Source organism: Vulpes lagopus, chromosome 1 (genome assembly GCF_018345385.1).
Source record: "Vulpes lagopus strain Blue_001 chromosome 1, ASM1834538v1, whole genome shotgun sequence".
Taxonomy (NCBI): Eukaryota; Metazoa; Chordata; class Mammalia; order Carnivora; family Canidae; genus Vulpes; species Vulpes lagopus.
The window spans coordinates 140983778-141098468 of NC_054824.1; the positions used below are offsets into that span (position 1 = coordinate 140983778).

Sequence of the window (114691 nt, forward strand, 5' to 3'; positions counted from 1 at the left end):
GGAGGCCCTCTCCCGGCAGCTTGGTCCTCCGAGGTGTCCCATCCCCACCACGAACTCTGGCAGTGGAGCCTTCCAGAAGTTTCTTGTCCTTCCACTTGCTAAGGTCACAACCACATCACAGACTCAGGGCTCTCCTGAACTCTCTGGGATCACCAGGTGGCCGCCTGTCTATGCCAGGTCTTAAACCCCTAAGCATTAAATTCCCTTTGAAACTAGAGGCCTTGGGTGTGGTGTAGTGACAGGGCACGACGATATACAGATTCTACCCATTACCAGCTTTCTAATTTCACATTTGTCTTAGTGAGGTTTCTGGATCAAAAGACCTGCCAACCAACTTGCCAAAAATGAGACATGTCCACCACATGTAAATTAAATTTGATTCTGGTTTATTTGCAGAATTTTGCTTAAACCAATTTTCATTTCTCCCTGTTTCTCATCATTATATAAAAACTCCTTTGCACTCCTTTGTAAAATGCTAAACAATAAGAAGCGAATATTGCACATTTAATGACCAAATAAGTTGTGGTTTTTAAAGGCCACACTAGACATGTGGGAAGGAGAGCATTAAACACACTTAGGAAGTACCTGTGACCCCATAAGTGATTTTAAGCCATTGAAAGAAAAATAAATTCTAACCTTCAGTGCTTGGTGAGACATATTACATCTGTACATTAAAAAATAAGAGTTATTATAAACAACATTCATTCCTTAAGTGATCTCATTATCCCAAAACAGGGTCAGTTATTTTTTCAAGTTATTGTCCTCAGAAATCAGGGACCTATCCAGACTAGAGGAAGCATCAATTCTATAGCTTGTACAGGACACTCGATGGCTCAGTAATGTGTGAGGATCACTGCGGACCAGAACAAGGTCAGTATGAGTGCCTGGCTGTAAGCCAAGAACTTTATCCAGCTCAACCCAGATTCCAACGGAAGATCAGTAGAATACTTAAAAAAAAAAAAAAAAAAAAAAAAGCAACATGTTTGTTTCCAACATTATACTCTCCATTTTGTTTAAAAGACAACTGAACAGAAGAATATTTAGCAACTACCTCAAAATAAGCCATAAAGTTGGCCCCAAACGAAGAGCAGTTTACACACAAGGGCACCTTACTGTTACCAGCGCATCACACACGCAGGCGGGAAGGCCAGTCTTTGGTGGCAGCTGATGTCGAACCAAGGTCTGTTGTTGGAATTTGCTGCCAAACGATGTGCCAACCACCGTGGGGGCCACTGAGAGCCCATGCTGTCACTCGGGGCCTGGGGAGTTAACCTCGCTGCTTGGCCCACACTGCCCTGCCGACCCCCGCGCAGGGGCCAGGTGGAGGGCACCAAACGGGAGTCTGCAGGTGAGTGCCACCCCCAGGTTGTGCCCTCAGAGCCCCTCTGGTCTCGAGCCCATGGATGCCGCCCTCTCGGAGTAACATGGGCTAACTGGGGCGCTCTTTCCCAAAGAGCAGCCCTGTTAGATGTTCAGGGGATGAGGACCAGCAAAAGGCACTGAGCACTCAGCCTGGAGACCAGGGGTGGACGAGTGGGGTTGGAGGTGTGATGAGGGCTGGAAATGGTGGAAGATTTGTCTGAGGAGTGAGACCAGCCCCTGCCTGGCTGGCCTGCTCCAGCCAAAGCACAATATAGAGCAGTACTGGGGGTAGGGGGTGGGAGGGTAGCTGGCCTAGGGCCACCTGGACGTGTCCATGGGGGCGGGACTACAGGTCTGGGGGCGGGGCCGGCGGGGAGAGGAGGCAGAGGGGAGGTGGGAGGGGGTCAGGAGAGGAGGCTGGAAGGGCAGGGCTAGGGATGCCTGCTGAGAGAGGCGGGACCAGATGAGCTTTAATGACCCTGCTGACGTCAAAAGTCAGGATTCTACAGCATTTGCTGCCTGCTCCAGAAGAAATCCGTAATCTCAGTATTAAAAACCCAGTAGAAACACTGCGTATCACCTTCATTCAAAGGAAGAAAGGGCATGAACACTCTACTAGCCTGGACAATTGGACACACTGACATTAGCAACTGATTGGGGGAATGGGGTTGGCACTTGATTAAAGTGACATTAGGCTCCTCTGGGGGTTTTCATTTTTTGGACAGGCTTGTTCCGCCTGAGAACAGAGACACTCAGGCAACACCAGGAAGCAGGTATGACTGAGCCCCAAACAGATCAGGAGGTTCTCTGAGGACCCAGGAGCTGTGGGGACCTGCACATGGGTCCTGGCTCCTCCATCAGGCTGAGCAGACGCACGAGCACAACCTCCAGTCCTCAGCATCTGTGCCTTCCAGCTTCTTCCCAGCTTCCCTTGTCATGGCTGGTGCAGGAGCCAGGAGATGGGGTAAGATGGAATGTGCCTCGGACATGTCCTCTGGTGCTGCAGAGCCGAGGGGAGACGGGTGCAGAAGCAGGGGAGGTGCCCGTCCTTGGCCAGGTGCCGCCCAGGGGCACACGAGGGGAAGGTCTGTGCGAGCTCAAAGCAGGCAACGGTCTTGGAAACTGGCCCTCTGCACCCCACACTGAGACCACTTAGCAGCAAAGGTACATCACTCCTGGAAGCCAATGGGAGGAGGTCTGTTCTGCTCCAGGAGGCGACAGCAGCGCTGCCACCTTTGGAACTATCTTATCACACTGTCTTGAAAGTGCTTTCTTAGCCCAGAGCCGCTCTGAGGAGGCTGTATGGCAAGCAGAGCTTCCACTGTTGATGTGCACGAAGGAGTTAGAGAGGAGGCGCTCTCATGGACCATCCCTGATGGTCCAGTTCCAGTGGCAGGTGAGATAGAGGATATCAGGCCTAAGAGTCTGCATCCACTTTAACTGCAATCCCTGACAGGATAGTGTGAGGGCCCTAAAATTCATATTCTTGCCAGCTACAACCAAAGAGTGATTTTATTTATTATAATTTTTACAGACCAAACACATTATAAATATTACAAACCTTTGAAAATTAATAGATTCATCATAATTTTCTTTAAAATGTACATACTGTCACTCAAAATTTTCACATTCTAGGATATCAATAATTTCAGCTTCCTCAGACGCAAAACCCTTCCTGTCACAAAACATCTGTGGCCAAACCGGCCACCAAACTGCTCACAGCTTCTACCATTTTCTTACACAGCACAGGGAAGCTGACTGATGTTGACAATGGGGAGAAGCCAAACCCAGGCTAGCTCTGTGACGTGCCCCTCTTGAGATGGCACCTGGTGCCCTCCACAAATGTGGAGGCTGCACAGGGGTGATCGTCATCTGTGAGGCAGAGTGTTCTGTCCAACTAGAGAAGTTCAAAAGGAAGGAAAGCTCCTGTACCCTTCCACACAGGGGAAGCACTCCAAAAGGGTATCTGAAAAGAGACAATCACTCTGTTAACCTACATCCCTACCCCCTGCTAGGAGCTCAGTTCAGATGTTTTTAGATAAATATCCTGGGGTTATAAGTAGCCTATGAACAGAAGACATGGTATGCAAGCTGAACAAACAAAATCAATTCTGAGCCAAGGGAATGAGGAAGACAAGTCAAACTGCTCATTCTGCGGGGCAAACAATAAGAACAAGACCCTGGCAACAGGACAAGGCAAGGCTACAGGTGGGTGTTGGGAAGGAGTGAGCTGTAAACAACAAAAGGCACAGGGCTACGGGGAAAAGCCAACTTTCCACAGACCAGAGCTTCAGCAGGTATGCTGACTTCATCTGAGTTTAGATGTGGGATGAAGAAACAAGCAGGGAACAGAGCATCAAGGTCTCAGACTGTCTCTCTCTCTAGACAGCAAAGCTTTCAGATTTCAAGCCTGCTATCTACCAAGAGTTGCAAACTTTGATGTCTCCAGGGGCTGGGGGAGCCATGGGAATGAGGGAATAGGCTGGGACAGGCTCAACATGGATTATGTCTATAATGACCCCACCCTCCACCAAGGGATCAAACAAAACACGACTGTGCACAGTCTGCTCATCACATGCCACCAGCGTGTCACCTAGGTTGACACGGGCATCTTCTCCATGAGGACCACAGCTGGATGGGAATGGACTTGTCACCATCTCTGCCATCCACTATAAGCAGGATCAAGTGGCCACTTTTTAGACAATGACTTGCTTTAATTCAACATTCTTACCTCCATTCTGAGGGAAGGGATACTTTTAAGCTGGTGTTATTTCCCCATATTTGAGAAATGCAGAAATTTTTAAAGCTTGTTTTACACCTTGAAGGAACATAAATGGGATTCGAAAGTGAGGGTTCTACATGATTCCCAAAGCAGTTAGATCTGGCACAGTATTCTTGAGATTTAAATAAAACAGGGATACAAAAGAGCCCCGGGCGGGGTCCTATGAGGTGACTGGGGATCCAGCAGCTGAGAGTGGCTCTGTGCCCAAGTGAGACTTAGTAAGTTTCTTGTTGGGTAAACATAAAAACTAAAAAGGCCCCCGGAAGTTTCTAGAACTAAGAAAGCACACATACACACGCATACACATGTGCGCATGCGTGACAGAATTATTTAGTGCCTCCCGACTTGCATCTCAGTCGGGATGCAACTAACTCATTGGCCAAACTGAGCTCTGCAGTGAGACTGAGCAAAGTTACTTGTGCAACAGCAAAGTTAAATGTAAACATAAACAGCAATAGGGTTTCTTGTGATACTCAGTGTTACTATCGTATGTTGTCCAAATAATGCACTTCTGGATAGAGACAGTTAACAAGAAGAGCCAGGAAGCTTTTTCCATCTTGGAGGCAATGGCCAGGATGCTTTATAAATTGTGCAGCTTGTGATATCTGGTTCTGGTATTCAACATACTGCTTACTTGAGGTCAAGGATTCAAGAGCAGTTAGAGCCTAAAAGACACAAAGACACAGGGGTTAACCATATGGACGCATATAATGATTCCCACAGGTGCAGCACACCTGCCGTTATCTGGTACAACTGTGAGCCTCCGAGAACCTACAGATCTAGGAGGAGGAGTCCCAAAGGCAGGCAGTGATTAACCACAGTGGGACCACTGAGTTGAGCCAGCAACTCAAGCTTCTCTGGCTTCTGCCGCCTTCCACAATCCTGCCCTCCCTCTTCCTGGCCTGTGCTATGTCTCAAACCTTCCCCATGGACAGCCACTGCTACAAGCAGGCTGGCCTACTGCCTCGTCCTCCTTCACGCCAGTGCAAGCACAGAACCCTTCCCACCTGCTGCCTCTCCTCCTAGAGCCCAAACTGGAAATCCCTGGTGCCAGTGGCCTGTGAGATGTTGGATTTGCTGTCGGATTTGTTCTTAGGTTACAAAAATCACGTTATTAAACTAAACATATTAAACTAACTGTAGGAAATTCAAAAGAAACCAGTATCTGAGAGCTGCTGAGGGTAAACAATAAGGTAGTTCTATCAAGTCAACAAAGTACAAATCAAGTTCCTCTGGCTTTGCCCATTACAATGATCATTACAATGAAGGTGTTCCCGTAGCCCTCTTTGGGAATAAGGAAAAATATTTTTTAATTCCATAATTTTATACTGTCCTTTCTTCATAGTGGGAGAAGAGAAAAAGACTATTTGGAGAAAAAATCGGAACAATGGTTCTTGGTGGAGGGAGAGTTTTATTTTCCAGCTATACAGGCTCACCCACCACCAGGGATGGTGAATATGTCCATAAAGTCCCCCACACCTTCCCCTCTCGGATACAGTGACCACTACACTAGAGAATACAGATTAAATGGTGGAATTTGCTTGGCTCAGTAAACAAGGATGAAGATTCTGAGGATGGTAAATGAACCAGCAGCTTAGAAATAAATGGCTGAAGAAGGACATTTTGGAGTGGAAGCTAAACTGAAGAGATTTGGGTACCAACCTAACTGCTGTGTGAAGAGAGTTCAACCTAAGAACAGGATCAATGGAGACACGTAGGAGTCCTCACTCTAAGGGAATGAAGGCAGAGGTGAGGCCCAGGGGACCTGCTAGCATTGGACTTCTCAAATACACCTGGAAATGCATCATGCTGACTTCATAACCGGCCCTGGGGAGAATTGACAATTCACACATGGCTCCAGATGACATTAGGGACTCGAATAGCAGTTGTCAGGTCTGTGACATGTATCGGGTATTAGAGAAACCAAGAAGCCTGCAAAGAACCTGCTGACTGGATCACTGGATGTGTGCTCTTAATAACCAAGAGATCACCTTGAATGTGGCTGGCTCAGACTCTGCAAGGCTGCAAGGGAGGGAGAGCTGGGGGTGTGAGCGCCTACCATTCACAGAGAGGACTGCGCAGCACAGAGAGGGAAGCCGGAGCCACCAGCCTGAGTGAGTCTCGGCCCCGCCCTCTCTGCTCTACTTCCTCACTGCACAACCAGGATAGACACACTTTCTATGGTACAAGGGGTTATAAGGATTCAATGAGTTAAAACTTTAACTCATTAATTTCAAGTGAGTTAAAATTTACAACAGTGCCAGCCATGTAGTGAGGACTCAAGAATGCCTGCCATCATTTTACCTGAGACTCTTCTGTATGCATGTGGCAAGCTAGTTTACAGATGCAAATAGTTATGGGGATGGGACCACTGCCATGTGGCCTTTCTCCGTGTTTTTAGAACAAACTATAATTTCTCATAGCTGCCATTCTGTCCATGGTTGGTTATTCCAACAGCAGCCAACAGTGGTTAATGTCCAGACTCATACAACAGGACCCCCTTCCTTGGTTCCAAGTTAGAGCTCAGCCTACCTAATCAGTCTAGGCTGTGGCTCCATTGTCCGTGCCAGCCCCCAAACCCCAGCAGGTGACCGGCCAGTTAGCACACAGTCATGTTCATCAGACTGGCTGGCTTGCCCATGGCCCTGCTTCTTGTACAATGGCACTGACAGTGCTCTAGGCAAGCACCTACAAAGATGGTCCAAAATCCGAGGCAGCCATATGCACTAACCATTTACCAGAACATAGAGCATACTGAAGAGCCACTCCAGTAAGTCATGTCATCGTGTTGTTATCATGTGTAAGGACCACAGCTGCCACCCACCTGCCTCCTGAGCAGGCCTGCTGGAGGACTCCTACCCCATAATGGTAACACTGTTTTTACTGACCTGTTGAGCTTTTGGGGTCAGATGTAATTCCGAGCCAGGCTTCAAACGGATCTGATCCTCCGAAGGAACCTGAACTGAAAGGAAGGCGGCCATGCCTCGAGCCACCACTCGAAACCTTGGGTGTTAGGAAGAGGTCAGAAGTAAGTGACTATTAAAGCAAAGATTTTAAAATAAATACCACAGTTTCTCTTTAAAAACAAGATAAACACATTCCAGACCTAATGTTGCTAGCCCCTGCAAGAAAACTTTTTAGATTTTATTTATTTATTTGAGAGAGAGAGAGAGAGAGCACAAGCAAGGAGAGAGGCAGAGGGAAAGGGAGAAGCAGACTCCCCACTGAGCAGGGAGCCTGATGTGGGGCTCAATCCCAGGACCCTGGGATCATGACCTAGCCAAAGGCAGACAGATGCTCAACTGACTGACCCACTTAGGTGCCCCCCTCTGCAGGAAAATCTTAACAGTGATCAAGAAGAAGTGTTCATCTTCTTTCCATTATCACTGCCTAAACAATGTAAGCAAAATTCAGACTCAAGAATAAAAGCGTTGCCAACACGTAGAATAATTGGAACTCTCAGACATCACTAGTGAGTATGAGAAATGGCACAGGAAAACAGGTTCTGGCAGTTACTCAGTAACCTAAGCAGAGAGTGACCTTATGACCCATCAATTTTGCTCCTGGGCATATACTCAAAAGAATGGAAAGCAGGTGTTTTAACAGAAATCTGTAAATGAATTTTATAGCGGCACTCTTCACAACAGCCAAAAAGTGTAAACAACCCAAATGCCTATCAACTGATGATTGGATAAACAAAATGTGGGACATCCATACCGCGGAATATTACTCAGCCATTAAAAGAAATGAGGTAAAAAAAAAAAAAAGGTAAAAAAAATAAAAAAATAAAAATAAAAAAATAAAAAAATAATAATAAATAAAAATAAAAAAAAATAAATGAAATGAGGTAGATATATGATAAAACATGGACGAGTCTTGAAACTTCATGCAAAGTCACAGAAGCAAGACACACATACTAGATGATTCCATTTATATGAGATGTCCAGAATAGATACAATAAATCAGAAAATCAGATGGTGGCTGCCAAGATGCAGGGGAGAGGGGTTCAGGGAGTACCTATTTCATGAATATGGGATTTCCTGCTGGGGTGGCAGAAACATTCTGGAAGGACACAATGGTGACGGTTGCAACAACATTGTGTATGAACTAACTGCTACTGAATTGTACAGTTTAAAAGGGCTGTCATAATAAACTTAGTGTTATGTGTAGTCTATCACGATTTAAGGGAATCAAAATCACATACTCCTGCTAAATTCTATCACAAAGAAACATGATGTGAACTGGTTTGGACAAAGTGATTCCCGAAGTTGCAGCAAGAGGATGGGCTACTCCATAAGAATGCTGACATCAGAACGGTAAGAGAACTCTCTTCAACACTGATAAGGCTTTGGAAAGAAAACCATTATGCAAATAAGTGAGATAAATTGGGAGGCTAGTGGCAAATTCTTTCATGCCTTGGAGTATTTAGCAACAAAAACTTAGACTTGTTTCTCATTACTTATTCTTATCAGTTAATTTTAACTCATCTTGACTTAGAGCTCTAGGAGACAAGTCCCTCATGGGACCTGGACTGCCCTGACAAAGTATGCAGTGAAGCAGCTAAGTGGGTGTTTTAACCAAACCTTGCACATCATCACTGGCTCAGAACCAGAGAGACATCAGGACTGTGCTCAGGTTACAAAGTCAAAATGCAACAAGAGATGCTACTAGAAAAACATTCTTTAAACATGAAAACGACCCAGCAATTGCATTGCTGGGGATTTACCCCAAAGATACAGATGCAATGAAATGCTGGGATACCTGCACCCCGATGTTTATAGCAGCAATGTCCACAATAGCCAAACTGTGGAAGGATCCTCGGTGTCCATCGAAAGATGAATGGATAAAGAAGATGTGGTTTATGTATACAATGGAATATTACTCAGCCATTAGAAATGACAAATACCCACCATTTGCTTCAACGTGGATAGAACTGGAGGGTATTATGCTGAGTGAAATAAGTCAATAGGAGAAGGACAAACATTATATGGTCTCATTCATTTGGGGAATATAAATAATAGTGAAAGGGAATAGAAGGGAAGGGAGAAGAAATGGGTAGGAAATATCAGTAAAGGGGGATCCCTGGATGGCGCAGCGGTTTGGCGCCTGCCTTTGGCCCAGGGCGCGATCCTGGAGACTCGGGATCGAATCCCATGTCGGGCTCCCGGTGCATGGAGCCTGCTTCTCCCTCTGCCTGTGTCTCTGCCTCTCTGTCTCTCTCTCTCTCTCTCTCTATCAAAAATAAATAAAAATTAAAAAAAAAAAAAAAGGAAATATCAGAAAGGGAGACAGAACATGAAGACTCCTAACTCTGGGAAACGAACTAGGGGTGGTGGAAGGGGAGGAGGGCAGGGGGTAGGGGTGAATGGGTGACGGGCACTGAGGGGGGCACTTGATGGGATGAGCACTGGGTGTTATTCTGTATGTTGGCAAATTGAACACCAATAAAAAATAAATTTATTATTTAAACAAATGAGAAAAAAATAAACATGTTTTTTAAAATATAAAGATGTAATCAGGTGTTGCCTTTTTTTTTTTTTTTTCTCCTTAATCTGGGGGGATCCTACCCCTAAGTCAAAAAACCTACCAAAGTGTCACAATCCCTGAGGAGGAGCAGATGCCGAGGCCCCCTTAGGAGAGCAGGGGTAGGTGCTTCCTTACCTGTTAGACAGGGGGGACTTCCGGCCCAGCCCAATTGCCCCCAACAGCCCAGAGCTGAGCCTCTCCTCGGCCAGCAGGCTCAGCCTGCTCTGAAGCATGAGCAGAACTCGAATGACAGATTCTATCAAGACTGAGTCACTCTGCTCTGTCTGAATCAGGGACAGCTGCAGGACTTGGTGCCACCACAGGAACAGCTTGGCCTCATCCTGCATGGAGCTGCGGAGGGAGGCCCAGGAGGAAAATAAAATCAGAAGTGGATTCTTTCTGCTCCCATTTAACTGAAAGTCCACATTTGAATTTTATATAGAAAAGACATTTAGTACTTTAAAAGCTTAGGCTAACAGGTAATAATATGAATATAGTGAGTGCAATAGTATAGCCATAGGGCCAACACACCTTGGATACACCTGTTCCAACCACTTGCTTAAGAGAAGCAGCACTTTCATTTCGTTCCTTAGAGTCTGTTCACTATTTAAACACTGAAGCAAGTAGACATAAAGAGTCAGGTAACTGCTGAGGGACAGGCATTCTTGCAGAAATTCTTCTATGGTGAGCTCAGGCACTTGAAGGGACACCAGAATGGGGCCCCATCCTAAATTCTGATTGAGGGAACCTAAGAAAAGAACACCAAGAAAAGATAGCAAGATAAAAACAGGAATCAAATCATTTAACTGCTATAATGCATCTTTTAACTTTAGGCTTTAAGTCAAGCCCATGTGGGCCCCGGAGAGCAACGAAGGGACACATGCATGGTGGCTCAGACTGGAAACCTAACACACTAACTGCCTATGCCCCTGCTAGCCACTGCAGAGGGACAGAAGTCAGAACTAAGCACTGTGTTCTCGCAGTTAACTCTTCTCATCATTCTATGGTCATTAAAATTGCAGGTAGACACCAGTGACCTGTCCAATCAACTAATGGTCTTAACTTCATCTAATACCTTTTAACACTTAAGTATGTTATGAATACTTAAGCTTTTCCAAGGAAAATTCTTATTACTCTATCCAACTGAAGTATTTCCACTTTTCAAAGCTTAGCTAGACTCACACTTCAAAGGAAATCGATTGAAAAAAATTGTTTTGATTTTAGTAACATGAGTGAATTTGAAGCAGGAGTATTATCCTAATTGTTCTCAATTCTTTGGGGGGGTGGGGAAATGACCATGGGGAGATGGTGACATGCACAGCACCTTCCATGGGGGAACATGGGGACATGTCATGGGTGGCCAAGAAAGGGCAGATGTGAGTTATGGTCATCTCCTGGCATTCTTGCTCTAATATACTTCTTTCTCTCCTACTGTATGCACAATGATGTGTTACTGGGTATTAGAGTGGAGTAGTGCTAACCTGAACAATTCTTAACCAGACCATGTTGTTTCCAGAATCAGAGTTTAGGGAATAAGAAAAATATTAAAAAGGGAGGAGTGGGATGGGAATTGACCTCTTTGTAATAGTTCAAAAGATGTGACAAAAATCAATGAAAGACTTACATGAAAATTCATTTTAACAAGTGACAAAAATAGAAAAATAACATAGGGGTCTTATATAAAGATTCTGGTTTATAGCATTTGAAGAGTATGGCTAGGCTTGTGACTTACATGATGTGTCTACCATAAAAGGGCGAGCCTGACCTCTAAATCCACCATAAAATGAATTAGAGGTTCCCTCCCCAGAAACATGGTTGTACTAACAGACACGGGCCATAGGTTCTCATGCTAACCACAGATCTTTGCGAACAAAATACATACTAAAGTATCAGCTATATTAACAAGGAAATCTGAATGGTACAATCACCCATTGGGGAGGGTCTGAAAAGGTACCTCCTTGTGATAAAGCTTCAATCTCCCCTGGAAAGGACCACCCTAAAAGGAGCTTCATACCTTCTTTGAAGTAGGCAGCAATGCAGGCTTCTGTGGTCTCAGCCATGTGGCGGACAGAAGCCAGGCTCTGACAGGCTGCTGTTAAGAGGGGCAGGACCACCAGCCCGTGCACTTTCTGCCCAATCCAGGTCCGCACACTGCCCCGGAGGAACTCTGCTGTCGGAATAGTGGCATTGTTCATCATCATTAGGACTTCCATAAAGAGGCTGCTGAGGGCCATGTGGCGGGTCTGGCTGTCCATGTCTGCAAGGGAACACAGATACACCATAAGAGGCTGCCGGAACAGTCACGGGCATGTGAGCAACCTCGGCTGCACTCCAGGCACATCTTAGGACCACACTTGAAGGACCAGAGCGAGTACTCTGGATGGTGCTTGGCTGTTAAGGATCAGATACTGCACGTCAGTACTTTTTAAGGGCACAGTAAGGAACCACCCAGAGATCCCTGGTTACAGCAGGTGGCCGAGTAATCCTTTCATAAAGACACATATCGGGATCCCTGGGTGGCGCAGCGGTTTGGCGCCTGCCTTTGGCCCAGGGCGCGATCCTGGAGACCCGGGATCGAATCCCACATCAGGCTCCCGGTGCATGGAGCCTGCTTCTTCCTCCGCCTGTGTCTCTGCCTCTCTCTCTCTCTCTGTGACTATCATAAATAAATAAATAAATAAATAAATAAAAATTTAAAAAAAAAAAAAAAAGACACATATCAAGCTGGTATGGAAGACTAAATTATTTATCAGAACATGCTTACTTAGAATTTAGCTGCCAAAATTTGCTCATTTGGAAAACCGAATACACAGATCTCAGAAGTCACCTGGTAAACTGGCTAGAAAAAAAATAACCTCTGCTCTCATCGTTGCCAAAGCTGTCGATATTCTGGAGTAATTTATAAGGAAGAGAGATTATTATTACTTAAAACTAAATATAGAAGGAAGAGAAAAATCTTTTTAAGCCTTCTTAAAAGAGCTAACTTAGCAACTTTTGTTTTTTTTTTAAATAAAAAAAGTGGACAGACTGATAATATAAATAAGTCTTTCCAAAAAATTGAAAGATGAAAGGTGCACAGCATGCAAGAAAAAGCAAATTCATTGGACAAGAGACCTGCAAATGAGCAGGTTACTGAGGTGGGTTCCTTCCTCTCATCTCAAAATAGAAAACCTCTTTTACCAGGAATTTGTAGAGAAAACTATTCAACAGGCTATAGTTTCTACCAAGTACTTCTAGCTCTCCTTGAGCTAGGTAACATTTTTTAATAGACTAGAAATGGGGCTTTGTCACAACAAGGCTTTGGTATTCATACGAGTGAGAGCAGAGGAGTCTGGGTCTTACTCGCCACACCATTAAATCAAACTTGCCCACCTGCAAGTTACTAATTTAATGTTACTACAAGACCTACTTATCAAGCATGGACTTCAGAAACCAAAGTTCTAGACGTAAGCTCAACAATGTATGTGTGTGAGTACGTATTTTGTCATGTATTCCTGTGGGTACATGCATTCTTCTCTAAGGCCGTAACTCCGAAGTTCAGTTCAAAAGCAACTGTAATTATAATTTGCCTTTTAAGGATGACTCAGTAACAAAAAACTAGTACAGTAAGCCTCCTAATAGATCCCACCCTTTCCTCTCCCTATGCATCATCAATACAGTCAACAAATGTTTTCTTAAAAACCAGATCTGATCCTGTCACTCTTCTAATGAAGAGCTTTCTAAAATGCCCTCCTCTCCTATGCTTGGCCAGCTATTATATGACCTTCACAGCCTAAACACATTTGATCAATTCTAGAACCATTTCTCCAGTATCACTTGCTAATTTTTCTTTTTTTCTTTTAACATCAATTGGGTGTTACTGGCTAGAGGGGATGATACTAAAGAGATAGGTGCACTATCTCATTCCATGCTTACAGTATGCATATGAAACAGTACAATTGTTATATCCATTTTGCAAATGAAGTTATACAATTTGCCCAAGATCACATGGTTAGCAAGTGGAAAGCCCAGTTAGTCTGGTTCCAGAATCTGCTTTTTAACTACCACATTATATATGCAGTGCGGTAAGTCTATATGGCAGATGTATTCAAGAAATTCCAATTAATTTTTGGTTCACCAATTCCAACCAACTCAGACAGCAACACTAGCTTTCAATTGCTATGCTTCCCTAAATACTAGAGTTGCCTATTTTCAAACAGTATTTATTTATTTATTTATTTATTTTTTTGATTTTTTTATTTATTTATGATAGTCACAGAGAGAGAGAGAGAGAGAGAGAGAGGCAGAGACACAAGCAGAGGGAGAAGCAGGCTCCATGCACTGGGAGCCCGATGTGGGATTCGATCCCGGGTCTCCAGGATCGCGCCCTGGGCCAAAGGCAGGTGCCAAACTGCTGCGCCACCCAGGGATCCCTCAAACAGTATTTAAATAAGCATTAAAACGTTTGTGAGATTCACCCATGTGGTGGCAGATTCTGAATGCTACATTCTATTATGTGGATATACAACAACTCAACCTTCCTACTAAAAACATGGGTTGTTTCTGGTCGTGGACTCCCTCAGATACATACCTATAGACACTGTTCACATTTCCCAGGGCACAGGTGCATTTCTTTTGGAATATTTCAAGGGTTAGAATTCTGAGTCATAGAATATATAAACTAGTAGATGATGGATGCCCAACTTTTAAAAATGGTTGTACCAATTCCCTCTGTGATCAGCAGATGAGTTATACTGATCCACATATTCACCAATTTTGTATTGAAACTTTAACTGTATTCATTCTGGTGGATGTATCATCACCTGTCACTATATGCATTTCCCTAATTATTAATATGGTTAGCACCTTTCCATGAATATTAGATATTCTCTTTTGTAGAATATCAACTCAAGGGTCTTGTTCATTTTTTCTACTGGGTTGTGTTTTTCTTCTTTCTTGTATCCAGTGTGATAATTTTTGTCACTCATATTTAATGTAATTACTGATGTAACTGAGTCTAAATCTACTATCTTACAATATACTTTCCATTTATTCCTCCTATTCTACATTCCTTTTTCTCTCTTTTACTTCTTTTCATTATTTCTTATTCTACTTTTTCTCTTTTGGTCTGGAGGTTAAACACCATTCCAACATTCTTACAGTGGTTGCCTTACAAATTACACATGCACTCTTGACTTTTCAAAGTCGGCTGTTAACTGGCTCCCAGACAGTGCAGGGGCTCTGTAACATTCTAACTCCTACTACCTCTCCCTGCTGGTGCCACAACCCCAGGAGGCATTACTATTATTATTGTTTTAGACGGTCACATTTCATGTAGATTTACCTACACATTAATCTGCCACTTTCATTGTTCTTCACACTCACTCTCTTCCTACTTATGTTCTCCAGATTATTATCTCTTTCCTGCTAGAGTTTTTGGTTGTATTTTGCTATTCTTTTATAACTTCTCAAGCTGGATTCTTATTAACCTTCATCTTTTTAAAATTTTAATATAAGCATTTAAGGCCAAGAAATTAAGCCCCACTTTAGCTGTACTCCACAAGTTTTGAAGCATTCTGGTTTTTTATCCAGTTCCAAATCTTCTAGATTTCTATTATGACTGTTTCTTTGGTCATCAGTTATTTAAAAGTTTGCTTCTTAATCTCCAGTGTATAGTTATGTTTTGTTACTGATTCCTAAGTTCACTGCACTGTGGTTAAGAGTTTGTGTGGTCTGTTCCAAACCAGTCCTTTGGAATTGGTTGAGACTGGCTTTAGGCTGAACAAGGGTGAGGTTCCTTACCTGTTCTGTGGTAGACTCACACCATGTGAGTTCTGCATGTACAGGGCACATCCTTTTCCACGTGCATATTACATTCGGCGGGGCCCTTCAGACCTCCTAAAGCCTCACTGATTTTCCTTCAATTTCATCCTTTACTGTGAGATATGTGGCAAAATCTCTTACTGTGAGTGCATCTGACATTTCTCTTCCTAATTTTGTCAGTTTTCACTTTAGGTGTTTGTAGTTGCTACTGTATCTTTAAGTACAAATACATTTATCATTCTTCTATCCTCCTGGTGAATTAAACCTTTTATCAATTTCCAAAGACTTTTTTTTTTTTTTTCAAAGACTCTACTAATGCTTTTATTTATTTATTTTTTTGTCATGCAACTTTAAGGCAGGAAACCACCTTAGATAACATCTGGCTCTGTAATGCTTCCTGCCTCACAGTCCTATCTGTCCAATATTAATCTAGCTATGCCAGCTTTCTATTTTAATAATTGCCTAATATGACTGCCTTATCGAAAGCTTTCTATATCTTATGTTCTATATGTACTTTTCAGAAACAGCTTAAAGCTGGATGTTGTTCACTGTTAATCCGGTCTGACAAACTTTGTGTTTTAAGTTGAATATTGGTACATTTACATTTACTGGTGTATTTAAATTTTACCATCTTATTTTGGTTTTTTTACTTACCTTCTCCAAGCTTCTTTTCTTGCCCTCTTTGGACTGAACGCATTTTAGCCATTCCTTTTTATCTCCTTCCACTAACTTGAAAAATTATACATTTTATTTCTATTTCTATTCTTTTAATGAATTCCTTGGTAATTTCAACATTCCCATTTTATCAAAATGTAAATTTAATCAATTTATTGACCCTCTCCAATAATACTAAAACCTTACCATGCTTCTAACTCAACCTCCTTCCTAACTTTTATATACTCGCTAATTATTCCAATATCTTGTCTTCATGTGTGAGTCTGACTTGCTTGTGCTGCCTTTTTTTTTTTTTACTATTTTTTTTTACTATTGGTTCATAGGCCTTGGAATTCTGAGGTCAGAGCTGAAGATGGGTTTCTCTAAAATGGCTCTGTGGGTACTTTCTACCAGGCATCTAATGGGCTGCCAACCCAGAACAACTTGAACTCAGTTCCCAGATTGAGGTATTTTTCTCTGGACCAGTCTAGGTAGTAGGAATTTGTGCCTCAAACACACATGATACCTACTAATTTTTAAAAGAGGTAGCTCTTTCCCCATCACACAGACAGCTGACTCAACACCCAGGTCAAATAGATCACTCTTTGCTTTCCTCTTCCAGGAGCAGGTTTATCTCTGGCTCATCCTTACACAGAGGATGCCATGTCTTGGCATCCTCACCCAATACATACAAGATCTCCTTTCAGGCCCTCAACTCCAGCAGGCCCTGGGCTTTAATGCCCTCCCCTCCCAGTCTAAGACAGTTGCAGAAAAGCCTTCAACAGGGAAGCCAGCCTCAGCACTACATCTACCTTTACAGGTCACTTAGCTCCTGACTTCTAAGATTTTCCACCACCTCATGATAAGTTTCACCGTTGGTTTCTTAAAAACATTTTGTCCAGCATTCTTAGTTGTTTTCAGCAGAAGCAGTCAGGATACCCAGTCCACCAAACTGCTGAGAACATGAGTTCTCCATATACAGTTTTTTTTTTACATATCTATAGGGGATTCTGAAGTGCCCTCCCAATGAAAAGCCAAAGCATCTCAGAATGCTGCTCATGGTCCATCTCCAGTTTCTCCTCCTCATTAAATCCAGTTGCCTAGCTTGGCCTTCAGTCCAGCCCATCTCCCACCAGCCTCGGACAGTGTCAACCCCTCAAGTTCTGAGCATTTGTGCCTCCCTGGTGCTGAGATGACAGAGTCCCTGGGAACCAAACCTCTCTCTGAGCACTTCTCTGACCCGACTGAAAGTGTCCTGCCCACCGCCCTGATCTCACAAGCCTCAATGGCAGAGATTCACCCACTGAATGAAGACATGGCTGCCTGTGACCACTCACCAGGTGGATTAAAGACGATGATATCATCCAAGAGCTTACACATCTCCTTTTCTAGGTCTGCTAAGGTGATTTTTCCATTTTGTTCCAGTGAGCTGAGGAACTGAACCATCTGATGAGTGAAGGCTCGGCATTTTGGAACTGCATCCTGACAAACAATAAAAGGAGCATTGGTGTGAATCCACATGAGCAGCATTAACTGAGCATTCCCAGGAGCATGCCTCTGCTCTAAATGCTTCAGGAGGGTGGAAGGAGAACAGAGCAGGAGGCCACAGGAAGACAGATGTGTATCTAAGGGTCCTGTGTCTAGCGATATGCAAATCTGTGGTAACACTTATGCCAGAACCCACATTCTCCCAAATTCCAGGACACTTTTCCTTTTTGAGTACATCAACAGCAACAATACCTACACACTAATTACTTGCCTGAAACTTTTCCAAAAATGTTTATGTTCATTACCTAATTCAATTCTCATGACAACACTTTGAGGCAAAGTATTATTTTCAATTCAGATGAGAAAACCAACATCAGAATGGCAGGGAGCTGGGGACTAAAGTTTGTTAGACTTCAAGCTCAGGCTCTTAACTTCCCTGCCACTCTGCTGCTAATGACATCCAATTTCTAAACTGACAGCCAGCGCCCTCCATCCTTTTGATCTCCTGTTAGCGTGTGGTACGACTAGTTAAGTGAAGGTAATTCATTTACGAGAGAAGCGAACTAATTAAAGAAGAGAAATAATTATAACTCAAATAATTAAATAATTACAACTAAAAAGAAATAATTAAAACTAAGAGATGTGAGAGGCCAAAATATGAGTACACAATGATACACATGCTCTTTTTTCAACTGAGCTGTCACAGGGTCTGAGACCATCCACTACTACAATTCTGAAGAACACTCTGCCTTTTAAAGCACCCACTCAACTTACAAGATGTTTCTGACTGTCAGTAGGAATGGAAAGGCCTGCGGACACTCTTAGGAGCTTCATGATTAATTCTGCAGAAGATTCCTTTGCCAGGATGGTGGCTGGCTGGTAATGGCTGCTGAAGTAACTGAGCACACTCTGGTAAGACACAGTATCCACGAGATGCCACGAGAGTGAGCTTGTTTGTCCAAGGAGATTCAGGAGAGGTGAATCCTAAAAATAAAACACATATTCCTTTCATTTCAGAGTTATCAGTTTCCCAGAAATAGGTGTCTCTAGTCTGTGGAATGACCATTAAGACGGCCTAGGATAAGGAACAGAACACTTAAGATGTCAAGTAAGTATCTATTCAAGGGTGGGATGCTTGGGTGGCTCAGTGGTTGAGCCGTCTGCCTTTGGCTTGGGGTGTGATCCTGGAGTCTTGGGATCAAGTTCCACATCGGGGTCCCTGCAGGGAGCCTGCTGCTCCTCTCTCTGCCTATGTCTCTGCCTCTCTCTGTGTCTCTCATGAATAAATAAATAAAATCTTAATCTACTCAAGGAAGAAGTACTAGTTAAAGTAATAACCAAGGTCTTGGCAAAAAATATTAACTCTAAAATTTGTAAGTATTTCGAGGAACTCTCAGATTTGTTGGTAGAACTAGCAATTCAGGAGATGTAAAATAAAATTGACCTGTATACTCTAATTCAGTGTGCTTCCCTTCATAACCCCGAATTAGATTATGAATGATCCCAGAAAATCAGGCATCTAGTTGAAGGCATATTTGATATGCCAAGGAGATATTCATACTGACAGGGGCATTAGGGAAACAAGTGGAAAGCTACAACCTCATAGGGAGTGAGGACCTAGGAAGTCTTGCCAAGCCTTCATCACAGGCTCTCCAAACTTACTGCTTGGTCTACCAGCTGATCTTCCTTTGCCAATAAAATCATCATGAAAAGGAGGCAGACAATCATGTTCCGTGTCTCTGGGCGGGGACTGGGGCTCCAGGCATCAGAGAGCACACTAACCCAGTTGACTTCGCATAGGACAGACCCCAAAAATAAGAAGCAGCTCTTGGGGCTTCCTCGTTCCACCTAAATGGAAATAAAATCAATGTTTTCCTTTAAACTGTGTTCTTGAAAATGTGTATAAATCAACACATACTAAATTGAATTTTAAAAAATAATTTTCCCAGATAATAAAAATCATCTGCAAACCCCTCCCCCTGGAGAGTTAGACTTAACATTTGTAATATATATTTTTTCCATGCTTAGTAAATGCGTACATTTTTTCAGCTTGTTTAGAGTTCATTATTTATTCCACTAATTCTTAACAGGAGAGGAATGAATGACCTTCCCTATCTCTGACCAGAGGGTCAAATCCCTGCCCCAATTAGTCACCAATGCTCAGGGGAATCTATCACAGTCCTCAGATGTACTAGGACAGAACAAAGGTTGAGATCTACTAGACAGTAGTTCCTAAAGCTGATCGTGCATGAGAACCACCTGGAGGACTCACTAAAATGACAGATTACGCAACCCCATCCCCAGAATTTTATATTTCCTACAACTAGGGTGAGAGCAGGAATTTGGATTTCTAACAAGCTCCCAGGTGGTGCAGACACTGTTGGTCCTAGGACCGTACTTTGAGACCCACTATATTATTGTATGTAATTTTTATACTGCCTTTTCGGTATAATATTATGTTATAAAAGTGTCTCCACATCATTAGGCTTTGTGATTTTTAATGACTGCATAATGTTTAATTAAATCATATTTAAAATATATTAGGGATTGGTGGGGGTAAATGTATTTTATAGTATATGATCAATGTCAGAGTCATCTCTTATTACCCATTTCAACAGTCTGTTTAAAATAAAACATGGCTAGCTATAAATTTTTCTGTTTAAAATGAAGATTAAAATTCATTTATAAAACCACAGTCAATGGAATCTGGTGATGATTCATGCCCTTCCGTGACTACCGTCATTATATTTTGTTAACTGCTTATTCTTTTCTCTTTTAGAAAATGATTCCTCATCCTCCTTTATGACCTGTTTTCTATTCTCACTCCAAATCCCTCAAAACACATCCCTTCTTACTCAGGCAGGACATACAGAACTGAAAGGCTTCCAGCTTCTGGCCAGATCAAGGTCACCTATGATTGATTAAATTCCCAGAGGCGCCAAGTCTACAGCAACCCTTACAGCCATGCTACCATCTGATCTGTCACACAGCTGAGGCCGCCTGCTTACTTAAAGCTATCTCACAGTTGTTTAAATAAACATCCTCTTCATGTTCACAGTGGTGATAAATATCTACTCAGGATCTATCTCATATACTAAACCTAGCTATAAAATCATTCCTAAGCTTCTATTTCCAAAACAGCTGTCCTCGGCTCTCCCCGGAGCTTAGCTACAGAAACAAAGCAGCCCTGGGTGCTCTCCACAGACAGCACAAATGGGCCACAGTATACTTCACAGACTGCCAGAAACCACCGTCAGCCTGCAGTAACTAAAGCACTCACGGCATCTCCAACATCAGTGGAATGTCAAGTTAAGAGTAAACACAAAAGAACTAGTGACTCTGAATAAACTGGAGAAACTACAAAAAGCTGAGACAAGAGTAAAATGGGTTTTTAAAAATGAAAACTTAAGAACCACAGACATGTCAGGCTGCTCTGTAAGTGATGCTACAGGGCCTGTTTTCTGTGACTAGTGCTTCTACTGCTAAGACTCGCATATGTATTAGCCTTTTGTCCAAGTTATTTCCGGTCTTTATGTGATTATGATGCATCATTGGTTGTTACGATGCATTTCTATCTCCCACAACATTATTCCCTTATGTAACTGCTTAGAGAAACTAATGGCTTGAGTACCAATTACATTTGCTTTAATAGAACATTTAACAGCATGTGAGCCTGATGCTTCTGTCCTAGAAAAATATGCAGACCCAGAGTCACCAAGACTGAGCCTGACGACATCAGTTACGTACTCATACAGCAATATTACTAAAGCCTAGGGGGTGACAGCCATATTACAGACAAAATCTTTCTCTGGGTTTAAAAACGGTCCTACAAATGTCTTCCAGTAACCTTCTACCGCAGTAAAAGGATTTCCATGAAATGTTGCTTCACATGAGCACCATTTGGACAACACAGAAGGCCGGCACAGTCCACTCTGGCACACACTGCAATCATGCCTAAGAAGCACAGTGAACAGGCTGCTCCCTAGGAGCCAGGCTGTGCCATGGAGGGTGATGGCTCACCTTGAAGAAGGCCTCCATGAGCATCTGGTCAGGGTACAGGTCCCTCCATGGGAGCTTCCGGTAGGCATTATGGAACGCGTACAGAATGAACTCTGGCATTCTGGGTGCTGTACATGCTTCACAATAATGCATCAGGTGTAACCTGAGGGCTCCTTCATCACCTGGCAACAGCTTATCTAAAATTCAAACAGAAAACACAGCTGAAGACCATTTGGGTTATCTTTAAAAACCAACACACACATACAAAAAACTTGTACTAAAAGTCTAAATAAAGACTCAATAATTCCTGAATTTCAAAGATTTTCATGTTCCAGGAAAAAAAAAAAAAACTGATGACAAAATAATAGCAAAGACTGTAATTACTTACTTGTGAAACTGGAATGAGTAGCTGGTATGTGGGAGATAGCAGGGGTGATTAGTTTTTCTTTAAAGCTTCCAACTGCATGGCTTTCTAACTCACATAAACTTGCCCAACCCCAAGCACTTCTAGGCATCCCTTTAGTCTGTTGCCCTCAGACTCCAAAGGAAATGTTGCACATGACTAAAACTCAGCCCTTGGTGTAGTAAAACTAGATTAACTGACACTCAGCTAAGTTATTCTAAAACAGCACTCCTCTGAGACACAGATCACTCAGTATTACCATCACAAGTATCAACTGTCTTGCTCTCAAGACAAATAGCAACAGAAGGAGCATTGAGTCTAAAACAAAACTTTTCAGACGTTCTGATTCTATGCAAAGGGATGAATGTAGTCAAAGAAGAGGGAGCCACCCCAACAAGAACAGAAACTTGATGGTATTTCTTAGTAGCGGCTTTTGAAAAATGACCAATGAGCATCAACTCATGGTGCCAAACAATTTATCGTTTCCAACATCCCTGTGCCCTTGATTCAGAGTCCTTACTTTATTCTACAGCATGAAATATCAAAATGTTTTTAACCTTCTAAGACAAGTTAAGGGTAGCATATGTTTAAATATGAATAAAAGATAGTTTTGTTTAAATAAAGATGGATTAGTAGGTAGATGTCTAAAAGGTAATTGCCTGGGACAAGACCGAGTTTCTACTTCCAGCCCAGATACACATAAGTTCTGTGAGCTCAGAGAATTCATTTTGCTTTCTGAGTCTTCACTTTCTCATGAATAAAAGGAAAGAGCTGGATCAGAAGACCTCACTAAAAGGTTACAATAAAATACTTCTTCCTAGGCAGCCCCAGTGGCGCAGCGGTTTAGCGCCGCCTGCAGCCCGGGGCGTGATCCTAGAGACTGGATCGAGTCCCACGTCAGGCTCTCTGTATGATGCCTGCTTCTCCCTGTGCCTGTGTCTCTGCCTCTCTCTCTCTCTCTCTCTCTCTGTCTCTATGAATAAATAAATAAAATCTTTAAAAAAAAAAAAAAACTTCTTCCTGCTTTGCATAGTTCTGTTTCTTCTTGAACTCAGCTATCAATTCCTGATGTTAGCTGTGAAGCAGCCCGTTCTCAAGCTACTTTCTTATTTATATACACAGGCAAGAGCTTAAGAGAGTGCTTGTCCCTATATTAAGAAACTAAACATACAGGGACGCCTGGGTGGCTCGTTGGTTAAATGTCCAACTCTTAATCTCAGCTCAGATGTTTGATCTTAGGGTGGTGAACTCAAGCCCCATGTTGGGCTCTATGCTGGGCATGGAGCTTGCTTTAAAAAAAAAAAAAAAAACCATAGTGTATGTGAGCGTGTGTGTGTATGTGTAGTGCCTATTTGACTATAATTAGATACTTGAGTATTTTTGATGATAAGAAGCAACTAGAAGTTTGTCTTTCCAAAAAAAGTGAGTACTATTAGGATTTCATGTACTCATTAAACAAATACTTATCAAAGAGACACTGAGATTATGGCACTGCCTAAGTCTCATGAGGGATAAAAGGAATAATGTTTCTGTACCTAGAGTTTATATCTTACAGTTTGGCCAAAAAAATTTTTTTAAAGAGATCAGGCATTTTTGCAAAAAGTCAACCAAAAATACCAGATGACAGGGCCTCTGGGTGGCTCAGTCAGCTGGATGACCAGCTCTTGATTTCGGCTCAGGTTATGATCTCAGGATGGTAAGATTGAGCCCTAAGTCAGGCTCCATACAGGGTGTGGAGCCTGCTTGAAATTCTTTCTCTCCTTCTGCCTCCCCGCCCTGCCTTACCTCTGCACACTTTCTCTCTGTCTCTTAAGAAAATATGAATACTGAATAAGGTACATCTAGACAATGGAATATTGCTCAGTGCTAAAAGGAATAGCTATCAAGCCATGAAAAGACTTGAAGGAACTTAAATGCATATTAAAGATGCCAATATGAAAAGCTACATAATATATGATTCTAACTATTTGGCATTCTAGGAAAACTAAAACCATGAAGACAAGAAAAAAAAATCAGTGGTCACCAACAATTAGTGGGGAGAGAAAGGTGGGGAGACAGAACACAGAGGATCCCTAGGGCCATGAAACTACTCATAGGATACTGTACCGGTGGACGTGTATCATTACACATTTGTCCAAATCCACAGAATGTACAACACCAAGAGTGAACGGTCATGTGAACTATGAGTTTTGGGTGATAATAATGTGTCACTGTAGGTTCATCAGCTGTAACAAGCACACCACTCTTGTGGAGGATGTTGATAGCAGGGGAGGTTATCTGTGTGGGAGGAGTGGGGGAGTAATACTCTGTGTACCTTTTTGCTCAATTTTGTTGTAAACCTAAGTCTGTTTGATACACACACAAACACAGGGGTGTTTTTTTTGTTTTTTGTTTTTTGTTTTTAAGAGCTGAATGACATGTTGTTAAATTGATGCCTAAGTGCCTCACAGACACATGGTAGCCACAGAGGCGCACTAGTCAAAACAGAACATGCCCAGCAGGCCACGGCACCTTTAGGACCCACTGCAGGGTCTGAGTGCAGCCAACAACTGACCACAGAGCTGGCCACTTCTGCCCAACGTGGAAACCACTGACGCAGAATCTTTGCCTGGCACTTGCTGCTGAGCTGGCCACCCCCTTTCTTGGCTGTACCACAGGCAGAGGCACTGCTTTTCCTTCCCACTCGCCTCTCACAGATAGGTGTTACACCTACACGGGAGTCAAGTGTTCCTCATCCACTCTCACTCCTCTCCCTCTTATCTTCTCCCTCTTCCTCTGCCTGCAGCTCCCCCTGCTTGTGCTCTCTGTTAAAAAAACTAAAATAAAAGTTTAGAAATAAGAATATGATAGGATATAGATACTATTTCAGGAAAATTAATCCAGCCAATAAGCAGGAACAGAAACTGGAGATGGGAAAAACAAGAGGTGACTGTAAAAAACTAGGGTGGGTGGGGTAGGAGAATGAAACTAATGTCCTTATAAAATTCCCAATATAAAACATTTAGATACGCTAGATAAAATAACACATATCCAAAAATGCATAGCTAGGTAGCTCAGTGGAGGGAAGCAGGGACCAGAAGCAAAGAGAGACGAGGAAACCCAGTACTGAACAGACATTGAAGCCTCGGCTGCCTGTGGACTGTCTGCTTCTGCAGGGTTTTAACAGCATGAGGAGTCTCTTAAGGACTGTGCCCTCACTGAGAGAGCAGTTCAGAGAAAGAAAGGGACTTTCTCTGCCTTCACTTTGACTCGGAGTCGAGGAGGGGAACAAGTTGATTGTGCTCACTGAGGCCCGCCTGCAAGGGAGTCTGGGGTCGGCCTGCTTACAGCACAAGTGTGAGCAAGCCAAGGATTACACGACCTTGGTTAGCAAAAATGCAGATCTACTCTGGAGGACAAACCCTCATTCTGCTCTTTGTAGAATTCCCACAGAGAAAATCTCTCTAAATACGGGCTCACAATACAAAATTTAAAAACACACAAGGAAACAAGCTCCTGAGTATAAGAATCTGAAGGAACATCTAACTGTAGCATAAGCAAGCCATCCCCAATAGTAACTCCAGGTCATTATTATTGCATACAGATCATAAAGGAAATTATATTTAAACATTTCAAAGGGATCCCTGGGTGGCGCAGCGGTTTGGCGCCTGCCTTTGGCCCAGGGCACGATCCTGGAGACCCGGGATCGAATCCCACGTCGGGCTCCCGGTGCATGGAGCCTGCTTCTCCCTCTGCCTGTGTCTCTGCCTCTCTCGCTCTCTGTGTGACTATCATAAATAAATAAAAATTTTTAAAAAATAAATAAATAAACATTTCAAAGAAATAAAAATTAGAATTTTAAACAAAGGAAAATGCTCTCAAGAGGAAGGTATGAGCAACAAACAAACATGACTTCTAGAAATTGAAATTAAAAATTCATAGGTTTTTTTTTTTTTAAAGCCGAATAGACACGGCTGGAAAGACTGAGTAAACTGGAAGAAGGTCCTCAATAATTCACCCAAAATGAAGCACAGAAAGAAAATATGAAAAAGAAGTTAGAGTCACGGTAGAGAGAATGAGCTTCAACATGAGGGAAAGAGAATTTTGAAGAGAATGGCTGCATATTTTCCATGGCTAATGCAGCTCAGAGCTACCTTACAAACAGTAAGAGGTTAACAAACTTCATACTAACCAGCAGTGCCAGTGACCTTCTTTGGTCAAAGATGACTACCTCCCAACTAAAATAAAATTAAAGTAGGAAAAGCAGAGGCAAAAGAATAAACAAATGATTGAGGGAAAAAGTGGTACCTAACCAGAGACATAACATAACATCTTCCTACCTTTAAAACTCTCGTGCAAGGAGTCAATACAGTTGGTGAACAGCTGCACAATGCTTAAGGCCACCATAGCATCACTCTCCAGCCAGGGGTAATGCCGTTGACTGCTTTAAACAAAAGAAGCACACTTAGAAAGGAAAGCACCAGGATTAAATCACTCTAGGTCCCAGAGTCTAGGGACTGCCTAAATCCTACAGAACACTGTACGGTGTAGCCACAGGACACACTCAGACCACTTTCACAGCTGTAAATTCCTGGAGGTGAACTGTAGTTCATGATATCAACCACACAATTTTATTTACTTTCCTTCTACATCTTTATTCCAATGCAATTAAGTTTCAGAAATGTGTTATTTACAAAGATTAACACCTTTTTATATCCAATTTACACCCTTATGTATCTTGGTTACATTTCAAATGCCTTAGATACATGCCACTAAGTGACTTCAATAGTTTTGTCTACCTAAAACATGGAAAAAAGAAAAAAAAAATCCATGTAACAGAAAGATGGCCAAAAATGGACAGGAAATAACCATAGAATAAAACTCTTTATATGATCATTTTAGTTTCTGAGTTGGGTCCAGAAAGTTCAATATAAAAATAAATCCCATTAATTCTCCCTGGAAATCAACAGTACAGTCTGGATTATTGCCAGCAGTCTCAGAGTCAATGCAGAATCCTGAAGCTTGCAGATGAAGGATTGTCCTTTAGCAAAAGCAAAGATCCAAAACCTTTTCAACTTTCCTTGATGAGCTCTTGGAGCAGCATGAGTTAATACAGAGTCTTGAGAGGGAAGTCAGAAGCCCTAAGCTCTGTTCCCAGTTCTGGCCCTCACTGGTGGTGGAATGGAACAAGCCATTTATGTTTTCTGAGTCTTGGGAACAGACTAATATTGTGAAAACACCTTAAATACTGTAATATCTAGCACTGGTATAATTTTAACAAACTCCTGATAAGTTTACCTAGCTTTGTTTGTATTCTTTTAGGGGGAAAAAGACTCAGAAGGCAACCCCCCTGCCTGTGAACAGTTTTATAGCTGTTTTAAATGCTCATAACATCATGCTTTCATTTATTCCCAGAACTCATGTGAAAGGGTTCGTTTCCACCCAGTAATTCAAAAACCATCTTAGTTCCAAAACATAAATAGTTGAAGAACTGGATAAAATCAAATTAGTCTCATATTTTACACTACATTATCAAACTAATTCAGGAGAGCAACATCCACTTTCTGAAATTAAGTACCAAAATTTATTCAATGTATTCATTGTGGAAAACTGGAAATGAGTGTCCAGTTTTGCTTCAAAGTTATATTAATATTAATATTAATATATTAATTAACATATTATAGCTATTATATATTTATATTATATATAATTATTAATATATCATATTAATTATGATGTTGATATTAATTATTAATATTATATTAATATTAAATATTAATAGGTCTGATCAACCAGACTAACAATTCCACAAGCAGGAAATGTCAAGTTTCTTTCATGAGAAAGCATTTTCTAAATTTAATATGGTCCAACATAAAAAATTAAATCCATGAATGCGTCCCTTATACCAAAATACCATCAGATCTTAACTCTATAAATGTCGCAGGAATATGAATATCTGAAAAATTATTTACCTTTCATTGCCCTCTAAAACCAAGATCCATGGCTTAAAGAGCTGGATGATTATTGAATGTAGGCATCTCAGCACTAAAACAAAGCAAAATTTTTAGAGACAAGAAACAAGCTCATCCTCTGTCAATATCACTAATTACATGGAAAAAAAAACTCAACTTCTTATTATCTGTATACTCACAAAGCTAGGTTGACAAACAACAAATTTAGTGTGACTAAAAATGCTTGTGTTTTCCTTTTCTGCAATAGAATTTCTTGAAGAATTTTTATTACAACACAGTGTCGTGGATAATTTTACACCATACGTTTTTTTAAAGATAAATGTTTAGATATTCAGAACCCTTTCCTAAATGAGATAAACAATAGGAAGAAAGAGCTGGAGGCTGAAACCTATCTCCTTGTACCCTGCCCTATGAAGAAAGGGCAGAGACAAGCTGAGGAAAGCACACAGTTCTTCAAGTGAACAAGGGTATGACACATAGATGGGTTCACACTTATATATATCTCTTATTTCTTCTTCTTGACACTGAGATATATAGTTTTATTGCTAAGATTAGATCTCTTAATGTGCCTCTCTAAGTCTCTTCTAATGGAAGGCCAGAGCCCCTCGCTCCCTGTTACACTAAAGGCATATTACCTGTTTTGCTGCTGGCAGATGGATCTTGAGCCAAGCAGGCCATTTCTGAGTCAAGCAGCCGTTTTACAAGATAGCCCAAAAGTGTCTTCATATCAGCCATGTAAGGACTCCATTTTGAGAACAAACCAAAGCTTTTAAAGTCCAATGTGGATAACCGAAGCTTATAAAAAAAGTTTGAAAGCCACTGTATAGTCTCCATGACCTAGAAGATAATGATGAGTCAGAGAATCCTTACTGAGTGAGTGTACTTTCAGCAGAGCACTGCGGTAGACTGCGATGGGGGTGCTCAGACTTTGTAACAGAACTGCAAAGATGTAGGTATATGAAAAGTAAATCAGCAGATTTTCGAACTCTTTTTCTAAAGCAGAGGAATCATTCTTTCCAACATATTCTTATGATGATATATCACAGAACTTCGAAGAACCTGAGAGCTCTGTGGGATGCTGCATGAAAACCTGACCAAAGGAGCCAGGAGTGTAAGGTTAAGAATAGGGCAGGTTAAGGTGGGAGGGAAGGTAACCACAGCGGGTAGGTCTGGATGCTTTTGAACAGATGAGCAAGACAGACTCTGAGTGGTGGGAGAAAGGCAAAAGGGGTACGGGAGAAAGCGAGTGACTAACAAAAACACAGGGCTCTTAATACACCAAAGTGTAGGTTTTTAGATATAAATTTTGAATGGGTTCCAACTGTTTAGAAAACATATATCAAAGGAAACAGAAAAGGAAGGCAGAGACATAAACTTCAGATACCAAAAGCTACACTACACACCTGTTTGTCAGACAAGAGAACGGCTGGAGAGCTTTGAAGCACTGCACTCTCTGCAGAAGCTGCCCCCTGCTGGCAGTCGGGAGCACAGCAGCCCAGGGCTCGCAGAGTGGCTTTCCAACACTCAGGGCTCAGCAGCTGCTCAGCAGAGCCTTGGGGGCAGGGATGGAGGATAGCACGTTAGCATCTGTCACAAACTCACTTTCTCAACTTGAATCAAACAACATGTGTACTTCACAAAGGAACAAAAATTACATAAAAATCCAAAACAAATTCATAAAGACCTATGGTGAAGGGACCACAGGAAAGAGAACCGTCCACCTGGGCACTTGACCTTCCTGGTTCCTAGTCACCCTGCTGAAAGCAAGCACAGCCAGAGCCAGAGCCATCTGGGCTGGAATGGGGGGGTGGGGGTGGGGAGATGAAGGGGAGATGGTGGAGGGAAGGAATCCCACCAGCAGCTCCTGACTGGAGGATGGTCAAGATACCATATTCCTGGCTGAAGCCCTAAGAGAAATAGCAGTAACAGGACAAGGGAGACTGTGCTGCAGAATGCAGTTGTAGAGTCTAGGCTTTCTTCTCATACTTACCTCTGAAGCTCCGCTCGTACAATGGGCAACACAGAGATAGCTTGCAAAGTAGACACTACAACCAGCACCCTGCTACTGGTAAATCTCATACCAGAGGCTAGGACTAAAACCTCTACAGGCCCTTTCCACCCAGAGGTGGCATAAGGATCATACAGGGTAACTGTGGAGGCTTGTAGGAGTCCATCTGAGGGGAGAGATGAGGCAGCTGCAATCTGCTGAGTGGGAGTTGTCTAGGGAATAGTGAAGGGTCTGTATCGAATAGCTACCACGGTCTGGCTCTTAGAGGACACAGCCCTGGAATCAAGTTAGAGGTGTGGGAATCATGCACACCTAGAACACAGCAGTGAAACCAGGGAAACCAAAAGGCTCGTCCATGAAGAATAGACAAGAAAAGGTCAAGCTCCAGAGTACCAAAATGGCAGCCAAGGAGGAAAGGGAAACCACGGAGCTGGAGGTCAGGAATCGGACAGCGATGGTATTGTTATTCTTAAGCCTCTAACTGAATTACTTTTCCTGGTAAGTAGAAACGTCCTGTTAGGGGATCCCTGGGTGGCTCAGCGGTTTAGCGCCTGCCTTCAGCCTAGAGTGTGATCCTGGAGTCCCTGGATCGAGTCCCGCATCAAGTTTCCTGCATGGAACCTGCTTCTCCCTCTGCCTGTGTCTCTGCCTCTCTCTCTCTCTCTCTCTGTCTCTCATGAATAAATAAATAAAATTTAAAAAAAAAAAAAAAAGAAGAAACTTCCTGTTAAACACAAGTCAATGGTTGCCTATACACACTGTTCACAATCTCTTAAAAAGCCCTCAGGCAAAAAAGCCACAGTATATACTTGAGTTCTGAAAATTTAGAGCAAAAATTAGTTATGCCAGTATGCATCTTTTACTCTTCTTCTAATCTCCAATTCTCCAGTGGAAAATTGCAGGGTATGGAGGGGAGACAAATGGTGGGAACGTAGAAAATTTAATGCTGCTCCTTCCCTTGGTGACTATAAATATAGGCTACCATTACATACAGATAAAACTTACTTGCAGAAAAAAGACATGAGTCAAGAAATTAAGGGGGAGAAAAAAACCAAATGCATTCCCCATTTGGATCTACAGAGAAACCAGTCAGCACAGTAAACATATTGCAAAGGAGCAATTTCCTTCTCCTACCAAATCTGTAGTCAGCAGAGTAAGCAGGCCCACTTCTACCCCCGCCCAGCTCAGGATAGCTGCAAAGACAAGGGGAAGAGGTGGATGTGCGACTGGACTTCAACACCCACATACTAGGTGTTGTCTTTTGCTGAATCAGAGCCCATGTGAACATTTAGGATGATAACTGACCTTTTCTACAGACAGTAACCTTTTGGACATGGTTTGTCAAGCACTCGAGGTACAACTTAGTGATTCTCAACTCCTGCATACCTGTCTTATTTTTACACTTTTGGATGACATCTGTAGAATGGTAAATGTCACATTAAATATTCACTGCAATCTAATCAGTCACAATTAAAAGATACTTACTTTGCATCAGCAGCCTGAGAATGTCACTGTACTGGTCAGGGAACTGGTAGAGAAGAAGGTAAGTCCAGTGCTTACAGAAAAGATTAAATGGCATCAAAATATCTTCATCTGGTTCGAGGCCCCAGGCAGTAAGTGCCAAATGAATGGACTCCAGAAGCCTGGTACGATCAGACAGAGGAGGTTTAGTGGTGTTTAACCATTGCTTAAGATCGAACTAAAAAGAAAAAGAAACAAGAAGCAGTTTTATTGACACTGGAAAATTAGCTGAAGTAGAGAAAACTATGTGCAAATTTAGTTTAAAAGTCAAACATCATCTAACATTTAGCTGTGTATAAAGACTGAAACTAAAATGTGTATCTACATACTTAAAAGAATCGACACAGGTCAACAGTTTATAGGTGTCAATAAGCCTCCAGCTCTACTTCACCTTCTGGGATTACAGAGGCAGGGTTTTTTTCTCTCAGCTCCGCATGCTTTTTGTAATGCATTTTTGGTTAAGCTTTCCCTACAAGGCAAGACTCAGAACTTTGTAGTTCTTCCCCACTGGTCTTGGTGCCAGAAATAAGCAGCCACTTTGGGGCACCTGGGTGGCTCAGTGGTTGAGCGTTTGCCTTTGGCTCAGGTTGTGATCCCGGGGCCCTGGGATCAAGTCTTGAATCAGGCTCCGCACAGGGAGTCTGCTTCTCCTTCTGCCTATGTCTCTGCCTCTTTCTGTGTGTCTCTCATGAATGAATAAACAAAATCTTGAAAAGAAAAGAAAAGAAAAGAAAAGAAAAGAAAAGAGAAAAAAGAAGAGAAAAAAGAAAAGAAAGAAAAGAAAAAAGAAAAAAGCAAAGCAAAGCAAAGCAACCACTTTACGGAACTGTCTCCATCTGATACAGCCACATTTCTGAATCTGTGGCAGTAACCTATCTCAGCTAATAAAAATTCTGGGTGTTACTGATCCGCTTCCAGAATTTCCAACTCTATGTCCTGCCTCATGACAGACTGAGAGTAGTCTCTAGGCCCTAGAAAACGCCTAGGTTTTATGATTTATACATGTCAAAGAAATACAAGTGAAGGCAAAATCACTAAGGCTCTGCAATTCTCAAGTGGTTAAGTAAATTCATTGCCTGGGCCCTAGTTAATATTCTACTCAGGATGAGGGCAAAGGCAATTTGCTTATATCTGGCTTATTCCAAATATGAGACTTTGATATATGATATCTCATTTATCAAACACATTTTTGGCATAAATTCAGGATATATTCAAAAGAATGACACACTCAATTATTATTATGAATATTTCAAAGCTGTACAGTTTCTCAGGAGGGCTTGGGAGGGAAGTCCTTGTTCTACTATGTGGAATAAGACTCTACTACACAACACAACCAATGCCATCAGAAGAAAAAGCTGCTGGATCAGGCTGCTTGAAGAGGATACAAAATGTGAAAAGTGTCTGCCAGAAAACAGAGCTTCAGGGGCCCTTTCATTTCTACGGAGTGGGAAATCACATTAGATTCTACACTTCTGTGGTGGCATCGGCACCGAATCACATTTCACCTTGGTCAGCAGCATGAAAATCATATCACTGTTGTCCTCACTTAGAAACTTCACCACTTTCTCATAGAGTTGAATGAATTCTGCAGGTGCAGCATTGGGAGTGAAGAAAGGAGACAGCAGAGAGCAGAGCCTTCTATTCTTCAGAATGGTCTCCAGCACTTTTCTGCACTCTGACTTAGTGCCGCTGATAAACACCTTGGAAGAATTAGAGAAAATGTCACCAAATTCTGCCCCCAACCACTTTTATGTAAGCAACCAAGTTTTAAGGGCATTAGCAGGACTTTTTCTAAATGAAAACATAAAACAGTCAAAAACATCTAAAATCAATACAGATAAATCTAACACTTCCAATGCAGGTGATATTAAAAACTCTGAATTTATCCATGAATTTGAGTTGGACAAGCCATAGAGAGTTTCTAAAACATTAAAATATTAGGATAATTTGAATCCAGAAAATTGCAAGATACCTCCTATGATTACTAAGTATCCAAAGTGACTGCATTTTTGTCAAGAAAACAAAACCTCTAGGTTATAGATTTTATTGAGATGTGCTTTTAATACTTTGAAAACCTTAACTTTAATAATTAATATATAGTCAAGATAATTTCACCTTGTTTTAAATTGGTCCTAATGCTAAAAGTAATGGATATAAGTATTTAAATAATTTCAGCACCAGGAAGGCTTTGATAAGCTGGATCACAGGCAGAAATAATAAAAAGCAAGACTGAGAAATTTGAATATATAAAAATTTTAACTTCTCTAAGGCAAAAAGTATGATAAAATTAAAGGAAAATGACAAAGTAGAAAAATCAATTTAGAAGACATTCTGGATAGTCTGAGGAGCTCTTCCAAAGCAATAAAAAAACAAATTCTGTAACAGAAAACGTGCAAAGGACAATAACCAGCAAGTCACAAAAATAATTAGGGTGCCTGGGTGGCTAAGTCCGTTAAGCATTTGCCTTAATCTCAGGTCATGATCTCAGGGTCCTGGGATTGAGCCCCACATTGGGCTCCCTGCTCAGCAGGGAATCTGCTCCTCCTTTTCCAGCCCACTGCTTGTGCTCACTTGCTCTCTCTTTCTCTCATGCAGCTCTCTCAATAAATAAAATAAAAGCTTAAAAAAAATAATTAAATGGCCAATAAACATATGAAAAGTCATGCAAATGAACAAGTGCTTAAAGAAATACAACTTAAAAAAAATAAAGAAATACAACTTAAAATAATAATAAAGTACACTTTCCCTATTATATTAGCAAGACTTAAAAGGAATAATCCTTCTTCACACTGGTTATGGTATGGAAAACAATAAATTCAAACCCTGCTATGATAGTGGAGACAGGTAAAAACTGCCCAGGAGGGCACAGTGACAATATACATCAAATGCTAGTCCATCTGACATAACAACCATACTTCTAGGAAATTATCCTTGAAAAAACAGTCCAATCAATTCACAGAGATGTGTAAGAATATTTATCTCAGGCTTACTGTAGCAAAACAAGCAAACTACCTGAACAGCCAGGTAGGGCACTGGCTCAATACATCACAATGTATCTGTACCAGGCAACACTATGTATTAAATACCATGAGATAAGTCTGTATTTATTAACACAAAATAATGTCTAAAGTTGTGTATGAATGAAAATCAGCAGGCTACAAAATAGCACTTGCCCATTTTGGGGCATATATGCCTATCTCTATCTATTTATATGTAAGAATGATATATCATTTCTACATATGTACACATATGCACTGATATACATACATACACAAGAAAAATGATAAAATATTGGCTATTAAATATTAGCTATGAAAAATGATAATAAAATATTAGCTATGAAATCCCAGTATCTTCAGGAAGTTAGAATTACAAAGAATTTTTCTGCTTTCTACTTTTTATGTTGTCTGCATTGCTTATGATAAGCACGCATCAATTTTAAAATCAGGAAAAAAGGGCAACCCGGGTGGCTCAGTGGTTTAGCGCGGCCTTCAGCCCAGGGCCTGATCCTGCAGTCCCCGGATCAAGTCCCACGTCGTGCTCCCTGCATGGAGCCTGCTTCTTCTCCCTCTGCCTGTGTCTCTGCCTTTCTCTCTATCTCTCTCTCTCATGAATAAATAAATAAAATCTTAAAAAAAAAAGTCAGGGAAAAAACTATTTAAAAAATCTATCTTACTAACTGCTCTGTATCATCTCCTTTTAAGTATCCAGTAAGAAGAAATCACCACACTGAAACTGGTTAAGAGCACATGGTTAGCATTTACACATTTTCCATCAAGTGGCTTTCCTTCCTTTAATGACATGTTTCATAAACATGCATGGATATACTGGTCTTGCCTTGTTAAATCTCCAAACATCGAACAGTAAGTCAAATAAATAAGTAAGTAAGTAAACAGGGATCCAGAACAGCAACTGGGAGGCGGCTGTGGGAAGGCGGGGAGAGCCCTGACTGTCAAGGCAGGAGATGTGGGATCCAGGCTCAGCTCCAGCACTGACCGGCTGTATTCTTTAGGCAAGTCATTTCATCTTTTAGAGACTAGTTTTCTCATCTTTCAAACAAGAGTGGTATTGGGACACCTGGGTGGCTCAGGGGTTGAGCGTCTGCCTTTGGCTCGGGCGTAATCCTGGAGTCCCAGGATCAAATCCCATATCGGACTCTCTGCATGGAGCCTGCTTCTTCCTCTGCCTATGTCTCTGCCTCTTTCTCATGAATAAATAAAATCTTTATAAAATAAAAATAAATAAAACAAGAGTGGTATCAACCACACAGAAGGGACTGTGGGTATGAACTGGACAGTGTTTTGTAAACAATAAAGAGCTTCATGATGCTACAGTTAACCATACCAAAAGCATCTGAAAGAGTCTGCTGTCTTCCCAGAGACTTTCAAATATGAGTAACTTAACATCTCTTGTATGAGAAGCAAATTTCTATACCAACAATTTTAGTCACATCTTGAGAAGTCAACAATTCAAAGGGGCTTCTGACTTAAGAGTCTAAATCTGTAATATCAATCTGAAAGCATAATGAGGATGCTGCAGAGACTCATTCTACATGAATAAGGCTAAAAACACAGAATTGCCTTACCTGTCCTAAGATCTCAATGCATGATGTAAAGAACTGCCTTGTGGGAGGATGACGCTGAGTCTCGTCACTGACATAATCCACAACAGTAAAGAAGAGGGTAATGCCAACCTTCTGAACCCCAGGGGTAGGCTGCAACTTGTAGGCATTCACTAAGGCCCTGTGGGAAAATGCAGATGAGACTATTGGTCTACAGTAAGAGAATCCAGACTCACAAGTAATTTCTCTGGTACTCTACACTTCAGAGCCCCATACAAATGTCACTTTAAAAATCTTCCACGGGGTAAGCTTCTTCCAACTTGACCCAATGTCTTATTTTTAATACACAGAAATAAATGATTTTATGTCTTCCTGTGGGGGCAGGGGGAGCAGGGGTGCTGGGGAAATCAGCTGTATTATTAACATTCTTACTCTTATCAAAATGTTTCATATTTGTATGTGATTCACAACTTATTCTTTCATTTTTGTGTATTCCTTGTATAATACATATTTGAAAAAATAAGAACCCTGGTTTCTCTAAATTTTAAAATCTAAAACACTGATAAAAGATTTTTGTATAGAATAAGATCCTAAAATAAAGATATCTCTTCTAAGTCTCACACTTTTTTGAGTTCCTCTACTAGTAAAGCAAACTTTAACTTCTCGTTCACCTCATCTCCCTCTGCTTCCCAGGTCCCCCAATCCAACCTACAAAAGGACTCACACTGTCCTCCTCCATACCACCACTCCAGTGTACTGGGGAATTAGTTGCTGGTGCTAAAATCTAGAGTCACCTTAAAGTCAAAGGCAGGGTCAACCTCTCTCCCAAGTCTTGCCCTGGTGGCTTTAGGGAGAAAGATGACTGTGGGCCTAAGCTAGAAGCTCCAAAAGAAAAACCACAATGGCCAAATGCAAGCTGACAACTATACTTGAGAGCCCTACTTCCCCTGAGCAATTCCACTTCAAACTCTGCTCAATAATCTGAGTTGACAATGATGACTTTTTGGGTAAATGTAACTTTAATATAAAACTTAAGCACTAAATCTCTCCATGATTGAACTTCAATATGCTGTGTCATTTCAAAATTCAGAAGTCAGTAAACTTATTTTATCAAGGACCAGATAGTAAATATTTTGTATTTTATGGGCCATAAGTTTTCACAATTCAATTCTGCTATCACAGCATAAAGCCATATACATTAAGTAAATAAATGGGCATGGCTGTGTTCCAATAAAACTTTATTTATAAAAATAGGTGGCAGGCTAGATTTGGTCTGATGGCTATCGTTTGGTGATCCCTGTACTAATTTAATTAGTGGGTGCCTGGGGGAGTGGTAGCATGTATGATTATTATCCATAATAACAAAATAGAACTTTAAATTATAATGTCCTCAAAACTTACGTAATCAAGTTTTCTGCATGAACAGCAGCTTCCACAACATTAAGTGATGGTGGTTTAGCAGCTTCAGCTTGCAACTGCTTCACTTCTTTTCGCAAAACATGAAGCTGCTGACTTATTGCTTCATTCTTATGCATACCTTCAAACTAAGAAGAATTAAAATGGTCAACAGACTTTTGTGTTCCTATTATGTTTCTAGAGCAAATATTTATTACAAATATACTGAGTATTTGATGAAGAATAACTACTACAATTAATATTATAACTCAAAATTCTCAGTTGAATGAGAGAGGGGTGGGGAAAAAATGTCAAAAAATTATTCCAGAACCTCAGGCTTTTCATGAAGAATCAAACCTGAATTAGTTTATCGCTGGTTTAGTCTTTTTGTAAGATATGTTCTCTGTCACTTATGTTTTGACTCCCTGACTCTCATCAAAAACAGAATGTCTTCTACCACTGAGGTTTTCCTTGAAGGACACCAAGCATCCTCCTTTGTTGAGCCTCTTCAGAGCCTTGACCCTTCTCCATTCTCGCCACTCAATAGCACACACAGCTCAACTCAAAACATTAGGGCTGTGTGTCTCATGTGTGACACAAATACGAAGACCATGACACAGATGCTGTTAATAAAACACTTGCCATTCTCAAAGGAAGAAAGGATATACAATTATAAGACAAACAACAAAATAAGATGAGATACAGGAAGTGCACAAATCAGCTGAATGCCTATGAAAGAGCAGCTGACTGATTCAGTGGTCCCTGAAAGCTTATCTCTGATAAAAATTTTAATTCGTTCTTAGTAAAGATGTGGCAAAGGAGAATTTACTGAACTTAGAAAAAAAAGCAAAAGTAAATCATATTTCAATTTCAAAGATTAGCCTTTATTTAAGATTACATCTTTTCTATTTGAGAGGATTGTTAGTATCCCTTTTCTCTAATTAACTGATGGTGACCTATATGATAACTGCTTTGCACACTCTAATGTCCTTTTTTGGATGTGAGTAGTGCAGAGCATATCCTAGGCCTAAGCTGCAACACAAAGACAGAACCAAAGTGGTAGTTGTGGAGGACAGGAGGACAGAGGGACAGGAAGCAGAAGCCCAGCCTGGCAGGGAGGTCAGGGATGAATAGCACAGAGCCGTCAGACTAGGGAGAAGGGTTCTGTCCTGGGGGACTCCTTTGAAGCAGGCTAGGGAATCTGGACTTCTCAGCACAGCAGAGAAGGATAAAGAGATCAGAACATTCAGAAGGCACAAACGTTAAATCCTGTCTTCTCCTCAAGCAACAGGATCTTCATTTTCCTTTATAGGCACCTGCCCAAACCCAGTCTTCAGCCACCACTGTGATGATTACAGGTATCTTTTGTTTGTAAATACTTAATTTCCAAATTTATTTAACTGAGACCCTCCTGAACCCTGCCAGAGTTATTATCATAAATTCCAGACAAAAGGCTCCTGAAGGGCAATGGTCCTGTTTACACAGCACCCCAGGACAGTACAGCTCTGATGGTACATCAAGCACCTACTTTCATGATCGTGGTAACACCTCTCTTCCATAAAACTCACTAATCTTATCTTAAAAAGCTTTATAAAACTTCTTATTTAAGGGAGAAAATATGCTGTTAGTCTGAGTCAAAAGGCATGAAAGTGAATATCCAAAAACGTGTAATGTTAACAATTATTTTAGTTTTTACTACTGGAGAAATGAAAGGTAAAATAATTATATTATTTAATATAATTAAAATAATATTTGTACTGACATAATGAGTCAGTACAAATATTAAATTTCCAATCTTTCAAATAAAAGACTAATGTTTCATAGCCTAAAACATGATCAGGAGCATGTGTAGTCAGTTTTGTGCCTACAATGTCAACAACTATGGCCAGACTGGGTCTTTGAGGGTCCTAGCCCTTGGCTGGCCTGGAGAGAAGGCAGCCAAACTGAGAGGAAAAGAAAGAATCCAAGGGGAGGAAGGAAGACAGTGAGGACGAAGGAAGTGGAAAGACAATGGATAAGAGAGAAAGACAGAGGGGCCAGGGACTGGGAAATGCAGAGACAAGCCTAAGTACCTGGAGCTTTGGAGCTGTCACCCCACACTGCAGAAACTGCTAATGCTCAAGAGTTAGGTGAAGCAATATTCTCACCAAAGACACCTCAAAATTACCATTATTTCCCAGTCCACTTGTTTTTTGCTCATTGTTCCCAGCCCTATTGAGAGTTTTCTTTGCTCACTAGGATGGAAGAGGGGCTGACTGCCTGGCAGCTCACAATCACCAGAAGCTACAGACAACACAACAAAGCAGCATGCTGGAAGCCCCTCCAGTTGGGTCAGGTCAAGTAGACACAGAGATGAAGGAGCTGGCCAGAGCACATAGCTGTTAACAATACTGTGAAGCCCTCAGTGGGTCTTTTCCATCTTTTACTTCTAGGATCAAGCAAATTTTTCACATGATAATAAATCAATCCAGGGTCTGGCAAACATGCCCCACAATACCAAAGTCCAACAAAAGGAACCCTATTATAAATCACCCCATTTCCTCAGGGAATATCACTGAATTATTAGAAGCTTCTGTTGGGAGAGACGACCGCAGAAGCCGCACGTCTCACTTCCCATAAAATATATTTGTCTTTTGTATATCCCAAACAAGCCATACATAGTTCAAACATCTGCAGATGGCTGGAAATTTCCAGGGCTTTCCCTCACAGAAAAATTCTATTAAGCAAGAAAATACTGTCATGATATAATTTGAAATCTTTTTATAAATGAGTCATTTAAAATATGCATTTTAATCTTAAAATTTATATGAAAATATAAAGTCATTCCCCTTGAAGTTGATTTTAAAAATTAATCTAATCCACGAATTCTCTAATCAGAACTGATCTCTAATCATTGAAAAGGAAAGTGATCCTGTTAAACCAACTCAGAGAAAGAAAATGGTAGACCCGTTAATTTAACTGAGATTTGAGGGTCACGATCAGTTTACTCAAAATCATACAACTAGCCTTAAAATTTGGAGCAGAAACAAAAGGAAACTCAGAGCTGAAACAGCTAGAAGCAAATGGCTTCATTTCCCAATACTGAGTGCGAAAGCATGGGCCTTGAACTTAAATAGACATGGGCTTGAATTTCAAATGAGCCACTTACTAGCTGTGTGACTCTGGCAAGTCTTTGAGACTCTCTGAACCTGTTTTCTCACCCCCATTTTGTGACGATTAAGTGAGACCATGTAAGCAGTGTCACCAACATGTTACCAGGGATATGAGAGTAGCCCAGCAAGTGATAAAAAGAGCTCTGAACAGAGCTGGGAAGTAATGTAGTATGACCATCTTTATCACTCCCCAGGATGGAATGCCTAGGACACATCTGTGTTATAGTAAATAGTGAAGCAGTGTGGTGCATAAGTGGAGATTCTGTATGGAAAGCATAAAGTTGGCCAGTTGAGCAACAAATTGGTCTAAAGTAAATACAATCAGGATGACTACTATTTTCTAGTAGGAAAAAGTTCCAACTTCCAGCCAAATATTACCTACAAAATTCCTGAAGGAAGTTAAAATCAGGGAGCTTACTAGTGAAGAGTATAAATCTGTAGTTGTTCATTCAAATACCTCAGTTCTATGGCACTGACCGTGTGAGCCACTGACAACAGAAACATGAGTAAGACAAGGGCCTGGCCATCGTGTGACTCAAAATCCAGGTAACAGGGACAGAGGTGATCCTACTGCAAAACAAGCTGTAACCCAACCTAATGAGTGACCAGGTGGTTTTCAAGGTCTCGTTCAGGGGTGTGAAAGGGCACCTACTATGTGCCAGGAGCCACGCTAGATGGTACAGGAAGATGACTACTAAGAACAGGAACTCTACTCCTGAGGAGTTCACAGACTGGCAGGAAGGACAGCAGGTGATCGCAACAGCATTTATGCGCGAGACGCTAGAGGAGGAGGGACTACCTCAATCTGACCAGAGGGGCTGAGAAAGACCTCAAGAGGTGCTGCCTGAACCAAGAATGGAAGGAGAGGAAGGAGCTCACAAATAGGTGTGGGGTAAGTAACAGCACATGCCTCAGAAAGAAGGCAGAAAAGTGCATGGCATGTTTAGAGAATGGAAAAAGCCCGAGTGGCTAGAAAATAATGTTTAGGGATCATCAAAGGGTAAATGATGCCACTAGAAACTAATCAAGAAGAGATTATGGCGGGGGGTGGGGGCAAAAGTCCTATTCCTTTTAAATACTGGAAAGCCGGATGCTGGTTGTTAGCCTGCAAACAGGATAAGACTTGTGTTTAAAAAGATGAATGGTGGCAGAATGGGAAACAAACTGGACAGTGTGAGAATCTATAGACAGGAAGTCTTACGTAATGGTTCAGGGGAGAAGTGATGTGGGGCTAACAGGGAGCAATGGCAATGGGAATGAGGAGAAATAAATAAATGTAAAGTCATGTCAAAAGCAGAAGCAGTAGGACTGGGAAAGTAACCAGATAGGAAGTATGAGGTGCGGAGAGAATACTTATGCTTAGTTAGGTCCTCAGTTCCTGGTACAGGAAAGAGAGGTCTGGAGGCTTTGTAAAGGTGGGATCACTGTGGGACCTGTGGGGTTTGGGAATACTCTAGGGACATTCACAGAATGTTATATAAGCAGGTGGAAATCTAGATCTGGAACTCAGAGAATTCTGGACTAGAGAAAAGAGAACAGGAGTCCTCAACATATGGGAAATCTAGATCTGGAACTCAGAGAATTCTGGACTAGAGAAAAGAGAACAGGATTCCTCAATATATGACCCCCCTTTGGGGTCACGGATTACTCAGGATCTAACTCTCCAGAAAAAAAAATATCCGTATATTCTCAGGAGCTTCACCGACCCACTAAAGACCATTCACACACTCATTCTAGATTATGAACTCCAACACAAATAGTAGACAAAAGCAGCTAATGTCACAATGGAGGGGGTCAGAGGAAGTACCAAGCACAACCAGCAATCTAAGGTTGAGCTGACGAAGAGGAATCCTGGAGAGAAACTGTTAGTTTAGTGGCTAGTGATTTAAAGGGACAAGAAGAGACCTCATGACGTTCAGCATTGCCAGATGATAGGAAAATGTTAAACAGGATCAAAACTATTGGATATAGCCATGAAGTGCTCCCTGGACACACATATACAGAGGAGCTACAATTCTATGTATAAGAATGACAACCTACCTTCTGTATGAGATAAGCTTTCCCACTAGCAGTTTCTTGATGAGTCTTAAGTAATCAGAACTCACCTTCCCTACCCCAACACCACAACCAAAGTCATCCATTTGTGTAGGAGATAGCTTTAGACTCAAGTACACCCTCTGGCCAAAACTCAGAGCAAACCTAATTGACTTGCATTGATTACACAATGCCCCAACTTCATGACAGCTAGTTTCAACCTTCGTCTACCTTGCTCTTAGCTATCACTGAGTAGCCAAAAAAATTCTTTGTCTTCAATTCCTGGAAGTATCAACCAACAAGTATTGCCTAGGATAGCCTTAATTAGCAATTTCTACATAACTTTCTAAAGATATCTTACATCAGACTACAAAAGCTGCTCACTTTCTTCATATTTTTAATTCTCCTGGCAAATCTGCATCACCAGCAAAATAATGGCTGAAGTAGATAACTGTTGTCGATATCAATACTTCTAGGAGCCATCAGTAAGGATTCCCAAGTGTCTAGATCTTCCCAAATGGAACTGAAAGGCAGAGCACTGGGCAATCTAGTAAGGCCAGCAGAAAATTAGAGTGTGCTTTAAGAAAGTTGGATATTTCTAATGAGATTATGACCAAAAAAACACAGCTATTTTTTCAAATTCTTTAGGGTTCTATAAAATCTTTGCCCACCACCCCTTTCTTTTTTTTTTTTCTTGCTTTCTTCAAGCAACCTTAGCATCTACCAATTTTTCTTTTGAGAAAAGAAAGCATAAATATTTGTTGTGTTGTGTGTAAAAATAAAATCTAAGCCATACTCGTTTTAATTCTTCTCGTAAATCATCTGCTTTCCAATATCCCTTTTATCAAAGTCAAAATTAAAGGGATTTTAGGAAAGGTATACCTTTCTATTTCAGAATCAACAAAAGTATAAAAAGTAATCTGAGAGGGAAACAAACCATGAGAGATTTTTAACTATGAGAAACTGAGGGTCACTGGAGGGGAGGTGGGGGGGGATAGGGTAACTGTGTGATGGGCATTAAGAAGGGCACGTGATGTGATGAGCACTGGGTGTTATATGCAGCTGATGAATGACTGAACTCTACATCTGAAACTAATGACGGACTAAAATTTCAATTCAAGGGTTCAGACAAATCAAAACTATTTCTGAAAAGGAAAAGAGCCAAGTCACTGGTAGGCTGGAGCTAAAGCTTCCAAGTCGACCTGGTGTTATTTTCCACCATAAGACCCCGAGAATTAACAGGTCAGCCAAAGAGACCTGTTCTTTGGCTGGAGCAGCAAATACAACTCTTCAGAAAGCAAGCTTCACAAACAAAGCTGGTTGAGCTGGAACTTTTGGTACTCACTTCACTCAGCTACAAAACTGCACCCTAGGAGAATTCCCTTCTCTGTATAGAATTAACAACTTGGCAAAGAGATATAATTCCAAAATATGGAAAAATACCATTATTTGTGAAGGCACAGATTGGAGTAAGACACCCTTTTTAATTAGAACTGGATACATTTCAGCTCTTTTCACACCAGCTCAAAATCCATCCAAAACTGGCAGACTTGTCTTCCAGCACTATCACATTAGCAAGTGATCCTTCTTAAAATGCTCCTATCTAGTCTTACCACAGTATTAGTAACCATGGGAAGAAGTACACTGAAAGAAAATTAACTTTATAAAGCACTTGGCCAAAGACAGTGTTTAGGAGTCTCACATCCCAGATCAAATTCTTAACTTTAGATGTATACAAATATTTTGTCAGAAACAAATTTCAAAGGTAATGAAAAATACAAGTATAAAAGTTACTTCAAAGAAGACATATCAGAGAAAACAGGCTCCCAAGGAGACTGCTGAGGAAAACATCAGAACTGCTCAAATGTGGACGAGCACAAAAAGAAATTTCTGAAAGACAATCGACAGTCAGTAAAATAAAGTTTCCTCATTTCTGAAAGCTATCAAAAAAAAAGAGGAGCTATATTTGTGCAAATGTAGTCTGGTAACAGGCAGCCTATCTCTGAGCGTTATCTTGGTTCTCAGCTCTGGGGACCCTGAAGTCCCTCACAGAAAGATGAAGGGTAGTGAGTAAGGAGCTGGTGCTCAGCAGCCACACTATCCAGGCCTTCCTGGTCCTGCCATTCAGAGGCTGTGTCATTTTGGGTGTGTCACTTAACTTCTCTGTGCCTTTATTTCCTGAAGATAACAAGAATACCCATCTCAAAGAGTTGTTGGGAGGATGAAATAAGTTCTGCAGAGTGCTTAGACAGTACTGGCCAAAGCTAAGCTGCACCCTGAAGTCCTTATGATGTCACAAACCCACCTGAAACCCGTTTTTCCAACTCAAGAAAGCAACTCTAAGAGGTGGCTGAATTCCTAATCTTACAGCTACACATCTCTCCTTTTGCCTGTTGGCAAGCTCCGCCCAACTAACCTGCTTTCCACACAGCCCTCCATCCTCCACGTTGTCTTCAGTGGCTCCCCACTGGCCGCAGCACACTGCTGGAGCTTCCAGGTGATCTCTTTTCCAATGTGAATCCCGATATAAATTCAGCCAGAAACCACCTGGAGGAGTCTGAACTAGCCACTGCCCCCTACATGCTACCCAGAGGACTCCATTCCCAGAGTCCTTCCCAGTGACTCCAAACAGTCATCATCAAAGTCTTCTAAGGATCAGTGTGAGCCCCTCTCTCTAAGGATCTTCTCAGTGGTAATACTTTTCTTTGAACTTCTGTCTTGCAGGACACATCAACACATATGGAAATACACGATTAGCTCTGTGTGGGTCTTCCTCCCCTCAAAACCATTAAACATTTTGGGACATGAATCATGTGCTATGAACCTCTTGCCATCTCGCTCAACAATACGCCAATATTACAGACTCAAGTAAAAACTCCCTGAATCATGAAGAAGCTTCAACAATCTCTTACCTGAACTGTGACAACTGCTGGCCCTTGGCATTTCTTACCGCTGCTGCCTCTACACTCCAAATGCAATGTGGTCTGTTCTTCTCTGTTAACATACTGTTTGGGCATTGTGTCCAACAGCTCACTATCCAGGGCAACCTGCTGAGATTCTCGAAGAGCTGCAGTTCTGGAAAACATCATCAGGAAGTAGAAAAAAGGCTTAAGAAAGGTTTTATGGTAAGTGATAAAGGCTTCCAGTTACCATACAGCCTACACCAGAGAGCAATAAGACCTAGCATTCTATAGGAACAAAAGGCCAAATGCGTGTGCCTGCAGTTACCCAAATTCTCTCTTTTCCTTAATAAGAAAAGAAGGAAAAGTGGGACAACTTTTTAGCCAGGAACAAAGCTTCATTTAGAATCTGTATTACATTAACAATATTTTTTACACAGACCTTAAATATACAAGAGCAAATGAGAATCTCATCCTGACTCAAGCATTCTAAAGGGGTACCTTACTGGTAAGCACCAGTGATTTCTTAGGTATTAGGAACTCAAACTGAACTATCAAAGATGGAGGAAGCTAACTTTTTACATGTGTGTCAATACTGCTATGTTAATGCACAGGCACGTGTGTGTGCACATGCGCGTGCACGTGCTGGTGGGGGTGGAGGTACACATGGCATGTGCATGCGGGTGGATACACACACACACACACACACACACACACTTAATGCCTGGACCAAAACCAGCTAAGGATACAGAAGCCAGTAAGAGATCAATTCCCATGGTCTTTGCAAAAGTAAGACTCTTTACTTTATAAAAAGGACTCATTCCACACACGCATCTTCTCACAGGACAGCAAAGCTAGATCAAAACCTTCAAGAGTTGATCATTCTGTATCTACTTTAACTCAGAGTACTAAATGACTTTCCCACACTCTGATAAAGTGCCTATGGCAATTCTGTTAAAGAATATGAAGAGTTAGGGAGCAAAACAGTGACAAAAGAGAGTAAATCTCACTGCATATACCCTTTTAACAACATCTTTCCAGTATGGCAAAGTCTCCTCAGGAGAAGCTTAAGAAACACTTGGCTGGCACTGCTGACAATCTGAAATGTCACCACAGGAAATGTAAAATTTATTGTCCATGTAAGCACCCTATAACTTCAATGTGAAATTAAGAGACTTGTCACAACTTGGTTAGCTGAGGTAAATAACTGGGCCAGCCTGGTCCAATATTACTCATTGAGAGGCACCTGAGCAAGTCCTTCTAGGTACTAAATCATTCAAGCTGTCACATCAGTGAGCACAGAGGCAGGGCCCTGGAGGTCTCCCATGATCTTACCTGGCCTGCTGCTGCAACAGATTCAGGTCCGTGTGCACCAGCTGGGTGGCGTCCTTCTGACTCAGGAGCACGGCTGAGGAAATAACTGGCACAGGAGGCCTCACTGGGTGCAGATCAAGGGGGGGCTGGGGAGCCTCATGCTTCCGCAAGTTACTTAAAACCCTTTCTTTAGCTGAAAAAAATTAAGCCACACTTACTGAATAATGGCTATCACCAGGTAGTAACATACTAAGTAGGTACAGAGCCTTGGCCTGTTACCTTCAAGGAGAATGCTGAAGACCTACAGAATAGTTATGCAAACCAGAGGCCAAAAGAATAAAATCACTATCTTCTGTTACTTGCAAGTTTTGAAGGAGCCCCCACAGGGCTACTAATAGTCTACCAGGAGCTAGCAGCTCACAAGCACATAGTATGATTAAACAGAATTCCTATCCTCAAAAAGCCTTAATGATAGTTAAAGTGCTAAAGCTTGTGCTCTTAAATTATTACCGTAAACAGTCTTGCATGACATGCTAAAGTGGCGGGATTTGATACTAGTGTAAAGGAGATCTAGTGAACAGCTCTAAGCATGCCTGAGAAAGATGGTAGCTATCTCCAGCTATCACTACAATGGACTGGGGGAAGGGGCAGATAGTGCCATTAACAGTTTAATGCAATCATCCAGACAAACTTCATAGGAAGACTGGGGAGGATGGATGTTAAGAAATAGGGCGGAGTGAAAAAATCTTAAATTAGGACAAAGTTTGAACAGGAGGGCTGAGACTAGTAGAGTTAAAGTGAATGAAGACATGGGCACAGACTCCTACAGAATTCCTGTTATGTAGTTATATCATCATGCGTTCATTTGTTCACTTATTCATTCACTCAATAAATAGAGTCCAAATAAAAAATCAGGTGCCATATAAGAAAGCAAAGGCAGGGATCCCTGGGTGGCGCAGCGGTTTGGCGCCTGCCTTTGGCCCAGGGCACGATCCTGGAGACCCGGGATCGAATCCCACATCGGGCTTCCGGTGCATGGAGCCTGCTTCTCCCTCTGCCTGTGTCTCTGCCTCTCTCTCTCTCTCCCTGTGTGACTATCATAAATAAACAAACATTAAAAAAAAAAAAAGAAAAAAGAAAGCAAAGGCAAATCTGTCCATCTAACTTTGTTCTAGATTGCATGTAGTCCCATACTGGTGAGACCAATTTCAATGTTTATATTTCTATACCTAGTACAGAGCTGACCACACACAGGTACCAATATATTCCTATCTTCCCTCCCTCTCTCTGTGTACTGCACTAGACACCACAGCAGGTGGGGGCTCAGAAACATAAGAAAAATGTTGCCACAGACCTGATTCTTCTCAAAAGTAAGATAACGGGATAGGAGAGGTCAAGGAAATTTCAAGCCAGTAAGTCAAGTCAACAAATACTTAAGAGATTACTACGAGTTTCCAGCTTCATTCCAGATGTAGCAGTCCATTTTCTATTCTTAAGGAAAATTAAAGAAAATTTAAGAGCCAGGATTACTTGGCATAAAAAGACCTGTATTGTTTGCACCCAAAACAGATGGAATTTAACATTCCAAACAGGTCAAGGAAGGGATCGTCCTGTATAGCCAGGGTTTTTCCACTAGAACAGCCATTCTTTGCACAAAATGTAACAAAGTTGGATATTCATCACTGGAAAAGACTCCTGGTTTTGTTCAAGTTTCTCTCAAGCAATATTTTAGGCCATGACTCTAAAGCTACTGCCTCAACTGCCTGCCTCCAATTTCTTTTACAGAAAAAGTAAGTATCTTGTTTAAGCAATGATTGTTTTGGAGCTGTCTCTCACTCACAGCCAAATCTAACCCTAAGTTGTAGACAAGTTAACAACCAACTCCTAAAACGCAATTTTATCACTAGAGGGATACACAATCTATAAACCTTAACCCTCAATGGCTTGAGTTCAATCATTCACTCACTCATTCATTCACTTGAGGGGGCCGATGCTCATGTAGCTCACCCAATGAAGGATCAGTGACGTCCAGCTGCACCGATGAACTACAGGGTGGAGAATGGGATTCAAGTGTGGCCTGTGTCCACAGACCAACAGTTTCCTGGAACTCATAACGTATGCGCTCCATGTTCAAATACTCCATCCACAGATCCTAGAATTGCACCATGGGACATTCACTTTCACAGACAAATCATGTATTCACATATAAAACTATATATTTAACTAAAAAGTAAACCAGTAAGGTTTAGCACAAGGCAGTCTATATCAAGTTCTCCAGCATTAGGATGGATCATGTTTAAACTGGACGCTAACAGGGGTTACCTGGGTGGCTCAGTCAGTTAGGCATCTGACTCCTGGTTTTGGCTCAGGTCATGATCTCAGAGTTATGAGATCGAGCCCCACGTTAAGCTCCATGCTCACTCAGTGGGGACTCCACGTAAATATTTTCTCCCTCTGCTCCTCCCCCCTACTCTTGCACTTTCACTCTCTCTTGCAAACAAATCTTTAAATATATATACATGTATGCTTATATAGTAATTATATATATAAAATGGACAGTAACAATATCTTAGCAGACATTTGATTATGTACCAAAATCAGAAAACATAATTTTAACAGCCCTACCAACTGTGTATTCATAAATTATATACACACAGTATTGATAAGACATAGGTAAAAATCAGAAACTTTAAAGAGAGAAGTAACAAATATACTGAAAATCACTGAATCTTGATTAGATCAAGCCCTTGGTTCCAGTACCACTTGTACAGGAAATACAAGGGATAGAGAAACATTAAACCACACTACAAAGATACAATCTGGAAAATCCTGACTGTGGGGAAAGTCTATGAACAAACTATCCAGTTTCTTCAATAAGCAAACTGCTAGGGGAAAAAAGGAATAAGGGGAGGGCCAGTATATTAAACAGACTTATGAGGACTATCAAGGAATCACAAAATGAGGATCCTGACTCAAACGATAAAAATGAAGATAAAACTTCTATGACATTTCTGAAGTAATTGGAAATTGGGATACTACTTAGATATTTGATATTCAGAAACTGCTGTTAATATTTTATAGATGTAAATGCTATTAGGTTAAAATACTTTTTTAACCTTCATGTTTTGAAATCTTCAGGTGTCAAATGCTTTCTAGGATTAGTTCGGAGATAGCATGGGTGAAAGGAGTGGATGGGCCATAGATAAAATTAGACACCTGGTACTCAGCAGACAGAGGGAGGGCATGTGTGCTGCACTCTTCCATTTTTCTGTATGATCAAATTTTTTATTATGAAAGGTGAAATAAATAATAGATAAAATGAGAAAAAACTGAAGTTTTAATATTCTCTTCCTACACTCCAATGAACAGTCTTGCATATTTTGAACGTCTACTTCACTTTGGTGATCAATACATATTAGAATGGGAGACTGTCTTTAATGAAAAGAAATGCCAGCTCTCCATGAACACTAAAAACTCTATCAAATAGTAGTAATGAGTGATCAGATAAAGACTGTCATTTTGTGGACAAAATTTTTTTTTCTGATTAAAGTGTTTAAAGAATTCTTCTAAACCAACAGATGTCTCTGGTTTCTCAATGAGCAAACTGCTATGAAGTCCTAAATTGTTACTTCCAAACTATGGCATAAGGCATTCCAGACTCAGAGGAGAAACCCCCAAGTCCTCTTGGGCACAGGCCTGAATCCTAGAAGTACCAAACAACTGTTGGAGGTGCTATACCAGTCCCCCTACTGTATATACACGTCTCCTTTAAGTGGGATCACTAATGTCACCTTGTCTGCCTTCATGCTAAGTAACTGCTGACAGAGGCTAACAATTAAGAATACTAAGAATTAACAAGGGCCAAGCAGAGATATCTCAGAAACCACAAAAAGAACAAGTATAACTGTGAACTACAGATCAAAAAGTGGAGCTATAAAATCAAATGGTAAACACAGACTTAAGAAAGAAAGAAAGAAAGAAAGAAAGAAAGAAAGAAAGAAAGAAAGAAAGAAAGAAAGAAAGAAAGAAAAGAAAGAAAGAAAGAAAGAAATTAATTCTGTAGGTACTGGGGAATCAAGGTAATATCAGAGAACCAAGAAGCTATGATTAAGTTTTAAAAATACTGACCTGACATCTACTACATGCAAATTCTTAGCTAAGGCCATGGCATGTAGAGGATAAAGAAGAGAGATGAACACAGAATAGACTCAAAGGACTTTGGGACACCATGACTGCCTATTTATTTTTCCTATTTCTCTGGCCCTATATTCTCAGTCTTGTTTCTCTATGCCCTAAATGTTATTATTTCTTAGGGCTCCAGCTTCACTCGGTCCTCTTCTCAATCTAAATGCTCTACTACTGTTAAACCCACATTTCTTACACTGCCCCATTCCTGAATTCTATGCCTGTACATCCCCTCCCCACCAAATCCTTGATAGAGCACTGTCCTTGAAGTCCCTCTGGCACTTCCTCTTCCAGTACTCTGGGTCTTTGTCAACAGTATCTATAGCTGCCCAAGCCAGAAATTTGAATGTCCTTGTAATCTAATCAATCCTACTACTATATCAATCCCCCCATGTATCTAATCTAAAAATCCTCCTGATCTTACGGATTCTTTTTCAACATATTTTAAGTTCCTCCATTTATCTAATCCCTCAGCCCATTTCATGGGCTCTTGAAACAAATACTTCAAAACAAAATCCAAATTCTTTAGAAAGGCATATATGGCCCTTAGAAATCTGACCCCTGTTTACCTGCCTGGCATCACCTGCCCTCCTCAGTGGCTACACCCCAAATGCACCTCTTGAACATGCCTGTGACCCCATTTCCGTACCAGTAAGTACATTAGACTACGACTGTAACCTATTTGATTACGTTCAAATATACTAAATAAATATACTAAAAGCAACATTGCTGTAGTATCACCTGCTGATTCTGCATCACTTTTGCTAGCCTATGAATATCGTAATGCTTTGGTAGAGAAGGGATATAGGTATCTCCTATATAGGTACCTCCTATTATACTAAATAAATATACTAAAAGCAACATTGCTGTAGTATCACCTGCTGATTCTGCATCACTTTTGCTAGCCTGTGAATATCGTAATGCTTTGGTAGAGAAGGGATATAGGTATCTCCTTTTTGAAAATTCTCATCTTCTAGCCACAATATATACACATTGAAGAGCCTGAAAGAAAAAAAAAAACCATAATTACATAAAATCCAAAAGGATGTGTAAACAAATGAAGTTTCTTACATCTCTAGGAACACTGTCACTACTACATAAAAGTAAAAAGCACAGAATAAAGAAAATGCTTTCAACCACCACACAGTCCCAAGAAGCTTATGGGCCAGCAGCAGATCCCAGAAGGTCACAAATCCTTCAAATATGATGCAATAATCGCTACAATGAGGCTGTGAGGAAAGAGCTAGGTGAACTCTATTATTAAAGTGAGGGTAAATACAACACAAACAAAAAAATCACTGGAAAAGGTGATTTTAACCCAGTCCTGGGATCTGAACTTAGGACTTTTTCCTTCCTGGGCAATCCAGTCACAGTGAGCCTCAGCAGTTGGAAAAGTTTAACATCCAAATAAACACATTTTCTGTCTTTCAGAGAAAACATTTAAAGCCATGTTAAACTTTCGCAACAGAAGAAGCTGCCAGCTTTAGGTTCAGTGACGCTCTCCAGCTTCAAGAAATCACAAACACAACTCGAAGCATGTGTGCACCTTGTTCCCATTAAGAAGGTATAAAGCAAAGCTTGGCTAAAAAAAGAAAGAAAAAAAAAATCTCCATTTTCCAGGAAAAACTTTTTTAAAAATTTGATGATGTTTCCTTTGTTTCTTCAAGGAACACAGTCCATTCAGCTAAGATCCCTGGTATTTTAAGCAGCTGTGTGCAGAGGAGTCTGTGGTACATAAGTTGCTGGGTGGTGCCTGGGGGGTGGCATGGCTTGGCTTTGCTCAGTAACGTGGAAAACCACCTCTTACCTCTGAGACAGCCTGTGTAGGAAGAGAGCAGGGACAGGACCCTGAGGCTCTCAACACAGAAGGGGCCGGTGCCGAGCTCTCTCCCAGCCTCTGATTCAGTTAGATAGCTAGTTTACCAACATGCCAACAGAAGAGGCATTTAAGAGAGGCAGAAGGGCACATCAAACTTTCTTGGCTGATCTAAATGTTCAAAGATTAAGCCTGCCCACTGTTTAAGCCTAGCTAAAAATAAGTTTTCCTTCAAGCAAGCAAGATAAGGGGAGAAATCATTTCAGAGGCTGAAAGATGACCCAGAGGGCATTCGGGTCAAGCAAGCCTGAAGCCTCAGTGCTGGATCAAGACTCTGGGTTTCCTCACCAAGACATTTTGTATTCAGGGCTAATTGTTAGAAGCCATTTTTATTAAGTCTTATTTAGACTAATACCTAGTTTATAGCAAGTTTAAATGTAAGGTAAAGAAATAGTGTGAAAGGGACCAAATTTACTTCAGAGTTCTTAACCTTTGGGGGGGGGGGGGGGGATACACATTTTGTGCCTGATTTTAGAAGTGGTTTTGGGTGATTATGAGATTGTACCTTACCCCAGGTAAATTCCAAGAGGTGTATGGACTTCCCTTAAAGAATCTTGCCTTGCTCACGATTTTCCTTTAGAGAAGTGTCCTAGCAGGCCTTAGTAGATGTTTACCAGCTATCATCGATTGTTTTGGTTTCTGTTATTACATAGGGCAAGAGAAAAGGACATCAGCCCTCTGGTTTCAGACCTTCCATTCAGACTCCAGGCAGCTGACAGCTATATCCAAACTGCTCGTTCCCTTCTCATGAGGAACACAGAAAAGAAGTATTTTAAGATGCAGACCTAGCCCAAATCACTCTCTGTATTCCATCTAACAGGGCAGAGAGAATGACATCTGGCAGTCTGTAGCCCAAAACAATGGCTCCAGCAGAGTACCCGGTGCTGTGAAAGACAGTATATATGGCTAAAAAACCATAGCCCACCTCACGAGCTCTGTGTGCAGTTCTGGTGAAGTCAGATAGCCAGGGGTGCCAGCCTGGCTGCCAGGCGGCCCTTCACTGCCCTCTGCTGGAACGCGGAGGGCTTTGCTCGCAGCATGGTGGAAGTCAGCCACCGCTGTCAGGCGTCTCTTCATTTCTTTCAACAAACTGATATGAGCAGGGCTTTGAAAAAACCTTCTTCCAATACAACCATCAATGGGTAACCTTAAAAAGTACAAGCAGAGATCACAAGATCAACACAAGGTGCTCTTTCTGGATGGCACTAAACTGCAATCAATTAAGGAGTCAATGGCTATAAATATACCACACTAAATCAATAGCTGTTACTTCTACCTCAGTGGTTAGTATGAGGCTCCAACAAAATGGTGTGTTTGAAAGCAGTTTTAAAAAGAATGAAAAGCTACACAAATTTCAGATATTATTACCCCTTAGCAGTATAGAATAAAGACAGTTTCTGCTCTAGAAGAACTCGCAAAGTGGTAGAAAACAGAAAGCCCAGGGACCAATATCTGTATGTTCTGCAGGACTGAATTAAGGGAGTAGGGTGAGCCAGGAACAGGGCTGGAGCCTGAGAACATGGTTGATAACAGTGGACAGTTCTGGCTGGTCAGGGTCCCTTCATTCCCAGGGGAAAAACCAGACACCCCCAACCACAGCCCACAGGCTGCCAGGCACAGCCTGGCCTCTGTCCACACCTGCACTGCCCATCACAAATCCACATGGCTGACCCCCATGACAGTCACACGAGCAGCCTGCTTGGGTCAGTTTCTCTTCCCTTTGCAGCTCCAGGCACCCTAGACTACAACTTGCCTGGCACCAGGTACTCTCTTCACCCTGTTGGGTACAGAGAGAGCTGCCACAAGATACTCTAAACTCAAAAACTGTCCAGTTTAATAAATGTAAAACAGGGAAATTCCTAGGCAGAGGTTGAAGAGTGGTTCTAACTCAAAGGCCACAGTGTGAGGACACAGAGCATCAGAGCAGTGCAAAGTGATGAACAGGTTCACAGACACTTACAACAGCTGGTACCATACCCGTATTGTGGTCCTGGGCGGTGAAGATACAGAAGGAAGAACTTCTGCCAAATGAGAGGCAGAAGAGGGTGATCAGAAGGTGTGACAAGGGCCTGGTGGGCCCAACGATAAATCAGCAGCCTCTGGAGGGATGGGATGATGGGGAGCTTCAGCTGGGCCTGGGCTTTCTATAAAAGAGGAGGAGCTTTGAGCAACCATGACATGGTCACAGTTCCAAACAATCTGCTCTTTCTAAATGATCCAAATGAAACACTGAACATTTTGTTTTCAATTCAGTAAGAAAAAAAATCCTATCACTTTATTTTTCCAACCCACTATCTAACACATTAACTTCCTTGGTAGCAAGGGGGCAGTTTTTCTGTCAAAACATTTCACAGACCCCCCAGATTGGAATGTGTCCTACACGTTTTATCTCATTGCCATGCCTTCCCAGAAAGGGAGCATAAATGCCACAGTGCAAGGGAGCAGAATGTTAGGAAAACCAAAAGTCAATTTTACTGCCAAGCACTATCAATCTCTTGAACATTTAGACTGAAAAGGACTTTCAAGAATGATAAAGTCCTTAACAGGGACTGAAACCCAAGAGACAAGTCTCTATTATGAGACCCTAAACTAGGTCTTTCATTCCAGGCTTTTTCCTCACTTTAGTGAGCCTAAAGATCAGCTAGGGAGTTTTTAAAATAAATTCCTGGTCCCACTCTAGACTTAGAAATTTAGAATTTCAAAAGCTGGGGTCCACGAATCTGATTTTTAACAAGCTCTCCAGGGGACTGATGCACATGACACCCACTGGCAATTGTTTTAAAACAAGGGCAATACCATCCAGCCATGCATGAACACAGACTTCAGTCATTTATGTGACCTCTTTATGCTAAATAAAGCTTGGAAAGGAAGTATGCACTTCAATTATACAGTTTTAAGCACTGGTTTGGATATTGTACTTTCCAAACATTTACAACAATAGAAAATGCAGAAGTTCCCAAGATTTTAGATGAATCCATCAGTAAACCACCTGCTCCCACTCAAATGCAGAACTGCTATGTGCACCTTCAGAGCTTGGTCGGGGGTAAAAGCAGAGTTTATAACCAGTTCCCCTTCTACAACTCTTCGGAGCTGGGAGTCTTCTTCAAAGATGGACTCCATGTTCAGTACTGTCCAGGCGAACCAGACCTACAAGGACGGCAGGTAAGAGTGAGAGGAATGAGTAGCTCACTCAGATGAAATACATCCCGGTAGTCTACAAATTCGCATATCTTCGACCAGATATCTCAATCAACAAGTATTTATAGCTTCCACAATTAACAGAGTTCTTACACCTATCACTGTTCCTGTCACAGATATAAATTTAGATAAAACAAATCACTGAAAAATGCTAAATTCCTTCAGAAATGCCACTTCAGTACAAGAAGATATTCGTCCACACAATTATTTATTGGGCAGGTTCCATATGCACGAGGGTCAGGAAAGAGGGTCAGATATAAGTTCTGGCCTCAAGAAGTTTTCTAACTCTTCAAGGAGATGAGACTAATATAGAAGTAACTACAATGTGAAGTGAGAGGAGTCAGGAGTCAAATGCAACATGAAACTGGTGGAAGGAGGGCAGGGCCACAGAGGTGGGAAGACAGAAATGGCTCTGCATGGAGAATGGGGGCGAAGGCATGCCTGGCAGGAGGAGTTTCAGCTGGATCATGAAAGGAGAAAGGAAGAGCAGGAGGCAAGACTGATGGGAGGGTGAAGGATGTCCCTACTGGTGTAAGTGACAAATCAGGGACATAATGTGACGCACAAGTCAGACAGGAGGTTAACAATGAAGAAGTGGCTGCTGCTAATGGTGATCAGAGCAGCCAACACTGAATACGTGCCTCATAGCTGGACTAGCATGGGTCTGGGTATGTTACAGGCAGGTGTGATCATTATTACACAGAGGAGGAAACTGAGGATATAGAGGTGAGCAAGCTGTCCAAGGCTCAGGGCTAACAGAGCATACTGAACCAGTGGTCTGGCTCCAGCATCTGCTCTTAACCACGCTGCTGGGCAGGCCCTGCAGTCAGCCAGACCAGGCCTGACCACGAGCTGTTGGATCCTGAGCCAGCCACTTGGTCCCACAAAACCTCAGTTAACTCCTCTGCGAAACAGCAACAGCGCCTTCTCTACAGAGGGCCACGGGGAGGATTAGACAGTAGGTGCTACATGAACGCTACTTAAAGCCAGCAGCACTATATCAGCAAAGATGGTAACATTAAAAGTTCCCAAAGATGACCAATCTTTGGCTGCAGGGGCTTTCCTACCTGAGTGGGTGTGGCCAAGCCCTCCACGAAGGAAGGAGTGATGTTGCCAGCCACAATCCAGCTCACCAAAGAAGAGAGCAGACTCCGGTCACAGTGGTAACCCAAAGCATTCTACACAGGGGACACGGTGTGCAGCAGAGAGAAGAGGCTTTAAAAAAACCTTATCAAGAATATCAGCAATTATCTTCCCACGATGGTAGGTTCTGGTAAGACATGGATTTCACTAGTCCCCCCCAGCAATGATAGTCACAGGCAGCATGTTACAGCCAAATGCAGTGAGCAAGGCTCCTCCTCGGGGATCCTTCCCTTCGGCTTCCCTGGAGTCTACACTGGCAGGACTATGGTTCCTAAGATTAGGCCCCATCAAGACCAATCTTGCCAATGATTGAAAGACAAATTCTCTAACAGATTTACCTTATGTTGCTGGTAGAGCAACTTCTGCACACAGTCTTCCTGCATCAGCTGAAAAGCTGTTTTACACAAGTGGTCCATAAGGAAGAGGATGGGTTGTTCTCGGTACCAAAGATGCTGGCTTATTAGAGCCTGAACCCAGAACTCTAACACAGCAACGGGACCTACTTCGTTGGGCTGAGTGCTTATGGATATGTGAGCCTATGGAGAAAGGGCTCCAGTGATGTGGAGGTAAGAGTTAGTCTCCCATTCTTAAAACACCAGCAAAACAACTACTTTCACTACAAGCACACATCTGCTGACGTTTTTTGGCCAAAAGCACTGCGGTGAGTGCTCTGAAATGACCAACACTCAGACGTGCTACCACCAGCATGCTTGACTGGGAAGGTGGGCAAGGGTGGATTCAGGGGCTTCCTCAGGGCCTGACCTGGATCATGCTGTTGAGAAGCTTCACGTTGTCCCCATGGCTGGCTCCTGTCAGGTGCTGCGCCACCTTCTGGGTGACCTGCTGTGTGACCCCCTGAGGGACACCACTGTCCAAGTGTAGGAACAAGAGGAGGTGTGACAGAAACCTGCCAAGGACACAGGACAATCAATACCTGACCTTCTAATCAGAAGTCAGTAAAATATTCAGGGGCTGATGACTTATGAGGAAACAGAAAACAAAGCTCTATTCAGGGATTTCAATAAATCTTCAAGAATTCAGAAAAATGAAGTTTCCAAATTTAAGGTGGGTTAAAAGGAATCTTCTCTACAGCTATATCCAAGACACACCAACACATACACAAGTCAAAGAGTGACAGCCCAAGTGCCCCTTTATCTCTCCTCACTCCCCCCAAAGCAGATGGCTAGAAAACCATCCCATAATCCTATATTGGGTGTTGACTTGTGTGAACCAAGGTAGTGTAAGGGGCCCTGTGGGACGCGGGGATAGGGTCCCACCACAGTCAGTCAGGACGTGCCCTCAGCTCCCTGGGTGTACTGGCTTCCTCCTCCCATCTCCCTCCTCCTCAGGGTTTTCAGCCTGAAGCACTCCCCCACACCTAACTGGGCAATGTCCTCCTCATTCCCCACATCTCACCTATAATGCCCTTTGCCCAGAGGACACCTCCTGACCCTTCCCTGCCAAATAAAATACACCCAACACATTAAATGTCTCCCAATCCTGCACTCAAACGCCCCCTTGCCCAGCCACCCACTGCCTCCTACTCCACCCCCCTCCAAGTTGTGACAACCAAAATCATCTCCAGACATGACCAAATGTCCTCTGAGGGTCAAAATCACCCCTGGCTAAAACTACCACTTTAGAATCATGAGCCTTTGCCCCCAGTTGCATGAACCAACACATCCCCTTCTTGGTGAAATCAGTGTGCACCGGATTTTTACCATGTGCAATTAAGAATCTTGATTCATAACCCATCCTTAATTCCCTCCCTCCCCAAGCAGCTACTTCATTTACCATAAATCACATATACTTTTACCCATAATGCAAATGCAACCTATACACCACAGCCTTTCTAATAATACTTTGCTTCTTAACTTTGAAATTACCTCAAAAGTCTTTTCTCAACATTATGAATGTCTCATGGAATAAGCACCTTCCTATGTATCTTATCTGTTTGTAATACTGCAGACAATGAAAAGCAATGGGTTTTTCTACCGTTACAATGGCAAAGCCATTTACTGCTCAATGTCAGAAGCACTATTCCCAGGTTTCATGGAAACAACTGCTCCTTCAAATACTAATAAGCTATAAGGAATCTAAAATTAAATGAAAAGGGGAAGTACCTTTCATGAAAATAAAACTGGAATCATTATGAGTCACTATTCATCAACCTGCATCCTAACTAGGGAAGAAGTTTTCTGCCTCACAAACAACACACTACTGAATTACATGATTCCCTATTTTACTTGCAAATACAGTCGTCTGTACTCCCTGGGCTGTACTCTACTTACTGCTCGTTCTTCAGAAGGTAATACTGGCAAGGGTAGAACAAAGGCAGGATCTTATCCAGGACATGAACCACTGTTCTCAAATGCCTCGATTGGACCAGAATTCCCAACAGTGAGATGCCTTCGGCACAGAACTTCTCAATGCTAAAAAAAGAGACAAAGGCAATGAGCACTCAAGGTTGCCAGTTCAGGAAATGATGTTCTTCTAATGAGCCATCAGCCTACTTGCCACCCAAATGATCTCAGGTCTCCAACACATTTTTGCAGAGCCAAACTTCACACAGAAATACGAGCATCAGACCTCTGGAAATACAAAGGAACTTAAACCATTCAACTAAATTTTAATTTTATAGATGAGAAAGGTGAGGTATCATGCCCAATTCACACAATTTCCTAGTGTAGGGCCAAAATGAGAACCCAGGTTTGCAAATTTCCAGTCCAGAGCACTCGCCACGACCCTATTTTGCTTCTCAAATGGTGCTTCTTCTAAGAGTCATGGGGCTCTCACTGTCTGCATATTTCCACAAGGGATTAGAGGGAAGGGAAGATTCAAAAGTGAGTTCACTCTGTTAGTATAAACAAAGGGCAAAATTCTTTTGAAACCAATTTGCATAAAAATTTCTTTGGCTCACCTCAGAAAATCTATCTTTAAGAAATAACCTCAAGTGTGGGGAAAATTTGTCAGATGATCCATGATGCACTTTTCAAAATTATTTAAAATCACAGATTCAGAGGCAGAAATGATTTGTGTAAATTTTGGAAAAATCCATTCAATGCGAGTATTATTACAACATTTAAAAATGATGCATACAAGGGGCACCTGTGTGGCTTAGTCAGTTAGGCGTCCAACTCTTAGTTTTGGCTCAGGTTGTGATCTCACAGTTGAGAGATCAAGTCCCCCATGGGGCACCATGCTCAGTTCAGAGTCTGCTTGAGATTCTTTTTTCTTCCCTCTCCCTCCTCCCTCTGCTCCTCCTCCCACTCGTGCTCTCTGTCTAAAAAATAAAATAAATAAATAAAATCTTTAAAAATAATGCATATAATGTCCAAGCGCAACATGGAAAAATTCTACTATACTCATGTTGGAGGCAAAAAAAGGTTATACTTCTGATTACAAAGAAGAATTATAAAAAAAAAAAAAAAAAAAAAAGAATTATAAAAAAGGGGAAAAAACGGACAATATCACACCAAAATGTTCACTGTGCTAGAGAGGTTGAAGTAAGTGGCTCTTTCTCTCATCTTCTTACCTTATAGTTTGATTATACTAGTTTGATTCTAGGGCAAAATGTCATTTCAAAACATAAAAGTATTAGTGCAAAGATTATGCCACCAGGAAATGTTTATTATTAGAATGAAAAACAACGGATATACAAAATTATACATACATTATAACTTCCATAAAAGATCAAAGGAAAAAATAATGGGTAAAAATAAACAGAAAAAACCCACAGTGTTTCAATAGGGTAAAAAAGATTCTGGGTGATTTCTTTGACTATTGTTTTCTGTACTGTGTGATGTTCTATTCATGTACAACTTCTATCCCTGCATAATCTGCTCCCAACCCCAAGCACATTCATAAGATTGTTTTAGCTTAGTTCTAGTACAAATATATATATCCTTGATGACAATGGGTAGATGGAGGTCAGCCCCAAAGGGAAACACTTTATTCTCATCTTTACTCCCATTCAGGATTCAGCAATCAGCACCAAACAAATATTTATGTTTGGGGAAGACCCACAGTAGCATCAGTGAATAAAGAGTACAATCCCAGAACGAATACAGGAAATGAGAGAAATCACAGAACGATTAAGTTCAGAACACTACCCTCAGAATCCACAGACCAGCCATGTGCTGAATGTGTTAAAAGTATTATCACTCGCTTAAGGCTCATCAAGTAAGTCCAGGACTATCATTACCCCCATATTAGAGATGAGAAACGTGTACAGGTACAGGAAACTGAATGACACTAGGGCTACTGGGAAAAATGCGAAGTGCCTTCTAAAGTACCTATATAACATCTCTTCTCGTCCCAGTGGATCAATTCTACCCTTTTTTACCTTTCAAATTTGTCCATTGCATTTTGGCCCTACTCACCTACCTGGTCACCTCTATTCACCAACGTGAAGCATGGGCTTGGGTGAGGAGTGTTTCTTCATCACTCCCCACCTCTCCCCCCTCTCTACTCATAGACCCAATTCTCCTTCCCACATTCATGCAATCAAATACCACTGGTTCAAGTTTTGGAGATATACAGATAGTGCCCTTGCCTTCAAGGAGCATGCAGTGCACGAGTATTACACTACAACACAGTAAGGGTGTTGCTCGGCATGTATGAGTGCTGTGGCGTGGGGTGGTGGGGGGCAGGGGGTGGATGGTCTGTAGCTGAATCCCCAACACTGTGGGCAGTCACCTGGAGAGGGTAAGCATTACCATTCTACCCCCTAGCCTCAGACGCCTTCTCTACTTAGGACTCCTCTTCAAAGCTAAGCGACTCTACGTAGATATTCTGCTACTGATCTCTCCTTCCTTCAAATTCCTTCTGCCCATACTTTTGAATGCTTCTCAATCCAGGCTGTACCATAGAATAATCTGCAGAACTGGCCCCCAGACCAATTCGATCAGGATTCTCACCCTCTTCACTGCACAGGCAGTTTGAGAAGCACTCTGAAGACTCTAAAGAACAGCTGGGGTGGAGAAGCACTGCTTTACCAATCTCATCTGGCCCACAATAACATCTTTACTGCTGCCAATTGTTTGTTGTCCATCATCTCCACTACGCTGTCAACAACGTGAAGGTAGCTAACCAATAATATCGTATCGCCCCATTTCATGGCACAAGGCCGAAGACAAATAGCTGATGGGACACCTGGCATCCCCCTGAAAATATACACAATGTGGAACAAGATGATGAAATCAGGATGCTAAAAAGGTATTACAGGGAGTCTAAAATGCAAGAACCAGAAAGCATGTAGGTGAAAGAGATTTTAGAAAAAATTAGTATTTCATAGGAAAATGATCTTTTCAAAAAAAAAACAAAGATTTTTAATCAACTAAGAACTCATTCATTTACTTCCTGCACCAGCTGCTGATTGCACCAGCTACAGCCTTCAGCACTAGGGATAAAATGGTAACACAAGACCAACATGGTTCCTAGGGTTAGGACCTCACAGATGATCCCTGAGAAGACTGAACAGACAACTATAACAGTGTGGTAAATGCTTCAGTGGAAGAGACAGAGACAGCTTTGGGGTCACGCCAGAGAGCCATGTGACCTGATCAGACATTTCTTTCCCCTGAACAGGTTTAACTCTTTAGGGGAGAAGCCTGAGTCTGCCATCACTTTAAACAAAATTCAGTACAGATGACCAATTATTTTTATGTGATCTCTGTTCCAAGGAAAGAAAGTATCTACTGCTGACATAAACATTCCACTCTGAGGGACAGATATACTCTGTCCTCGTCTATAATGTATAAGGTGATTTTTTGGAACATATCTGTCTTATATGAATTTGGGCAGCCATTTCCCCTGGAGAAGCCATTAATAAGGCTTATGATTTGGTCCTGATCACCTTTAGATAGGTTTGATGGAGGCCTCAGACCTTGGGATGTGAAAAATGAGAACTAGAATCACTGACGATGAGATTCAACAACCCTAGGGGCTCAGCCCACACTGTACCTGTGGCCCACGGCTGTCATAGCTAAGGCCAGATAACAGCCGATGGGCATGCCTGCCTTAACAGCCTTCAGGAGAGGATGAAACGTGGGGGACTCCGTCATGTCAGGCACAGTGCTGGAGAAGGGCACAGCTGGACAATTCTGCTGTATTCCATAATCATTTTTGTGCAGTTTTAACCTCAAGATCAAGTTCCAGGCCCACTGGTTAAATGAGGTCTCAGGTGTCTCTCCATATCGAACAATACTGGCCAAATATGAAACCTAAAACAATTATTTATTGTAAACCACATTAGTCACATACAAATTAAATCAGTAAGCTCACCCGCCCATTTCCTTCTGTGATTGACAACATCCTCAAAAGAGAGGTCATTTTACTTGCCAGGAGTCAGTGTTTGCAGCACTCAACGCAATCTCTCACAACTGACCACTTCTGCTCAATTGCTAGTCACTTTGTGAACCTGATCTGAGTCAGTGCACAGAAAGGAGTAATAATACAAAAGTTGGTACACAACAAATGGTGTGGTGATAAATACGCTTTAACAACCAGCTCGGAGTGTGGGAGGTCATTTACACGGTTTGTCAATTGTGGTGGTCAGTTTTCAAGCTACCAATAGGTTAATAATCTAGTTTTCAAGTTCCTAGAAATTTAACAGTCTGTTCTCCTGAGCCAAAACATACCAGCTCCAGCTCCAGCTCATATCAAAGTCCACAATATTAAAATGGTCATATATAGGCTACTTCTCAAAGAAACATCCTTATCCAACCACAGAATTCAATTTCAGTATCTTAAGTGGCCAGAATGTTCACAGGTAACCTAAGAGTAAATACTGTAACTTTATCCACCCAGGCCATTTACAATAAAGATGTTAATATATAAGAGAAGTAAATACCTGCTTCATACTTTCAGAAAGAAGCCCAGCATATGGCTTCTGTGCAAGGTATTTCTGGTATGCTTCAAGAATCATTAAAGCCACTTCAGCATGGACTGCTTGATCCAGATGAAGGGTACCCTTGTAAAGAAAAAAATAATCACAAACGTGCCATCTTGATTTTTTTTTTTTAACATACCCTTGAACAAGAAGACTAGGAAGAGTAGTAAAAAAGGACCGACCTTGGATGTAGAACCTAAGCTTTCGAAAAATTACATCCCCTAACAATAGGAAAAAACACTGAAATCTTAAAGAATCATTACATTGCACTTAAATAGGTTTGAACTCAAGTCATCTTGGCTCAGGTCATGATCTCAGGATTTCTGCCTGAGACACACTCTCTCTCTCTCTCTCCCCCTCTCACCCTCCATCTCTCACACACATGCAAGTACACGCTCTCTCCTCTAACTAAATAAAGTATTTCTTTTTAAAAAAAGATACTCAACACAGATAAAATATTCCTTCAGGAGCCTGAAGTTGCCTATTGAATTTCCCATCCGATCTTCCTTTGCAACCTGAAGAAATACATTTTTTTAAGATAGATAGATGGGGGCAGCCCCGGTGGCTCAGCGGTTTAGCGCCGCCTTCAGCCCAGGCCTGATCCTGGAGACCCGGGGTCGAATCCCACATCGGGCTCCCTGCGTGGAGCCTGCTTCTCCCTCTGCCTGTGTCTGTGCCTCTCTCTTTCTCTGTGTGTCTCATGAATAAATAAGTAAAATCTTAAAAAAAAAAAAAAAAGATAGATGGGTGGATTGATTGATTGATTGACTGACTGACTTATCTGAGAGACAGCATGAGCAGAGGGGAGAGGGAGAAGCAAGCTCCGCGTTGGACGGAGAACTTGACATGGGGCTCTGGGGCTTGATCCCAGGACCCTGGAATCGTGACCTGAGCCAAAGGTAGACACTTCACCCACTGAGCCACCAGGAGCCCCAAGAAATACATTTCTTAATCCTTTAACAGAAAGTGATTTTCCTAACGAAGGTTCATAGAGACTCTTGTAGGGAGGTCCTCACACAGCCTGCTGGGACAGAGAGGACTGAGAGGTTCTATTCATAAGTCAGAAAACACAAAGATGAAAACCAGCCCACTACAGCTCTCACCCACCAGCACTGGATTGGGAGAAGCCCCAGATGGACCCAGGGGCAGGCCCAGGTGGTCAGGGACACTTTGGGAGAAAAGCTGCCTGGCTTGTTTTCTCATCTGTACAAACGGGTCAAGTTCATGCAAACCACGTAAGATGGTTATGAGGACTAAATGATTGCTCAGAACACAATCTGGCAGAGAGAGAGGGCTGAGTTCTCTCCAATTTTACCTTTATAATATTGAAACATTTTTTTTTAAGATTTTATTTATTTATTCATAGAGAGAGAGGCAGAGAGAGAAGCAGGCATCATACAGAGAGCCCAACGTGGGACTCAGTCTAGGGTCTCCAGGATCACGCCCTGGGCTGCAGGCAGCGCTAAACCGCTGCGCCACCGGGGCTGTCCAATATTGAAACATTTTGATCTAGGAACTAATTAATAAGGGCTAGGGTAAAGGAAAAGGTAAGTTTAGCAGTCAAAATCATTGACATGCTATCTTTGGAGATATATGATAGATAGCAAACTCTTAATAATGATAAGCTATTACTAATAAGACTATTAATAAACTATTATGAACAAAAACTACCACTGCTGAGTACTTACTGTGCACCAAGAACTGCCCTAAATGTTCTGCATGTCCTAACTTGCTGAACCCTTGCAACAACCCTACAAGGTAAGCATGTGAGTATCACACTGAGGGATGACCAACTGAGGCCCTGAGAGTTCAGGATGCATTTGGGATCATATAGCCAGAAGACGGCAGAGCTGGGAACAGAACCCGGGCATTCAGGCTGGCTTATAGCCCAGGCTCCTAACCAACGCATGATGTTTTAGGAGACAAATCTGGCAATGACATCTAAGACAAAATGCAGGAGGAAAAGGGACCAGAGATAGGAGAGGCAAGTAAGAGGGACTTCAGTAAATAGCTAGAGATAACACAACAGATGCCAGCAGTCTATGGGAAAACAAGAATTTTCACTGTGGAACAATTTATCTTCTTTTAAAGGATGGTCCCTCTGCAAAACAGAATTAAAGAAAAGACCCTAAACTCTGACACAGCTAACAGAATTTGCAGACCTTGCAAATGATACTTAGAAATGTTTATGTTCTGAGAAAACATTTCTTTAAAACTGATGCGTGGGGGATCCCTGGGTGGCGCAGCGGTTTGGCGCCTGCCTTTGGCCCAGGGCGCGATTCTGGAGACCCGGGATCGAATCCCATATCGGGCTCCTGGTGCATGGAGCCTGCTTCTCCCTCTGCCTGTGTCTCTGCCTCTCTCTGTCTCTGTGACTATCATAAATAATAAAAATTAAAAAATTTAAAAAAAAAAAATAAAACTGATGCGTGTAGAACCCTCCAGTCTGTAGAGAATGGTTTTAACACATACCTGGTCACCAAATCCCCAATTTAGTCCTTCTAGAATAACGCAGGCCAATTTATTCTTCACCATTGTCAGGTTATAATTCAGTAACCAATCCCGAATGACGGCTATCTCAGGGGCAGATGGTCGCCAGAGATACAAAGGCAGTTCTTTAAACAAGTATAAAGAAACCTTATTTAAAAGAAAATGAGGACAATTAAGATCGAAACTTAAGAACAATCCTCTATTACTACAGTATTATATTATTAAACTGCTTGTAAAAAATATTTCCAAGAGGAAGTGGGATTTTGTTTGATTGTTAGACAAATGAAATGAACATCATGGACAACCAAATGAAATAAATACTGTTAGACTACTGAAATGGACATCACAGCCAGCCAAATAAAATAACTAATGATACACCAAAAGCACATTTTGCTACTCTTTGTAAAGGTCAATAACCTCTTATTATATACAAATTGATATACCTCCATTTAAGAAAACCACCATACCAAGACCCAAATTTAAAGCCAGGATAAATGAGGAGACAGTCATTCATTTTATGGAGAGACTTAGCACTTTAAATAGTTATTTAAACAAACAAAAAACAGAAATAGACTCAAATACAGAGAACAAACTGGTAGTTGCCAGAGGGGAGAGGCATAAGGGAATGGGTGAAAAAGGTACAGGCTTCCAGTTATAAAATAAATAAGTCACAGGGATGACGGTCAATGATATTGTAATAACTCTGTAGAGTGACAGATGGTGACTACACTTATCCTGGTGATCATTTCATAATGTATGCAATTGTCGAATCACTATGTTGTACACCTGAAACGAATATAATATCGCATGTCAACTATTAAAAAAAAACTATTATTTCTTCTGTGGCATTTAAAAAGATATTTCTGTTAGCCTCTGAGCAATCTGGGGAAGAGGGACAAGGAGTGGATGGAGGTAAAGATGAAACAAGATCAAACAAGAGTTGGTAACTGCTGAAACCGGATGATGGGCACACAGGGATCCTTTACCTTATTTTCTATAGATTTGAAAGATTCTATAATAAAAAGTTTTTTCAATCATGTTTACAAAAAGTCTAGAGCATCACTTTCTGAATATCACATCCATGTGTACAAATTAAGATAAATCTGGGTTCACTCAATAGTTTGCTTTAAGGGAGACTGATCAGAAGAGCAATTTATTTTATAATGTCTAAAACAGTGCTATCCAGTGGAAATATAATACAAGCCACATATGTAATATTAATTTTTCTAATACCCACATTTTTAAAAAAGTTAAATGAAACACATAAAATTGATTTTAATAACATATTTTATTTAATCCAATACATCAACATGTAATTGTTACACAGACCTATTGAGACATGTTACATACTTTTTGTTCATAGAAGTCTTGGAACCCAGTGAGTAGTTTATACTTACAGTACATCTCAATTTGGACTAGCCATCTTTCAAGGACTCAATAGTTATATGTACTTAGTGGCTACTATATTGGACAACACAGATCCAGAACATACATTCTGGTATTTTTCAGGTTCCTGCACTGCTCCCAGTGAGAAGCAAAAAAAATGAGAAAGAACAGTAGAAAGGATAAATTTTAAAGAAACTTTTTCTTTCCTCTGTGTGTGTGCACTCACATACTCAAATTTTCATGAGAACTTATTAATAAAGGTCTTAAATATTCTGAATAAAATGGTAAAACAGAAATTTTGAAGATGGAAAAATCCTACTATACCCTGTGAAAATATGAAAGAAAGAGTAAAATAATGGTTCTAGAACAATGAGTAAAGCAGTGAGATCTATCCAGAAAAACACTTATCCTAGCTAGATAAAATAATGGGATAGCATGGATCTGTCCACCAAGAATCAAAGTGTGGCTATCACGAAAGACCCTAGGGACATTAAAAGGTTAACAAGGAAATATTACCAAAAACTCTATGTCAACAGATTCAACTAGTTAGATGAAATGGGGAAATACCTTTAAAAATATAACTTAGCAAAACTAAGGAAAAATAAAAATCTGAACAGTACTATATTTGTTTTAAAATGCAAATTGTTATCACAAGGGCCTATGAAGAAAACTCTAGGGCCAGATGATTTCACTGGTAAACTCCATCAAACACTCAAGTTAGAATTAATAGCAATCTTACAAAAACTCTTTAAAAATAGAAGAAGAGGGAATTCTTCCCAACTCACATGTTGAGGCTGACATAACCCTAAAATCAAAATCTAACAAAGACATAACAATTATAAATCAATACCCCTCATAAATATACATGTAAAAATATCCAACAAAAAATATTATCAAATTGAATCTATCAACATATATCAAGAATATTACACCATGATCAAGTGGCTTTTATTCCAGGGAATAATAATGGTTCAACATTTGAAAACTAGAAGATTGTAGAGCCCAAAGATCATTCCCAGGCTCTGGGGCTAGTCTGATTCCTGATTATCCCAGGGTGACAACAAAAATATTCAAAGCTATCCTATTCATCTAAAGGCCTAGAGCATTTGAACAAGTTCCTCCAAAGATGTCAGCAAGTTCACAGAACACAGTTTTAAAGAGAATGGAAGCACCTTTTAGAAGATGTGCTCTAAAACCTTGTGGTCCCAAGTTTTACAACGAAGTATCTCTGGGCAGTTTACTACTCGACCAAAGTTAAAATCTAAGTGTAGCCAAAGCCAGAAAAACACTTAGGAGAAAATGATGATGAGCTCAGTCAAATGGAAAGAATCCTGTGACCCCTACATATATTTCTTCGGGACTCATTCTATTGGATAATTACTCAAAACTGAGCAACCAAAACCATGCTCCTGTATATTGCATATAAAAGGCTTTTCATCTCAATATAATCATATTGCAGTGGGATACAATGCTTTTCCTAAAAAGGACTACTGCCACTATGGAAAACAGTATGCTGATGCCTCAAAAACTGAAAAATAGAATTATCCTATTTCCAGTAATTCTACTTCTGGGTATATACCCAAAAGAATTGAAAGCATGGTCTCAGAGAGCTGTATACTTATGTTCAGAGCTGCATTACTCACAGTAGCCAAAAGGTAGAAGCAATCTGAGTGCCCATCAACAGATGAACAGATAAAACAAAATATTCTAGCTTAAAAAGGAAATTCTGACACATGCTATGACATGCATAAACATGACAAGAATATGTTAAACGAAATAAGCCAATCACAGAAGGATAAATACTGTATAGTTTCACTTATATGAGGTACCTAGAATATCAAACTCACAGAGAGAGAAAGCAGAATGTTGGTTGCCAGGGCTGGAGGGTGGAGGATGGAGGGAATGGGGACGTACTGTTTCAACGGTACCGAGTTTCAGTTTTGCAAGATGAAAAGAGTTGAGGGATGCCTGGGTGGCTCAGTTGGTTAAGCTTCTGCCTTTGGCTCAGGTCATGATCCTGGGGTCCTGGGATCAAGTCCCATGTTAGGCTCCCTGCTCAGTGGGGAACCTGCTTTGCCCTTTTCCTCCTGCTTGTGCTCTCTCTCTCTTGCTATCTCTCTCTCAAATAAATTAATTAAATATTAAAAAAAAAAAGATGAAAAGAGTTGTGTTGATGGATGATGGTGATGGTGATGGTAGGCAGCAAAACAGTGTGAATGTATTCATGTCACTGAACTTAAAAAGGGTTAAAATGGTATTTTTATGTTGTGCATAATTTGCCACAATTCAATTTCTTAACGTAAAATAAAGTACCATGTACTTCTCCAAGAAAAGCATATTATTTATTCTTCATTTAGAAAAATCTATGTTTCATAAACGAATCTTTCACTGGAATTTGCCCACTTATGAATGTGATGAAGCAATGAGAGTTATCAGTCCTCTATCCTATAGGAGTAATGCAGTGACTACAAGAGGAAGGGCCCTTTGCAAGCACCATGCTGAAAAGAACTTTAATTGTTCAAGTTATGATGCATGACTACCTGCCATTAGAAAAACTCACACATTATAGCATTCTTAGAAATGAAGAAGAAAATCTTCATTAAGCATATGTATTTTAAAGTGGTACATCCACATAATGGAATATTATTTGGCCATTAAAAGGCATGAAGTGCTGACTCAGTCTACAACATGAATGAACCTGAAAAACATTACGCTAAGTAAAAGAAGTCAGCCACAGACCACATACTGTCTGACTCCATTTATACCAAATGTCAAGAAGAGTCAAATCTCTAGAGGCAGAAGGTAGATTAGTGGTGGCTTAGGGCTGGAGGGGATGGAAAGACAGAATGTGACAGCAAAAGGATGTATGGTTTCTTTCCGAGGTGATGAAAGTGTTCTAAAACTGAGAGTGGTGATGATGACACAACTCTATGAATATACTAAAAACCATTGACTTACATGCTTTAAATAGATTAATTGTATGCCATGTGAATTATATCACAATACAGCTATTTTTAACATCGATGAAGATTACAAAAGGGATTGTGACAAATGACAGAAATCCACTCTATGTGTCCTGTTCAATTTAAATTACCACTTTTAATTTTGCTTTTGGCTGATGTAAATAGGGCCTACCTTCTTATTGGGGTTGTTTTCTTCTGAGTATAAAATATAAAAACTATGAGAGCCAAACAAACTTTGAAATGTCAACTATTGTTAACTGAAGACTTCAATTAAAAGGAAAACCTGTCATTGAGGCAGGTGGGAAAGTCACTTGGAGGAGATTAAAGAGAAGCAATCGCAGCTTTCTGTTCACAGGTGTGACAAATGGCAGAGCCCGGTACACAGTATGTTCTCTCTTCACCCTGCTTGCACCTGTGCCTCAGTCATGTCCAACAACCTATTCTTCTCATTGCTCCATTGGTGTAGGATTTAAGAGAACAAAAAAAAGCAAAGCAAACAAACAAAACAGTGCCCTTACCATTCCCACCTGGTCAATGGTTTCTTGAACTCGATCCAAAAGGATAGAAATTATCTCAGGGTGAACAGCTGTGATGGCCCCTAAGAGCTCCCGACCAACCTTTGAAAAAGTCTCTCTGGTAGACAGGGTGACATAAGATACCTAAAAGTGGGAGAAGGTGGAGATGGCACTTTCAGTCAATTATCAGTCAAAACAAAGTTCCATAATTCACTTAGGATGTTTTCAAGGATTCTTTTCTTTTCAAATAAAGAATCTCACATGGAGCCTCACATCACACCATGTTCAAAAGATGTCAGACCTTCAAAGGGCTGTCTACCCTGAGGAGTCAGGAGGAGACAGGAAGCAACTATGTAACAATGACTTCAAGTGCGAGTACAGGAAGTATATCCCAAAGTCTTTCTGTGGCTATAAAATAGTCCTTTTGGGATGCCTGGGTGGCTCAGTGGTTGAGCGTCTGCCTTTGGCTCAGGGTGTGATCCAGGGGTCCCGAGATCAAGTCCCCCATCGGGCTCCCTGCATAAAGCCTGCTTCTCCCTCTCTGTCTATGTCTCTGCCTCTCTCTGTTTCTCATGAATAAATAAATAAAATCTTTAAAAAAATAAAATAAAATAAAATTGTCCTTTCACTATAAAAACCTTTGTGTCAAAACTTTTTCAAATTGAAAAAATTGCTAAAATGAGGAAAATCAGAATGCATTTCAAAGAAATATCTATTCTCTCCTTAAATCTTATCTTATTTAAGATCTCCAAAGACAAGCTCTTCTAAAATATCAACATGTACCAGCTACTCTTAAATACTGTATTCCAAAGGACAAGTTACAATCCACTGATGTCAATGGAGAACATTAAAAAACAAAACAAGGGAATAGAAGAGAAAAATAACAATCAAAAAAGGTGAAGGTGCATCTCCATAAGGTTAAGTATTGCTTCTATTTCACACTATATGCACATATGCACGCACACACACAGAATCTGAATGTAATACACAATGCAATTTTTACTATATTGGCCAAAACTCTCAAAACATTCAAAAGCACAAATGTTACTTTCACAAGAGACCTTGAGAATACCACTTACTGTGTGAAAATAGCCCTGCCTCCCACCCCCTGCAATAATCTCATAGCATAAAGAAAGTCTAGAATTCCAGATCCATTTAGGCCTTAACTGTGAGTACAAAATACAAGTATAGGAATAGCCTAGTATTTGACCCTGGAAAAGAACTTTATATCATCCAGTTCTATCATTCTCAAACCACAGTATTAGGGAGAAGGTAATAAATTCAGGGAATCTTCCTCAAACGTAATTTTATTTCAGTTTACTTGAATAGTTTGGAAGAAATATTTTTTAATGAAGACAAACAGATAAATGACAGCCTACATGGAAAATATGCATCTTTTTAAATATACAAAACTCAAAAATCCTGATAACCACTTTGGATTATGTCTCTAGACATGCAGGGGTCCAGAATCTACTCTCTTTCTGTTACAGATGGCTCAGTGAGAAGGTGAAGGCAAACATCTGATCCCAGCCTATCATTTTATAGCTGAGGGAGCTAAGCCCAGAATGGTGGGGTGCCTTTTCAGCTGTGAGATGGGCAATTACTAGCAAAGAAAAAAAATGCAAGTCTTCTAGCTGTAGTGTCAGTCTTCTTTCCACCATCTCATTTAAACTGGCTTGGAAGGGGTACCTGGGTGGCCCAGTCAGTTAGGCGTCAGATTCTTGGTTTTGGCTTAGACCATGGTCTTAGTGTTGTGGGATCAAGCCCTGAATTGGGCTCCATGCTCATTGGGGAATCTGCTTCGGATTCTCTCCTTCTCCCCAACCCCCACACTTGCACTCTAAATAAATAAAATATTTTTTAAAATAAATAAATAAACTGGCTTAAAAGCCAGGCTTCCATGTTATTGGCAGTGTTGTGGGGTGGAAGGAAAACAGACAGTGTTAAAACTCCAAGTGTCAGGCTGTGCCAGACTGTCTACTCCTCACCAAAACTCATGCAGCAAATGTCAAGAGATAGTAGAGGGAAACGAAATGAGTATGATTCATATTTTCAATATTCCTTATAGCAAACTGAATTCCTTTGATTCTCCATCTCCTTCCAAAGTGCAGACAATACAAAAGTTAGTCACTTTTTTTAAAGCAATCCGAAAAGAATCAATGCACGAATAATCCAAAAGAAAACATTTTTTAGCTGATTTCTAAAACTTATTATTCTAACCTCATATATCTCCAGAACAATAATTTTTATGAAGTCTTCATCCACATTGGTTCTTCTGGCCTGAGCCATCTGAGCAAATGTAGTCAGAAGGCATATTTCTTCTGAGCTATTCATGGAAGAAAGACACTTCTCGAAATTCACAAAATGTTCTGGGTCTGCAAGTTTAGGGCAAGAAAATTGGGAAATAGGGAAACAATGAATATATATCACTTTTAATCCTTCTTCCAGAGAGAAAGAAGATATAAAATTAAAAGATATTTAGAAATATTTAAGATTCTTTGTTCCAGAATGGATTTCTACAGGCTTCAGGGAAAAAGAAAGGGACCAGATGAAATTCCAACTTTAGTATAATGTAACCTCAGATGTGACACTTAGCACCCCCAATTCTCAGTTTCTTCATCTGCCTTAAAAGGTTGTTGAAGATTAAGTGACATGAGTGACTGGTAAAGGGTTTTGTCACCAGGAAAAGCACCTTCAAAGGCACACCTGAAACAACGTGGTAACTGTCAGCCAAATGAATGATGACCTGACTAATGAAAACTGCTAGGACTAGCGAAACATTCAGCACAATCACAGCATTCATTTCAAGCAAAAGATATTTTCTTATAAATGAAAATTTGGGGCAAGAAATTAATTATGACCATGACTGCAATACTGCTAAATGTGGTACACAGTAGGATGAGGTGTAAGCAATATTACATTTTGTCACTAGAGGGCACTACTGACAAACGGCTTTGTGACAGTGACGGAAAACTAAATGTCACAAAGGCAGTTATAGAAAAAACATTAGAAAAAAAAAGTCTGCCATCTGAAAAAAAAAAAAAAAAGAAAGAAAAAAAAAGTCTGTTTAAAAAACATTCCCCTGATGGAACTGTCAGAGCAGGAAGACAATAAGCCTATACTTCTTTCCATGTGTTTACATCTGAGAAATCAAAGGTAGTCCATCAAATGTCCTATACTTTCAAAATAACTCCATGGAGGCATTTACAACCCAATTTTCATTTCCTGACCCTGAATTGGGATCATAACAAGTTACTACCCAGAGCATTTCATGAATAATGAAAACAGGAATTATCATTCTAATATGTCAAAATAATAAAGCAGTCTTTTGAAGTTTAAAATTATTACATATGAGTATGTGGAGTAAAATATTCTCTTAGTCCTTCCAAAAATAAAGAGAATAAAGTCATGAAAGCAAAGGCCCACAGGGTAGGAAAAGATCTGTGCTACACGTTTTGACCAGGCTGTACCTTGGAGCTGCTTCTTGCACTCAGCAGGCAGGAGAGTGATGCAGAGCTTCTCCAGATTCCCACTCTCCACCTGGTGCATGAGGTAGAAGAGCTTCCAGAGCATCTGGACGGACAGCGTTCCAAAGGGCATCTCTGACATAAACAGCCAAATGCCAAGTCTGCATGTTTTAAAGAGTAGGAATAATTTCATATATCAGTCAACTTCACTGAGAAAGCAAGCAGACCTGCTTTGGTAAAGAAAAAGGTTCTTAAATCACAATTTTTCTAACAGCAATTTTTCTAACCAGCTTCAGCCATCAACACCTCAAGAATGGGTAACAGTAACAATACTCACAAAGCACTTAGTCTGTGCCAGGTACTGTTCTAATCACCCTGCCATAGAAACCATCTCACTCCCCCCTCGCTAAAACCAAGGCAAGTTTTATTATTGAGACTATCCCCAACTTACACATAAAGATACTAAGGCACAGAAAGGGTAGTGAAAGACAGAGCTGTGTTTTGAACCAAAGACCTGGGAGATAAGAGAGATGCTTAGATATAGATATATATGTGTCTGAGCATATGTGCAGGTTATGTGTGCACACTGACACAAGTGCAATGAGTGGGAGGAGAATCAAAACCTTCCAGGGAATCCCTACTCATCCTCAAATGAAATTCAAACTCCTCAGTCCCAAGTTCAAATGCTTCCACTATATAGCTCAGACCCACGTTTCTAACCAGAGCCCTCGCTGAGTTCAGAGTATTAGACTGAGCCTGGACAAGCCTGGCAAGAACCTCATACCTCCAAGCTGCCATCCCCCCATTTGTGAAGCCCTCCTGATTTCACTATTTCAGAGTTCCATCCATGCCTGACTTTGGCAATATCATAACCTCGACTGGTGGTTCTCACACTGGAGTAGGCAGAAAAATCACAAGGAGACTTTGTGGAAAATGCAGACTCCAAGGCCTACCTACAGAGATCCTTATTTTGTAGGTCACAGCTGGGGCCCAAGATTTGCATGTTCTAGTTACCCTGGTTGACTCAGACTCATGTGCTCCTTAAATCACACAGTGAGAAATGCCTCAAGCTGCTGTAATTTACATACACACATACGCCACAACAATTTGAGAGCAAGAAAACAGGTTTTGTTCATCTTTGAATAAACCACAATGTATAAAGTCTCGTATTTTAATTATCCACTACCTAAACCAATATCTTGAAAACAATCAACACTCAGTAAATGTTCATTAAGATTTTGTTACATGAATTTTATCTCAAAAAAATCTTGGAGTGCCTGGGTGGCTCAGTCAGTTAAGTGTCTGCCTTCCACTTAGGTCATGATCCTGGGGTCTTGGAATGGAGTTCCATATCAGGCTCCCTACTCATCGGGAGTCTGCTTCTCCCTCTTCCTCTGTCCCTCCCTCTGCTCACATTCTCTCTCTTTCACTCTCAAATAAATAAAACCTTAAAAAAAAAAAAACCTTTAAAAAAACAAGGAGGCACTCAAAACTATTGCTATATTTTGGGCAAAGCTACAAAGTGACTGATTATAAACAAAGCTTTTTAAGAGAAAAAGAAAAAGGAATGAACAGCACATGCCTGACCCACATCTATAGGCCATGAGGCTGCTGGTGGCCCAAACCGCCACTGACCTGGATTCTGAAAAGCAAAAGCAAGACTCCTGAGCAAGGGTTGAAGAAACTATAAGTTCAGGTGGGCCAAGCTTCTGTCTTATTAATTATCCTAACACCTCCCATAGGATCTGACACTGTTGTATAATTTATCCTAAAACAATGAGGGGAAATTGCAGAGACCTTAAAAGTAATGTCACAGGACTGTGTATTTCAGGCTACCAAATTCTCTGTATGGCAGATATGCAATAAGTCTGCTTTAAGTTTTGGCCATCTTTTGGTTTTGTTTTGCTTTAGGCTGGGGGATAACCACTGTCAGAAATTTCTACTGGAGTGCCAAATAAATTTAAATTTCAAGGCTTTGAGTATCTGATTCTGATAAAATTTCTTTCCTGAAATAAATCACACTAAGAATAACAGTCTCAATATTTTAAAGTGTAAGATGATTATCATCTTTGTGAATGACGTGTATGATGCTATGGGAGTGTTCACAGCTCAAACTCTAAGAGCTGGTAACCACAGTGAGAGCTTTCCATCTCCGCTGAGCAGTCACAAGGACAAGTAAAAGGAGACCAGAGCTGGCCGACCACTCCTGACTCTCTGGCAGGGGTCTGCACAAGATCTGGTGTACCTCATTAGACTGCCAAATTTATGGACAACACAGAATGTGTAACAAAAAGTCTAAAGATAAATTTCTAAGCCCAAGTTCTATTTATTTTAGACCCATGCCTTCTGAGTACCTAAAGTGTTTAAGATTTAGTTAAGGAGTTCTGATATTTCTCAAAGCAAGCAGTTATTCTATTCTTCCTCTGAAACCACAAAAGAACCACCACCACTTACATGTAAAAAGCCCTTCATGGTTTAGAAAGTACTTGCATATATATTACTGCATTCATCCTGCTAACATACTCATGAGGTTAATGGAATGGGCAAAATCATTCCCATCAACCCCATTTTATTTTTTTTTAAAGATTTTATTTATTTATTCATGAAAGACATAGAGAGAGAGGCACAGACATAGGCAGAGGGAGAAGCAGGCTCTCTGCATGGAGCCCAATGCGTGACTTGATCCCAGGACCTGAGCTAAAGGCAGACCCTCAACCACTGAGCCACCCAGGTGTCTCATCCCTATTTTATAAATGAAGATAATGAGAAGAAAAATATGAGGTGACTGGCCCAAGTTGACAGTAAACAGCAGGCAAGACTTAAAGCCACTACACAGCGCACAACAAATAAAGGGCTGGAACTAAGAGACCCATGGCAAGAGGAAGCAAACAACTCAGAGGAAGGCAAAGGTGGGGAAGAGCTGGCAGCTTGTGAGTGGGGCTGGAGGCCAGCAAACCTCTGCTAGCAGAGGGCAACAAAGCTTGGCAGAACTTGCCCTACACGCAGCCAGAAGCTCAGTGAAGACAGTACAGGAGGCACCACTGGGCCCCTGCCTCTGCCTCCAGTATAACTGAGGCTATAAGCAGCAACAAAGACAAATGATCAGAAGACAGCATTTACACAACCAAGACGGGGACCAGGACTCACAAGAAGCCTAGATCTTGAAACCGTTACGGTAAGACAACTTGAACAATAAAATGGGCAAACCATTTATACTGTGCACTGAGCACCTACCCTGCCTCATTCAGGTACTGAGGTGAGCATGCAGCAGAATTCATCCCTTGTTCAAGGGGGCCCCAAAAGTGCAGGGTGGCAAAACTAAGCTATCAGAATGAGGTTATTTTAAGATTGAAAGAAACCTTAAAAAGAGAGCATTTCAGTCACCACTACAAGAAGGAAATTAAAGACCATGAATTTGCCCAAGATAAGAAATAGATGAAATAACACTTAGATATTACTGTAAGAGATCTACTGCAGTCAGTGACTTTCACACCAATCTTTCTCACTAGCCAAGGAGCCACTTCTCAACAATTTTCATCATACATCTTACCTTTTGGCTTTCAGCACATGTAGGACAGCTCTCAAAAACAGCTCATCAAATTCAACCTGTAGTTTCTCCAGAGAATAGGGCTGCTGGGCCAGACCCAGGCCTCGGTTGTAGCTCACAAACTGTGCCCAATGATCGCTCACATAACCCAGGGTCATCCTGAGCAGGAGGAAAGGCAATACGGCATTTTTCGTTAATACGCTCAACCCTGGCACCTTTATATTATATTTGAAGCACTCATTTATTCAATACATATTTATTGAACACCTACTATCTTCTAGGCTCTACAGAGAATTCAGTGGGGGGACAAACCCTACCCTCATGCGGCTTACATTTAGTGGAGAACAAACAGTCAATAAACAAAATAAAGTGAAAAATATAGTCTGTCATGTGGTTGTAAGTGACGATGAGGAAAATAAGTAGGGGAGGGGCCTAAGGTTTCTCTGGAGCTGGCCAGAGTAAAGGAGCTGGCTGGGAGCAGAAAAGGCCTCATTAAAGAGGGGCATGGAAGCAAAGACTGGAAGAGGTCACGGGGACCTCTAAGGGAAGAGTGTCCAGGTAGAAGAAACAAGCAGTGTGAAGGCTCGAAGGCGTGTTCAGGAGGTTGGACGAATAGCAAGGCAGCCAGCACCTGAAAGCAAGCTAAGTGAGATGGAGACTAGCTAGAGAAGAAATCAGGAAAGTGACAGGAAACTAGACCATGACGACCAGGGCACTGTGAACACTTTCACTCTGAATAAGACTGGGAGCCAGGGGATGACATGGGCTGCTGTCTTATCTTTACAGGCAACACTGGCTGTTGTGAGAATAAGCTGAGGGGAGAGCCAGGGCAACAGCAGGAAGATTAAGTCAGAAGGCTATTATAATTATAATCAGGGAGAAATACCTGAGCGTGAACTAGGGTAGTAGCAGTGAAGGCAAGGAGAAGCAGCTGGATTCTGGAAATGGCATGTTTCATTAGTTCAAAAGGATGCACACCTTTCACACACTAACCGCTGCAACTGGCATGTATATTAAACTGATAACATGTCTCATTTTGGTAGTTTTCTTTCTTAGAGGCACACAAAATACATCTTCAGAATTGGTGGCATCTCGGATTTGATGACAGATGGTATTTTGAAGGTAGAAATGACAGAATTGGCTGTTACACTGGATGTGGGGTGTAAAAAAGTCAGGGTAACAACAAGTATTCTGGCCCGAGCAACCATAAGAATAAAGTTGCCACCTACTGAAATTGGGAAGGCCATGGAGGAGTGGTTTGGGAGGTGAAGCAAGGGAGGTCTGTTGGGTGTATTAATACTACGATATTTGTGAGTCATGCAAGTGGAGGTGCTGAGTTGGCAGCTGGACTTACAAGCTTAAGAGAGAAGCCTGGGCTGGAAATAGAACTCTGAGAATCATAACAGTATTTAGATGATATTTAAAGACATGAGAATGGATGAGGTCCCAAGAGCAAGTTTAGATGGAGAGAAGAGGTCCAGGAACTGAGCCCTGAGGTGCTCTGACCTCCAGATGTTTGGGAGTGAGGATGAATATAACCAAGGAGGCAGAAAATGAGCCATCAGGGAAGTGGAGGAGGAACCAGGAGAATGTGGGATCCTAGAAATCAAGCAAACAAAATGTTTTAAGGGGAAAGTGGGCAACTCTGAGAAAGCTATGTAAACTGTGGGAGAGATGTAAAGGAGGAGGAAGACTCAGAACTGGCCGCTGGATCAGTAGAACAGAGATCATTAGCAACTTTCATTCTTAAGAACTGGCTGGGGAGTATAAGGGGGAAAGCCTGACTGTGGAGAGTTCACACAAGAATGGAGGGAAAAAACTAGAACTGATAGATGACCTGAAGAAAGAGACTGTTCTACAACTGGAAGGTATGAGAAGAATCTGTGGGCAGCCCAGGTGGCTCAGTGGTTTAGCGCCACCTTCGGCCCTGGGTGGGATCCTGGAGACCCAGGACTGAGTCCCGCGTCAAGCTCCCTGCATGGAGCCTGCTTCTCCCTCTGCCTGTGTCTCTGCCTCTGCCTCTCTCTCTCTCTCTCTGTCTCTCATGAATAAATAAAATCTTAAAAAAAAAAAAAGAAGAAGAAGAAGAATCTGTGATAGATACAAAGAAAAGAAAGCAGATGGAAAACAAAGAAAGAATAGTCATACTATATTATAATCATCAGCTGTAAATATTTACACAAATATTATAGAGTGAATGGTGACCTTAAAGCAATAAATAACAATGTCTTTCCTACAGAGTTATTGGGAGAATAAAACAAGGAGGTACACACCTGGCATTTAGTGAACAATTGATCCTGTATCACATCTACAAACCCAAGGACAGATTTTACCTTATTTTACCGAGCAGTATCAGAGAATAAACGTCTGACTTCTGATAAGAAGTATATGGGCTTTTAGCTCTTAAGAAATTACTCTTCAAGTCATCAGCCATCCTTCCTTCCATCATCTTTTTTTCATTATCCTCTACTGAATGCTTTCTTAAGATATTAAAAGTCACCCCCCAGCCTTGCAGGGCATCCTATAATCATTCACCTAGCTTTACAAAGTACATGGATACACATCGAAAATAAACTAATTAGAATCCATTTTGTTTTAGAAACATAACTGGAGAAGGGGAGAAGTTTTAGAGGATTTTTTTGGAGAGAAGAGAGATTAGAAGAAATAACAGCATACTGATATGCTGTAGGGAATGACAGGGAAGACAGAAAATTTAATGATGCAGAAAAGGGGATATAAAATCAATTCTTCAATGAAAAGCAGTACATGTTCTCCAAATTTATTCATACTTGGAAATAAAAGCATAAATCCATTTTTCAATCGAATAAATGGTGATGCTTTCCCCAGTTCAAATACAGTGGCCACTGACGGAAGTCTTTGCAACTTTCTTTAAATGGTATTTACCAGAAAATCAGAATAGGAATAAATAAGAGCGGCAAGAGGGAAACAATGACACAAAAGAGCTACTGCCAATCTTCCACAGCTAAGTGACAATTCCCAGGCAAAACAAGAAGGCAGAAGAAAACAGGGAGCACAGGAAAAGGAAAAAAGCTTCAAAGAGGCTTCATTTTCCTTTACTGAGTTGAGTTTCTCTGGCCCAGTTCAACCCAGCAACTGCTTTGAGGACCTTGACTCCAAGGATAATTACCTAGCAAATTAGTTAAATTTGATGTAATTAACCACATATTCTGACTGGAAGCATTTATGGAATTCCTATCTGTCAGATGGTGAAAAAAAATTCTTACTTTTATGATAAATCAGACCTGAAGTATACACTGAAATGTCCATCATCCCAATTTCACAGTGTAAGTGTCTGACCCAGGGGAAGGCAGATACAAACAGATGTACCAACAGTAGTATTACCTGATCATATAACCAATTCGCTTCACAAACTGCCTGTAGCGTGCTCTATTAAAGGTTTCTAACCCCACAGCCAGAAGCTCCACTAGTGAGTTAGCAAAGGCAAAAATTTTCATCATCTCTTGAGGTCTTGTTGTTTCAGGTGAATAATCACCTAGAAGTTAATCGGAGAAAAGGAAGAAATCATAATTACTATGAAAACACACCGAAGGACATGGGTACAAATACCCCAATGAGTTAACAAAGCTGTGGCAGAGAAAATTTAACAATCTCCATTGCTCTGGCTCCTCTGCCAATATGAAATGGAAAACCTGAGACAAAATGCAAAATGAAAACAATATATTAAAGCTGGGCAAAGTAGGGGTGCCTGGGTGGCTCAATCAGTTAAGTAGGAAGTGCTGACCTTCGGCTCAGGTCATGATCTCGGAGTCCCGGAATCAAGCCCCATGTTGAGCTCCCTGCTTCACAGAGTCTGCTTGTCCCTCCCCCTCTCCTTTTGCCCTTCCCCCTGCTCCTGCGCATGTGCACTCTCTCTCCCTCTCTGAAATAAACAAAATCTTTAAAAAAAAAAAAAAAAAAAAAAGCTAGACAATGTGCAAGCTAGCTGACCTTTCTGCATTTCAGCACTAGTTGGGAAATTATAAGGACAAGAGAAAAGAAGGGAATCTCACTGACATCTGATGCAACCATGTTTGCATGGTATGGCCAGGCATGGGGGAACCTGAATCAGGAACCTGCCCGAGATGGAAGGCTAGACACTGAGTTCCTGTGCTGAGCTTGCCACTATCCTATTTAACACATGATAAAAGAAATCAGTCTACCTTTTGCTTTAAACCCAAGAAGATGCTGAAAGAGTTCATGGAACGGAAACTGTGATAAAAGGATAACCAAGTCATCTTCATTAAGGAGAAGCCAACTGGTCTCAGGGTCTTCATCCTAAGGGGAAAAAAATGCAAAACTGTGTCAGCTGATTTCACCAGAATGCACCACGGTCTAGAGTTACAAGAGCTAAATTATCACAGATACAAGTGGTACATGGTACATATGTCTTCATGGAGTTTTCCTCTTCCTATCAGATTCATAAATGGGCTGTAAAACCCCCAAATTACAAGCACAATTTTATGTGCATCTGGGTCATATGCATTCTTCTGTGGCTGAAATTGTTTTGACATCAATTAAAGAACCACATACTGACTCCAAATTATTTTAGCTCCAAGTCTCTTGCCCCCAAATCAAGGCCTACTGTAATACTCAACTGCCTTATGGCAAAGTTATTTGCATTTACTGTAGATAACTGAAGCTCTGTTGTCAATTTGCTAAAGCAGGAGAGGCTTGTAGGCCATTACATAGAGATTATATAGGGGAAACCTTTGGGTTTTTTTGATACAGAAGACTGAAGTCATCTTAGAAATTAAGCTGGTTTTTGTCCTAAAATATGTTACATTCAAAAGGGAATGTTATAAAAAGATCCAGAGATCCTGAAGAATGTATCACCTCAATTTCAACACAAGACTAATGTAATTCATTCATCATTTCCCAAGCCACTCATTCCCCCACTCCCACCCTATTTTAGGTCCTAAATGGCTAACAAACAAGCCTCAGAAACTCTACCTAGAGCAGTAAGTAGCTCTCCACTCTAGCTGCACATGAGAATCACCAGGGAGGCTGTCACACATCTGAATGTCTGGGCATGGGCCTGGGAAAGATTTTTAAGTTACCCAGGCAGTTCCAACATACAGCTGGCAGCTAGCAACCACTGATGTGGATAATCCAGGAGGCCTTCCTCCCCACAGCCTTTCCTGAGTTAACAGCACTCCCAACATTCTCGCCTATGTCACAAGTTCTTGAATTCACTCAGCAGTCAGGGTGTGCTAGCGAGGAACCAGGCACCACTGGGGAGTTCCCAACCATTATCTGCCTCTGGGAATAAACGAAGGAAATCCCACAGAGAAAAGACTTCTCTCTCAGGGGAGAACATTCTTGGGGGGAAAACACTTGTCCCACCACAATCTTTGAAAGACCAGTTTGCACCAGCTCCTGGGAAGCTCTCTTCAAGGTGACTGGTGAATCTTTAGCAGAGATGTCTGAAGAGTCAAGTGAGTTGTGAAGGGGCTCCCCGTTTCTGAATGAGCATTCAGTTAAATACACAGACGTGATCCCCACAGCTGCCACGGCTGTCATTCTGTGAACTGTCTGCTGCTAGCCATCAACTTCTTTTAAAAGAGAGTCTTAGTAAATCTGGCCCCTGGCCACCCCACACAGCACATCACATCAGGATGAGGAGCTTAAGAAAGCACTAAGGCAAATAACCAGCTGGAGGAAATTCCCTATGCACAGCAGAAAGAAACATCAGTAAGCCCTACCTTGAGAAATTGGATTTTGATCATTCGATTCTTACCATGAATAAAGAACCATCTTCTACCTTGCAAATGGGAAGATCTGGGTAAGAAGTATTTGTAACAGATAAAGGAAGACCTTGGGAAGCTCCCGCCCTTTATTCCACAGGCTCCCATTACCTGCTGGTGGGACCTCAAGCCCCAGACCTGTAACTTCATAAAAGAAAATCCTAATAGAAGTTTTACACCATATGGAAATATTCCCAGGTTTCAAATTCTCCCAGCTAAATAGGAAGACATCCTACACAAGGGTGACAACACAGCACACACTAGCTCAGAGCACAGGCACTAGAAGCTCCACCATTCACTGACCTTCTGACCTGGGAAAAATCCTTCATCCCCTGCACCTCCATTTTCTCAGACCAATACATGCGTCTCATGGGATTGTGGGCAGAGGTCAGTGAAAGACAATGTGAAAAGTGCTTAGAACAATGCGCAGCACACAAGAGGAGCTTGACAATGATTAATTAAAATAACGCAAACATGATGCATTACCTCTTCTCCTCCCTCATCTACTAGAGTCCATGTCCCAGATGCAGGCCCCGAGGTGGATGGCTTCTGCTCACTGGGCTTCATGTGGCACAGGAACTCTGCTCGATTCCTAAAAGACAACGGAAATCATACCAATCACATGTTTACCAATCACATGTTTAAGAGCCCACATGCAGGCACTCTGGGTCATCTACTCACCCTAGAGAAGAGTCAGCCATCCACCCAATCTTCAAATGGTTTAAATTAATAAATGAGAAATAAGAACTGGCTAAGACTCAAAGAGGCTAAAACCTCACAAATTGTGTGCAGACCTCGACCATTCTGAATTAGTAGTGATGAGTTAACTGCAGAGAAGTGGTTATGCTGGCACAGTTCCCATACACTATGGGACCTCAATACATACAGGTTCTGCGGCACCTCAAGTCAAGCCAGGATTACAAACTTTTACTGCCACATCCACAGCTTTGAGGAACCAAACCTTACCAAATTAAAAAGGATAATCTGCAGGAAACTCAAAAGCTCATTTAGGGCAAAAGAGTACCTCCAAAGGCAAAAACATTTTTATGTCAAAATCCTATCTAACACGTGTTGGAGAAGCCCCCTGAGTCCAGGCAGAGAGAGAGGGAACTGGAGAGAAGTCTTGCCAGCCAGACTTCACAAGGTGGTGGCTAGACCCAATGAGTAGGTGGAGCCAGAGAACTTTCTTCTCTTGGACCACAACATGGTTTTTGGCCCCCTGTTCCTTCCCCTCTGGCCTGACCCTAAAAAATTCATCCATTTCTTCTTGTTACAGGAACTTTCTCCCAAAACTTCCAGCTCTGTAGGTCCACTGCTGCCCTTTCCACCCACAGAGCTCCAATCCTGAAACTCCAAATGTCCACTGGTACCTGCCACTCGTATGTGTCCACTTGTATGCCTCAACGACCTCAGACTCTCCTCCTCGTAAAATGGCTCTCCTCTCTGTCCTTCCAGTCTGTTAGGGTGCCAGTGCCCTCACAGCCCCCCAGGCTCAGACGTCTACAGAGTTCTGTCTCCACACTCCTTTCCCCAAAGTTCCTTATTTAGTCTGCTACTTAATCCTTTTCTGGGAAGATAACTTTTAGGTTCCCCTCCTCCTGTTTCCCCCAATCATGACCTCAACGCAGGGTCTAAGGCAGACAGGCTTTCCAGGACCAAGAGCCGGTCACCCCACATAGACTGTGCCTTCTCCCCCAATTAAATGCCCTCTCGATGATGAGCTGGGATCCAGAGCCAGGAGAGCCAGAAGTCTCTAACTGTAAGTCAACGAAGCAGAAGCACATCTTCTCCTGCCTCTACTCAATCCTAACCTTCTTTGATACAATACTTACCTTTGTTCTAAAGCCCTTAACTGCTACCAGAGCCAGACCATATCAAATCTGGATCCCTCTGTCTCAATGTCAGAACCGTCTATAATCCAAGTCGCTATGGTTATTCTACTATATGACTGTCTCCCATGCAGTCCTTCACTGCAGCCAAGCTGATCTCCTACCTGTCTCCTCCTGCAGCCATCTGTACCTGTACTTTGGGCCCCTGCCTCTTCTCCCCATCAACAGTGCCCTGCCTGCTCCTTCTCCTCCTGAGATCTACATCATTCTTGCAACCCAGCTCACGCACTGGGAACCTTCTCTCACTGTTCCACCCTCCTCCCTTCAGTCTCCTCAGTGCTAGTATGCCAATCGCAGCTTCATGTATTGGCACTCGGATCTCTGTACTTCTTCCCCTCTCTACTACATCTCTTCTTCTAAGGAAAAAAATGATCTTTCTTGTCTCTCCACGGCATGTTTCATAATGACATATATGACAGGAAAGGCAAACCCACTAAAAAGGGGGGTCCAAAAAAAAGTATAACTTTATAAATAAGCAGTTAATAAGGTCATCTGGGGACAAAGGGTATCCAGCCCAAGGAAAATCCACAATATTAAATTCTGGAATGCTGACACTTCCCTTAGCAGTTATTTGGATCTGGGTAGTTTAGGAAGCCAATCCTTTGGTAGAAAGAAGCATTTCAATTTCTACTTCATAAAGCTCTTCCACACTTACTTGACAGGAGACATTAGCAGGGCAAGGGACTGCATAAAATGAAAGACCCCTGATGGGTTATTCAACACTTTGATCTGAAATCAGAAAAGGAAAAGGCATTCTGTAGAAAACCGACAACCCAAGTATCCATCATCTTAGTTCACCGGCATTCCAACAAAGGGAGCTATTACAAAAAACAAAGATGGAAGTAAGACCTAATCCTTAAGATTGAGAGCACAGCTCATAGGTTACATGGTAGTACTGATTTGGCTGGACTCACAGAGCAGCACTAGTTGAACAGTTTACTTCAACCACTGTAACCATATAGGACGAAGAACAATACGGCTCTTTTCATCCAAAGACAAAACAAAACAAAACAAAATAAAAAAATCCTCTGCCCACCTAAAAAGATTCAAACTTCTCACCACCAGAAATACTTAAGAAAAGGTAATGTGGAGAAGCTGAACCCAGCACACACTGGCTTCCACCCATCTGAGTGGTCGCTGTGAGTAACAAAACCACTCAAAAGCAAGCAGCAGAGAGGAGAAACCGTAAATCATATAATCAGCACTGAAGGTGATTATATGAGAGCTGATTGCACAGATATGGATCTCTGCAAGCATTAAAGAACTCTGAGATGCTCATGGTTTCTGTTTTGCCTATACCAACTGTGGTGTGAGGTGGACTGATTTAGGAAGCTATGTTGAATATTACAAAAAAAAAAAAAAAAAAAAAGCCTAATGAGTCTTCCTGCACAGAAATTTTCCACAATTAAATACTACTCAATCTACCAAGCCAGACTACAAGGATACTTTTGCAATTCTATCTTAATGTCATCAATTATGGATGGCCCAAGAAGTTTCAGCATAAAAACTCCTGTGAATACATAAAACATATACTAAAATATTTTAAGAATTCTATTTTAAAGGTCAATATTTTTAAATAGCTTTTTAAAGGGAAAAATTCTTTCTTTAGGACAAATATTTAACAAAATCTCTCTCATCCCACTCAAAATCAGACCATTCAGCATACCTGTATGAAAGGAACAGCCCATTTACTAACACCAGCCGGGCATCGAAGAATATGGTTTAAAAGGAAGAAGTGATCTCCAGGACAGCCAACTCTTTGTAACACTGACACCTGAACAGGGAAGGACACAGAGTTTCACTATTTAATAAAAAGAAAAACATACCTAGGGGTCTAGTAAAATCACTTAGCCAATGTTTAAAACATATGGATCTTTCAGAAAAGTAATCAGAGATCTACTGCATATATACATACTGTATTTGTGTGTGTATATATATGTATATATATGTATATATGGTTGTGTGTATATATATATATAGTATGTATATAGTATATAACCAGACAGATACTATTAACAGGTTGAGTTTCTACCACAGAGACACATGGAGGCCTAAGAACCTTGGAGTACTATGATAAAAACAGCATAAACAGTTTCCCTGAAAACCCAGTTTTTATTATCTGGCAAAATACAACTTACTTACTGTGTAGTAACGTGATTAGATACAAGTCAAATAGTTTAATCTAGTCTCAGTTTGTAATAAATTCTCAAATCCAAAGAAGTATGCCTGGAACCTTATCACATATGTAAGAACTCTAGTGTGAATCTAAAAAAAAAGCACCCAAGGCAGCCCCATTGAAAACATAACCTCTAACAAATAAGCCTTCCTCTCTAATACACTTAACATCTTTCTTAAATTTCCCAAATCCTGATATCTGCCTTTTTTCTCTTAAGTCTTTTAAGAATGGAAGGTTTTAGATCGGCTACCTGTATTCTACATATACATCCTGTCTCTAATTTAGTAGTGTGCTTCCCACATTTCCATTTCTTCCTAAATGGAAGGCCTAAGATTATTTAGCTTAAAATGTATCAGAAAGAAAAATCCTTTGTGCTTAATAACACACTAAATAAGTGTAACTTATTTCCATGTGTCATGAACAAAGAAAATGTCACTAATTAACATATTAAACAAATTAGCTGAAGAAGCTGTTGAAAAAAAAAAAAAACTAGGAGAAGGCATAATTCTTCAATTATTTGTTCCCTTACCAATTTCTGCAGCCAGAGAAGAATATCGTCATGGAACTGAGCATCTTCATTAACTCTCCTGGTGAACATGAATAAGACACTAATGCACTCCTTTAGTTGACACAGGTCAGAAGGAAAGCTTTCTGTCTGTTTACAAGCTATAAATTAAAAAGAGGATTAAATGAACCTCAAGTAAATGGTGTTTTGGAGAGAATTTTTAGTGTCTCTACCTATAAATAAATAAATAGATAAATAAAATCTCTTCAAAATACTTAGTTCAGATAAAAATCCAAGGAGAAAAGATGCATCAAAAATATCAGAATTTGGGAACCCTGGGTGGCGCAGCGGTTTGGCGCCTGCCTTTGGCCCAGGGCGCGATCCTGGAGACCCGGGATCGAATCCCACGTCGGGCTCCTGGTGCATGGAGCCTGCTTCTCCTTCTGCCTATGTCTCTACCTCTCTCTCTCTCTCTCCGTGTGACTATCATAAATAAATAAAAAATTTAAAAAAAAATATCAGAATTTTGGGGCACCTGGCTGGCTCAGTTGGAAGAGCATGTGACTCGATCTTGGGATCATGAGTTCAAGCCCCACGTTGGGTATAGAGACTACTTGAATAAATAAAACTTTTTAAAAAAATCTGAATTTCTACTAAATATGTAATTCAAAAAAGTATTTAACTTTGTGAAATAGTACAAAGTAAGGGAAAATTAACTTCATCAAAATCCATTTTTTATTTAAAAATCAGCAGATCTCTGGTCTAACCCCAGCTCTTTGATTAGTTGTGAAAACAACGGGCAGGGGTGGGGGGATTTTTTTTTTTTTTTTTTTTTTTTTGAGAGCAGGAGAGAAGAGATAGAATCTCAATGCCCAATGGAGAGCCCAATGCGAGGCTTGATCTCACAGCCCTGAGATTATGATCTGAGCCAAAATCAAAAGTCAGATGGTGATAAAAATATCAACACCTGAGCACGCAGGCACCCAGGATGCTCCTACTGTAAATATTCCTAATATCTCCCCAGAAATAAAAATTGTGTAATTCAATTAACTAATTCATGTCTAACATATTATACAATTAAAGCTAGTTTTGTAAAACCCAAATACAATGAAAAATGCAGAACATTATAGATCCTCTGATGAAAGTTTTATAAACAGCCCAAGAAACCAGACAAGCAAAAATAAAGTAGAAAAGACACAGGATGAAAAAGTATGCTGAGTATCAGTTTTAGAATCAAAATGTATTTGAATTCTACTTGGTCAACAGCACACAAATTGGGACTAAGGAACATTAATGATAAAAGCAAGATTTTTGACTTCCCAGAGAAGCAGAGACTAACAGCCACGGGGAAGGGAGACCTAGCATTGCTCCCAAGAAATGTTATTAAGGCATATCTCAATCCTACTCTGGGCAAGGCAAGGCCAGGTGAAACAGCTGGCATAAATGTTCCCTTAAGATATCAATTAGTACACAATCAATTCAACCAACTCCTCAATTCCTTTTTCATTGCAGACCCAAGAGTGAGACTTTTGGGATTCACATACCTCGGCCTTGAACTGCTAAAGATCTCAGAAGAGTTGAACTATTGAGTAAGGCATAAATGTACGACTCCACTTGCAATTTTGAGAGCACAGAAGTGTACGAATGCAGAGCAAGGGTCTGATGGAGGTGCTCAGATTTGGCATCAAATAGCTTCTTTAGCTCCCCCAGTGCATTTTCATTCATCTCTACTCTTTGGAAGCGGTGATAGCCTGAAACCTTCACTTGATCTGCACAGATACCCTAGCAAGGGACAAAAGGGTAAAATAAGACACCAGTTAACTCTTTACACTTGAAGTAATCAGCCTGCAGGCATACAATGTGTTGGCTTGGGTACCACCTTCAAAGAGCTTATAAATCACAGCGAGGGGATTTATAAAGACTACCATCCAGGAACAAGAAGTCAAATATATAATGAGGTGCCAAAAGGGATCATGCCAATCACAAAGCATCATAAGGTCAAAGAAGGAAAAAGAAACCCTAAGAAGAAAATAATAGAACTTGTCCCTAAGAGTCTCATGATTGATAATCTTATGTTCAACTCTATAAACACAGAAGTCAATGTGATATCCCCACAACTTCAAGGGACTTCAAAATATCTCTGTACCTACCCTCATTCTTTGTGATTCTGATCAAAAGAAACTCCTCTCCTTTCCAATACTAATAACCTCCAGCTGTGTTCCTGATTCTACCCTCTCCCCTATTTCCCCTCTCCATGGACTCCTTTCTTCCTGCAAAGAGAGATACACAGGTCTCCCAATGAGCAAAGATTAGGGATGAGGGAAAGCACATGTTTCTCCTATGTCCTCCAGCTTCCCTTCACTTCCCTTCTTGGCCAAACTTGCCAACAGTGGCCTTCTCTTCCTTGCTGTCCTTCCCAGGCCCTGGTGAAACGGCTTCCCTAATGGTCACCGTGGCCTCCACAGAGTCACATCTAATTGCCTTCCTGTTTCCTCATCTCTCAAGCTTATTCCACAGATCATCCTCTCCTTGACACTCTCTACCCACTTGGATGTTCCTGGCATTATGCCCAAGGTTACAAACCAAAGGGTCCACAGGCCAAATCTGCCCTGGAAGCATGGCTTACTTGGCCTCTACTCTCTACTTTGTTGCCAACATTTACAAATCAGGATCCTTCACACAGAAATCCAGATATCCAGCTGCTCTTAGGAAATGAAAAGATGTAACAATGCTGGCCCAGCACAATACTGCGGCAATAGTCAGCCAGAACCCAAGAGCCGCTGCCCCCACTGGACCAGGCATGAGCCTACCCAGGGACCACCGTCCCACTGGGCACACTACATTCCTCCAGGTCACCTGCATGGCCACTGTAGGTATCTGGCTTTGTGACTCCTACACCATACTACTCTGGGCTAGGACAGGGTCAATGTAAATATAAGCATACTCCACACCTGGATGGCATCACAAGAACAGTCCTTCCACTGCAAATCCCCCAGGCTCCTAAAAGCTTTACAGAATACTAGTCAAAATACCTGCACAGACAGCTGTTCCTCCTTAAAGTGCCACAGTCGACTTTTTGCATTTTGGCAATCAGACGTCAGAGCAAGTAGCTCAGCTTCAGCCAGCAGCAGCTGCTTCCTACATCGTGAGTAGTTCAAAAGCAACTCATAAAATTCATGCCTGTCCTGATGAGCAATGCTGTCAAATTCTTCTAAATACGACTCAACATTTTCCAGCCATGAACCAGGTTCAAAGATTTTTAGCTGTTCTTTAGTAAATGGTATGAGTTCTGGTTGAGATGGGAGTTCTGGGTAGAGTCGCTCATTCCGAAACAAGGGTTTCGCTGCCACCAAAGCTGGTACTTCTCCAGCAATTTCGGCTGGCAACTGAGGATACAGTTTTTTCACTCTAGGTGGCTGAAAAATGTCTTTGGCTTCGCAAGAACTCTGCAAGCCAACATTATGTAGCACCTCTGAAGAAAGACCCAAGGCTTGTTTGTCTGCTTTCTTTTTCTGAGTTTCTCTGACCTGTAAATTTTCCATTTCCTGCTGAGAGTAAGAAAAATTAGATTGTGAGGTGCCTCCAGAAGGTCCACATTGTAACAATTTATTTTCCTCTACTTCTGGAAAGTTCTTGGGGATTTCTACTTTGGTTCCAATGTTGTCTCCAGAGTCGACCTTCATTGCGTCGTCCCCAACACAGGCTCTGACCTCCTCCCCTTCCTTTAGGGTCTCTGTGTTCCGTGTCAGGGACCCTTCATTGCTTATAGTCAGGGAGGTGAGTGGTACTTCAAACATCTCACTCTCGTTTTGTCCACTGGCAGCATTCTGGAGCTGGCACTCAGTTAACACCTTCAGACAGTCTCCTTTGAATTCACAAGCTGGAGTAGGGATTTCCAGCTCTCTGGAGGTTTTTGGAAGGGAGACTGCATCAGATTCTTCCCTCTGAAGGGTTTCAGATTTCTTCTTTTCCTAAAAATGAGATTTATAATGTGAAATAATTTATAATGTAGAAATAACTGATGCTTTCAACATGAGAAATTCTTAAATTGTATACAAAATATAAATTTTGTAATTTAGCAAATGGAATCTAAATAAACTTCATAAGCAATGTGTTCCATATTTCCTATTATTATTCAATTTTGACTATGTTAAGTTTGGGAGATTCACTAGTCTAATCCCAACAGAAAAAAAACCATAAAAATAAGTAGCAAATTATGATTCAAGAACAGAGGAGGAGGATGGGACGCCTGGGTGGCTCAGCGGTTTAACACCTGCTTTCGGCCCAGGTCATGATCCTGGAGTCCCGGGATCGAGTCCCACATCGGGCTCTCTGCATGGAGCCTGCTTCTCCCTCTGCCTGTGTCTCTGCCTCTCTCTGTGTCTCTCATGAATAAATAAATAAAATCTTAAAAAAAAAAAAAAGAATGGAGGAGGAAAGTTTTAATTAGGTTGCTCTCCATTCTCCTAGAGGTCAACAGAACAGTCTCCAAGTAGCTTAGGCCTCAATAGATTTCTCTTCATTTTGACAAACATATTCACTGAAAACTCATGCAGATAAAGTCAAATAACTTGAGCAATAACATAAGAAACTACAGTATTAGGTTATAACCTACAAAATAAAACAAATATCATGAGTCTGTGCTGACATAAATAAATAAGAAATAGGCAAAAAGTGACATTCCTCCTTACAGAATTCCAATCAATAAATGTAGATGGAGGGGATCCCTGGGTGGCGCAGCGGTTTGGCGCCTGCCTTTGGCCCAGGGCACGATCCTAGAGACCCGGGATCGAATCCCACATCAGGCTCCCGATGCATGGAGCCTGCTTCTCCCTCTGCCTATGTCTCTGCCTCTCTCTTTCTCTCTCTGTGACTATCATAAATAAATAAAAATTAAAAAAAATTTTGAAAAAAATAAATAAATAAATAAATGTAGATGGAATGAGAAAAACAGAAAAGTCATCATTACAATACCATGGTAATAACTGCCACAGGCAAGAGATACTGATGAATGCTAAAGTGAGTAAGTGAAAATGTAAGCAGAAATAAGAGAGTTGCATAGCATCAAAGTATCTTCCAAATATTTAGTAACTGCAAAGGAGAAACAGTAAGGTTCAGAGAAGAATTCTGGCAAACAAAACTTTAACTGCATGACCAAGATTAATATGACAGTAGCATATCCCATGTGATAGTCTGAGAAAGCCTATCACCTCTTCAAGTATCCCTTCCAATAATGGATAACCTCAATCTAATAAAAATAAAAAAATTAAAAAACACTAGACAAAAACTCAAAGAACAGTCTACAAAATAACAGAAACATGGAGCCCTTGGGTGATGTAATCAGTCAATCATCTGGCTCTTGGTTTCAGCTCAGTTCATGATCGTAGGGTCATGAGATCAAGCCCCACATCGGTGCCATGCTCAGCATGGAAACTGCTAAAGTTTCTCTCTCCCTCTCCCCTTCCTCGTGATCGCACTCTCTCTCTCAAATAAATAAATCTTTTTAAAAAAATAACAGAAATGTTATAGTCAAAGAAAAGACTGAGGAACTATCAGGAGATTGGAGGAAACAACAAAGGCAGAACAACTAAATGCCATGTAGGACCCTGGACTGGATCCTGGAAGAGAAAAAGAACAGTAGTAAGAAAATTGTTGAAATCCAAATAAGTTCTATATTTAAGTTAATAGCATTGTACCAACATTAACTTCTTGGTTATGATAAACGTTCTATACCATAAAACTAAGATTTTGTGACAAGGTGACATCAGAGGAAGCTGCATGAAGGGTATATGGAACTCCCTTGTATTATATTTACAACTTACCATGAAGTCCAAAATGATCTCCAAAAACCAAAGGCAAAAAAACAAAAGTTAACTTTAAAAAATACAATAAAATGAATTATGGTTTAAAAAAAAATCTCAGGATGCCTGGGTGGCTCAGTGGTCGAGCATCTGTCTTTGGCTCAGGGTGTGATCCCTGAGTCATGGGATCGAATCCCACATTGGGCTCCTTGCTGGGAGCCTGCTTCTCCCTCTGCCTATGTCTCTGCCTCTGTCTCTGTCTCTCATGAGTAAAATCAAATCTTTAAATTTAAAAAAAAAAAAATCTCAGGCATTAACACACAAACTAGATACACAGGAAAACAAGCTAATAAAGAAGAAAAAATTATAGGAAAATTATTTTAAATTGTTACATTTGAACAAACTGAAAAAAAAATGACTGCATCACTCAAATACTCCCTTTTCACTATGAAATTTTAAGGAAGACAAACCTAAGTTATATAAGTTATCAGTGATTTTGGATTGTGTTGTCCAGCATGTCCAGGAAAAAGTTGACAAGAGCCAAAAATGTAAGACATTTATATGTACCTAATACTAGGAAGAAAATGTAAGACATTTATATGTACCTAATAGTAGGAAGAAAAGATAAATGTTTTTGAAATGGAATTTAAGGTCACTTCCTGGTAATGGCTACCAAACATTTACAAATGGTGGTGACTGAAGAAGCAATGTGCCTCCAAAATTACTTTAATCTACACTATGAACTGTGGATATCAGATTCAGATATGAGCCACATAATGCATACAAAAAAGTTTGTCAAGTTGCCTAAAATCATGAATAACAAAAGGCATTACATGAGGGATGCCTGGGTGGCTCAGTGGTTGAGCGGCTGCCTTCAGCTCAGGGCATGATCCCGAGGTTCTGGGATCTAGTCCCATAGCAAGGTTCCTCACAGGAAGCCTGCTTCTCCCTCTGCCTGTGCCTCTGCCTCTCTCTCTCTGTGTGTCTCTCATGAATAAATAAATAAAATCTAAAAAACAAAAACAGAGCATTACATGAGTATTTATAAGAAAATGAAGAAGTGGACACACTTCAATGATGTTTCGTACACTTCTATAATAAACAGGTTTGTCAGACTGGGAGGTCAGAAAGAGAGAATCAGGAGACAGAGGCCTATGGTTACTACAGTGAGAGAATGCCAGTGTACTAGTCAAGGGAAAGGCCAAATTTTAGTGAGCTGAACAATCAAAACATAAAACTAAAAAAAAAAAAATCTTCATTCATAATGAACAAAGAATAAAATATATAGAGATAAATTTAACAAAAGAATTGTAAAAGTTGAACTCTGAAAATTGCTGAATGTTTTTTTGTTTGTTTTGTTTTGTTTTTTGCTGAACGTTTTTAAAAGAAATTAAAGACTTAATAAATGGAAACACATCTCATGTTCATGGATCAGATCACAATGTTTTAAGATAGCAGTCCTCAAATTGATACACAGATTAAACATAATCTCAATCAAAATTCTAGCTGCCTTTTTTGAAGAAAATGACAAGCTGGATCCTTAAATTCATAAGAAAATGCAAGTGACTCAGAACAATCTTGAAAAAGAAGAATAAAGGAGATCTCATACTTTGCAACTTCAAAACCTACTACAAAACTAGAGTAATAAAGAGAGTGGGTTAAAAGCATACAGACAAATAGATCAATGGAAGAGAATTGAGAATCCAGAAATAAAACTTTGTATTTAAGGTCAGGTGGTTTTCAACAAGGATGCCAAGACAATATAATGCTCAATGAGTAGTCTTCAACAAATGGTGATTAACAACAGATATCCAAAGAGTGAAACTGGATTTTTTGCCTTCCAACATATACAAAAAATAATTTAAAAAGGATCACAGAGTTAAAACTTTAACTCGCAGTAAGTGTTAAAACTTTAATACTCTTAGGAGAAAACATAGGTGTAAATCTTAATTATCTTGGGTTATGCATGACATGAAAAGTACAAATAATAACAGAAAAAAATAAATTGGACTTCATAAAAACTAAAAATATTTGTGCTGAAAATCACACCTTGAAAAAAGTGAAAAAAGGTAACTCATGGAATGGGAGGAAATAGTTGCAAATCAATTATAAGGTGCTTATATCCAGAATTTAAAAAAAGAACTCTTGTAACCCAATTATAAAAAGATGAATAACCCAACTTAAAAATGGGCAAAGGCTATGAATAGTCATTTCTCCAAAGAAAATATACAAATGGCACATAGATGCTAACATCATTAGCCATTAGAGAAAAGCAAATCAAAATCATGAGACACCATGTCATATATCCCCTAGGAGAACTATCTAAAGTCAGATAATAAGTGACAGTAAGGATATAGGGGAATTAGAACCCTCGTTGACTGCTGGTGCGATTTTAACATGATGCAGCCACTACTAAAGATAGTTTGGTAGCTCCTAACTGTGGTGATGGATGCACAACTTTATGATCATACTAGAAAACACTGAATTATACACAATATATAGGTGAATTGTGTAGTGTGTGAATTACATCTCAATAAAGCTATTAAAAACACAGACGATAAATTTTTAAAATTTAGTGAGCTGATGAATAAGAAGTAAGGAAGTAGAGACTAGAATGTGGAATGAAAAGGTTTTTATTTCTCTTAAGCTGGAAGAGACCTCTGGGGGTGTTAAATGCTAACTGGAAGAGAAGACAAGTGAGCTGGAAACAGCCACAAGACAGTTCACATGATCAAGGACACAGAAAGCAACCCTCCTCCTCCAACACACAGGCTTCTAGAGCCTTCCTATCCAACCCATCCCTCAGGCAGTTTGTAACCTCCTTGTGTCCCATCTCACGCTACTTCAACCCCACCTCACTGTGTGCCCTCTTCCCCACTCCAGGATTGCCCTTGCAATTTCCAATTCTTTCCCTGCACTAAACAAAATGAACTCTCTAGCTGCTGCTCCCAAACTTGCCTGCCCACTCCAAGCAGCTCTAGCAACAGACAGAGGCCAGAGAGTCAAATGAACTTTTTAAAAAACATCCTAGCCTCTCTGGAAAGAACACACAAGACTTTGTTTAGGCTTTTATTTCCTCTGGGGTAAAACTCAGTGCTTCTCTGGGTTTCCAAATTGGAACCAAAGAAAACTCTACCTATACTGATTAGGGAAGTGAGGTCCAAAGAGGAATTAACCCAGAGTTGGCCCAAGGAAGGAGTGGGGGAAAGACAGAGAAGCTGATGCTTTGATTCAAATGGACTATCCAGACCAGGGAAGGCAACCTGGAGGGAAGGGTGGACAACGATTTGAGCTGATGGCAAAGGCCTGACGTTGCTCCCTCGCAGATCCCAGGACAGAGTTAGGACCTCTACAGCATGAATGTGAAAAGACAGGGGATTTGCCAAGGTCACCACTGATGCCACAGCTCAAGAGCAGTGGTGAGCTACCTGTGGCTTACTTCACTTTCCCAAATCACCAAGTAGGGGAGCAGGTCCTGAATGGTCTGCAAGCTTCCAGGCTTTGCCCCAACCATCAATTCATCCCAAACACCATTGTAACACTGGCTCCCTAAAACACTGCTCTGAACACACCACAAACAGTCACAGCTCTCCACTTAATGAAAGACTGACTCTTAACTCTGGTACTCAGTGTCTTTGATGACTCAGTTGTGATCATGCCTCAAGACAAAATCTTCTTTCAATGACCACACCAACCCTTCTACACATGCTTTACTCTGAACTCCTGCTATATGTACTTGTCATCCAGCCCTGGTTATAGGTTAATTTATCTCTATGTTCTGTCTCCCCCTCCCCCGCCATAAACTCTAAGTATCTGAGGGTCAGAGACTATATCTTATGTCTTTGGATCTGATCTGCCTCTGATTTTTGACAGTATTCAATAAATGGTTCTTGAGACAATGGTGATGACCCATACATAAATCACAAGGATATACTGAGTATCAACTGTACACTGGGCTCTGTCCTAGGCACTAGAACAAAGAAATGTAAATAAAGAAATTATTCAATCATCCAACAAATTCAATCATCCAACATACCAGGTGCTGTGGCACATTCAGAATTTTATTTTTATATATCTCTCAGAAAGCAGAGAGAATATCCAATGAATTCAAAGGAAGCTCAACTTTAATGCCAAAATCAGGATCTATTCTTACACTAAAAATGTAAAATTTCACTAAAAAATGAAAAAAAGCCAGCTTCCAATTATTTTACCTACTTGAGTTAACTAGAGATAAAGATATAGGAGGACATATTATATGTATAATCATCATTATAGATCACAAAATAAAATCCAAACACAACTCCATGTGTATCAAGTCATGTGTGCCAAAATTCGTACTTACATAATTTTAAGCAAAAGACACATGTCTTACAACTAAAAATGGCCAGGAGATTAGGAATCTTTAATTCTTTACTTGTGATCTCCATATGAGTTACAAACAGGTAGAGAACATATTTTAAAATCATTCCCTGAAGGAAAAATAATCACTTACACAGAAATGGAAGAGTTGTTAATAAACAAGGAAAAACTATACATCACAGTAAACATGCTCTGGAGTGTTGTGTACATATGGGTAAAAAATAAGTACTGCACACAAACCACTACCAACAGTTATCTGTAGGGGATGGAATTCAAGACATTTCATTTCTGCTAGACATTTCTCTGTGTGTGTGCATCCACTAAGATGCACATACTTCTTGAACCAATGAGCACTTCAGTAATCAGAAGAAAAAGAAGAGTGTAGGTTCTGGGAAACAAAATGGAAGTTTCCTCACAATTCTTTCTCTCTGAACTGGAGTAAGTAAAAAAAACTACAATTCCGTTTCTTCTGTAAAAATAACAATGAGCTGCTTCTTCATGAACAATGAAGGCTCAAGTTTACACATTTTGTCCAATACTTCTATCATATTATTCTAAAGGTAGGGTCTGTTTATCAGTAATGTCTGTATCTACAGCCTTAGCACAATGTCTGGCACAGAACAGATAAAAAGGGCTTGGACCCATGGGTCTTTATAAATCAAGAGCTCTTGGGGCAATTTTACCAGCTCTCCTTGGGGTATACAGAGGTGCTGTACAAGTAGAAAGGCTTGGGGAAGGATGGGGCCTCTGCATTTTGCTTTGAATACATCTCTTGGCTGCCACCTCTTTCCTGTTGCTCTTAACAATTTTACTTCATGTATTAGCATTTTGCAGATTTGACCTCTTCCTCCTTCTTCATACACTTCCTTCACTCAGCTTCTGGAACCCTATACTCTCAGTTACAGGCACTGGGGACACATACTACCTCACTGGTCATTCTTCACATTCCTTTGTTGATTCCTCCTCTTCTCCCCAAACTCTCAAGATTCTTTCCTTATCACCTTTCTATACCACACTCATTCCCAAAGTAACCTAATTCAGTTTCTGGCTTTAAATGACTATCTATATGCTAATAACTATATGCCAAAGACTCCCAGATCTTTTTTTATTTAATTTATTTATTTGAAGGCGGGGGGGAGGAGTGGGGAGGGGGAAGGAAGAGGATCTCAAGCAGACTTTCCACTGAACCCAGAGCCCAATGCAGGGCATGATCCCACAACTCTGAAACCACGACTTGAGCCAAGATCAAGAGTCAGACACTTAACCAACTGAGCTACCCAGGCACCCCAAAGACTCCCAGATCTTACTCCCAACCTGGAGCCCTCTCAAGCTCTAGATTCACATACCCAACCCTACTCTATATCTCCATTTGGTTGTCTAGTACACACTTGTTTCAAAATTAGCATATTCAAAACTGAACTCCCAAACCTGTTCCACCCACCACCTCCTCCATCTCAGTCACCTGTGACCGTTTTCTCTTCTCACATGCCAGATCCAAATCATCAGCAAATCCTCTTGGCTCTACCTGCAGAAACTCCAGACTTCAAACACTTCTCACCACCTCTCCTGTACAAGCCTGGTCCCAGCCACTGTCACCTCTCACCTGGATCACTGCAACAATCTCTCAGGTCTCTGCCTCTACTCCTGCTCCTTTACAGTCTATTCTCCACACAGTAAGCACAGTGACCCTTTAAAGCATAACTCAGACCACACCATTCTGCTCAAAACCCTGAGGTGCTTATTACATATTTCATTCAGAGGAGAAGTTGCTACAAGGGCCCATACAGCCCTGCATGACCTGGCCCTAGTGTTACCTTTCTGGCTTCATCCCACTACTCTCCCCTCCCTCACTCCACCGTACCCAGACTGCCTCCTTGCAGTTCTGGGGCTAGGCCAGGTCAGTCACTCCCTTAGGGCCTTAGCCTGGAACGCTTCTCCCCCAATATCCACATGGCTGACTCCCTCATCTCTTCCATGTCTTTACCTAAATGTCACCTCGGAAAACTGCAACCCAACCTTATCTCTCACCAGTACTCCCCAACTCTGTACCTTGTTTTTTTTCTCTTTTCCTAACTCTTACCATCTCCTAACATCCTAATTGATTTTTAGGGGGGCTGCTGGTTTGTCTTCTCCCTCAAAAATGTAAACTGCATTAAGGCCAGGTTCTTTGTTTTTTTGTTTTTTTTTTTTTTTTTTAGGCCAGGTTCTTTGATTTTCCTCTGTTACTTCCCAGGTGCCTAGAACAATTTCTGGGTGACGAATGAGTGTTTGCTCAACAAATGGATGGATCTTAGGAGGCACAAGAGGAACTAAATAATATATAGCACCCCCTACCTCCACTCCTGTAACTACTCATGGGAGGAAAAAACTAAGAGGTAGAAATCATCCAGTCTGAGGAGCAATAGGGGATGGGGATTTATAGGTCTTTCCTTTTCTGTGATCAGCTTTCTGGGCCACATCTCAGTCTATCCTTAGCAATTACCATATGCTGTTACTATTAGTGAGTTGCTGGCATTCAGGATTTAACAAATGTCTGTGCACAGTCCATGACTACAAAAACACTGCATCTGTAGAATAAGTCCAAATCTAAAAATCTACTGTTCTTACCTCATAATCTACCAAGATCACCAAAGTCAGAGTCCTCTGAGGTGGGGGATATTCTAGTAGAAGATGATGGTACTACACAAATGAAAATGTTATTAGGATAATCTATTAGGAATGAGGTGGTAACTACAACCTAACAACGTGAGGTCATCTACCAGATGATTAACACTGAGGAATGCAGGTCAGCTGCTGGGTAAAAAATCCACAAGCCACTCAAACTATCTAAAGGGAACAACACATGACACTACTCACTTCCTGAACTGAGTCTTGGAACTGCTTTATGGCTCCATAAATAGCCGCCAAATTATACCACAGATAATAAAGATTTCATTAATGTAGAACTTTACGATTATGGCCAAACTACAGCCAGTACTAAAAATGATCTACCAACACTAAAAGAACAATTTTTACCATGACAAGTAGGAGGCCTTGCTGGTGTCATGGACTTTTCTATTTGTTTTTTTTCATTCTACCCAGAGGAAATTTACTAAATTCTTCTAAGTGACAAAGATTAGAAATACTCTTCAATACCAGCATCTATTCCTTTATTCAGCAAACATAACCAATTGCATAAAGGGCTGTGAAAGGGTACTGGAAACAAGCAAGCCCTTGCCTCATTGAGGACACAGTCTGAGGGAGAAGAGTTGTTGACAAAATAACCGTGAGACAAGTGAAAAAAGAGACAAGTGACAAAGGGGGTGCAGAGTGTTACTGCAGGAAGGACTAATGTGAGAGTGATGAGGGAAAGCTCTTCTAGGAAAGTACTGTTTTAGTAGAGATCTCATGACTGAGCAGCTAAGTGAAGAGGGGTAGGATGAGGTAACGGCAAAAGAAATAGCATGTGCAAAGGCCCTGAAGCAGAAGGAAGATGACAGATAGATAGATAGATTGATCGATCGATAGACAGAGATAGATAGGTAGGTAGGTAGGTAGGTAGACAGATAGATAGATAGATAGATAGATAGATAGATAGATAGATAGATAGATAGACAGACAAGAACCAAAAGGGATAGTAGTGGTATACCTGAGGCTGAAGAGAAAAGATAGAAGCCGGATCATTTAGGGCCCTGCATCCACATTAAGGACTAAGGACTCTGGCCTCTGGCCTCTGGGCAATGGGGAACCTTTGAGACGTTTTGAGGAGGAGAGTTATCAATTTTGTTTTTTGTTTTTAAAACTATCAATCAGCTTTAGTTTAGAGAATGGGCAACAAGAATGAATCTGGAAAGGCCAGTTTATCAGATATCCAAGAACTCTTCCTTGGAGGATGGTGATGGTAGGATGGAGAAAAATGAGCAGAATTAAGAGAATATTTAAGAAATACAACTGGCAAGACTTAGTGACAGATGAGATTTGGAGAGTGAGAAAAAAGTATGCATCCGGGATTTCTGGTTTGACCAAATACCTCTGAAATGAAAGCCTCTTCAAATAAATAACATATGCCTGTGTAGGAAAATCGTCCTAATATGTCAATAAAATGAGCAACTGGTTTTTCATGATAGGCTAAAAGCTTAAGCTTTTTATTTTAGAAATCCCATTGCAATCAAAATAACTTGACAGAGAATCCTCTTAACTGTTTTTAAGTATTTAGAGAGACATGTAAATATATGAATTAGTTATTAAGCTACTAGACTTTGACTTTAACTTGAGTTGTGAAACTGCATGACTTTGGGCCTACCATAAAACTTCTCTTGGTTTAGTTTCATTATTCATTTGAAAGAAAAAAAAAAAAACCCTACAGATTAAGATTTAACATTCTGCTCTCGACATGACTGATGTTTACATGTTATGCACTACTACCGTATTCTAGCTTAGGGACTTTATGCATGGTTCACCAAGTGCTTTCTTTCTCCCGCCTCTGTCTAGCTAGTTCTTTACCAGCCCAAAACAATGCAAAATTATTTCTCTTAAAAAGGCTTCTTAAATTAGGTAACAAAATGGCTTTTGCCCCAAAGAGTAACTCCTCACAGGCCTGGGTACGCTGATGTGCCTAACTCCATTGCAGCCCTTTTAAAATGCATCATAATGAAAGAGAGTCACATACATCATTTACGGCTTATTAAATACGGTATCTTTGAACACTTGTCTCCTGTCAGAGCTTTGTTCCCAAGAGAAAATCAGATCTGGGTACCATTTTTCAGTTACACTTGCTCTGCAACATCACCCACTTGCAGGAGAGGACATTTCCAGTAATTGTAATACTACCCTCATTAGTTTCCTTAACGCAAATTCAGTTCCAGAGAAGCCAGAATAATCTAGGTCGAGCCACGCTGGGGCAGCATGGAATCTGTTCACTGTAAAATAGATGTCACTTCGGAAAATATGTAGAGAAAAATTAAAAGTGAAGCTGCAGCTGAAAACAAAACAAACCAACGAGAGAGAGCCAGGAAATTCAAACCCATCTCTACTGCGTGAGTCCTGCCCTGGTTTCATTTCTGGACCTTCGTCCCCCGTCATAAACGACCAGGATGATGAGAAATTAAACAGCAGCAGCAGCACCGCTATCACCTTGAATTTCGAAAGTGAAAAGGGAGGTCGCTGCGATCTCCTTTCTAGGTGTCGCTATCCGTAAGGCTCTGCCAGCGGGTACCTGCTACGCGCGGAGGAGACGTCCCTTCCCTCTCTGTGCATGCGAGGGCTGAAAACATAAACATTCCCAGGTTTAAGGGACAAAAAAAAAGAGAGAGTCAAAGATGAGGCTGGGGATTGAAGGGCTGCTCCACTGGCAGGAATCCAGACCCAGGTGAGGAAAAGTCATGAAGAAAGCAGAAAAGAAGAAGCCCCCTCAGGTCAGACGAGGGCTCGGGGGAGTGTGGAGGTGGGATAGATGGACAGGGCTGGTGTCGGGGGCCGGGGCTGCGGGGAGCCCAGGAGTGGGGGAACCCTGGCTGGACAGGCCCAAGAGAGGAAAAAGGGGACAGGGCGCCCCCGCCAGGGCCTGGGGGGCTAGGGGGGCGGCGGGGAGATCCTCACCTTCGTTTTAGTCCGGCTGGCCTTGGCCTTGGCCCGGCGCGGGGGCCTCACCGCCTCGGCCATAGACCCTGCGGCAGCGCCGTCGCCGTTTGTTTGTGTCAAAACCCTGCGCTTCCCACCACCTGCCCGGTTCCGGCCTCCGACTTAGCACGTGACCGGATCTCCACCAGTCCCGGGGAAGGGGCGGTGGCTCAGGGACGCTACGGGCCGCAGCGGGGGACAAATCACTCCAAGGAGGCGTGGTTCCCCCCCCCGCCGCTGCAGGAGGTGGCCCCGCCCCTTCCGCCCAGGCCCCGCCCCCGGCCCGAGGCTCCGCGCGTGCGGGTGCGGCCCTAACTCAGCCTCCGACAGGTGGTGCGGCGCTGGCGTGCGGGCTCCCCCCGGTCGAGAGTCGCGTCTGTCTCTGGCCCGCACTCAGTGTGGACCCCAGGTGCCCTGGCACACCTCACCCCCGCCGGCTTAGAGGAGTCCGGGGAGGGCTGTTTGTGCATCTTGTTTTGACCTGTAGTTAAGATCCGGTCCGTCAGCCTCAATCTCTGCTTTGTGATGTAGCCCTGAGATTTGCACCTCGGTTTCCTCTTTGGTGAAGGGAAATGATGATACTTGGTGAGGATTAAATGGGCTAATCGTGAAAGGTACCTGCAGAGCGACAGGCCTGTCCGTAAACGGATGTTATCATTACTAAGAGCGGATTGTCGGGCCCGAAAAGGACAACGAAGAAGTAAGACACAAAGGAGGGTCCTTGGTATAGATTTTTCGTAACTTGCTTCATTTTTAAGTTCCAGACGTTAAAAACCTGGCCCCGTCTCCCTTCCGCAGCTGTTCAGTTTCTTCTTTCCAAAGCATTAGTGCCTCTTAAAATACTATATAATTTGCTTTTATGTTTTTATCTGTCAGCTCCTCTAGAAAGTAAGATCCTAAAGGGAAGCGTTCTTTGTTTCCTCCTGTATCGCACAGGCCTTCACAACACTGGCCAGCTAATAGTAGATGTTCAATAAATATCTGATGAATAGAACAAATGAATGTCAGTCAGTTGCTTTGTCCGGTGATGGGGTGAGATAGTTGAGATGGCTTACTTGGGAGGAAAATAAGATTATCCACTCACAAGTAGCATATCCTAGAATGAAAAATCCAGGAATAGGGCATGAGAAATGGGAAGCACTTCAGAGATGTACACAGCACAGTGACTTGTTTCTGAGCTATTTGATAATATACAGTTTCATGTATTTTGAAATCTTCAAATCCTCAACAACAAAAAGTTATCAAGCTACTGAGGATACACATGCACTTTGTATATCCTGGTATATGTGTGTTTATTTACTTATAATGGGTGAGACTTGGCAAATATGAACAAAATATTTATGCCACTTTTACTACCCATTACTTTTGCTGGTATTTCTCCAGGTCTGTAATACCTTTCTGGTTTTGACCAATTCAAATCCTTTTTGGCCTTCAAAGCTCTCTATGTGTTAGCTACTACTTAGCAAAACAGAACTAACCCTACCTTCACTTCCTGTGGTTTACAGTTTAGTTGGGAAGCAGACACAATGCATAGAAAAAATGCGATAAATATATCACAGCCTAAAGGGGAAAGCTGCATACTTTACATTTATAAACTGAACTTTGTAAAAAAAAAAACATGTGTGTGTGTATAAAGAGAAAGAGAATAAGAATATAGATGTAGTAAATATATATATACACACATATAAGTGTACATATGTGTAAGTATATATGTATGTATATATGTTTAAGTATACATATATACTTATATCCATATGTAAGTATATAAGTATATATGTATATAAAAAAGAAACTGAACAGCTGAGGAAGGGAGACAAAGCCAGGTTTTTAACATCTGGAACTTAAAAATGAAGCAAGGTACATAAAATCTATACTAAGGATACTCCTTTGTGTCTTAATACTGCAGTATTAAATTTAATGTAGATTAATTTTTTCTGTGGCCTGAACTGACCAGCAAAACTAACCTACAGTAATAAATTCAGTTCATATATATACACATATACAAGTATATAAGTATATGTATGTATATATATAAGTATACTTACATTTAAGTATATATGCATATATGTATATATAAGTATACTTATATGTAAGTATATGTGTGTATATATGTATATATAAGTATACTTACATATACTTATATATGTATATATACAAATATACTTATATACTTATATATATACTTATATATGTGTGTATATATATATATATATATATGAACTGAAGTTATTAGACCTTAATACTGTAGGTTAGTTTTTTGGTTTTTTGTTTTTCTTTTTTCTGTAGGTTAGTTTTGCTGGTCAGTTCAGGCCATAGAAAAAAATTAATCTACATTAAGTTTAATACTGCAGTTTAAAATGTTTGAGGGAATTTTTTTTATTTATTCATGAGAGACACAGAGAGAGAGAAGCAGAGACACAGACAGAGGGAGAAATAGGCTCTATGCAGGGAGCCTGACATGGGACTCGATCCCAGGTCTCCAGGATCATGCCCTAGGCTGAAGGCAGCGCTAAACCGCTGAGCCATCGGGGCTGCCCTGTGTGAGGGAATTTAAATCACAAATGGACTGTTTAACAAAATTTGGTCTCTTGAATTTGAATGACCGAATGTTAAAGTTCTCCCTTGAAAGTGATTATTGAAATTTATGAGATTTATAAATAGAATGTTGAGCATGATAAAGACTTATGAAAAACTAAATTAAAAAATAAAAACTAAATTTTACAATGTATATGACTAATAAATTGAACATTAACTTTGAAATAATTAGTTCAAAAGATTAATTTCAAAAAACAAAATAATGGTAAATGTATTTTCTATGCACAAATGCTATCTGCAGAAACCCTAAAAAATTTACATTGACAACAAGCGTGGTTAATTACTGGCCTAATTTAGCAGTGAAGGGTATGCTACTACAGATCCTTGTGCAGTAATAATCACCATTTCCTGAGCTCTTACTATCAGCCAGGAACTATTCTGAGTACTTTTCACATAACTCATTTGGCTTTCGTAACAACCCTACAAAGTCAATTCTCTTGTCCTCATTTTATAGAGACAGACTAAAGCTCAGAGAAGTTAAATGATTTGCCTGCAGTCACACAGCTAGTAAATGGGGGAGCTGGGATTTGAACCAATGCAATCATACAGTATAAATAGATTTTTAAGATAGATAGCCAGGCTTACTCTCTCTGAATGTGCAATACCCTAAACTTATACATTAGAGCCAAGATGAATATCAGAAATATTTCAATTAAAAAAAAGAAATATTTCAATTGAGAGATACTGGGTTATTCAGAATAGTCACAGCATTGACTGTGGGTTATTGGTTTTATATATTTTTCTTTCCTTCAAAAAAATTCTATAATAATTTTAAATTATAATATTCTTAAATGTATCTGCAAACAACAAAGAAGTACAGCATAGAAGAACATGTAATAGAAAGTTATCCCTCCTCTCTCTAGAGTTAACCATTATTAATGTTCAGTATGCATCCTTCCAGACTTTCTACACATGTACAAATATCACATTCTTAAATACTCAGTGTCTATGTATGTATTGCCTGTGACCTTCTAATTCATAAGTTTTGAAGATATTTCCTTGTAAGGAAAATGGGTCTATTTAATGTTTGCCTTAATTAATTAAATAGTCCCTAGCTTTACTTAAACAGATAGCCATCAAAATGTTTCTAATTTTTCACTATTAAAAATAATGCTGAGGGATCCCTGGGTGGTGCAGCTGTTTGGCGCCTGCCTTTGGCCCAGGGCGCTATCCTGGAGACCCGGGATCGAATCCCATGTCGGGCTCCTGGTGCATGGAGCTTGCTTCTCTCTCAGCCTGTGTCTCTGCCTCTCACTCTCTCTCTCTGTGACTATCATAAATAAATAAAAATTAATCTGTGCTGCCTTCCTCCTTTCTCCCTTGGAGAGTCGGGGCTGAGGGCACAGGGGAACCACCTTGTGCTAGGGCTCCCTCCTCCCCACCCCCCCTCCAGAGACCCAGTCCCAAGAGAGGAGGCCCCTGAGAGAGTTGGTGGGGTTGTAGCTCCATGCTGGGAGGGCGACTGAGGCTGGGGTTGCAACATGGGGGTCAGAAGGAATAAACCATGTATATAAAAGAAAAAATAATAATAATAATAATGCTGAGGGGGGCCTGGCTGGCTCAGCCAGTAAAGCATGTGATTCTTGATCTTGGAGTTGTAAGTTCAAGCCCCACATTGGGTATAGAGATTACTTTTTTTAAAATGAAATAAAATCTTAAAAGAAAAATCAATGCTTGCAAATGACCATACTTGTATATTTTTGTGCATGTATGCTTCTGTAAGATAGATACCTAGCTGCAAAATTGCTAATCAAAGAAACATTCTCTTTTTTAATTTTAATAAATATTTACCTAGCAGCAATATCCACAACAGCCAAACTGGAAAGAGCCCAGATGTCCATCGACAGGTGAATGGATAAAGAAGATGTGGTGTATATACAACAGAATACTACTCAGCCATCAAAAAAATGAAATCTTGCCATTTGCAACTATATGAATGGAACTAGAGGGTACAATGCTAAGTGAAATAAGTCAATCAGAGAAACACAATTATCATATGATCTCATTCATATGTGGAATTTAAGAAACAAAACAGAGGATCATGGGGGAAGAGAGGGAAAAATAAAACAAGATCAGAAAGGGAGACAAACCATAAGAGACTCTTAGTCATGGGAGACAAATTGAGGGTTGCTGGGAGGGGTGGAGGAGGGATGGGGCAACTGGGTGATGTAATGAGCACTGGGTATTATATAAGACTGATGAATCACTGAACTCTATCTCTGAAACTAATTAAATTTAAAAAAATAAATATTTACAAAATTTCCTTCCAATGGGTTATATTCATTTTCATTGCAGCTTTCAGAATTTAAAATAATTTTCAATCTCATGAGAAAAATTCCAATTTAAAACAAATTACCAGGCATTCATAAAAGGAGTAGTATTTGCCATAACAGGGATTCAGTGAAAGCTGCTTCAGGAATGAGCCCTGGGGTAAACCTTTATCAAATGCCCCTACAAAATTAGATTCCAGAGACTCTGTTGCCATCTGGTGGCAATTCTCCACTGGCAACACCTCCTGACACGATTTCCGAGAAGTCCTTCATTCTACAGTTAATTACTTCCTCAATCTGTAGGAGGCATTAATTATTTCATCATTCATGATTACTAAACATATTTTTTTTTAACTATGAAGAAATCATGTTACTTCTAAAGTTTTCAGTTTCTTGAAACAATTAGCTGGCGGTGCAAGTGCCAAAAATGCCCAGCCAGCATTTCTTTTTTTTTTTTTTGGAAGACAGGGTCTCTTCTGTTAACACTTTTGCTTCCATAGGAAGCAAAACACATAAAACTTATCTTTTTTCTATCATTTCCTCTCTCATAATCTTCCCCCATTAAGAAAAAAAAAAAAAAACAGTTAAATGAGTCATAGAAATGGTTAGTTGTTTGCACCCTCAAGGCATCAGGTACTGCTGGTGTCCCACTCATATCTCCTTGGCATTTATGACTTCCGAGTATGCAGATCCAAATGCCAATTGTCACATATTTGCCTCCGAGCCACATGTATGTCAGGCTGAAGATGCTAGGGAAATACTGCATTCCCCTAAATTGAAAGCAGCCCTCAACCAGTGACGATGGGAGTTGGCATATAAATACAACTATGAGTTGAATTGTTATCTCTCAAATTCGTATATTGCAGTCCTAACTCCCAGTACTTGAGAATGTGACCTTATTTGGTGATAGGATCTGGAGAGACGTAATCTATTTAAAAGGAGGTCCTAAGGGTGGGCCCTAATCCAGCATGACTAAGTATCCTTATACAAAAGCAGCATTTGGACACAGAAACATGCATAGAGGTAAGATGACCATCTACTAGGCAGGAGAGAGGCCCAGAACAGCTCCTTCCATCACAGCCCTCAGAAGAAACCAGCTCTGCTGACATCATGACTTTGGACTTCTAAACTTCACAACTGGGAGGCAACAAATTTCTGTTGTTTAAGCCAGCTGTCGTGTGGTATCTTATTATCACCACTTTAGCAAACGAATACACATACCCAGCTCCCTGACACCTGTCATGGACTAACACTGCAATCTGTGCTCTCTGCTGTTCCCCAGAGTCCCCTGTGGGATTCAGCTCCAGTTGCTTGCCATGGCAACTTCCTTGATAACACAGTCTTTATTCACTTCCTTCTCTTCCCTTTTTCACTTCCGTTTCACTGCTAGTGTGCTCTGGGTTCATCTCCTAAATGAACTACTTGATCTCAAGTCCTGGTCTCCAGGCCTCCTCGAGGAACCCAGGTGAAGACAGTATCAGAATAGTATCAGATACTGAAGACAGTATCACCCTCAGATGTGAGGGTGGCATTCTGGAATCAGCCCCCTTCCCAGCCAGACGGTAACAAGGATCCCACTGCTTATGGAAGTGGAGCGGTGGTAGCTGCCAAGCTGAAGCATCACAATTATCTTGGCCTTATATGTGGTGATTCAGGGCAGGATTCAGGGGGACAGGCTTATGCAACACCCCAGACATTTGAGAGCTATGGGGTCACACGTAGTTCTAAGGACCATAGAGTGGGTTGATTGTCGACTGCTGTTGGTGTACCAAAGAAAATACAAGTTCAGGTCACTAGTACTAACCAACAAGAAAGCCTCTATGGTAACATGTACAGAGAAGCATTTTGTAAATGTTATGAAGGAAACAGGAACATGAAATAATGCTACTCTAAACTAGTTTATACAAAAATAAAAAAATAAAAAATAAACTAGTTTCTCCTTATGTAGACCCCCTGAGTCAGGTCCAGGGGGTACATTCTGGAACAGGCGGAGGCAAATCCGGGCAGATGGGCAATGCAGACGCTTCTGCCAACTTCCTGTGTTGCACCCATGTCTCTCCTTCCAGTTCTCACCTGTGGCCTCAGAGGAGGTTTCCTTCAACCCAGTGAATGGAGAAGAGCAAAAACACTCATGCCTGGTTCAACAGCAATCAAATCAAATCACCTCTGCATGTTCATTGTTGTTCACCTATATGTGGACTGCTGCTATGTGACAGCCCCACCCAGGGGGGAGAGAAGTGCTCCCAGTGGGCAGTGCATCAAGTGACACAGTGGGTCATCAGCCTGGCATGATGAGGAGGAGGAGCCTCAGGCAAGCACATACCCAGACTGCTGGGCAATGGGACACGACTTGACTGAATGATCAGGGAATGGGGTTAGAAGACTGAAAACAAAAGACTAGGCAACAGAATGTGAAATCCTTGTACCTTGTGTCTTACACCAGCACCCACAAGAAACTACTTGTCAAAGGAGGTGCAGAGCCACCCAATGGGTAGGAGTGGCGTCTAGCCAGCTTTCATCCCTGGTCACGCCAGTGGACTCATGAACAGAGTAGCTGTGGTAGCAGAGATGAAGACTCTGACAGGGGTCTCCACTCACCAGGCCCACCTTAGTGGCTACTGCTAACTGACCAATTAGCCTCTGAAGTTGAAGGTGAGCCCTAAACATGTTATCATCCCCCCAGAAGACCAACCAGCCACTTGGCAGAAATTGATTCCATCGAACTCCTTCCACTTGAAAAGGAGCAGAGATTCACCTCTACTGGGATTGATTCCAAGAATAGATTCTCCTTCTCTGCTGGCAGCATCTTGGCCAGCAATGCTAACCAAAGGCTAAGAGTATCTCATGTATCATTATTTTAAAAAAATTCTACAGAACATCACCTTAGACTAGTGTCTGCCAAATTGTTTTTCATTACCCAATGGAGCCTTTTTAGAGAATTTTTTCCCAATGCCACCCCCAAGAAATTTTAATACCATAGTTACACAGTATCTCTGTATATGCACCATGTGTGTATCTATGCTTTAGACACAAGAAGAGTAAGATTTGTTTTGCCCACCAAGAACCAATTTTCACCCCACTGTGAGCAAGACTATCCCCACTGAGAATGTACACGTTACACCAAGAGTTGCACTTTACAGTGAAGTTGGTACAACCATGGGCAAGTGTCCATGGTATACTATATACCACATTCACCTAGAAGCTGCTGTCCTGAGAGAATGTCAGAATGGTCTTGTAAAGGTGTGGCAGCTTAAGAATACCTTGCAGGGTTTGGGGTGCTGGCCCTAAAGATGAAGTCTTATGTGGTACTTCCATGATCACAGTATGGTACTGTATGTTGACTGCAATAGGTAGAAAACACGGGTCTGGGAGCAAAGAGATAAGAAGAGTGGCCTCTGTCACCATAGATCACATTGACCCATTTGGGAAACTGGTGTTTCTCATCTCTTCAACTTTAGTCTTTGCTAGACTAGAGCACCTGGCTCTCTGTGGTTGCCAGGAGATGCATCAACCAGGAGACACAGAGAGGTTTCCACTGAAACTGTGACTGATGCCTAGTCATGCCAATAGACCAACAAGAAAGGAGCAACTGTCCCAGCAGGAGTAGGCAGGTGATTATTATGAGGAAAGTGGGACAGGGAGGAATATATCTAGAACCCAGGAGTTTCACTGGGGTGCCTCTGAGTGTTGCCATGCCTGGTAACAAATATCCTTGACAATTTCAGCAAACATGGTCTGACAAGAGCCTGATAATCAGGGGCTAAGGGATGAGGGTTTGGGTCATCTCACCAGTCAAGCAACCTAGACAAGTAGTAGACTTGCCAAGTGTGAAGGGAATCTAGAATGTGTGGTATTAATTGGCTAAGGCTGCCATGTCAAAATACCACAGACTGAATGGGTTAAATAATAGAAATTCATTTTCTTGTTCTAGAAGCCGGCAGTCCAAGATGAAGGAAGGTACTGGTTGGTTTCCTCTGAGGCCTCTCTCCTTGGCTTGCAGACAGCAAGCTTTCTGGTTGTCTTTCACAAGGTCATCCCTTTGTGCACACTCACTGTTGGTGTCTCTCTTTCTCTTCTTACATAGTCAGACTGGATTAGGGCCCCACCCCAGAGATCTCATTTCAATTTAACCACCTCATTCAAGGCCTCATCTCCAAACACAGCCACATTCTGAGATATGAAGGGTTGGGACTTCAACATGTCAATTTGGAGAGAGCTGTAGGCAGAGTACAATTAACTCTATAACAAGCTGGTAGAAGAAGGAGACGATGAATATCAGTTATAGACTCAGGACCATCTAGGAAGGGACTACAGCTTGGCATACTAAACCTCTTTGTCTGTGTGTGTGTGTGTGTGTGTGTGTGTGTTCGCACGCGCGCACGCGAACTTGATGAATTAATGGCAGGGTGGAGTAAAACTCATTCGGGCACAACTGGATCTGAGCCAGGCAGAGGTCAGCCACTGTCAGGACACCACATCCTTTCAGTATTTGCCATTTCCTTAAACATCAGCCCATTTCCAACTGCCAGGAACTGCCCCTCCCAAGGACTCTCTGGGCAATCCCAATCCAGCCCACTCTGCTGGCATTTCTGCATTTCTGGCAGGTCAGAAAGGCCAGGGAATTAATGCCTGCTGGGGGTGGCCCCCCACCAGTGACTGAAGGTAGCTGGGGAATGAACATCCCAGCTCCCTCCCCACCAGTGAACCATCTGTGAGATATGTGTCCCACACTGTACCCCAGGAGTCCCCAGACTGAAGCTCCAATGCCCGCAGCGCTGACTGGTCTGATAATGCATGCTCTTCTGCTTCCCTTCCCTCCTTCATCCATCTCCTTTACCTCCCCACCCCATACTGGTGATTTCTGGGATTATCCCCCATAAAAAGGACCCACACTCAAATCCTTATCTCAGGGACTGCTTCCAGTGGAACTCAAATCAAGATACCTATAGTCTTGGGGTGCCTGGGTGTCCCAGTCGGTTAGAGGTCTGCCTTGGGCTCAGGTCATCATCCCAGGGTCCCGGGACCGAGCCCCAGTCAGGCTCCCTGCTTAACAGGAAGCCTGGTTCTCCCTCTGCCCCTCCCGCCACCTCATTCTCTCTCTCTCTCTGTCTTGCTCTCACTCTCGCTGTCACTCTCAATCTCTCTCTCAAATAAATAAATGAAATATTTTAAGAAAAGACACCTACTGGGATGCCTGGGTGGCTCAGTGGTTGAGCGTC

The 114691-nt window shown here is 41.2% G+C and overlaps 1 protein-coding gene across 3 annotated transcripts; it reads right to left on the reverse strand.

The window, feature by feature from the left end:
* Positions 1-369: 369 nt before the first annotated feature.
* On the reverse strand, positions 370-105248 carry EPG5 (ectopic P-granules autophagy protein 5 homolog). 3 transcript variants are annotated; one of them, XM_041760482.1, is made up of 44 exons: positions 104587-105248; positions 91882-92820; positions 90394-90631; positions 88874-89010; positions 87835-87942; positions 86824-86897; positions 84766-84871; positions 82696-82810; positions 81878-82028; positions 78518-78673; positions 74971-75128; positions 73721-73875; positions 71513-71644; positions 66619-66783; positions 64108-64227; positions 63219-63478; positions 59546-59686; positions 58017-58161; positions 57593-57790; positions 57179-57289; positions 55938-56060; positions 54891-55057; positions 53839-54060; positions 51916-52039; positions 48860-49004; positions 46874-47045; positions 45551-45713; positions 37459-37601; positions 36082-36238; positions 33002-33196; positions 31461-31674; positions 29371-29519; positions 28603-28804; positions 27968-28040; positions 26336-26439; positions 21635-21810; positions 19277-19462; positions 18389-18598; positions 17464-17608; positions 11685-11927; positions 10202-10418; positions 9806-10021; positions 7033-7147; positions 370-4809 (listed from the first exon to the last, which is right to left on the reverse strand). In XM_041760482.1, exons 1-44 carry the CDS (start codon positions 104647-104649, stop codon positions 4627-4629), a joined length of 7716 nt encoding a protein of 2571 aa, XP_041616416.1. In that variant the 5' UTR covers positions 104650-105248; the 3' UTR covers positions 370-4626. The 3 variants fall into 3 exon arrangements, with proteins under 3 accessions (XP_041616416.1, XP_041616407.1, XP_041616398.1); XM_041760473.1 differs by having other exon boundaries at positions 26336-26436; positions 71504-71644; positions 104587-105247; XM_041760464.1 differs by having other exon boundaries at positions 71504-71644; positions 104587-105247.
* Between the last annotated feature and the right edge of the window lie 9443 nt (positions 105249-114691).

Excerpts from the sequence above, each read along its gene's own strand:
- EPG5 (XM_041760464.1), bottom strand. The coding sequence starts at position 104,649 with ATGGCCGAGGCGGTGAGGCCCCCGCGCCGGGCCAAGGCCAAGGCCAGC. Across the intron at positions 57,791-58,016 it reads TTCTCAACAGCATGATCCAG|GCTCACATATCCATAAGCAC; the intron begins GTCAGGCCCTGA and ends CTTTCTCCATAG. Across the intron at positions 11,928-17,463 it reads CATCGTCTTTAATCCACCTG|ACATGGACAGCCAGACCCGC; the intron begins GTGAGTGGTCAC and ends GTTCCCTTGCAG.